This window comes from Marmota flaviventris, chromosome 11, assembly GCF_047511675.1.
Source record: "Marmota flaviventris isolate mMarFla1 chromosome 11, mMarFla1.hap1, whole genome shotgun sequence".
Lineage (NCBI taxonomy): Eukaryota > Metazoa > Chordata > Mammalia > Rodentia > Sciuridae > Marmota > Marmota flaviventris.
In genome coordinates this window covers 91,193,809-91,315,704 of record NC_092508.1, presented here as the reverse complement: position 1 = coordinate 91,315,704, position 121,896 = coordinate 91,193,809, and the positions used below count along the sequence as shown (strand labels likewise).

Genomic DNA, 121,896 nt, shown 5'->3' with positions numbered 1-121,896 from the left:
ATGAAGCCTGAAGTCTCAGTGGCTTAAAAAAAAAAAAGAGGTTTATTTTTCATCACATAGGATCTGATCTGCAATAGAGGTTGTGCTGAGAGTGGCATCTACAGTTGTATTAGTGCACTTAGGATGCCATAACAAAACACCACACAGCATGGGGCACAAACAAGAGTAAACTGATTTTCTCTGGGGGCTACAAGTCCAGGATAAAGGTGTCATGACACTTGGAAGGCCACTGTTTCACTGTGTTCTCACATTCCCTTTCCTCTATGCTCTAGAGAGAGGCAGGAGAGAGAGAAAGAGAAAACAGAAAAGAACACAATGCAATCCATAATAATAACACAACATAGTAGTGGTCTGCACCGTCTTTCAGAGATCTGGGTAAAAGAAGAGCCACCATCTCTAGCAAGGGGTTCAGAGGCTCCCTGAGTGTCAGTCAATATGCAGCAGCAACAAGAGAAGAGAAGCAGGACTGTTCACAGGAGAATAAGGGCTTCTGCTGTGCCCAGTTGGCTGGCTGCACTCAAATGCTGCCTAACTGCAAGAGAGACAGGAAATGTCTACAGAGTGCCCAGGATGTGGGCACAGATAGGGATTTGGTGAATCTTTGTGCAGTGTCCCTCCAGCCATTGGTCCGCCTAGACATGGAAAGAAAAGCCTGCATCTTTCCTTAGCTCTTCCAGAGTGTTCTCTGGCCAATGTTATTGTCAAATTCTTTTTTCCCCCATTTTTTTCCACATACCTTTGCCTTTGGAGCTATTATAACTCAGGCAGCATGTGCTTTAATATCAAAAGTAAGGCATGTAAGGCCATACAGCTTCTGCTTTAGGTCTTGAGATTGAGGGAAAAGCCAGTGTCAGTTTGAGGATGAATGTGCTGCAGGTGGGAAAGGGCTTGCTCCATCTTGAACATCTGAGAGTCGTTGAGGCCTCACATTGCATGTTCAGAATCACTAGATTTGTGTATGGCATCTTTGTACATATGAGAACAGAGTCCCTGAGTATGCTCTGTGCTTTCTATCATGATGGGAATGAAAGCAAGAGAGCTAGGACAAGGACCTAGGAAAAGGCAATGGCAAGGCATAGCTCTTTCTCTCACCCCCTCTACTGTCTTTCAGGAAACCCCACATCAACCTTGAGCACTGTTTTAGTCAGCTTTTTTCTTCTTTGACCAAAAGACCTGATAAGAACAATTTTAGAGGAAGAAAAGTTTATTTGGGGCTCATGGTTTCAGAGGTCTCCGTCCATAGATGGCCAACTCCATTCTTTGGGGTTCGAGGTAAGGCAGAAGAACTTCATGGTGGAAGAGTGTGGTGGAGGAAAGCAGCTCAGGACTTGACATCAGGAAGGGTGGGTGGGAGGAAGAGAGAGAGGGGGAGAGAAAGACAGTGACAGAGATTGCAGACCGGGGACAAAATAAATACCCCCAAAGCAGTCCCAAGTGACCCACCTCCTCCAATCACACCTTACTTCCCTGGAGTTACCACCCAGTTAATCCATTCAAGTGGATTAATGCACTGATTAGGGTCAGGCTCTCGTAACCCCATCATTTCACCTCTGAATTTTCTTGAATTGTCTCACACGTGAGCTTTTGGGGGATACCACATATCTAAACCATAACAAACACACTGCCAGTAAAGCAAATTGATCCAGGTCAGTGCAGGGCACAGGATATGCCCTTGATTACTTTGCTAGAAATTCCTAATATACTTTCTATCTCCGGATAATTCTCCTTGAAGAATTAAGCTCATTAGTTTTTGCTCTTCTCCAAAGAGTACAAATGAAGGGCCAATCATTTTCCCAGCAATCTGGGTTTAATAGTCTAACACTCTATAATTTTTCGTTTCCTAAAAGCAGTAAAATTCCATTGCCATTTGTTTTGTTCCCACATCATCCCCATTATTGTACTTCCAAAGTGAGCCTTTTTAATAACACTGATGTGTCTTTGTCTTTAGGTTGTCAGTAAGAACAAGCTGGCCTCTTTGACTCAGTTGGTTGAGATATGAGTGCCCTGAGATTGCCCAACAGGCCATTGCCCAAGTTGCTGTTTTTCAATTTATGTTCGAGCTGGAAGAGTCTAAGGAGAATTCCACTCGTGTGGATTTCGTAAAGGCTGACAAACAAAACTGAACTGGATAAGGATATAAAGAAAATAAGAGGAGCATAATATGTGATAGAGGCCACAGATACTGGAGTACAGAGAGGGAGACTGTGACAAGGTGAAAGGGGCTGTGGATTTATTAACTGGCTCAGTCCTTCCTGAGAGATCCACACCGTATCTCCTTCACACAGGTACAGATTTTGCCTTTAGTAATACAGAGATTAGAGGGGGGGGGGGAAGAAGCTGCTTTAAAAACAAGGGAAAAATCAATTTCAGTGCATTGTCTTGTATTGTGCCCCATTGTACCCTGTTATGGTCTATGTTTCAGTTTACTCTCACATTGTGCTGTGTATATGGTAGCAGTTTAATTAATGTCTGTTGCATCAAATTGTTCAGCCCTGCTCTCTCTTCTCCTGATTAAACCAGCACCACAAGCTACTTGCTACTTGTTGCAAAAATTATTATTCTTGTGTTTCTTCATTTCTCCAGTAAAAGCTCGAAAGGTAGCACTCAGCCTCTAATTCTATCACTTCTGGAATCATTGCCTGCACCTATCCCCTGGTTATGTCACATTGACCTTTAGACCTATTGGAAGGAGACTCTTTGTCCTTTATACTTCTCCATGTGTCCTAATAAGAATCCCTGAAGACAAAAGGCACATTGCATAACTGCTATCTATTATATTTAATCTTCCTTCCAACACAAGCATCATGTTTCTACATTCAGAAAGAAATAAATCATGAGTCATCATGGCAAGGCCACAGATTTTGGATTAAGACTGATTTATACTCTAATTCACTTGCACCTCTAGTTATGAAACTATGAGTCAATTGCATATTGTTCACAGGCTGCTCTAGGAGCATGCATCTTGCCAGCCATCTGGCTTGGAAAGGAAGCTGCTCCCCAATATCTGTATGATGCCCCATAACTACTTCCATGTTCATAAAAGACTTCTGTGTGTGATGCATGGTGGGGCAGTAGGAAGAACAACCTTTTGCTCTTTTTCTTTCTCCTTCCATCATTCATCAGAAAAGGAATGGGTGAGCTATACCTCTTTTGTTCTTTCCTATCTGAATGGAACTTTTCCTATGCCATTTTTTCCCCTTGATCTTTAACACACTTTAAGACTACAGTCTCATGGTTCAGTTCAGATGGGCTGCAAGAAAAGAAATCAGTCACTCATAAGACAACTTAAGTGAGAAAATATCTCCCAAACCTTATCCCTGTTACAAATATACAGCCTGAAATCTTCAATGAACTCAGTTCAGATAAATAAAATACCATGCTATATGGTAACTTGTGTGAAAACTCAAAGTGTTATACTTCAAATTGAAAAATTCACAACATTTTATAAGACAATAAGCAGGTTCTTCTTGTCCATTGTACCAGCCGAAAGTGAAACTTCACTAAACCTTTCTTGATTAAAGATGTTGGTAAAGATCTTTATGATGGTTGCCCCACAGAGCTCTGTACCTACAGATTTTGGTAAAAACTCCCAGTGCTAATCAACAGTAACTTTTAGGATAGTTCTTCATATTAACCTGGATTCCAAATATCTAATGCAAAAGAAAATATGTCAACCCCAGGGTGTGAGCTACTTTCTTCCTGCTTATTTGTGGATGGCTTTGAGTGACCAGGAAAAGAACTCAAACAGTTAAATACAGCTTGTCAACCACAACAATGTACCTTTTTGACTTCTGCCTGATCAAGACGGGGAAGGGTAATAATTTAACCACTTCTTATATAAACATAACTGCATATTTTCACAGCTCTGCCTCAAGACGTAAGCTTCTCCAGCTGATCATAAATCGCCAGGAAATGTCTGCCCAGTCTATCATAGTGTCTTAATTAAGCAAATGCATAGGAATTACATGGGGGCATAGCCCATGCAATTCACCAGCTGCAGTGAATTCTGAAGAAGCAGTAGTTATAGGTTTCCCAGGGTGTGCTAATAATACACATGACAACAGATATAAGAATTTTTTTCCTCTTTTCTACCAATCAACTCCTTTTAAAAAAGATGGTAACTATCCAACCTTTAAGCCCCAACTGTGGTATTAATTCACTGAAGAGAATTCCTTGATTTCCTTTTTTCCTACTGTTAGGCTACCTGAGTGAATCCCTTCTGCACCCCTACTGGTAAACAGAATTACTGTTGCATAACCATATCTGCCTTGGTCATCTTGTTATATGATTGTCTCCCCAACAGGTCTCTTGTCTTGTTTTATTTGTCTGAATAACAGATCTATAGTAAATGTCTTGTCTATAATGATCTCCCCTAAAATTGGGCAAATAGAATTCACAAAAGTCACCATTTTGAGCTATCCAGAGAACTTTAGTGACCATGGAGCAGAGAAGTTATTCATTTTTAATTTTTATTTTTTGTTTATGAACAGAGACTTTACTGCACAAACCTTCAGTTAATTCACTATTCTTTTATGCCAAGCTGAAACATTTTGGATGATATTCTCCATGGGCTCTTTTGTTTCTAATATTTTACTCCTCGGAGGGCTTTACCAGGGAGCTGGGGGCGAGGAGCAGCCCACTGGTAAATGCAGATGCCCAACAGGCCCGAGGCATGTCTGACACAGAGATGACGAAGGGGATAGGAAAAGGGAAGCAGCAGTTCCTGAGATGACATATTTAAGAGCCAGAGGAGGTGCATCACTTTAAAATTACTGATCATATAAGAAATAGTTCCTGCAAATGGTGCACAGTATGAAACCTTCTGTCCATACCAATTCGTTGGGTAAACAGAGAAACAGCATTCTCCGTGGGTACTTAAAGCTCATAGAAATGTCCAGGGAAAAAGGGATGGTGCAGTAAGAAAGCCTGTGCAAGTTGAAGCCTCACTTGAAGATAAGAGAGGAAGATGGAGCTGAGAGTGAACAGACCGGGGCATGAAACAGGAATAATATATGGTTCAGTACTTGTTCAAAGTAAGGGAGATAAATATTCACTGCCTTAGCAAAAAGTAAAACGTCCACCTTTCCGATGTCACAGCACTCCTAGAAGAGATATTTTGGTTGTATCGACCACTTTCTCCAAGAGCATTTGGTTTTCTTAATGTTGAAAAGGAAGGAAGGAAGGAAGAAGGGAGGGAGGGAGGGAGGAAAATGTATGCACTGATGTCCAAAGAGGGCCAGCGGAAGCTGAAACTCACCATACCAATGACTGCAGGATTGTGCATTGTAGTTCAGGTACATGGGATTTGTGGCCTAAGAAAGGGCACTATTTGAGGAAGATCCATTTGGTTAATAATTGTTGACTTTCTATGCTCTTTGAAATTTGAGATGACAAAACCTATTCATCCTGCATTATGCCAAAGTTAATAAGAGAGCACCAAAAAAAAAAAAAAAAAAAACAAACAAACAAGAGGACTTCTCTGTTCCAAAGGACTTTACGGGTTTTGTTAAGAAGATCACACAAATAGATAAAAGTCACCAAATAATGGTATACATGCTTGGCATAGAGTGGGTGATTGGCTGGAATCTGTATGGATTTCTGTTTGTGTCTAGGGTGAGTACATGAGGCCATCTCATCTTTGCTCAGCTTAGGCAAATAGTGGGGTCTCTGCTTGGCACTGTCTTAGGAGATCCTGTGGTTTGCTGTCAGGAGCAACTGCCCTGAAACCCCAGAAGGCCCCTTTCAGTCTTGACTCTTCTGCCTTGACCCTCTCTCCTAACCCTCGTGCCCAGTCCTGTAATTCCAATTTACCTGCCAAAGGAAAATAGCCTGCATGACAGTAAATGTAAATGGCAATCCACACAAAGATAGAAGGTGTGATGACTTTGGGTCAGAAGGACAGAGGTTGACCCTGGTCAGTCTCTTTTGAGTATATGCCATTGAACAACTCACCAACTCACAGATTTTGGCCCTGATTTTCTCAGAGCAGAGATCCCAATTGTAGCATAGACTTTGCTGGGCCAGTATTGTGGGTCCACTAGAGAGGATAGCCTTGAGTCCTTTCAGAGGAGTGATGGTTTGTTTGAATGCACTTGTTTCTTTAAGTCCTTTATTGGTGCACATGGGAAGTAAAATGCAGGTTATACTAATTAGCTCACTTTATTTGTGAGAGTGTCATGAAAATTTGGGAACTGCAGTTTACATATAATAGAAGGGTAATGTCATTTTCCTCATAAGGTTATTATAATATTAACCACCAACTAAAAAGTCTGTAACAACAATGCTAAACATTTCTTGAATCTGTTATTTTGCAATGAAAATGTTATTTTGTTGACAGTGAAAGTGGAAAGCTTAGGGTGAAAAGAAATAACTTAGGTTTGCCTTCTTAACCCAAGTTGGTGGCCACACATTCTGCACTCCCCTAGAAGCCACCTTAGCTGCCAGCTCTCCATACCTTGAGGCATTGGTTCCATCCTATTTATCTCTATACACTCTACATATCTAATAAAGAAGACCAATATAGATATGTCAAATGAATAAAATTATAATGAGAAGTATAATAGAGAAAGGAACAGCAAAACTAAAGCACAAACAATACATTGTTCACCAAGGTCTTGTTTAGTAACCCACAGTTTGGAATGTTAAGCTCCTGGGGTGCAACATTAATTAACAAACAGCCAAGTGCTGAGTTCAGGAACAAGAGGAGATAATTATAGCTCTACTGCTGGGATGGCAGCTCTTTCATTGACATATGAGCCCTGCATCAAGCCTTGGAAATTTCCATTGTAATAAAAAGAGCCTTGCAGAAGCACATGAGACAGGAGAATCTGTTCTTTACCCCCAGCAGTGTGGTTGTCTCCTAAAATAAGGTTTTGCAGGCCTCATGAAAAATCCTGATTGCAAGTTTTGTTTACATTTACGAAGCCACCTCTTAGTGCTCAGTAAAAGAGATCGGAGGTTGTAGATGTTAAACCTCCAAGAGGCCTCCTTTCATATTGACTTGAGTATAATTTAATTTTTGCCTTTGGTTGGAGAGAAATAGCTAATTGGGACAAATTACTGTTAAACCAAAGCCAATGCCTTCCTTGTATCACTGAGGTTCTGAACTTGGGTGAACTTGGCCTCCCTTGCAGATTCCCTGCCTCCGTTGGTTCTCTCATACTCACTTGGTGTCTACTCCATTACTAATGTCTCTTTTGCACTGAGAGCCTTCTTTGGACTCTCAGTAAAACCATTCACCTATTTCCCCTTAAACATCTGGCTGAGAATCCGAGTTTTTAGCAGTCTTCGCAATCTTTTGCAATTCAAAGAAAAGACCCTTCTTTAATAATTATTTGTGGAGTTGGAACCAGGAATTGGAACCCAGTAGTTTAGTTTTTCTGACTGACATTTAGGATGCAGTGAAAGATGAGCTGGCTAATTGGAAACATTTTTTATTTAAAAACTGTGCATGCAGAGTTCAACTAAGATAACTAAGATTCATCTTTGTGTTGGAAATAATTGCAGAAGTACACTGGAGTCCTGAAGTTGGAGAGGGGAGGCACAGTACAGAACTCTCTTTGTCCCTGTGATAATGGGAGAGAAGCTCAGAGGAAGCTAGTGTTTTTGTCAAAACTGTTGTCCTCAGGAGCTAAGGGAAGGCTTGAGTTAGGACAGCCAGAGTCTGAACTAATACAAAGACACCCTGCAGTCCAGGGGCAGGTTAGCAGGCAAGGAATTAGTACAGGTGTGACCACAGTGAATAGAGGTGGCTCAGTGTTCTAGCAGGCCAGAGACCAGACTCTGTGGGAAGGACAGACCCCTGAGGATTAGGGACTAAAGATAAAGGAAGCAAGCCTGCAGTAAGTGTCCTGAATCAACCTGGGGAGAGAGTAAATGATAAATGCAATATGGTCTTTCTTAGGTTTCTGGAGCTCCTGGGACAAATTCCTACAATCTTAGGGGCTTGGAATAATAAATATATTATTTTATAGGTTCAAAGGGCAGAAGTCTAATATGCAGCTCACTGGGCTAAAGTCAAGATGTTAGAAGGGCTGTATTCCTTTCAAGGGAAGCTTTCAGTAGATAATCATTTCCTTGCCTTTTTCAGATGTTACAGGCTGCCCACATTCCTTGGCTCATGGCCCCTTCCATCAAGTCTTTCTCAAGTGCCTCTTGTCTATTGTATCTATTCTTAATCCTTCTTGTTGACAGCCACAGCTGAAGGGGCCCCAGCAAACTTCCAGCTGCCAGCAAACTTTCAGACTGCCAGCTGATGATTGGCTCACAGCGGCCCCAGCACTACCACAAGTCGCTTCACCAACAGATAGTTCACAATGCATACAGGTGAGTTCACAATGCATACAAGTGATTCATAGTCCAGGCAAGTTCTGCAAGCAGTTCAGTGATGGCTCCTTTTGGGAAAATTGTACCACCGATGACACCATCAGCACCTTCTTCCACAGTTTTTTTTTTTTTTTTTCTTTTTTGCCTCTTTGCTTTATTTTTAATAAAATATGCTTAAATTTATTTTTAACCTTTCTATCAAATTTATTTTGGTGATTGTATTTTTAATTTTATTTTTCATAGAACTCTGTCCTAGGAATATGATACCTTCTGTTATTTACTTGAAACTCTTACTGGCATTATTATCTTGCTTTTTAGCCTTCTTGTCTTTGGACTACCTCTGCTTCCTTTGTGTTACATGATTAAGCTTAGGCTCCCTGGACCTCCTCTCTTGCCTTACTGGTAGTCAGGAGCTATACTTTTAGCAAAGGTAGAGGAGTCCTCTACTGAAAAATACAGGAGTCCCAGAAACTGTATCAACATATTATTGGTAAAGAGTTTCTTAGTAAAAGAGCCAAATCCTTGGTCAATGTATGAAACCCACTTGTTGGCAGAAATCACCTATATATTCTGAGTGGGGCTTTAAGAACCAGATTAAAAGCTCAGGACCCATGGGTATTGCATGCATGCACACTACATAAATCCTACTTTTATTCTCTAACCCTCATGGAATCTGATGTCCTCAAGATCTAACACACACTTATTCAATTTCTATCCAGAACCACACTGATAGGGTGTGGAAGAGAGGCATTATCTATTTTAGCAGCCATTAACCAAAAGAATATATAGAATATAGAATGAAAAGGCCCAATGTCTAATCCTAAGAAGGTTAATCCACAATGATACGGATCTGCATTTTAATATATATGGAACATACTATGATTTGAACGGCTGTCTCCTATGCCAAATGCATATGTTGAAACCATAATACCCAAGGTGAGGGTATTAGGAGATGGGGGTGGTCTTTGAGAGGTGATTAAATCATGAGGGCAGAACCCTTACAAGTGAGATTAGTACCCTTATAGATAAGATCCCAGAGAGTGACCTTGTCTCTTCCTCCTTGTAAGGACCTGGTAAGAAGGGCCAATTATGAGAGCACAGTTGTCACTTAGACACTGAGTGTGCCAATGTCTCGTTCTTGGGCACTTTAGCCTCTTGATCTGTAAGAAATAAATTTTCATTGTTTATGAGGTACCCAGTTCATAATATTTTGTTATTATAAACTAGAGCAACTAAGTGCATTTTTTTGATAGGCATATAATAAAGATTTGAGAAGGATACAATGAGGGAAAGCAAAATGCAATTGGTATTGAGACAGAGATGTTGCTTCTATTTGGGGAATATTAGAAGGTTTTCTGGCCTGTGGAACCGTTGAATTAGGAAGTTCTAAGAAAAGTGCTTTGGTAGAAGATGAATGGAATTTCCAGGGATCAGGAGACAAGAGGAGACATTATGAAATTTAAAAGTGGCCTATTGTTCTTGAGAAAGGATAAAAAGTTTTATAGGTGGTGAACTGTTGACCATGAGAGGAAACTTTCATTCTCAGAATCAAGAGCAGTAGCAGGTATGTACACATAACAGGTTGTTACTTCAGAAAAATTCAATGGTTTGCTTATTCTTTGGAATCTTTCAGCCTGCTCATCTTCTTCCTCTTTCTTACTGTGACTCTATCCCCTATCCCCTTTCCCCTCCTCTTTCCTTAATGGCTGTGTTTGTCACATTCCTTTATTCAGTGAACTGAGGAAAGAGACACACCAAAGTCAAGTAGAGCAGCCGACATGAGACCTATTGAATCAAATGAAAACAGAAAGGAGTGATTCAGATACATGATGGGATTTGACATTTTAACCCAAAATGTCACCATCAGAAGTCTTGCTGCATTCCAGCACTGGCTGCAAATTTCATAAGAAATTACTAAGGTATCCAGGTGCAATGGTGCATGCCTGTAGTCCTAGTGACTAGGGGGAGCTGAGGCAGGAAGATTGCATATTTGAGGCCAGCCTCAGCAACTGAGGCAGAACATATCTTAATGGAATGCAGCTCAGTGGAACAGTGTCTCTTGATTCAATATCTAGTGCCAGTACCACAAAAATAAATAAATAAACAAACAAACAAATAAATAAATAAATAAATTTTAAAAAAGGAAAGAGAAAAAATTGTTAAAGTGTAAAGTATACATATTTGTAGATAGATACTCTTTATGTACTAAGCATGTCTCTGTCATGGTCTTCAACCTTTGCACCTCAACAACTGAGATCTTTGTTGTAGCAGGCCCTCATATGCCTGCTTAGGTGTGCAGAATCAAGAATCAACAGGAATTCTTCCAACAGTGAAAAGAGGGTCATAAGCCACCAGGTGGCAGTAGTTGTTAAACCTGAATACAAGTCAGGCTTCAGGCCTAGCTTTTGGTTTTATTCACTTTTAAAAAGATAATCTAATCACACATTTCTTATGTAATCAGAAAAAAATAGAACTTGTCTTGACTAAAAAAGTCTATATCTATATATAAAAATATATCTATATAAAAATATATCTATACATATAGATAAAGATATATACTTCTATCAGGATCAGTAGCTGCTATGGACCCATAGCATGTTGTTACATATATATCTCAAATTCTCAAAGTACCTGTTTTCATTTGGCATACTTTAGGATTTTACATGTTTGAAAAACATGTAAAATATATATTCTTTTCTATGGGCAATACCATTCCTTTAATTTCCCAAATTAGGCACTTTGAATTATTTTTTGCTCTCCCAATTCTTTAATTATTATTATCCAATTGATCTTTATTTCTTCCAAACCACAATGTTATTATACGAATCTTCTCAAGTAGCTTCTGTTGTTTCTTAACAACACTGAATAGGATGCAAGCAAACCAGAGCTCATAATAACCTAGATCATTCCACCTTTATGAGTATAGAATCATATGGTGGTATACACTAAAGGTACTTCATAAAATTTGTACAAATTTCCGGATATATAAATTTTAATAGACTGTTATACATAATGAAATATATATACAAATATCAATCACATATATAAAACATATTTAAAATATCAATCACTGATTTCTTAATTATAAATATGCAAACCTATATGAATGAAAATATAAGAGTTATTACCCTCCAATAATTTTATTATTATGGTATCTCTCTACATATAACACCAATTGTAAGTTAAGTCATTCAAAACCTATAAACCTTGGAGTTTTAAAAAATTTATTTTATTAAAATTTCAGATTCATCTCAGAATTTAACCACAGAGCCATGGTATAAGATGGTGTTTCCTCTTATGACAAGAACCAGCTTTTTCTTCCACAGGATAAGCTAGTTTGGTTCATTTATATCCAGGACACAAACTTACCAACTAACTTAAGTAATGCTGACAGCAATAATAATTTCATCTTGCATGTAAAGAATGATTTAAAAATGCATACAGTTGCTTTACTGATTATATCATTTGAGCCTCACGGGTATCAAATGAGATTGACAGAAGAATATTAGTTTTATTTTGTATAAAAGAGAATTACAATTCAGTAGAAATAAAATATTTGTCCAAGATGACATGGTTAAGGAACAGTAGATATGGGATCTACCTTGGGTCTTCAGACCCCTGGTTACAAACATAAGCTGGACAAACTTTAAGCTATATTTTGTTTCAGAAACTGGAGTTATACAAAAACACACCCAATGCTCAGGCACACAATACCTTGTCCCTGTGGTATTTCAACCTCATAAAGAAGATTTTTATAAATTCCTTGAAGGACATGATCTAAGTTCTGTTAGAGAATAACAGTCTGGAGGAGGCTGGGAAGGGTATTGCACTGAGAGTTAGGTGGGCCAAGGACCATTCATCTGATGAAATGACTCTTAAGATATCATTGTTACAGGAGGGAATGAGGCCAGCTTAGTTCTGGAGTGGAGCCACCAGCTACCTCCATGTGTTTTCCTCAAATTAAAGGCATTTTCTTCCCTATTTAGAAAGAGGAGATTAGACAAACAGATGGGCATTTGCTCAACTGATTTGCTATTTATACTTTGAAACATATTGAGAAATACTGAATCCACTGCAGAAAGCAAAACATACATTTGGCAAACCAAAGTCTCTTGAGGAAATTTCTCCAGAACTGCTGGGGCCAATATTTCTTGAACTATGTTTGATTAATAGGACTAGAACTGTGTTTTTGTAGTTATCCTTCTTGAATCATCTGTGGAGTGAGACACAGAATAATTAAATGATATTTATCTCTACTTATCACCCTCTTCTCATAAGGAAAAATATGTCTGGATTTTTCTCCTTCAACACAAGGGAGATGAGATCCCAGGCACTATTTTCTGAGTTTGGATTTCAATGTGATAAACTGCCATTTTGGAGGTGGCTTCTGGTTGGGAGAACACTCTGCTGGTCTGTGCTGCTTATTTCAGTTGTTTTTTTCCTAAACCAAGTAAAAAGATAGGAGTGAACCAGTGAGTTCATCAGCATGGAATTAGCTGCAACTCCGACTCTAAAAGACAAACTTCAAGCTGCCTACCTACCGACACCCTTAGGCAACCACAACAAGAATGTCACTGGGTGCAATCTTGCTGGCCAATTGCTCTGAACCCACAGCAATCTGGCAGAAGGCTATGGACTGAAGCCAGAGATGGAGCTATTATTCATTATCTCAAGTCCAACTTTTCCACATTATAGCCCTGTGACCACAGGCAATTCATTGTTCTGGGCCACGCTTCCTCATCTGCAAACTGTAGGCCATGCAGATTGATGGAGTATTTAAGGATCTAGTTGAAGATTACTGTAAACCATACCAAAGTTTACAAGTATATGCAGTGATTTGTATAATATCCTCCTCTTCTTTCTTCTCTTTGGACTCACAGGGGTCTTGCAAAAAAATTAAATAAATGAAAGATTGCTACTCCTATCCCCTCTCTCTGTGAACCTTTTGCATAGGCATATTGTCCCCACTCTTGAAATGCCCCTTCCCAGGTCTGAATTCTTTTCATCCTCATGATGAAGTTGAGGTATTGACTCACAAGGTAGCTTTTGTTTGTGTGTGTTCAAAAGAAATCAAGGAATAATAGCAAACCCCAGAAAAGGGGGAAACTGAGAAGAGATGGGAAGGAGGCAGGGATGCAGAGATGTCAAGCCTATTTAGAGACACATCTAATCTAAAGCAAAACCGACACATACTTTCAAAGTTTCAAAATTGATGTTGTTTGCTTACTCATTAAAAAAAAAAAAATCTACCTACAGTAAAATTCATTCTTTGGGGAGTTTTTACTAATGCCACCACTATGTTCAGAACACAGAATGGTCCCATCACTCCAAAAAATTCCCATTTACCGTTCCTTCGGCAGTCCAACTCCTTACCAACTCCTGCACACCACTGACAGGCTCTCTGTTCTTGTTACAGTTTGAAAATTGAACATGAAAATTTTCCATCTGGGTGGTAGAAGTGGTGTCCCGCTTACCTCAGCTTTGGCTGTGGTCTGGATTTTAGTTGTGCTGTAGCTCATAGTAATAAAGTTCAAAGAAGCGCTATTGTCTACAGAGCATTCCCATCATTGTTTTGGCAAATGCTCTCTTGTCAGGATGCCAAGGGAATGTCCTGGGGGTGGGGAGGATATATGGTGTCTGTAAAAAATGAACAGGATCTCACAGAAAGACCATTTTCAGCACAGAATTGCAACCCTGCTATAAAATTAGAATTGCTTCTCAATGAGAAACAGCCTTTATTAAAGTAAGTACAAATTCTTTCAGGAGAATCCCAGGTTTGATATAACTTTTAATTAAGTTTCTCAAAAGCTGGAACTCATTTATTCTTCCCTCTGTCTGTCATGTAGCATCAAGGTTCAGAGCCCTGTATTCACTGGAGATCTTGCTTTGAATTCTAATTCCAATTTGAGTTTTTATATATAATTTTGGCTCATTCCTTATTTTGTTTTCTTTTTTTTTCCAGAAATTTTTTGCTTGATTATCATCAATATCTACTTTTTGCCCCCACTTCACTCTGTAAATCTCTCTGGATATAGCCATTAAGAAGTTTGAGCTATCTCCTCTCAATATCGGATTGCACTTAGTATTTTAAATCCAAATTAAACAAAATGAATTCCCCAAACAAATTAAATTCCAATATGTGTTCATTCCTTATCCCGACTAGAGATAAAAAAGGTGATAAAAATGAACCTTAGAAAATTGATTCTAGCAGCAATATTATGAAAAACACGTGAGCTTTTCAGTGTTTATCTGACTGGTGAAAAGTCCACATACTGTGAAGTTTCAGCCAGCTGAAATCCAACCAGCGTTCACATAGCATCCAAACCACTAACAGGCTTTAAAACAGCATGTGTTTGTGGGAGGCAAAAATCAGGGTGTTCTTTTTTCTTTTTCTTTGTTTTGAGGGGAGGGGCCCAGAGTTTTGGAGACAACATAGCCCACAGTTCAATTCAGAATTACCAAGAAGCAAATTTTCTTCAGGTTACCAAATTAATCCCTAATACCGTCACCATCTTTGACCCAAACTGCACTTTGCTGCTACCAGAACCGTACCAATGGAAGTATTAATTTGCACAAGTAGAAAAGAGAGGCATTAATTGCACTTTTGTGTATATTATGTGTCTCCCTTTAACCATATGTTTGTTGACACAAATTTCACTCAATGACATAAAATGCAAATGCTGAAACATAACAGCAGTTTGGTTTACAGAAGGTCAGCTTCTGACTATTTGAATGAACTGGCATCCCCACATGTAATGTTGGATTATAGTAAATACTCAGAATGGAGCTACTTCATCTATAGGCGTCAGCTATACTGGAAAACAACTCCCAGAGTTCCATATAGGAAATAATGAAAATAAGTACTGAATACATATGTCTTTTGTTTTTAATTAGCCAGATTGATAACAGATTTTAATTATTTTCTGTTGCCTGTAAGCATATGGATAATTACAATGGTCCCATTATGTTTTCCAAATGGTGAATGGATCAGGATGTCATAATTTATGTTTAAAAATGAAAAATACCTTTGAATTTGAGTTAGGATAGGAAAGGAAGGTTACTAAAGAGTCAGAGAATGAGGAACACAGTGTACCAAATGTCTCAGAAATGCATCTTCCTTCCAACCTGAAATATTAGCCACATCTCTCATTAGCAGATTTAATCTCGAATAATCTTAGGATCTAAGAACTGAGTGCAAGATAGCTAGTTCTCTATTCATTAAGAAACTCAAGCCCAGCTAAGTTAAGCACTTGCTAAAAGTCACACAGGAAAGTAAGCAGGATAGCAAGACAGAAGCAGGGCTCACACACTCCCTTAATTCCTGACTCTCTGTGAGTACTTGACAGGAAGGAACCAAGAGACTCTGCTCAATGCCAACTTGGGAACTGGTGGAGGTGAGAGGAAACCTGAGTGCCTTCTGAAGGTCCATCTGGCAAGTTGTCAAAACCCTGACAGATTCCCAAGAAGTAAGTTTCAGCCAAATACCCTACTCATAAAACAAACTCAATTTTTTTTTTTGGGGGGGGGAGTGGGAATAACATTATCTATTAGCTTTATTTTGTCACAGTATCATTTTTTTAAATTTTTAATTTGTTTCAATTAGTTATACATGCAGAAGAATGCATTTTATACTTTGATATATCATACATAGATGCAATATAATTTTTCATTTTTCTGAGTATACATGTTGTAGAATCACATTAGTTATGCAGTCATATATCCATAAAATAATAATGTCTGTTTCATTCTACTATCCTTACTATCCCAACATTCCTTCCCCTCCCCTCCTTTCACTTCCCTACCTAATCAAAGGTAACTTGATTCTTCTCCTGTGTCCCCCCTCCCCACACTTATTATGAATTAGCATCCACATATTAGGGAAAACATTCAGCCTTTGGTTTGGGGGGATGGGCTTATTTCTCTTAGCATGATATTCTCCAACTCCAATTACCTGCAAGTGCCTTAATTTCATTCTTTAAATCTGAGTAATATTCCATTGAGTGGAATATATAGATATAGATATAGATAGATATCTCATATTTTCTTTATACATTTATCTATTGAAGGGCACCTAGGTTGGTTCCATAGTTTAGCTATTGTGAATTGAGCTTCTATAAACATTGATGTGGCTGTGTCACTGTAGAATACTGATTTTAAGTCTTTGGGGTATAAACCGAGGAGTGGGATAGCTGGGTCAAATGGTGCTGCCATTCCAGGTTTCTGAGGAATCTCTTTCCATAGTGGCTGCACCAATTTGCAGTCCCACCAGCAATGTATGAGTGTACCTTTCCCCCCACATCCTTGCAAACATTTATTGTCATCTGTATTCTTGATGATTGTCATTCTGACTGGAGTAAGATGAAATCTTAGTGTAGTTTTGATTTGCATTTCTCTAATTGCTAGATATGTTGGACACTTTTTCATATATTTGTTGATGGATTGTATTTCTTCTTCTGTGAAGTGTCTGTTCAGTTCCTTAGCCCATTTGTTGATTGGGGTTTTTCTTTTTTTGGTGTTAAGTTTTTTTTATTTTTTATTTTTATTTTTTTTTTTTTTTAGTTCTTTATGTATCCTAAAGATTAATGCTTTTTCAGATGAGCATGTGGTAAAGATTTTCTCCCAATCTGTAGGCTCCTAACATTATTAATTGTTTCCTTTGCTGAGAAGAAGCTTTTTAATTTGAATTCATCCCATTTATTGATTCTTGATTTTACATCTTGCACTTTAGGGTCTTGTTAAGGAAGTCAGATCCTAGGGCAACATGGTGAAGATTTGGGACTACTTTTTCCTCCATTAGTCTCAGGGTCACTGTTCTAGTACCTAAGTCTTTGATCCACTTTGAGTTGATTTTTGTGAAGGGTGAGAGATATAGGTTTAATTTCATCTTGCTACATAAGAATTTCCAGTTTTGTCAGCACCATTGACCATTGTTGAGTAAGCTGTCTTTTCTCCAGTGATTGTTTTTGGCACCTTTGTCTAGTATGAGATAACTGTATTTGTGTGGGTTTGTCTCTGTGTCTTCTATTCCGTGCCACTGGTCTACATGTCTATTTTGGTGCCAATACCATGCCGTTTTTGTTATGATATCTCTGTAGTATAATTTAAGATCTGGTATTGTGATGCCTCCTGCTTCACTTTTCTTGCTAAGGATTGCTTTGGCTATTCTCGGTCTCTTATTTTTCCAAATAAATTTTATGATTACCTTTTCTATTTATATGAAGAATGTCATTGGGATTTTAATAGGAATTGCACTAAATCTTTATAATGCTCTTGGTAATATGTCCATTTTGACAATATTAATTCTGCCTAATCAGGAACATGGGAGATCTTTCTATCTTTTGAAGTTTTCTACAATTTCCTTCTTTAGTGTTCAGTAGTTTTCATTGTAGAGGTCTTTCACCTCCTTTGTTAGATTGATTTCCAGGTATTTTTTTTTTTTTTGAGGCGATTGTGAATGATGGAAAGAAAACTTCAGACCAATATCCCAGATGAACATAGATGCAAAAATTCTCAATCCTCCAATAGTCCCAGAGAGGTGATGGTCATAGTCCACCCTCTCAGCCTTTAAGTTTTCATGAATACTAGCTTTCCTTTGACTTATAGCTGTCATAATAGCTATTCTTATTTACACCATTTTATTGTGATTATCTGGCAATCGATTAACACTATGTTCCAAATATTTTGCTTTATGTTTTTCTTTATAAAATAAACTTTCACAACAAAGTAATGCAGTAGGTACTTGTGCTGGTCATTGCCTATTTACTACTGCATCCATATCTTGTCCTTCCCCTTCACTGTTCAGTACTTTCAGGGGTTGAATCCTACAAATTACATCATCCAAGCTTTCTTGCCAACTGGTTTTCAATTGGTTTTAGTCATGGAAAAAACTTGTAGACATGATAGGGTAGGAAGAGGGGGGATGCTCAGTACTTCTGCCCATTTCCTTCTGTTTCAGTAGCATTTCTAAGAGAGGTTGTGTCCCTCCATTGTTTTAGCTCCTCATAGGGCAGCTCAGGCTCTGGAGCTTTGGTAACACCATGTTCTGCTTTTGTACCTCAAACCCTACAGGCAGTAGGAACATCCCGTCCTGGCGGGTTGCTTCACCACCCCAGTTTGTACTTTCAACTCTTCCAACACTTTTATAATAGTGAGTTCTCAGTGCTAAAAATCCCCGATGGATCAACTGACATAGATTCTATCATTTGGATTGGAACCTGATTGATATCATTGTCTTCACCTTATGATTGAAGGAACCCAAAGATTAGAGAGATCTGTCTTAAACCAGAGTTTACTATGTGCTAGGCACTATGCAGAACACTACTACTTATAATTTTATTTAATTCTCATTACATATTGAGGTAAGTATTATTATCTCTATTTCACATATAAGAAAATAAAGCTCAAGTAGCATAAATAACCTGCAATATGTCATCCTGGTATCTGTTAGACCTAGGAGCTATGCTTAGATCAGTCCCTAGATCATCAGAAGGGTGATTAACTAAGAGATACTGGGAAATATTGCTTCTTCTTCTAATGTTCACCATACACAATGATTAGTCATAGTCCTTAGAAAGCTCATGCTACAGACTGGAGTAAAGAAACCTCTATTGTAATACCACAATTCAGTAATTTAAGTTCATTATAGCTGCTTTGCAAATACTCACAGGGTTAACAGCAGTGTTGTGCTGCTAATTGTTGAACAAGGTGTTCTTCCGGTAGAGGGAAAAAAAAAGTTCTGATCCATAAACATGCCAATTTCCATTGCATAAGTATTTTCACCATGATTTTCCATTGAAAAATATATGCGAGAATATTTCTACCAGCTTTATTTACAAGAACTAAATTTCTTAGCTCAAGTGTTCATTAAGTGAAAAATTATTTTAAAAATTGTGAAATATTTATATAATGCAATAATGTACATTGTTAAAAAATGAGCAAACTGCTGATATACCAAAAAAAAAAGGTAAATTTCAAAAGAATACATTCCATATGTCCCTTTTACATGAAATTCGAGAACAGACAAAATTAATCTGTAGAAATAAAAGTCAAAATTCTGGTTATCTGTGAAGTGGAGGCAGTTACTATATATTGAAAGCAAGAGTTAATCTTCTATAAAACTGGAAATACTTGTCTCCATTTTTATCTGAGTGGTGTTTATATGGGTATATTCATATATCAAACTTCCTCAATGTGTATACTTGAGACTTGTGTCTTTATTCTACTTAATCTATGCTTTTATCTTTTAAAACAGAGTTCTCTCTGGGTTCTGTGGATATGTGTATCCTTTCTAGTCTTGGGTTATGCACAGGCAGAGCCTCCTCAGTAGAAAAGAGTTCTCACCCAGCATGTACTTGAGCACATCCTTTTCACCAAGTAACACAGAGGTTTGCTTACATTACCTGTCTATAAAAATTCCTCTCAGAGCCCAGCAACAGATCCCCAATATACCACTAGACCTACTTCTTAAGGCAGTCTTAGGGTGAGAAGTTTGCATAGTTTGTAACATGGACTCATAGGCTTAGGTTGTTGTTGTTGTTGTTGTTATTATTATTAATGTTGTTTTGCTTTGATAGTTTTCCACTTATAACAACATCCAGGATCTAAATACTTTCTAATCTGGAAGGGAATATAGACCTTTCCAGGTGAAATTATAGAGTTTTTACTTATTAAATAGCACTTAGTTCTCAGACTATTTCTTGTCTCCATACTTGTTCCTTCCTTGTTTCCTTTCTTAAACATTTCAGATAGCTTTTGGCCTTTAGAATACCACTACTTACTTTGTGTGTGTGTGTGTGTGTGTGTTTTAGTTGTAGATGGACACAATATCTTTATTTATTTATTTTTATGTGGTGCTGAGGATCGAACCCAGGGTCTCACACCTGCGTGGCAAGTGCTCTACCACTGAGCTACAGCCCCAGCCCCAGCCCCAGCTCCAGCCCCAGCCCCACTACTTACTCTTTTATAGCTTTAACACCATTTGTTCATCTTTTGTTACTCTTTTCTTTCTCAACTAATTATCCCTCAATTATTTCTTCTGAGTCATTTGGTTTGATATGTTGCTGATTGGGTATTTGGGAGCTTTTTTTTTTTTTGGTTCCATTTTGAGTTACTTGAAACAAAGCTATTATAAATTCTACATTAATAAAGTGAAATTGAAACAACTATGTCATTAAAAATAACAAGATGCATGGCATTATTACCAACTGCATGACCTTCATCAATTCACATTGGTAAAACTTGGCTAATAACATTTTAAATAAAACCAAGGGGCCACTTACCCAGAAACTTACCTTTAGGTTAATATTTTTACAATTTACTGGGTAGGCTTTGGTTATAGTGAACTTCAAAGAATCTCAAAGATTGTCTACCCTACCTTCTTTTCAAATTTTTTAATATATGGAAACAAAGAAGTATAGCAGTTATATCACTGGCATCATCATAAGAAACTAAGCTTGTATAACATCAAGACTCCTTGCTTCTTGATTTATTTCCACACTATGAGAAAGTTAGCCAAATGTTGGGGGCAGGGGTTCATTGCTGAAATCCATTCTATTTACCTGAAATTGCCAGTCTAATCCAGCTCTAAAATTATTTTAGTACAGTTTTTAAACTTTAATTTTGACTGATACACACAAAAATAAAAAAAAAAAATTATATATTAGTTAGGTACCCTGTGACGTTTCAACTCTAAAATAGTAGGTACTGTGATTTCAAATCTCCCCTTGAGACTGAATTTGGGTCAATCTGCCTATTAAATTTCAAATAAAACACTAAAGTAACTAAAACAGACAATTTTTTGAAAACACCTCCCTCCTCCATTCTTGTGAAGAAAAAAGAAATTTGAGTTTTTAAAATTATTTCATTAAGATAATATAATAATTTTGACATCTTCTTCTAGACAGGCACAGGGATAGAAGATAGGTTGAATAGATAGGTGAAGAAATATATAAAAGGTAGACAGATAGATCTCATACTATTTATAACATGAGCATAAAACTAAATATAAATATCCAGACTAAAAAAAAAAAACAAACAAAAACAGTGTTCAGAAGACTAAAGGTGAATGGAGATATCTGGATGATATTGTGAACAATAAAATGAGTCCTGAAGATTTCGTTATTGTTTTTTTTTTTTTTCCTTCTCTTTTGTTCATTTATTTATTTATTTATTTTGGCTTAGCACACCCAGAGCAGGAATAAATAAGGGGAAGCCTTTGTTTTTTTGTTTGTTCTGATCTAGCACAGATGTTATCCTATTCATAGGTGATAGGAAGAATAAAGAATTACTCCACTCTTCTTGCTCCTCCTTATTTAAAAGGGAAAATAATCTTCATATTGGAAAGATTCAGAGAAGTGGGCCTTATACTCAAACATGAATTCGAATCCATATGTTGCTTTTAGAGTCAGGGATTTTGTGCAACTTATCTGCCCTAAGTCTCACCTTGAGTAGTAGTTCTAACCCCAGAGGTTTAGGAGTATTAAATGAGATAATGCATAACAGCGGTTATGATACAGGGGATGGAAACCCCAAATAGGTAAGAAAATAAAAAAGACTTTTAAATTAGACAATATTTTAGCATTAGGAAGACTTACACCCCAGTGTGCTGGTAAAACTTGAAAAAGCAAAAGTGATACTATTGCCAGTAACCTTTGAGAAGTTGTTGCAAATGCTAGATATGTTAGCTTACTGCTCCAATTTTCAAAAGGGAGGGAAAGGAGGATTCTCAAGATTTGGTAATTCCAAACAGTCAGATAGAAGTTTTAACCCCCACAAAAATTCCAGATGGTTTTAGATTATGAAACAGATATTCTATGTGAAAATATTTTGAAGGAAGTTGCGATTACTGAAACTGGAGCCTAATCCAATGCAAAAGTCATGCTGAAAACAAGACTTTCTCTTTTTATTTTTATTTATTTATTTTTTTGAGCAGCTCTAATACTAATCAGAGAATGCCACAGACACATAGTATATCTGCTCAAGGGCGTGTGACAAAGGTGACATGAACTTTCAATATACTAATGCATGTTACAAATACCCAGAGGAAAATACTTGATATAATGCTTTCTAAATTATTTGACTACATAGCCCATTTTCTGCAAAGCATCTAATAAAGTCTTAAAGAAATTGGATTGGGCAGAACAAGAGGACACAACAGACTAAGCCCAGACAATAGTAGCCTCTATTGGTTAGGCAGCCTTTGCCATGTTGTGTTTATTTACAAATGCCGCCCCCTCACACTTTTTTTTTTTAAAGGAACCCAGACAAACTATAATTTTTTCAAAGAAGGAAACCAGAGTAACGAATTATATAAAGATATACCTTCCTAAAAGCAAGAATTATAAACTCTGGGAGAGACACCTGGGAACGAGGTTGTGGTAAAAATCAATTGCAAAATATTCAATGAATGTTATATGGGGAAGGAATTGAATCCAGTGTGTTTCCTTAAGCAACCAAAAATAAGAGTACTATTTAGAAGTTACATACAGGCAGATTCTGGCTAAATATAAAGATTTTTGTGAAAGTACTTGTCCTAGGACTTAACAGTCTAGAATTATACATCAACCCTGACACTTCTTAGATAGGAATTCTTGAACAAATCACTCAACTTCTTAGAAACCCAGTCTTCTTATCTGTACTGTGGGGAAGCTCATGGAGGCACAGAAAAGAATAAATCTCGTGCTAAGTTTGAAAAGAATCACACACCGTTCCTGGAACAGATGAAGAGCTCCATAAGTGGAATTATTAGCACTATGAGTAACATGTGAAGCTACCCCAAAATGAAAAGGATGGAGTCCATCTGACAGTAGAGAAAAGCTCAATAGTGGAATTACATAAGCATATTTTTTAATCTTTCAAAAAAATTAAATGAATTTTAATTTAATAAGGTCAATCGGATTAATTCAATTGATCGATTGTGTAAATTAATTTAACTAATCTCATGAAAATCAAAGAGGCATCAATAGAGTAGAGGAAAGGAAAGAAGGGGAGTGAAGAGGGGAAGAAAACGAGAAATACTGGGGAAATATATATTTTATTTTATATATAATATAGTACATTATGTTGCTATATTGCATGCAGATATGAATATGTAACAATGAATCCCACCATTATGTACAACTATAATGCACCAATTTTATAAAAGGGGGAAAAAAATGGAAAGCTGATTGGGCAACCAAAAGAAAGTAGGTGTGACTAAGTTCCCATCCCTTTGAGCTTGCAGTCACACTGAGCCTGGAAGTTAAAGGCCACTATATTAAACAACCATAATGCAAGGATAAAAGCCTTCAAAGTTGCAAGAGGCTCAGAAATTACCAGAACAGATGATTTTTGAGGGAAAGATGGAAGGCTTCATGCTACCTTCTCGTTAATAATTCTCATTGTCCTCCTTGAGTTAAGAGACTTGCAGAGTTACACCGAATCAATCAACACTTCAAGAAATGCAGCAGGTGGACTTTTGTCAAAGGTTTCAGCAGCCCTAGATTTCTAAAAGTGGTGTCCAGCCTTGTAGCTGTCCTGTTTATCCCCCTGTTTTGTTGTCTTAAACAGCCACTTTCCCATTTGGAACCTGGAGCTGCTGCTGACAAAACAGGAAGTGATTTGAATGCAATCTGCTTTTGTGGGTTTCTTGGACTTCAGGAGTTTTAAAACAAGTTTTAGCTGTTGCCAAAAGTGCCTTGCTTTACTTCCTCTATTTCTTATAGAAAAAAAAAAAAGTGCAACCCTCTAGGGGTTAAAGTATTGGCACAAAGTACAGAACAAATGCTGACTTAATGAATGTGCTTAGCTTTTTTTTTTTTTTTTTTGAAAGAAAACATTGGGGGTGGGGAGAGAAAAAGGGAACTGGGAAGAGAAGGAGAGGAAGTTAAACCTTGCTTCCCTCCCTATCTTCCTTAGAAAACCCAATATGGCATCTTCCATGAGGAGCTTGTTCTCTGACCACAGCAGATATGTTGAATCTTTTCGGAGGTTTCTCGACAATTCCACGGAACACCAGTGCATGCAGGAATTCATGGACAAGGAGCTGCCAGGCATAATAGCAAGGTAACAAAAAGGGACGTTTTTGTCAAAGGGACAAGCCTGGGATCACTGTGCGCCAGTGATAGATGGGCTGAGCCCAGCCCCGCAGGCTGGGCGCGGGGATAAGGGGAGTTGCTGATAGCGCTCCTAGCAGCTCCCCCTCTGCCTCTCCTCATGCCCTCTCCTGCCTGTCTCCTGCAGTGCTTTGGTTAGACGTTCTCTTTGCTTTAAACACTCAAAGGCTCCGATTTGTGCTGTATTTCCAGCTGCACAGAGATAAGTGTTAACTCTTTGAAGGCACAAAATCCATGTTCATGGGAAAACATAAGATACAAATCTTTGTAGTCAGATTTTTCAGCCCTCCTCCAGATTTTTACATTTCAAAAAAGTCCCAAATGGAATACAGTATTCTTTTCATTAGAAGCAAATACAAATAATTGCAAAATGCCATTGACTCCTGAGAATTGAGTGGGTACCTCTCAGTTCTCATCATAATATGCATTTAAATTCATTTTCCTTTGTCCCTTATAGTTATCAGTCTTCAAAATATTGTCTTTTCCTTTCAACTCAGTATTAGCAATGTGGTCCTTGAAAAAGAGCATTTTCCATTATCAGTGAAACTGAACTGACTAGTTTTCTTTCTCCCAGACTCACCCTCCTTTTTTTTTTTTGGTGTGTGATTAATGTGTTCAATTTGTGCCAGAGCTGATAAGCATTATGTGAGTAACAGATTCCACATGCTAAAGATAATCAAATCACCTATCTGGGGATGAATTGCTACAACTCCTTCTGCTTCAGGAAATAATGTTGGAAAACTGGGAAGAAATGATTGACTGTGGATCCAATTTGCAGACAGCAAAGGAATGTGATATTTTATTGTTTGCTAATTTCTCTATTACAGGCCTGACATTCTCTCACCACAGCAGTATCAGGGTCTGATCAGAGCAGACATTGTTGGATGTATGTGGAATTCTACTATCTCCATTATATTGGAAATTTTTATTCAATTTTCATTACAGAGTTTACTTTTTAAATGCTGCTTCTAAAAAATAACAGTATTACATAATGTATTAAGATTAATATGTAATGGAGTAATGATATAAAAATCAAAGTAGATAGTAAAGACAGATAAATTCTTATTTAGGAACTAATTATACATTATTTCTTTAGGTCTTTTTGCTCATTTCTAAAATTAAAGATAATGATTTAATTTCTGCATTCTTTTCCAGCCCTAAAAGAACACATTCCTTTCTTTAGCTTATCCAGATCCTTGGCTTTCTAAAGCCACACAACTTTTTCTGAAGAGGTACCTTGGATCAATATAACATAATCAATAATTAATGATGGATGCCCCTTCCCCTCCCCTGTCTTCAAAGAATATCCAGATCTAACTGGAATGTTGAAAGTTAATTTTTGAAAGGCTGATGAATTTTCAAAGTCATAACTAAATTTGCATTATAATGGCAATATAGAGTTAGGAATGCCTGAGTAAAAATGTCCTTCATTAAGAAAGTAAATTTTTCCTGAAAGTAATGTTTGAAATTTGACTTTAATTGAAGGGCCTTTAAAGATTTTGCTTGAGGTTGTTTATAAGTTATGAGGCACTAAAAAGTGGTTCAGAACTTCACTGTGTATGTAAGGGTAGGGTTGGCTGTTAATTAGGTGTGGACTCAGTCTATTGAATTTAACATTTTTATTAGAACAAGACATGTTCATATTTTAAAAAGTCAGATGGTTCTAAAAAGCTTATAGTAACAACAACAAATCGTAGTCTTCTATCCTTCCCACTCTCCAAAAGCAATCACTTCCAAACCTCAAAATATTTTGTTGCTTATGGAATTTTTTCATAATCTAAAATACATATAATTCTTTTATTTCTTAATTTTGTTCTACTAAAATAACTAACTAAACATACATTTTCCCTGCCGCAGTCTGGCTGCAGCAAAATAACCGGGGGGTGACAAGCAACTTGTGTAGATTGATACAGCAGGAGTGGGAGCCGTTTATTGTAGGACAGGAGGGGTATATATACATTACACACAGCTTATCTTAATTAACATAAACTAGATACAGCAGTCAACCAATAAGGAATCTCTACACTTAATGGCTCGCTGGCGTTACTTCACAAACCACTCCCTCTGGCAAAATGCCAGGCGCCATCCTGACTTGTTTACAGACTCTAACATTTCCCCATCTATTATGTCCAATTGTTTGGTTAAATAATTTGAGTGTCTATACCATTTTTTCTGTTTACATATTATTTATAATTGAACAATATTTATACTCATTACATTTATTTTTCATGTGCAACTTTGAGTCTTGCCTATAATTGACAATGATTGTCTGGATTTTGTTTTTTTATGTTTCTGTTACTACAATGATGCCCAAGCAGCAATTGCTAAAAATAATGTGTTTAGTTTTCTCATGGAAACATCTTTTATGGAGCCTTCTGTTCTTTTCTGCAGTCTGGGAAGATTTGCTTTTGGCTGGCTATATAGCTATTGATGAGGGAATGTGTTTAACATTCTAGAAATTTTTTTCTCTTCAGTATTTGATTGATTTCTTGATGATAGATTGGTGGATTTCAGGCCTTTCTTTCTGGATATCTTTAGTCCACCCCCACCCCCTTTTTGTTTAACCTGAGCTAAGGTTGTAAGAACTTTAAGGGTGAATGAGTGGTGGTAAGCTTTTTGAAATTTTTATGTTTAAAAATCCCTTTACTCTCTGTTTATCCTTTATAGATAGTTTGACTGGGTATAATACTCTACTGAAAATGATTTGTATCATAAATTTATTTTCTGTTTTTCATGTTTGGGGAGATACCCAACTACCCAAGAAGTCTTTATATATATGATCAATAATAATAAGGTACTAAAAAGTGGTTAGTACCCTATTTGTCTATGTATGGGTAAGGTTATTGAGTGAGTGGCTTACAGTGGTAATTGAATATAGACTCAGTTCTTTCCTGGGAGATCTCAGGTACATAGAAGTTTACTACTCAGATTGCTTGTTTCCCCAAAGAGTAAATCTCCAATTTCTTTTCTGGGGTTGGAGGGTGGAGTAGGGTTCAAGGGTTGGTTATAGTATATAGTTGTCAGTAGTCAAGTTTGTTATTGTTGTTACATATAAAGCATATGTTTCTTTGCCTCAGTAATACCAAGTGTTCAGTAATTATTTGTTACCATTTTAATGTATTTAATGGGACAATAATAGTATCTTACTCACAGAGGAGTTGTGAGGATTCCAAAAGTTAATTCATGTAAATCACTTAGCTATGTCCAGAATCACAGTAATTGCTAGCAAATGTTGAGTGCTTGCCACAGAAATATAGAAATATATTTCTAAGAGATTTAGATGAATTAAATAATTTAATACAGCTGCTGTATGACTTAGATACAATTATTAACAACCTTGTGAGGTAGGTGATATTATTACCTTGTTTAACAGAGAGGTCAAATAAGTTGCTCAAGGTAACATATCAGTAAGCTGGGATTTCAGCCTGGATGCTCTGCTCCATAGTCCTCCTGTGCTATCCACAGATATAAGCATTTTTAAAAAGGAGCACAAGATATAGATAGATGAAGATGAGTATACTAAGCCTCAAGATTATAACGTGGAAGTTGATTGGAACTGTCTTTTTCTCTAGCCTTCCTTGCTTCTTCCAGAACCAGGGTCTACCTGTCCCATTCTGTTGCTCCATGAAGACTCCTTCCCTTGAGCTGTATCAAAGGTGTTTATCAACCCACAGTCCAAATGTTGCTGAAAGCTCAGACCTTGTCCCTGGTACCAATCCAATAATGAGGACATGGTTTTGAGACAAAGGAAAAAGAAGGTTTATTCTTTGCTAGCAAAGGAGAAATACAGGGGACTCCTGTCCCAGAGCCTGTGATTCTGCCCCTCAGCCGGAACAGGGAGCTTTTATTTTATTTATTTATTTTTTTTGTAGTTGTAAATGGACGGAATGCCTTTATTTATTTATTTTTAATTTTTTTATTCCAACTTGTTATATATGACAGTGGAATGCATTACAATTCATATTACACATATAGAGCACAATATTTTATATCTCTGGTTGTATACAAAGTATCTTCACACCATTCAGGTCTTCATACATGTACTTTGGATAATGATGTCCATCTCATTCTACCATCATTGTCTAACCCCCTGCTCCTTCCCTTCCCCTCCCATCCCTTTACCCTATCTAGAGTTCCTCTGTTCCTCTCATGCTCCCTCTCCCTACCCCACTATGAATCAGCTTCCTTATATCAGAGAAAACATTCGGCATTTGGTTTTTTGGGGATTGGCTAACTTCACTTAGCATTATCTTCTCCAACTCCATCTATTTACCGGCAAATGCCATAATTTTATTCTCTTTTATTGCTGAGTAATATTCCATTGTGTATATATATCACATTTTTTTTAATACATTCATTTGCTGAAGGGCATCTAGGTTGGTTCCACAATTTAGCTATTGTGAATTGTGCTGCTATAAACATTGATGTGGCTGTGTCTCTGTAGTATGCTCTTTTTAAGTCCTTTGGGTATAGACACAGGAGAGGGATAGCTGGGTCAAGTGGTGGTTCCATTCCAAGTTTTCCGAGGAATCTCCATACTGCTTTCCATATTGGCTAAACCAATTTGCAGTCTCGTCAGCAATGTATGATTGTGCCTTTTCCCCCACACCCTCTCCAACACTTATTGTTTGTACAGAATGCCTTTATTTTATTTGTTTATTTTTATGTGATGCTAAGGATCAAACCCAGTGCCTCACACATGCTAGGCAAGCACTCTGCCACTGAGCTACAGCCCCAGCCTAGAACGGGGCTTCTAAAGTGTTGATTCAAAGGCTACCTTCTGCATGTTCTCTGTTGGAATTGTAATTCACTTGTTAATTTGGAAGATAGTCATTTCTGAGATCTTCTGGCACCTTCCCCAACATCTGGATTACTTTGTTCCTATAGCGGGTGTGTACTCAGGGACAGATAAACTTATTGAGGATGGGGAGGAAAGGTAATACAGTTTCCCTGAGATTAGGGAGGGGGAGAGATTAGGGAGGAGCATGGACAGAGGAAAAGAAAGAAACATGTCCATTTAAAAAAATAAGTCCCAGTGGCAGAGCAGCAAGGGCTATGTTCAGATCATAAAATGGCCCACTGTTACACAAACACAAACATCACCCAGTTCATGTTTTCCTTCTACTTGTCACCTCTTCTCTTCTCACTCTTTAATCTGACGTTTGGCCTTAACTTTCTTTTAAGCCTGTTGTTATCAAACCGATTCATATTGCCAAATCCAATGGACATGTTCTCCTTTGCTATTTCTTTGACACTGCTGGTGGCTGTCTCTGTCTCATTCCCCTTGCACCTCTGAGCTTTGTCACTCTCTTTCCCTATCTCCATTGTGTCTTCCTTATAATTCAGTGACTTTTTAAAGTTTGGTGCTACATCATCATCATCCCTCTGCTCTTCTCGCTTGGCAACATTTTGGGGTGGTGGAGTGCACTCTCCTGCTTGGCCATTACCTTATGATGATTATTTTCCAGAATACGTCATTGATGCCTGACCCTCTCCTACACAGTTAATTTTGCATGTCCAAGTATCTTCTGAATTCAGATTTCTGAATAAAAGAACTGACAAAAGGTAAACTTGCTGTGTCAAACTATATTCTCTGCCACGCTTTACCCACAGAAACATGACAGTCATTGTACACTTATATTTTTTTTCCTGACCCCTTTCTATCCATCTACAAGCAGGTCCTACTAACTTACTTGCCAGTTCATCTATTCTTCTCTGTTTCTAGTTCTTCTCTGTTTCAGGGCTTTGTTATCTCACATTTCAAACTGAGAGCCAAGTAGTATCTTACTCATTTTTGAATCTCAGAATCTAAGGCTACATACATAAGTAATAGACATTGTTTATTGAAAGAAAGGTGGGAAGCTGGGCATAGTAGTGCACACCTGTAATCCCAGCCGCTTGGGAGGCTGAAGAAGGAAGATTCCAAGTTCAAAATCAGCCTCAGCAACTTAGCAAGGTCCTAAGCAACTGAGAAAGACCCTGTCTCAAAATAAAATATAAAATGGACTGGGGATGTGGCTCAATGGTTAAATCCCTGGTACCAAAAGCAAAACAAAACAAAATGAAGGTGGGAAGAAGGACAGGAAGATAGCAGATATCACAGAAATAGGGTGAACCTCCTGTCCTTTGCCCTATGTATTCTGAAGGGCTGATCACGTCACTGGACTCAAAAGTCCTCATTTATTTTTTCTTGTTCTCCAAACAATCTTCAAGCAAATGGTATGTCATACCTTTACAATGTTCCTAGAGCTGTGTTTAAGTCTCCCAGGTCAAGACTGTTGATGAATGGAATCTGTATGTTTACAAAGACACTCTAAAGAGGGGACTAGAACCACTGAAATAATTGAGACCTTTCATGTTAACCCAGTTTCTGTTTATTGTATTTTTAATCAATTTTCTTCAAATAGACTTGGTAATCAGATTTTACAAAGCACCTTGCACATTTTTTGTAAAGTACATATTTTTTTTTTTTTGTTTTTCAGGATTGGAGATGCAAAATCAGAAATTAAGATTCTGAGCATAGGCGGAGGTGCAGGTATGAATAATACATTTTAAAAGTTTGTATTTTACTGTAAACATCATGTTATTTGATGGCTATCTTTTTTTATTCTTTAGAAAAGCTACTTTGTTTTTGGAAAAGATCAGCACATTAAAACTAGCAATATCATGTCAACTGAGATGAATGCCCCTATAGATTTATAGTTTAGGACATTAACCTTCATTACTATCTGTAACGTGGATAAGTGACATGACTCTCTTATCCTTTTTACGAATGGGGAAACAGAATAATTTGGAAGTTTACTTTTATCCAAAATGATTTCACAGAAAAGAAGTAAATCAATGGATGTGTAACTGATGTGATTCTGCAATCTGTATATGGGGTAAAAATGGGAGCTCATAACCCACTTGAATCAAATTGTGAAATATGATATATCAAGAACTATGTAATGTTTTGAACAGCCAACAATAAAAAAAAAAAAAAAAAAAAAAAAAAGAAGAAGTTCATATGAAGTTTCTTAGGTTTGTGCCACGGGAAGCCTGGTCCATGCATTGGTCACTGGTATATGAGCTGTGGTTCATCTAGCCTCACTAGAAAGAATAAGTGCTTGATGGTGTAATTCATTTACACTGTTGTGACGCTACTTTTCAAGTTGCATTGGTCTAAAACCACTCCCTTCTTCTGGTTGAGTTTCAAAACTGCCTTCTAAGCATTTGAAACACTCCCCAAACCTTTTAAATATGGTCCCACTATTCTTGGAGCTAGTGCAAAAATGTGAACTCTGGAAAGGCAGATAAATGTGATGTATGATCTAGGCTGAGACAAAAGCTGCAGTTTTCTCGTCAGTAAAATGAGAATAACGGATTTTTATCTCATAGGATTGTAGTGAGAATAGTATAATTAAAATGTTTATAAAGTGCTTAGCATATTGTTGTTCCTATAAGGCAAGGGCTGTTCCCTTCTGCAAAAATAAAACAAACTTTAACTCATGACTTTGCCTCTTACCAATGCCCAAGTAGTATTTGCTTTATTTTTAAGTTACTAGTCATATGAAAGTTTGAGTTAATATGTTAATATAAAATATGTTAATATAAAATATGTTTTATTTAGATACTGTTTTCTTTTACTGGAGCACTGGTTTAGTAATGATTACCACTTAGTAACACTGATACTAACAATTGTTTCTTACTGCTAAGTGGTAATCTCCGGAGTACATGGGTTCCAGTGACACATGAATGAGTTGAATTTTGACCTATGTTAACACAAAGAAAACCCAGAGCCCTCTAGCAAGATGGAGTGACTAGTTTTTGATAACTTTATTGGTTCATTTTTCACAAAATGCACTGTGATATAATCTAATAAGGACAAATCCTTAAAATCATTTTACTTTGTTATCATCTTTCACCAAGAAAACAGAAACCATCAAGGACAAATAATGAAGGATATTGTTATGGATAATACTATAGAGAGCGTTTAAGCTAAAATACTCCATTATTGCTTACTGATACGATAAGCCGGGAAGATTATATGATACTGTAAGCCTGATGAATTGCCCAAAGAGTGTCCTATTAATTAAGTTAACCAAGACAGTCATTTCCAGTGTGTTTTGCATATGAATTTCAGGCAACCAACAGGCAAGGAGACTATGACTTGATAGTGTCACTTGTGCTTGGACAAAATGAGAAGCCCTAAAAGAAAAAGTAATTAAAAACAATCTCTATCATGACCCAGTTAATTGACCTTTTAATGTAAAGTTAATTGAATTTCTAATGCAAATTTATCCAGGTCCTTATGAGCTATCTAGAGAAAGGAACATTTGGCCTGTACAGCATTTCCTCACAACCAGGTACACCTAGAAGCTAATAGAGAGAACATATGAAATAAAGGGAATTTCTTCTGAGGGAAGTTCTTCTGAGAGAAGCTGAACATTGTGTGAATAACAGGCTCTGTCTTGCAGAGAATATGGGTGCTCTTCAGGGTCATTCTTCATATGAAACTGATCAGAAATGTAAAAAGAAATTCAAGTTATAGATACTTAACTCTCACTACCTAAGTGAACTTCATGAAATCAAAAGCAATGCATTTAAAATCCCTAGGTCTAGGTATTCTTGTTGTGAGCAAAAGCATTTTGAGGGGAAGGAACATTGTAGTTAATTTCAGTGCTCTTCTATTAACTGGGTGGCGATTATCTAATAACCTTTCTTTGCCTAACTGCAAGCATGTGCATGGAGGAACTGCCCATCCTTTCCTTAGAGAAATGGTCTCCCATGTATTCTATGATCTACAGTGTGCCTGAGATTGTACATTATTTTTCCAAATCAATCACTTAACTCTAATGCCTGGCAAATGAGGCCATTGGCCTTCTCCTGCACTTTGTGACTCTGTGCTCAGCTCCCATAGTACAATAGTGGGATCCCACTGCAGTCGTGGCTGACGGGCCTCTCTGGTTTCACTGCCTCAACGTTCTCTTCTTGGTTGCCCAGACAACTGCAGGTGTTTTCTGCATATCTGTGATCATCTCTGCATTTGTAACAGTGCTACCATTTCTTCCAGCACAATTGAAAAATATACCCAAAGCAGACAAAGTAGAAACTTCTTAAGTGAAACTGCTGCTTTTAAGCCACTTAGTGCTCATGTTCTTTGGGGCTTATTTGGTTTCCTTTTCAGAAACATGAGCAGGGAGTGTGTGCATGTGCATCCTATCTATTAACCTCTCTTATTTAAAGGCTGGTGTTTGTGTGGAGAGAGTTCCTATAGTTTATGAAAAACAATGTAAGATATTTGAAAAAGGTGTTGGACACTTCAGTTCAAAAGCCAAGCAATTATCAGGGCTCTAAGCAGTTCAAAAGAAAGGAAATTGATGGTAAACTCTTTGGTGTAGGATTTCAATAATCTTTCACATCAGTAAAATACAATCGATAAGCAGCACTGTTAACCATAGATTATATGTTCTAGTGTTAGGAAAATGTGTGTGATAAATACTACATGAACCCCCAAAAAGAAAGTGAAGGAAAACAAATCATCAATAGAATTAGAGACTACATAGCTTTCAGAGAGCCCAAACTGAGAAATTGTGTGTGTATATATGCATGAGTTTGTGTGCTTTAATGAAACATAAGGAGCAGCTAGGATTGCTTTTTTCAGGGTCTCTGTGTATTCATATCATATTAATTTCAGCAATTGTTTTTAGGTTTTAAGAATAATTGCTTTGTATTCTAAATCTCACAGAATCTGCTTTTGGGTCCATCTTTAACATTAATGCTTCCTAAAATTAAACTACCCGGTGGAGCTTCATTATTATTCATCCTTTAATGAGTATTATATTTATGCTAGATGGTACATGGAAAAAAATAAGCCCATATTTCTTTTGGTAAGGGAGAATGCTATTAATTTACAGTGCATACATTTACGCCTGGAAAAACATTCTGGAAGGCAATAATGGGCAGCATGTTCTCCTTGCTCTGGACTTTGCTTAAATGAGAATCATTCCATCTGCCTCTCAGTTCTTATGTTCAAATGTCAGGAAGTTGTGTAAGGGTTAGACATAACTAAAATTCAAATAATTTTATTCTATCCAGTTTTTATTTCTGTTTTCATTAACCTCTAGTATACCAATGCAATTGCCATACCATATACAATATCATTGCATATATGTTTATTGATAATTATTTAATCCATTTAGGCAACTCACATATGGTATTTTAAATGCATGTGGTATTTCATATCTTTTTGGTGATAATTTTACTGATATCTGTTGAGAACAGTTAGGTGTTTTTCTTGCTCTGCAACACATAAATACCAGCATTCCTATATAGGTTAAAAAACAGAAGAGACTTTAGAAACCATCAAAACACTCACTTTACAAATAAGAAGCCTGAGAACCATTAAATTTGAATAAAACCCAGGTCTCTTTAGTCCAGTCCAACAAGTTAAGTTAACAGATATAAAAAGTAATTATTAACCTGGCCAAGGAGAGATTAGTTACTTAGTAATGACCAACTATTTGAAAATCTAATTTTATCAGATTCTTAATCTTGGCTCCTTTCACAAATGACATGTTAAAGTGACACAGAAATTTATAACTTTAAGCTAGTTGGACAGCAGTAGAATGGATGTAATTAGAGTAAGAACTAGAAGAGCCAGTATGTCCGGTGTAGAAACCAGGAGGTGGCAGGAAGCAAAGGTTAATGTTTTCCAGTGACCCAGTGTAAGCCAAGAGTGTAGAGCAACAAATTAGGAATGATTAGGGAAATATAAAGAACTTGGGCTTTTTCTTTTCTTTTTTTAAAAATTTTCTCCAGGAAAAAAAATTTTTTTAAATGCTCTTATTGTCATCTTCAGATAGATCCTGTTGAATAAACTGCAAAATACTTGCACCCAAGAGGCCAGTGGTTCAAAGTTCCAGAAAGTGGTTTCTCAGCTCAGTATAAGAAGTTGCTAATGATCAAACATGTCCTGAATTCACAGCTATATCTTAGGCAATAGTGTCATCTGTCACTTTAAGAGTATCGGCATAACTGAAAAAGTACCTCTCAGACATGTTATGGAATCTACTTGGACATTGATGCCTTGGGTATTTGGATTCTTAAAGGCACTTTCCGTCCTGAAAAATCTATGGTTTCTGAGAAACCTTTCAGGAAAGAGGTGGGCCTTTATCCAGCTGTATCACTGTTAGGAGGAAGGTTGCTCAGAAAACACCAAGTCCCAGTTTTGTCCAAATTGAAGAGTCTTTATTTAGCCGGCGGGCCAGCGACTACTCCCCACAGGACCCATAACTGTCTCTGCAAGGAACAGCAGCAAGCCTGAGCATATTAGGATATTTAAAGGTAAAAACTGTAAAAAACTACATCCGGGTTGCCCGTATAGTCTGGCCCATAACATTGTCACATATTATTAGGCTTCCCATCATAAAGTGAAGGTAAGAATGGACTCCTCATGTCAGAGATGCATGTGCTGGTATTAAATAGCTTAAATTGCAAAGATTTACTCAGTAGTGAATGTCAAACAGAAATTTATTCACTAGTTAAGAGGTCACATCCCAAACTGGCACAAAACCCAACAAGAAACAAATGCTTCAGGAAAACTACAATAACTATATAACACAGACTTTCAAGTAGATTGCAAACAATCCATACTGAATGAAGAATACTCAAATGCTGATGACAACAACAGAAAGACCGAGGCTCTACCATAGGACATATTTTCTTCTATCAGTATTACCTGTGTCCAGCCATTGCTGCTTTCTTATTAATTCTAAGGCTTTACAATTGAGTTTATTTGCTTTTCTAAGTATACAGTCATTTAATCTGCAAATAATGATAGTTTTGTCTCCACTCTGCTCATTATCCCTTGTTTTTCTGTTTCAAGCCTTATTAAATTAGCCAAAACAATCTTGTTCACTCTGCTTTTAATGACAATGACTCCAGTGTTGTACCATTATGTTCCATTCTCTCAAGTCTGTAATGTACTTGTTTTTAAACAATACTTTCATATTCACTGAAGGTTTTAAATACAATACAATGAGGCAAAGTCTTTTGGTACAATTGCATGGGGAGAACTGTTTGTTTTTTAATTACTTAGTTATGAATGTATTTAATAATATTTTGGCCTCAAGATGTGATTATCTAAAGTAGTCCTAAATCTTACAGATTATATATCACTATAGCTTATATCCTTCCAATAATGGAATAACTGCTATCATCCTGTACATGAGTAAAACAGTTCTTACTCATTTAAAGTTACAAGCAATTAGAACCTGGACTAAAACTCGTTTGCATATCTAGACACCCTAGCAGAATTTCACTTCCTCCATAAAAACAAACGTGGTGATTGTTACGGGCCAGGCTATATGGGCAATGACCAAACAGACTCCATTTTACCCTGAGACTCCATATCATGTAAGAAATGCTTCTCCAATGGGAAAGCCCCACCTCTGTACCCATTAATAGTTACCTAGCATAGCATACTTGGCAACATAAAATAGCAATTCTTATACAATGTAAAATTGTTCTCATTGGTTTCCATTTTTCTTGGGCAATGTACTTTGTCAGAGATTGATTGTCTAGACATTAGTAACCATTCTCTAACTTGTACTGAACTAGGGTCATTCTGACCTAGTTTCCTTCTGCTTGCTGCTGCTATGCCAACCTGGAAAATCCCATGGGAAATAATGTACCCATTGCATTGTCTCCTAACCACCCAATTCAGCTTCTGTACCTGTTTGCTTGCAGCTCCGTCAACCTGGTTGTGGTTTTTGCGGTTTTTATCTTTAAATATCCTAAAATGCTCAGGCTTGCTGCTTTTCCTTGCAGAGACAGTTATGGGTCCTGTGGGGAGCAGTCGCTGGCTGACCGGCTAACTAAAGACTCTTCAATTTAGACAAAACTGAGAGTTGGTGTGTTTTCTCAGCAACCTGCCACACAACACCACAAGGTGTTTGTGAGCTACAGAGATTGGCATCAATGCCCTGGGTGTCTTGTAACTTTATCCCTATTAACAGGGAAATACTGAAAAAAAAAAATGGTTAGGTGCCTAATTACATATTTAATACAAAATTTAAAAAAAAACCTATTTGAAAAAAAGATCAAATTTCACTGAGAACAATTTAAGAAAATTGAAGAAGCCAATTGCTATTGCTATGTGGAATCTTTCATGTAAGAAGTAAGGAAATGAAAAGAAGTTAAATTCTTCTGAAAGTAAATTGGCATTTTGTGTCAAGAACAGTTCTGATTTTCATCTAATGTACACTGGCATGGCCATATTGGTTGTTGAAATTAAGCCACTCCTCTACCACCCCACCACAACCCCACATGTTGCTTCAGCATCTCCTGGTTGCCCAACCCCACCTCTCTGCTCCCCATATCCAGGGCTCCAGCAAGTAGATTGGTGGTGCTAAGAGGGCCATCGACTGATACAGTTCAGGCCACATCTTTTCTGAGCAGCTTTGTACCCTTTTCCTTAAGCCTTTTTTATTTTTTAAACCTCTGTCTTTTTTGTTGTTGTTGTTGCTGTTTGAATACCAACACAAATTAAGAGTCCCATTCTAACCATTAATTCTACTTCTCAGAATTAACCTGAAAAAGTTAAGATTTGCACAACAATTTGTGTTTCATTGTTGAGCTCTTCATAATAGTGAAATACCTAAAACTATATATAATTAACTATATGGTTTTTGTTTTGTTTTGTCTTTTTGTGGTACTGAGTGTCGAACTTGTAGCCTCAGATGTGCTAGGTCTGTACTTTACCACTGTGCCACACACATAGCCCCAGTTCATTAGTCACCCTCCTACACAGACAGAGAGAGAACAGTTATGCATCATGGAACAATAAAAATACATTCTGAGAATGCATCATTAAACGATTTTGTTGTACGAATATCATGGGTTGTACATATACAGATTGAAACAACTATGATATCACTAAGCCATGTCAACTTATTATATGTACAGTCTGTTATTGACTGAAGTATCATGATGTGGTCTATGACTATATATTGAGCTTATAAAACAAACTGCATATAAAATATATTCCTTAATATATAAACGTAAATAAAGCATATTTCCTTTTATAAGTATATGTAAATATGTATATATGTACTTTTATTTTATTTATATCCGATATAAATAAAAGGTTAATAATTAATATCAGTTATCCCACATATCCATTTAAGAGAATATAGTGTGGCCACTGTAAGTAACATATTCAGATACATTTTGGTATATTCGTAGTTTAACTGTCAAGTAAGAAAAGCAGAATGATTCATATAGATAATGATTTTCACCTGGGTAGGCAAAAGAAAATGTTTTTCTTGAAGGAAACAAAAAAGCTTAGGAAGACAATAACTTTTGCTTTTTCTAGCAATGAGATATTTTTTTTCTACTTTGTACCATCTATGTCTAGAATTTTCTGTGTATTTTATAGCTAGGGATGGGAAAAGTAACCTAATGAAAACTTGATTTTATATTTGAGACATGACATACGGTCTGAACTCTGACTTCTTTCTTCTGCTGCTAAGTAGCAGAAGCCCACAGCACTGTCCCAACCTATGTTTTCATGAGAGTTCTCCTTTGTCAGACTTTGATTCACCTGTAGTAGTATTGTACTTGTATAAATACTTTAGGAGCATCTCCAGCTACCTTATAGATTAGAAGGGCTTTTCTTTAAAGCTCAGAGTTTCTTAGTTTCTTGTCTGTCTGAAGGAAGTGCATATTAGCCATGATAATTAGGCCTGGGACAGGTGATGGTGGTGCTGCTTGAAAGTGTGGGGCTTGTCCTCTGATCCGTGAGGTGCTAGAGTTTTTCTGTGGATGATTTCCTTACTCCACAGGACAGCAGACTCCCAGACTCCTCACTCCGGAGTATAAATGACTGATAATTCTCTTCAGCAAGTTTTGTGTTTTAACCACCACTAATGGCTACAAGCTAATGGAGTGAATCTCAGTGAGAGAAGGTGAAAGAACGAGCACTGCACAGATGAAGTCACAGCCTCCTGCTTGTCTGGGACTACTCTTGCCAGTATGAGTAGTTTCATTTTACAAATCATGTCTTTGAGAGTAAAGATGCTAAGAGGATCTATTTCATTAAGTGGAGCTGAATATAACTTTCAAACATTACAATAATGCATGTATAGAATTTGCCCCTCTTTCTATGTATGACTGAAGTAGAATTGCTGTATCTATTTATTTGAAATTTATAAACTAAAAGTTAAGGCACAACTAAGTCTTTTTCTAAGTCGTCTATGAAATATCTCTAACTTCAGTGTTTAGTACCCTTTGGAACATTTTCCTTCTTTCTTCCTTCTTTTCTTTTTTTAATTCTGTGAAATTATGCTTCAGTAACCAGGTTGGAGTCCTAAGAAAAGTAATACTTCATGGAACATTTTCTTTAACTTTATATTTCATAGAGCATTTTGGCTGTCTTTTCTTAGGTATCCAGCACTTGCAAACCATCCAGACAGTAGATTTCCTGGGCCAAGGGCCCGAAGACACATGACAGCAAATAGCAATGCCCTTTTGACTCAGAATTTATATTTATAATCCCCTTACTGAGGCCCTGCAGCTATTTTAATATTCAGCTCTCATTCTTCCATACTGACAGAACTGCTTCAGTGCTAAGATGCTTTCTCTGAGGGGGGGGGGGGGGAGAGAGAGAGAAACAGAGAGGGAAAGAGAAGAGGATCTTGTCAAGAATCTTCTATCTTCCACACTGCAGTTCACAATCAGATTGTTCTTGCTCTAGTTGCAAACTCATAGCTGAAATGATTTTTCATCACTAAGCATGGAGTTATCTCAGCAATCTTTCTTCCTTAAAACAATTTTCCCCCCATATTTTAGGAGAGAGAACAAGGATGATAATAATCTTATTGCAACATATAATATAATAACTTTTTTCCTGTTGATAATCTCAGGAATTCATGTATATTTCGATATGAGAAATGAAGCAAGAATAGACTGAAATCAAATGGCAAGAGATATCACAGTCTTTAATCCTCCATTTTCTTGACCTACAATTTTTCTCATTTGGGGAAGCCCCAGGGTTTTCAAGCGGGGATTTGAGTTTCATTTTCTGTAGGATCAATCAGTGGGACAAGCCAGACATCACAAATACAAGATGAATGCTTTTCCAAGTTGTCATTTTATTATGGAGCTGCCCATTTAGAAAGGCAAATCTTCATTCTCTTTGTTCCTATTCTCCTCCAGGCTTCTTTTAAATGTCACCTTTTCCAGGAATCTTATTTGACCACTCAATTGAAAATTACAAAGCCTTCCACCTGCTTACCCTCAGTTTTTGCTGCTTTGGTTTTCTCTATGGCACTGGTTGCCATCCATAAAGGCTGGATGTTTGGGTTTGTATTATTCATTGCTCCAGTGACTAGAACCTGGCTTTTTAGTAGGTGCCCAGAACTATCAGTTGAATTAATATGATTAATATGTAATAGCTTCAATTTAAGGAACACTTACTGTATATCATAAACTTTGGCAAACCGTCTCCACATTAATTCCTTGAACATGGTGACCCTGTGTTTTGTCTCTATAACTTCCTACTTTTTTTTTCTTTTTATAGTTTCCCCCCATCTTTAATTAAATGAATTTGGATTTTAAACAAAAATTCAACATTTCCTCTGTTGTCATATTAAATGTAACCATGTAGTTCAGGTTGTAGAGAAAAGTTGTCTAGAAAATGAGACACTGACGCCTCTCTTTTCCTAGTTTTTTGATTTCTTTTCACTACCACTGTCAAAGATCTCAATTAAGTGTCCCTCATTAAATGTAGTCACAATGCATTTAAAATAAGGCTTGTACGAAAGCAAGATATTATAACTACAAAAATATGTGATCTTAAATAAAATGCTCAACATAGGCCAGAAAGGAGACTGGAATGGATTGCAGTTTGAGGAAACACGTAGTATAACAGAGATTTGCAACAAAGCAGGTTTTAAAAACTTGGTGTTTGTTCATTTTCCCAAACAAAAAGTCAGCATCATTTGTTTGATAGAAAGTATCACAGGAGTGGAAAGAACAGATAAAAATCCACAACCCAGCCTATAAGAAAACAGCTAAAATTTATTAACTTTTGAAGTAAATTATGGCCATGTAGCTTCCCAAAATTCACCAGTCAATAGCTGTAATAAAAATTGTTTTCTCCCCCTTTATCTGCTATAATAATATTAAACTGCCTTTGTACATTTTAGAAAAAGAATCCCAGAGGAGTTAAGTTCTGAGGCAGGCCTAGTCTTTTCTGGGTATATTATTAGGTATTTCATATGTCATCACATTTTGTTCTCCCGGCAACTCTGTGAGGCTTCACTAAATTGAAGAAGCTAATGTCCAGATGATGGGAAGCTCAGAGGACTTCAGATCAGGTAGTAGCAGGTGGTGGAGTTGAGAGCCAATCTCAGGTGTAGTTTTCCGTAAATTCCCTAGTTTTCCCCTTATATCACGAAACCTATAGAACATACCAGTTACACATAATTATATAGAAAGTTCTAGAATAAGTGGTCTAAAACCTGGAGGAGAGCTAACAGTAGACACGCAGACTAGCCCAATCCTCTACAAAGGATTCCCTCCCCTCCTCACTGGGCTCTTTCTCCCTTGCTCATTACAGCCAGTAACTCATCCATTGCACTTTCATTGCTTTCCTAACAAAATCCCATATGGCACTGTAATAATATGCACTTAGTGTGTTACATGTCTCCCATTACCAATCTATACCTTTTTAAAAATTCTTCTCTCTATTGTATATTTTCTACTACGTACATTGTCAGAAATAAAAAGTACTTTTCTTTGTCAACCTTTATGAGTTTCCTAATTAGGATGGACCCCTTTAGTGAAAGACTGATTAACAAGAGATAAACCAGTATGTTTACTCATGGACAGTGCTCATGATGTGAGAGAAACCTTCATGAAAAGTAACTCAAAGCAGTGGCTCCAGAACACTGGTTTATAGAGCACCTTCAAGAAAAAAACAATAAATTTCTGGGGAGATGACTAGACAAAAGAAAGCAGTTTTAGTATCTAAGGGCAGGAAATATATGGGAAGGTGAATATATATGGACAGACTAAGAATAAGGTTTGTTTATAGATTCCTCCAGTACTGTCTCTGGGCTGAGAAGAATCTAGAACTATATTCAACAAAAGAGAATTTGTATCCTGCCTTTAGGTATAAAAACAAGGATAGGGAGATTTTTTTCTTTCTTCTGCTGCTACTTAATTGCCTTTAGCTCAAAAATAATTTTTATGTCAAAAGGCATATGTTGGGGTGCATGGTTCCTTCAATATATTACTAATTTTCATGCTTCTCTTCTACTGAGTACTACATTCTGAACACTGACATACATTGCTAGGTGTGCATCTAATCTATAGATTCTGGCTGTTACAGAACACTTGAGTGTTGTGTGTACACCTTATTCTATCCAATTTTTTTTTTCTGGTTTGCTTCCAACCTCATTTTATCACAAATGGCACTGTAGCAAAAATCATGGTACAATATCTCTCCATCGACCTGTGAGAATTTCTTTGGATTTTATGTTTGTATTTTATCCCAAATTCAGAGCATGTGAGTCATGGGTTGTGCATATATTTAATTGGAATCAATATTGTCAAATTAGTCCCCATAAAGGCCACAATAGTCTATATTCTTACCAGTCTCCATGAATTTTTCTCTATCTGAATATTCCTGACAGCACTCTCCAGCTTTCTGAATTTTTCACAAGTTCAATAAGCATGAAGTGATATTGCATTGCCATTTCAATTTTCATCTTTCTGATTATTAATGAGTTGTTACAATTGTCATTGTGCTTATTAACTTTTAAAAATTATCTTTATCTAATCAACACTTTAGGCATTTCATATTAGATCCTTAGCAGATGAATGGCTGAAGGAAAGACATTGTAGGATGCAAAAATCCCAAATTAGTCTCTGGTTCTCATTAAGTAATTTATGTACTTTTATTATTTCAAGATCCGAATGATAACTTTTGTAAATATTTTTTTGAGCAAATTAAGTATATAACTAGTTGCTCTGATTTTTTGGTCAAAGATTGTTTATTAGTTTGACATAGAATAATTAAATGAAACCAATATACAAAAATGAATTTTAAAAAATGTTGCCCTATGGCATAAGGGAGCGAATGAATGTACATTATATTTTCACATTTCATGGATGAAGAAATGAGGTCAGAAGAGGTTTAAATACCTTTTAAATTATGCAGAAATCTTCAAATCTGGGTATACACTAGAGGTAGACCCAAGGAGCCAAATAACTGAGAATTAGGAACTTACAAAACCACTGTAACACCATCCCTGGATTGCCTTGGGATCTCTGACAGCAGACATGTTTGTCCATCAATAAAGCAAGCATATTTTTAGGCAATCAAAGTTCCATTTTGTTGCCTCTTTTACTAGTGCATTAACCAAGAACAGAAAGATGACTCCTATTCAGAGGACCAGTCCTTTGGAATCACCAGATGAAGATCATACATGATTTAAGGGATGGTCACATCTTCCATATATTAACATTTATGATAATGTAGCCATGTCTTATAAAATGTTTGTGTTTTTATAAAATCAAATATCCATTCAATATATGAGAAAACAGAATACATTATAAAGGATCTCTTATTTAAAGATATTTAATTAGAAACAGTAATAAGGATTTTGCTAAAGTTGAAAGATAATTATTATAGAGAGGTTAAATAATGATTTTAGACTTAATGCCAAATTGTAGCTCTGTGAGTTGCTCCACATTTGGTTATAGATGCCTTAGGATAGTCATTTGCATATAAAATTATAACCATAATCAATTCAGACATGTACCTATTTTATTGCAGAGTTGTTTATTTAGTGGGATGATAAGAAGGTAGAATAAGGCTCTCCAGAGAAACAGAACATAGATAGATAGACATCTTCTTTATGTGTGTGTATGTGTATATATATATATATATATATATATATATATATATATGAAATTTGTTCACTTGTTTATGGAGGCTGAGCTATCCCAATGTCTATGGTCTGTAGGCTAAAGACCGAGGGGAAGTGGTAGTGTAAGTTCCTGTCTAAAAGCTGGCATCCAGGAGACCCAAAGGAACCTATAATTCCATTGAGTCTAAGGACCAGAAAGGGCCAGTGTCCCAGCTCAGGGTATTCTATTTTAATCTTCAATTGATTGGATGAAACACATCCTCCTTAGAGAGGTAATCTGCTTTACTTAATCTATAGATTGAAATGTTAATGTTTTCTCATCCAGAAAACACCCTCAGAGACACATTTAGAATATTGTCCAACCAAATATATGGGCACCTCATGGCTCAGTAGAGTCAATACATGAAATTAACCATCCAGAGGATTTTTGAATTGGGAGATAAACACTTTAACATAATTAATTCAACTGAAGTTTTGTGGAAACAATTTTAAATTATAGATAAGAAACAAAAAGGGATTAAAAGTAACCTAAAATTTCACCATCCTGAGATAACCACTGATTATAATTCAGTTCATGTCTTTCTGAGCACTGTGTATTGAAACAAAGTGCTCTATAACTTATTGATTTATACTGACATATGTTTGGATTTGCCTAACTGCTCAAATTCCACACATTGATCAATGGACAAAATCAGTTGTTAAATCATCATAGCATGCTCAGACTCCAAATTCATTAATTTGCTTTGCTATTCACAAAAGGAAGAAAAGGCGGGGGAGGATAATACACAGGAATAGAGCTGTTTAATCATTGCTATCTATTCTTTTGTCACAGGAAATTTTGCAGATTTTTTAAAGTGTGAAGTATTTAATGGCATTTCTCATTTTTTTGGTTTTGTTTTGTTGTTTGTTTTTGGTATTGGGGATTGCACACAGGGGTGATTTACTACTGAGCTCTACCCCCAGCCCTTTTTATTTTTTATTTTGAGACGAGGTATGGCTAAATTGCTTGGGGTCTTTGTAAGTTGCTGAGACTGGCCTTGAACTTGCAATCTCTTGCCTTAGCCTCCCTAGTCACTGGGATTACAGGTGTGTGCTACTGGCTTAATGACATTTCTTAAGAAGGCTTTAGCTAATCCAAACAACTGTTGGTGTTTATGTATCTTTTTTGGGGGGGTGGGGGTGGGGGTACTAGAGATTGAACTCAGGTCCACTAGATCACTGAACCACATCCTCAGCCCTATTTTGTATTTTACTTAGAGACAGGGTCTCACTGAGTTGCTTAACACCTTGCTTTTTCTGAGGCTGGCTTTGTACTCAGGATCCTCCTGCCTCAGCCTCCCAACTGCTGGGATTACAGGTGTGTGCCACCGCACCCAAATATGTATCTTAAGATTGTGATGTCCAAATAAGTAGCTTACAGTTGTCATAGTTAGGTTCAAATAGTGCCTAATGAGAGTTCACATGTGAAAGGAGACTAACTTTATACTGAGCATGTATCATCGCACTTCCCTTAGAACAGACTCCTGGCTTCTCCATGTTTTTCATGTATTCCTGAAGATGCTGAGAATTTATGGATTAATTTGATGGATTTGGGCCTAGTTTGGTTTCTGCCATCTCTTTGACACATGAGTTTGGCTTGTGTGCTCACTAAAAGCATTTATAATAAGGGTACTTAATACCGAACATAGGAACACATTTATAACATTTTGGCACAGAGGGATTCAGCTGAACAAGAACAAATGTTCTCCCTTCCTTCCTCTCCCCTTTCCCTCCCTCCCTCTCTCCCTTCCTTCCTTCTTAACTTTCTTTCTTTCTCTTTTACTCCTGGATCATGGTACCATAGGGTCTGATAACCCCTGGTATGCTTTTCAGTGATTGATGATTAAACCAGCTCAGCTGTTATAGGTACCTTGATTCTTTTTAACAAGCTTATTGGAGTCAAGCCTTTGTTAGTGAATTAAATGAGTGAAGAAAAGCAATACTTTAGATCAAGAAAGACAAGTATGTGTTATCTGTGTTTCCTGGAAGCAGCCTCAGTGGGAAAACCCACCAGAACAGTCAGTCATGTATGGCAGAGTTCAAGACCTATGAATGTTAGCTCAATGAAGTAAGGGAGCGAGGAATAGTATTCCAGGCAGAGGAAAAAACATGGGCAAAAGAAAAAATATGGAAGAACATGGTCTATGGGGATGGGCTGGGAGAATGCAAGTGATAGAGGGTTCCTGAAGACAAAAGTTTCAAAACGTGAAATTGTGAGATGAGAATAAGGAAGCTGGCAGGGTGACTTATGTTTAGTCAAGATGCTTGACCCTAACCCAACTGATCAAATTTTAAGCAGGTAAGTGATGTGCTCATTTAGCATAGAGTTTTAAATGGTTGTCATGGTGATAGCTTTGCAGGAGACAAGACCAGAGAGAGATAGGCTGACCTTTTAAGATATTATTACAGTATTATTAGAGTTGGAATATTTGGGCTTGAATAAGAACATTGCTATTAGTGACACAAAAGGGAAAGCAAAGAATTATTTAGTAGGAAAACTATCTGATGGCCAGGGAAGGAGGACAAAGAAAGAATGAAGCTTACATGACGAAACAGCATAGGTGAAAATTTCAAGAAAATATTTGTAACTAAATACTAAATTATTAGTCAAGAGTAATACAATAGAAAGTCTCAACTATCTTTCTGACTGACTTTATTGTGGAGGAAGTTCATATATATCTAAGTTTGTTTTAAAAACTATTTTTGGAGAAATTTTGAATTCACAGTGTTCTAATCAGCTTTTTCACTGCTGTGACTGAAAGGCACAACCAGGACAACTGTAGGGGAGGAAAAGTTTATCCAGGACTCATGGTTTCAGAGGTCTCAGTCCATAGGCAGCTGACTCCATTCCTCGGGGCTAAAGGTGAGGCAGAACAATATGGCAGAGGAAGGCAGTTCATGCGATGATCAGGAAGCAGAGAGAGAGAGAGAGATTCTACTCTCCAGTTACAAAATATATACCCCAAAGGTACTCCCCACGGGATCCACCTCCTCCAATCATACCCTACCCACCTGCAGTTACCACTCAGTTAATCCTACTAGGAGACTAATTCACTGATTGGGTAAAGCTCCCATAACCCAATCATTTCTCCTTTAAACCTTGAATCATCTCACACTTGAGCTTTTGGGGGATGCCTCACATCCAAACCATAACACATAGCAAAATTGGGAGGATGGTACAAAGATTACCCTGGTTTCCTTCCCTACATGTATAGCCTCCTTGTTATCAATATTCCCTAACAAATCTGTATCTTTATTAAAATTCATCAACCTTAATCATAATATCCCAAATTCATCTTTATATTCAGTTTCACTTTTGATGTTGCTGTGGTTTGAGTGTCTTCATTCCTCCCAAACTCATGTTGAAACTGAATTCCCAATGCAGCAGCATTAAGAGATAAGGCCTTTAGGAGGTTATCAGGCCTGAGGGCTCCGTCTTTGAGAATGGGATTAGTGAACTTATCAAAGTGTCATCAGCTAGCCCTTTTACTACATGAGGATACCTAAATGATGCCATCTATGAAGAAATATCCAACCTAAAATCCTTTTTTTTTTTACTTTTTAAAAATTTGATTTATTGATATTCTGTTTGATGTAAATACTCATCATACTTTTTTTCTTCTTTTTTTTTTTTTTAATTTTTTAAGCAGTCAATTTTTATTAGAATTTTGAAGAAAAAATATTAGATGGCACTAGTAAAGCAGAATCAGGCAGCATTTATTAAACTGAATGCTATTTGATAGAGCTGCGGAGAGAAAGGAATTAAAATTATCATAAATTTTTAAAATATGTGTGTCTTATTTGCTCATTTGTTTTATTATACTGGTCAGTTTAAGACATAGTTCCTTTTAAAATTTTTGTTTACAAAATAAAATGTGAAGAAGAATGTTTTGTTGAAAGGAAAAAATTTGAGTCTACAAAACCAAACTAGATGGGTCACTAGGACAACAGGCATAGAATGGAGCTATCTTTTGCAAGCAGGCAGTATGGTTGGTCACAGTGTAAATCAGCTTTCCATTGCGGTGACAGAATACCTGAGATACACAATTTAGAAGGGGAAAATGTTTATTTTGGCTCATGGTTTCAGTCCGTGTTCACTTGGATTAGTTGCGTTTAGGCCGATGGCAAGGCAGTACATTGTGGCAGAAGCAGGTGACAAAGGAAAGCTTCTCACTTCATGGTAGCCAGGAAGCAGAGAAAGAGGTCTGGATTTCAATATACCCATAAGTGCATCCCCCAGTGACCTACTCCCTCCAACTAGAATCCACCCCAAAGCTTCCACCACCTCTTTTTTAAAATATTTTTTTTAGTTGTAGATGGACATAATATCTTTATTTATTTTTATGTGATGCTGAGGATCAAACCCAGTGCCTTATGCATGTAGGGCAAGTGCGATATGACTGAGCTACAACCCCATCCTTCGACCACCTCTTAACAGTGCCATCAGTTGAGGACCAAGACTTCAACAACATGACCTGTGGGAAGATATGTAAGATCTAAACCATAGTAGTCACCCTACCTGTAAAGTCAGGAATAGGTTCCATGTGCTTACTCCTGAAGAAACAGCTTCATTACCTCCTCTTGTTATTTGTTCATTTTTGCTAGGGATGTAACACACATGGTTTTGCACTCTAGCGGTTGCTACCCAGACTCATGGTTTGCTTATCTCAGTTGCTGTTCTCGAATTGCATCTTCTATTAGTGTCCATGGAAGAGGGACTGCTGGCTCTGAACCTGTCTGAGGCTGTGCTGGATGTGATCTGCCATTGGAGCAGATCTGAAAAGTCTGGATCCATCTTTGGAGGAGGAGATCTTATCAAGTCCCAGGGGGAGAAATGATGACATTTCAGTGATTTCTTTTAAAATGTTGACTTTGAAATCTTCATAACTGATTTATGAAAAGTTGAAGATAGTGGATTGGATGACAGAAGCAGGAATAGGACTTTCATGTTTCAGTCCTTTGGGGCAAGCTGGGACCTATTTCCAATTAGCCTATAGCTTTTTTTTTTTTTTTTAAATTAACCATTTGCCTTATTTTTTCCCCTTCAAAAACAGTTGCTGTAGAGAAGAATAAAATACTTTTTGTGTACTTTTAGTATTCAGCATGTTCCTGTCTCTTAGTATGAAATAGAAGACCAAACGCTACAGATTTTAACAGATGTGCTTAAAACATTAGATATATCAGTATCCTCTGAGTGAAGTTGACAAAATTATGCTATGTGCATGTATGAATATATCACAATGAATTTCAATTTTATATCTAAATATAATGCACCTATTAAAAAGTAAATACATAAATATAAGGAAGACCAATAAAGTAGAGGAAAAGAACAGGGGTAGGGAAGAGGGGAGGAAACGAGGATTGTGAATAAACTATGTTATATGCATTTATGAATATGTCAAAATGAACCCCACTATTATATATAAGTACAATGCACTAAATAATAAATATATTATTAAAAATATTCAAATCACTTTATCTGATTTAAATAATTTGTAGTTTGCAATCAGGAGCACATGAGAGGTTCTAAGTAAAGCATCTAGTACAATGTTTGGCAAATAAGTGGCCAATAAATTGTAGCTATAATTGTTAGGTAAGGAATAAGAAATTTTATGTAGTAGTCCCAACTTTGGAGAAAAATAAGTTTTTCATCCCCCACTTCAGCTTCTTTCTCACTCCCCTGCCTTCCTGTACATATGCACCATCTCTGGAACCCAAATCCATTGGCATTTCTTTGGACTACCATTATGACATTGACTATCCTGTTTTCCTAGCCTAGCATCTTCTGTTCCCGGTTTATCTTTCTCATTTACTTTATTCCAGATCTCCCAGTCTTATGATCTGTTTTTCTGCCTGCAATGTCTAACCTTGAAAAGGTTCTGTTAATGTCATTTATGCCAAAACGTTAAAGTCTAACATAATTTTCATATGCTAATCTTGCCAAGAGGTATTTCCATTTTAATGAAGGTCAACATCATAACCTAATCGAATAAAAGTGCAAAACTTAATTTGGAGGCATTAGTAATAGGGAGAGAAGGAATGGTTTTAAAGACAGGGACTCAATGGCAACAATAAAAATAATTAATAGCTAACATTTATTCAGTGCCAACTCTATTTTGCACTGTATTCTATCTGCATTAACACATTTAACCCTCACGGCTAATAAATTACGTGTTCTTATTTTTTATATTTTTCTGATGAGGAAAATGAAGCTAAGAGAGGTAAAGCAAATTGACAAGATCATATACACCCAGTACATGGAGAACACCTGTTTGAAATGCAAGTCCATCTGCCTTACCACCTTTTCCTATGCCATCACTTATAGACCGAGTTTCCATCAGGATGGGGATCCTCCTGCTCTTGCATTTGCTATAGCCTAGTACAGTTGCTGGCACAGGGTAAACCGTCAATTAGTAGTTGATGAATGAATTAATGGAAGAATATCCATTCTGTCCAAAATCTCCTCTCCACTTACCTCTTGGATTTCCTCTTGCCTCACCCAGTATTCTAAGTATTCATAGGTACTCTTCTACTTCCTGACTTTGTGCCTTTGTCATCCTGTCTGCTCTGCCTACAATCCTTCACTTCCCATAAGTCTCTGGGCCACTCTCCCTCTCTCTCCCCTGGAGAGAGACAGAGCTGGAGAGTGGTCTCTTTTCAAGAAGCTCTGCTTATTCTAACTTCTCTTATATCCTTTCCCTCATGATTTCCTCTCCTCATCCCACCCTAGCCCAATACAGCCAGGATTGTTGCCATATCTGTCTCTTCCACTAGGCAGTGATACTTTAGAAGGCAGATGTCTGACATATTTTGTATCCTTTATTTGTACCTAACATATGTTTTTATCTTTTTTTAATCTTTTTTTTCATTCTTCTAGCCTAGACAAGTTTATTCATTCTAAGCTATTTTTCCTTATCTTAATGTCTCTGATTATGGTCAGTTGATAAAATCTTAAAATTATATCTAACGGTGTTTTTTTTCCAGACTTGGTAAAACAAAAATAAGGATTGTCATCTTCTGTAATCAATGACATCTTTGATTTAATAAAATGCAGTGATGGATATTAAATAAAGATTATATGTGTGAATGAATGAATGGCTGAATGACATTCATGTTCCCCCTCAAATTACATTATGAGTCCTACTGAAAACCTAGCGTTTCTGCCTTACAGGTATTGTGGCAGTGGAACAGTTTTGCATTATTCTTTCTGCTAGTCTTTTCTTGTAAAAGTAAGGCAGATAATAAATCAGCTCAAATTGTTCTTAATCACTTCTTTTTGTAATGGTGTAATCTGTTCTGTATATTTATCTTCTAGGTGAAATTGATCTTCAAATTCTCTCCAAAGTTCAGGTTCAATACCCAGGAGTGCATATCAACAATGAAGTTGTTGAACCGAGTGCAGAACAAATCACCAAATACAAAGGTACCTGTAGCCTTTGGTGCTATATGCCAAATCTTATCCACATCATCTCATATTTTTTTGCCTTGAATGATTAATAATACAGTGACTGTGGTATGCTCTTTGTAAGCTTCTTTGGAGAAGAACCTAATTAATTCTTAAAGGCATGAATGAACGCCTCAGCCTGTGAACAGTGAATAATTAGACTCTTATTGACTCTCCATCTATTCCCATGTCGTCATCAACTATTAGTTTTAATTTTTATTCTTAGGATCAGAGTCATTCATTGATTCAGAATATGACAGAATTCCTGCCCTTAAATAGCTTATGTTTAATGGGTTACAACAAGAATTGGCTTTTTTTTTTTTTTTCTGAAAAGGGCCAAGTAGTAAATGTTTAAGACTCAGAAGGCCACTAGTCTCTGTCACAGCTAATTGACTTTGATGTTTTGGCACAAAGCTCGCCATAGACAGTATTTAAACTGAATATTAGTGTGTTTCAATAAAACTTCATTTATAAATGCTGACATTTGAATTTCATATTCACAAATTATGAAATATTGTCCTTTTGATTTTTCTAGTCATTTAATAATAATAAAATAATTAATAATAATGTAATAGCATGAAACATGAATGACAGGAAATAAAACAATATATGTTTTTAGTTTATAGTTCATGCAAAATAGGTGGTAGACCAGATATAGTCCTGGGCCTTGGTTTCCTGCTCCTGATTTCACAGTCATATTACCTGTTTCATATCAACTTTACATTAATAAAATTTACTAGTGGATTCCCCATTAATACTAAGATAACGTAACCTATATCTAACCAGGTTCTCATAATTATTTCTTATTGACTCTTCCTTTTGCCTCTAATTTTATTTAATCCTGGGAAAAAATCAGAATGAGCCCCAAGGTTTCCCAGAGCTGCATAAAAAAGAAAAATGTGTTTTATATCTGTTATGTATATAACATTGATTGCATTAAAATTCTAAATGGAAATTGGTTCCACATTTGCAATTAAAATTGATGGTGTGCCACCTCTTCTCTGTATTTTAGAGCTTGTAGCCAAGACATCAAACCTCGAGAACATAAAGTTTGCTTGGCATAAAGAGACATCATCTGAATATCAAAATAGAATAATGGAGAAAAAAGAGCTTCAAAAGTGGGACTTTATTCATATGATTCAGGTAAGAAATATTTATTATAATAATACTATCAGAAGGGAGATTTTTCAGAAATATTCATCAAGCATGTGTAAAATTTTAATGTTTTTTTAAATGAAAATTTTGTGATTTCTCATTTTACAAGGGAGTATTATCTGTCCAAATACAAGTATTGATAAAATTTTCCTTAACATCCCATAAGGCCAATTTTCTTTATTCCATAGTCATCACTATATCTATATATCTATATCTATCTATCTATCTCTATCTATCTATCTATCTATCTATCTATCTATCTATCTATCTAGATATAGTTTTCTGCAGTGAGAAACCCACACAGATTCATATACAGTAGAACGAATACATAATAGAGTGAATATATGTCCTGGCTAGTTTTCCAGTGACCCAAATGGTCTGGAATGTACATTTTTTTCTAAATCCTTTTTTGCTTTAGCCTTTAATAAACAGCCTACACATACTGTGTATAAAGCAAAAGGGGCAAGTTTTATGATTCCTCAGATCAATAAAGTCTTACTGATATCAGCCAGTCATTCAGCAGGACTTTATTTCTATGTCTAGCACCAAGAGCCTAATGAGTGATAACTCTTGAATAGAGGACCAGATGAATAGATGAATAGATGAATTTCCAGCCTTCAAGGATATTTCTGGACAGCATGAGCAATGTCTAGGCTTTGAGAGTTGGCTACTACCAGCAGATGTGCATATTTCAGATCTACCACTTGGTGAATAACAAAACACTTTTTCTGTTCTATAGACCACAACTATAGTTAGACCAAAGAAATAAACTCATGAAGAAACCAAAAGAAGAAACGACCCCAAGGTTGACATATTTAGGCAATCCTATACCTCTGTTCCCTTGGTTGATAAAACCTTTTCTGCATGAGGGGGCACTTAATGTTGTTAAGCAAGCCTTGGGTGTTTGTCTATTATACTTGCTTTCCCCCCTGCTCACATAACTATTTCATAACTCCCTTCTTTCCTTATTCTTCTGCAACCTCCCCCTACCATTCATCTCCAGCTGATGACCTCACTTCTTATTGTGTGAAAACCATATAAATTATCAGATGAAAACTCATCTCTCACCCTCTTAACTTGCAAACACAGCTGCATTTGTAACCATCATCTCCTGTCTTATTGCAGAAGCCTCCTCTTATCAAAAGCCAGTTCTTCCACTGATGCTCTGATTCCCATTATTTTCCCTGTTCTAAAATACTGTGACTTTAGGCATCAGCTTCTTTGTCGTCCCCTACCCCCAGACTTCCATGTTTGTCCTTTCTTCCTCACAGCATCTCTCTTTCCTTTATCTACTCAACATTTTCTGAGCTCTATCTCTTCACTGCTACTTCAGTCCTGACACTCTCCCGATATTCACAGTCAGCCCACAGGTCTCCCTGTGTCTTAGATAAATTCAGGATGTCTGCTATGGCCCTGTCTCTTTTTCATCCAGGTCATGTCATAGGTATTTAGCCATCTTGTGGATCAGCCATGTTGGTGCCTGTCTGCACTCCCTGTGGTGGGCAATGTGGAGTGACCTGGCACTCAACACGGCTGCTGAGGCAGTATGGGCCATAAGCAGCTTCATTCTACTTCATTCATTCACGTGAGAGAGTCTACAGCTTAAGTTGTTTTCTCTTTGTGCAATGAATTCTGTTATGAACACACTATATGGAATATTGAATTCTTGTCTGAGAGAGAAGAAGGTGAGATATAAGAAGTGTCTGTGGGGTGGTTAGCCACTTGGGCATGAAAATCATTAGGGAAATTTTCCCACTCCCAATGAATAATATCACACTCTGTGTGTTGGCTAGAAAGTTCTGCACTTACTAAAAGAGGGTGGGCTGACCCCTAACACTCTATGACCAAGCATGTAGCTTCCTGCTTTTTTCAGGTCAATGTCCTAGACATCAGAATTTGTCACATTTTTCTGTGATTTTCTTTTTTTTTTTTTTTTTTTAAAAAAAGCATCTGTGAGCACATGGAGAAGCTAGTACAAAGGACTTAATTTTAAAGCAACGTTCCATGAAATGGGGTCTGATTTTATGGTGCCAGCACCATTTTCTCCCAGAAGACTGCAGTTCACAAAATATAGAATAGGCAGAGGATCGATGTCCCCATGTAGAATGGAATCAAAGTGTCTTCAGCTATAAATGTCTGTGTTATAGAAGCCAGAAGTAAAATTTAAACCTATTTGGCTTTAATTGAACAAATGCCATAGTTTTCCATTTTCCCAAATATTTTCTCATGCTGTTGTCCTATCTCTCCATATAACATCTTTAATCTTTAAATGTCTTAAGAGTTTTATTGGATAAAAATTCACTGAACTTGAAAATCAAACCTTCTAGTCTAAGCAACAAAGACTTCAACACAGAGCAATGTCTCATTTCTCTCTTTTTTTTCTTTTTCCATTTCTCTTTCCCTCCTATCTAGATGCTGTATTATGTAGAAGATATTCCAGCTACCCTGAAATTCTTCCATAGTCTCTTAGCTAACAATGCTAAGATTCTCATTATTCTTGTATCAGGTATGTTATTTTCGTTCAGCCTGAATTTTAAAATGGCAATAGTGCATGTATGGATTCATGTGTTTGAGGAGATCTAGTATATTTTGTCATTGTTATAAAATTCTTGCCTTAGTTTCTGACTCCAATCAATTATTTTTTATACTATTAAGAAAGTCTTTTGCTACATTCTTAGTTTAGGGGGTGTAAAGGAATTAAATATCTATTTACTTCTTTTTCTTGGGTAAAAGTCTTTGTCTTCTTTTATGAATTCTTTATACAACAGAGGACAGTCAAGTGATAGTTTTAAAAAATATCTTATTAGTTATTGATGAACTTTTATTTATTTGTTTACATGTGGTGCTGAGAATTGAACCCAGTGCCTCAACATGTGAGGCAAGCACTCTACCACTGAGCCACAACCCCAGCCCCAAGTGATAGGAATTTTTAAGTGAGCCTAAGAGTAGTGAATATTTATACTTACTTTGTGTCACTTGAGTATCCCTTTGCTTCTGGATATTAATTAATAACTAAAGGTTAAAATATTTAAGATGCTATCATATTTGATTAATTTCCATTTGTAAACCATTAGCAACACTGCTCATTGTAGCTTTTATCAAACACCTATAAAAAATGGCCCACAGGTTTGTTTTGGGATGATGTATTTGCCAGAGAAGCTTTTGATCCCATCGTGTGGCTTCCAGAGATACAGAGTGCCATGTAGAGAACATAAGTAAATGTTCTTAGAAAATGAAACGTCAACATTATTGAGGTCATTTATTTATTAGAGTAATCCTTCCATGCAGTCTTTGTGGATTGCCCACCTAGTGATAAATGTTTTGATTCAAAATGCAGAAAGTCCCTATCATCCTCAAACACACAGCCGACTCCATACTCAATCCCTATGTCATAAAATTAACTTGTTCTTAAATATAATGAATAGTTTTCAAGATTGCAAAAATAGTTGCTGCTTATAATCCAGGGCTTGAACTTATGAGAGTTTGGCAATGAGACTTCCTGTACACAACCTGCTCCCCATGAGAACATTTTGATATACTATTTTTTTTTTACCTCTAGTTAGTTAAAAGTATTAATTTTTGTGGGAAAAGTCTGGCTTTCCATTTAAAAGAGATTATGTAAACAGGATCCTTTCTACTAATTTCTCTCTAAATTAGGACACTGGGCTAAAGTACTTTGCACTGCATTTAGGAACATAAAAGTAAAGTTAGTTCTTCACACAAAAGTCTGTTCTTGATGATCTGCATCAGTGGACCTGAAAAAGTCTTGCATACAGAAATAGCAATTCATCCATAAATAATATGGTTTGATTTTAAAATATATTTCATATCGATAGCAAGTTCACTTTCATATTTATATTTGGTTATTCTAAAATATTTTTTAGGAATTAAATATTAGAGTATCAGAGTATATGAGTATATATTTATTAATTTTAAAAAGCCAGATTTAGAAAGTGACATGAGTTTTCTATGCAACTGAGAACTGACCAAGTAACCTCATAGACACAGTGTTCTGCTGGCCATGTTATGAATGAGTTACTAGAAGCCATGGTTTATTGGCATCAAGAAATGTGAAAACTAGGGCTAGGGATGTAGCTCAGTGTTAAAGTGTTTGCCTAGCATGCACAAAGTCCTGAGTTCGATCCCTAGCACCATAAAGAGAGAGAGAAATGAAGACACACATAAGAATGATACATGGGGCAAGAAAAGTAAGGCACTTGCTACTTATGTAAACTTGGTCTCTGAGCCTTAGCTAATTCAAGGCTGTTTCTGGATAATCATACCTACATTGTATCTATCCAAAAATGTACTTCATATGTGCTATGTAAATATGTACTCAGGGATAAAAAAAAAAAATCAACAGAGGGTAAAGACTCAAAAACAAGTTAGCTCTTTTTGAAAACTATTTATTGAATGATTGGTTGGTTGGATGATTGTGGTGTTTAGGATTAAACCCAGGACCTCAGATATGCCTGAAAAGAATTTTGAGGAAAAAGTTAATCAAGGTAGTTTGGATGGTGGAAATAAATATTTTATTTACTTTCTCAATATGCGGTTCACGGGTTCTTTTTATACTGCTTATAGTATAGGAGACAGATGTCCTAAAGAGAAAAATATTGCTAACAGATGTCACTCCTAAACATAAGAATGCAATAAATAAGAGAAGTCAGACTATGGCACTGGGACTGATTTCCTCTTTCCTTTCCCATGGTCACTTCTTAGAAGAGGGCTTAACTGCTGTGGAAGAAATACCACATCCATATCTTCTTAAAAGAAGAACCACTGAAGAAAAGAGAAAATAGATTTAGATCTTTTATTTTGAATTCTTCACTTCTCTCTCTCCTAATGCTAAAATGTCTCTTATTTTTGCTTTTATCAAAAGTGTTAAATAAATTAAAGATGTTAAAATGAAAGAAATAAATTTTCTTTACAGTTCAAGAAAACATTCCATCTGAAAAAGGAATATGTTGAATATATTGATCATGGTCCTCAACTGAGTTTAAGTGGAATGCCTCCAGGTTCCCTAATCCTATAGGGTTGTACTTAATTCTTATAATTACTGAGTAAATGACTGAAGCTTTCATCCTAAGTAATGTGGGTAGTCTGTCCACCCTCCTCATCATTCCTGTACTCATGAGGATTCCTGGGCTCAGGCTTGCATGTGCTGCACCCACCCTTTCTCATCTTGTTCCACCATGTACAGGCATGGACATAGTCATACCTCCTTCATTCTTCTAAGCATTATTCTTTGACACATGAGGGAAGGCAGAGCAGAGGACAGAATTCAGCATTAAGGTCTCACAGCTAGTTTCTTTCTGGTCTTTCTCTTGCTATCTCAGGGCCCACCTCCCTTGGACCTACCTACTCTCATAACTTCTTTTGACCTCTCCATATTCTTTTAGCTTAATGCTGAGATGCCAGCTCCTCACTTCCCTAGTCTAATCCTTTTGTTACATGGCATAGTTTAATTCTCTTTTGCTTTACCTCTATCACCAAGATGAACCCTTGCACCCACCAACCTGCCTTACAACAACACATTTTCTGAGACAAGTTCTGTGGCCCTCTCATTGTCTGGAAGTAACTCTAGTTTCCTTTTAAAAAACAGAAATATTTACTTGGTTGTATCCAATATAAATATGGTTCATTGTTTTTAAATAAATCAAGCTTAGTTCTCAACATTGGAAACAAATTTAGCCACAAAAATTTTTCTAACCAGATATTGTTATATCAGTAAACATGTACTGAAATAATCCACATTGTTCTAGTCATTTCATGATAAAGCCTCAAATCCATCTCTGTTAGTCTACTCTATGAATAAAAGACATGTTTAAGAACTCTTTCTAGACTGAGGTGCTCCATCTGTGTCCCTCCTACTCCTCCTATAGGAAGAATTGCCCTAGCCTGTCTTGCTAACCAAATTAATTCTTCAAACTCCATTCTCTATTGACTTGTCAGATTAAAACATTTAATCTGGCTGGAAGTGTAGTGTAAAGTACATATTTAGCATGTGCAAAGCCTTGCATTTAATCCCTGGTACCAATAAATAAATAAAATAATTAAAAGGAAACAAATAGCTCATAAACTTGAATATTGGAATACCTAATCTGAAATGGTTCACACTGCACTCCATTTTTATCAAGATCTTATGATCACCTTCTACATGGAATTTGCTTCAACAAACAACAAAGATGTTTCAGGATGTATTTCATTTGTTTTAGTATAATATTTTCATCCATATCTGCTCTGTAATGAAGAAAGTGGAGTACTCATTGTAGGTAGACTCAGAACAGCTTAGAATTTATTTACTAAATTAAATTCCTAAGAGCACTCATCTAGCCAAGATCTCATCTAGGTAGATAGATCAATGACGTTTCTGGAGAATCATCTTGCTCTAAAGGATCATCTTAAGTAAGCCATGTAGCCTGAGTTCTTATATGCCAAGCAGTCAGATATTAACCTGTTCCCAGGTGGATGAATTCTTTAATTGAATCTACCAAATTACCATTATTTGAGCATTATATAGACACTTATGATTGAAATTTATTAGATGTTAAGGTAATGAAATATGGAGTCATTTGATCATCTAGTTTGGCTAAGATGTGGTATGGGATCAGCATTGTTCAATACATACCTCAGTTCCATGTTTGCTGTATAGCATAGTTACTTGTGGATTTGGTTTGTTCAGTTTTTTGAGCTTGTACTATCAGTCAATTGTAGGCTTTGAAAGGTACCGAGATAACCATCATATTTCTTTTTTTTTTTTTAAGAGAGAGAGAGAGAAATTTTTTTTTAATATTTATATTTTAGTTTTCGGTGGACACGACTTCTTTATTTTATTTTTATGTGGTGCTGAGGATCGAACCCAGCACCCCGTGCATGCCAGGAGAGCACGCTACCGCTTGAGCCACATCCCCAGCCCCAAACCAACATATTTCTTCTCCTTCTTTTGAGTGGGTGGAGTACTGGGGATTGAACCCAGGGACACTTAACCACTGAGCCATATTTCCAGCTTTTTAAAAAAATTTCTTTTTGTATTTTATTTAGAGACAGGGTCTTAGAGCCTTGCTAAATTGGTCCTCCTGCCTCAGATTCCCAAGCTACTGGGATTACAGGTATGAACACCACACCTGGCTTTCCTCTACCTTTGAAAGACTCCTAATCTAAAGAAGTATTCAGATCTGTAAACACTTTAAGCAATGTGCTATTACATATAGGGAGTTCAGGAGAGTTTCTTGAGAGCAGGGTTTTTGCCTCTTAATTTATTGCCAGATCTTTATTAAACCTTTGCCTGCAGAAGATACTCAAAATGTGTTTGATCTGAACTGAACAGTTGTTTATTTCTACCTTGTGATATAAGAACTATAATTAGCTCTGAGTGTCCATCCCCCCCAAAAAAGGACATTTCCTTTTAAACTGCCTATAGGTATGTGGTGGCACATACCTGTAATCTCAGCAACTCAGGAGGCTGAGAAAAAAGGATCACAAATTCGAAGCCAGACTCAGCAACTTAGCAAGTCCATTATCAACTTAGTGAGACCCTGTCTCAAAATAAAAAATAAAAAGGACTGGGTATGCAGCATGGTGGCAAAAAGCTCCTGGGTTAAATCACTGTTACCAAAAATTAAAATATAAATAACATAAAATATACTATTTGCAGGTGGGTTTTAAAATAAACAGAAATAAAAGGTTCAATCATACACATGCACAGAGCACACAGAGAGAAAGAGAGAGAGAGAGAGAGAGAGAGAGAGAGAGAGAGAGAGAGAGAGAGAAATGCCCAGATAAAAACAATAAAGGGTAAACATATAAAACTAATTGGGAAAAGAAAGAAATTGAAATCAGAATTAAATGACTGCATTTATGGATCAGTTTATTAGAATACATGTTGCTTGAGGGGAAAGACACTTTTCTCTGTTCCTAAGCATTCGTTATACAACTAACCCAGCTCAGTAAATATGCACTTAGTGATAACTAGAATCGGTTCCTGATTATGAAGATGAAAGATTTGATTTGGGGGTAAAAAATAGAAGAAATAAGAACTAAAGATTTGGATTTTGTTTTAAATGAGGAGTATCCCCAACTAAACTGATGCTGGTGGCATGGTTCTGCAGATAATATAGTCAGGTCTCAGTTGAGAGAGCTGCCAAATTGAAGACAGCCTATCTAGTCAAGGGAGATGACATAGAAGGATTTCTCCAAGTTTTCTGTCTTCTCCTAAGGAAGCAGGCAAATTATGGTGTGTTATTTTTAAGACACAGGGAAAAAATAATCTGGTTTATATCATGTTGAAAGCAAAAGTAACACCATATGTTGTGCCCACTGAGAGCCATTATGATAATGCATCAGTCAGAGAGTGTATAATTGCTAAGCTCAGAAGTGGCACTGAGTCACAGCACTGACACCAGCAAATTTTCTGCAATTGGTGTTTGATTCTTTTCTCTCCACCAGGTTTAATAATAATAATAAAAATAATAATGACAGGAGGGCTTCTCTTTTGAGAAGACAGTCTACTATCTTTGGTATGAAATATTTAAAAATACATTTTCATAATCCTTTTTAAATTCAACTACAATTTAATTTTTTTTCTGCCTCATCCAGTCTTACCTTTTTAGAGCAAATCCTGCAAGTATCTCTCTACCTTCTGAAACATTAGTAGAATATCAATTACCTAGAGTATTTACTATTTCCAATTTCCTGTTTTGGATAATCTCTTAGGTTGAATTAACTCTAGGAACGTTAACTTAAACCACATGATTTATCTCTTAGCTTCTATGCTGGGTTAAATTTTCAATTAATACAACAGATATTGCTAAACTGTCTTCTAAAGTTGGGGTGCAAAATTTGTAGCAAACCTAGTTAATGGCAGTCCAAGGCAGTGTCTTATAAATGGTGTATGGACATGAGGCTACCCTTTGGTTTGAGTAAATTATCGTTTATTTACTGTGCTCTTTCCTTCCACTTCATTTTTTTTAAAAAAAACTCTTGGAGCTCTCTTCTGATCTTCAGACTAACACAAACAACTACCTTCTTTATATCACCTCCTGAATATCCAGTAGGTATCTCAACTTTATAGTTCCCAAACCAGATGGCTGTTAATACATTTAAATCTGTTCTTTCCTCATTCTTCCAATCGCGAATTGATAGCAATTCTGCCTTTCCCCTTGTTTAGGCAAAAATCCCTGGAGTTTCCACTGATTCTTTTCATTTGTTCATACCCTAAATCCAAGCTGCTGCCAAATACCATTGGATTTAGGAGCATAAGATACAAAAAATGTCCAACCATTTCTCTTTAGTAGTTCACTGTTCTGCTTCTTCTCTTATGTGCTTGGAGTCAATTCTCATCTGTATAGCCAGAGTGCCTTATTAAAATGAAAATTAGTCTCTTAATATTGTGTTTTCCAATATGGGAGCCACATTTGGCTATTGAAGTTGAAATTAAAATTGATTAAAATGAAATGAAACCTAAAATTCTATAATTCAGTTCCTCAGTAACAACTAATCACATTTTAAGTGCTGCATAACTACAGGTGGTAAGTGACTACCATAGTGGACAACACAGACATAGAACATTTCCATGAGTCCATAAACTTCTAATTTGTTTCTACAGTGGTTTCCAATATGGCCTCTTGTGATCTGGCACTTCATCTAGACCACCTGCCACTCATCCAACCTCATCTCTTTCTACTCTATCCCTTGATTACTCAACTCCAATTGAGTGAATTCCTGGTTGGTTCTTAAACAGGTCAAGCATGTGTCTGCTTTACATCCTTTGCTGTTGCTTTTTTCTCTACCTGGAGTAATCTTCCCTCTGATGTCTACATGGCTTGCTATTAGGTCTTTGCTCAAATGTCACCTTATTAAAAAGGCTCTCTGTGACCACCCTAGATAAAATGACACTTCTTCAAATTCATTAGCCTCCTCATCCCTTATTCTGATTAAATTTTCGCTTAGCACTTATCCTCATCTGACATGTCTACTTATTTATTTAACCCACTCCTTCATCTGTGCTCCTTAAATTGACTTCCACAAAGTATGAGAATTTTATTTTGTTCACTGCTCTTCCCAAACATCTAGTGTACTGGTTGGCAGGAGGTAAATGAAAGAAAGAATAAGTGAACATGTGAATTTTATTCTGTTATCCAGGGACCAGTGGTTGGGACAAGCTGTGGAAAAAGTATGGATCCCGCCTACCCAGAGATGACCTCTGCCAGTATGTCACATCTTCTCACCTTACTCAGATGCTGGACAACCTGGGGATTAAGTATGAGTGTTATGACCTTCTGTCCACCATGGACATTACTGACTGTTTTATTGATGGTAATGAAAATGGAGACCTGCTGTGGGATTTTTTGACAGAAACCTGCAACTTTAACACAACAGCACCACCAGATCTCAAAGCAGAAATTATGAAAGATCTCCAGGAGCCTGAATTTAGTGTTAAGAAAGAGGGTAAAGTCCTTTTTAATAATAGTTTGAGTTTCATTGTGGTCGAGGCGTAACTATCAATCATGGCAGCATATTCAAAAGTTATATTTTGAACAATTATTGATCATTCATTTTCATACTAAAATTACCAGTGCATCTCAGAGTATAGGTAAGAACATTGCGTATCTGTAATCTCGAAAATTCCAAAACACTCTTGGACTTCAATGCAGAATCCTATGGAATACTCTGGTTTTATCTATCCATGAGAGACGACATGCAGACTGACTAAGCATCACATAGCTGGGAATATGAGACAACTGAGATTCACAGGCCTATTGATAATATGATTCTTTCCATTTGTTGATTGTAATGGAATTTTCTAGCATATTAAGAAAATATATACTATGGATTTTTTAATTAACAGTAGGCATTTTTAGAACATTACAAATTAGCTCTTTGTCATATGCTATCCTTTCTTCCCATTTTGTTTTCTCTTGTAATTTTATCATGATTTAGTTATGTTTTGCTTGTCTTTTTGATATGTTGTAACTTTTGTATTTTATTCAGCCTGATTTAGGGTTTTTCTTTTTTTTTTTCTTTTCTATTTTCCGGCTGACACACTTTAAAATATTAATATATTTTATCATAATTTTATAGTTTCACTTTTTAAAAAATAAAACAGTAATATGCTTGAAATTTATATGTTTAAGAGTAATATTGCAAATAAGCTATTTCTCCTAAAATAATAGCCACGTAAACAAAATTTATGGAAAAACAAACAATAAAACTCTCAACTTGAAATGCACTGTGATAATTTAGATATGAGGTGTCTCCCCCAAAAGCTCATGTGAGAGAAAATTTAGAGGTGAAATGATTGGGTTATGAGAGTCTTAATCTAATCAGTGCATTAGCTCTCCATTTGAATGGATTAGCTGGGTGGTAACTGTAGGTAGGCAGGGTATGGCTGGAGGAGTCAGAATACTGGAGTTGTGCTAGTGGGGTTTATGCTTTGTCCCTTGTGAGGAGAGCCCTCTCTCCTTTCTTGTTGCCATGTCCTGAGCTGCTTCTTTCACCATACCCTTCTGCCCTGATGTTCTGCCTCACCTCAAGCCCAGAGCTATGGAGTCAGCCACCCATGGACTGAAACCTCTGAAACTGTGAGACCCCCAATAAACTTTTCCTTCTCTACATTGTTCTTGTAAGGTCTCTGTCACAGCAGCAAAAAAGCTGACGAAAACCCATACCTTGTACCATTTACAAAATTTGTATAAAACCTTGAATTTATTTTGATATTTTTTAATCCTTTATATTGCTTTAATACCTCTTCTTAAGGCCAAAATCATCTTGGACAGTAGATTTCAGGGGATTTTTAAAAATTTATTTGATGGTCCCTATTTTATTTTTAATAATAAGTCCTTGTCATTCTTATAAAAGCAATGCATCTTTTAAGGTAAATAATTAAGTAAAAATAATGGATAAATAATATTTTAAAGTGGGTATATACTTAATATTCCCTGACAAAAGAGAATAAAAGTAAGGTCTTCCTACAAAACTCATAGATTCTCATTCTGACAGTGAAACAGCCTCCAGCCCAGGATGGTTTTCAGTCTTTCCTGTTCGAGCATTTCCTCTCAGCTCTGCAGTAGAGTCACTTTAAAAAGACTGGATACCCTTCCTTAATCCCCTAGCTCATTCCCAGGGAGTATGCAGGTACAGAGCCTATTTAAACTAACAAATTACCAAGCTTTGTCGTTCATAATAAGTAAAACTGACTTGTATTGATCTCTTTTCTTGAACAACTTCATCAATGTTTTTTTGAATTATAAATTCCAACAAATAAAACGACAGTTATCTAGTCAGATTTCTGAATATGAACATTGAACCATTAATCATCTTGATATGTACTACTGACAAAGGAAATCGGGGAGGCACACATGAGTGATGGATATGAGGCCAGGATGACCTTGAAAAGCTTCACCAGATGAATAGAAATCAAGACTCTATACAGCAAATGATGGACTTCTGTACAAAGCACATGTGCAAGAAGAAATAAAAACTAGAGCCAACAGAACCTATATGCTATTAAAAGTAGAAAATAATAGAAGTACAATATAGATTAGCATTTATAAATATGACTATTTTTTCATCCCTATAAGGCCTTTCCTAAGAAACACAGGATAAATACTTACCTGCTTCAGTTTAATGCAGTGAGAATACACAAGTCTTCTTTAACAGGAAAATGCCCATAAGGACATACTACTTAGTGACTGAAAGCCCTCCAGGTTCAAGGGATGGAACTATTGGCTTCTTTCCAGCACTACATGATGTTACAAAGGTTTTGGGTCAGTCACATGTTGACTTTTAAAGTTTTTTTTCTGTGATTCTGAAAGAAGTCTCATAAGCATGAATTTAGAATGTTTTATATACCATGTGTATCTCTGTGTTTGCTATGGTGCCTTCATATGGTAGGTGCTAAGACAAAGGTAGGTGTGGTGGTACATATCTGTAATCCTAGCAACTCGAGAGGCTGAGACAGGAGGCTTGTAAGTTCAAGGCCAGCTTCAGCAACTTAGCAAGGCCCTACCAACTTAGCGAAACCCTGCCTTGAAAAAACAAAAAAAAAGTTTTAAAAAAGGGCTGGGGGTGCAGCTAGTGGTAAAGCACCTCTGGGTTCAAGCAGCAGTACCAAAAGGAAAAAATAAAGAAAAGGTGATGGATAAATTCTTCCCTTTTCAAACATCTATCCTACACCTTATCTGTTGATATTATTATTGTAAGCATAACTCAAAAAACTCAAACAAGGGTCTGAGGTCAAGCTTAGTGGTAGAATGTTTGCATGGTATGTTATGATGTCCTAGGTTCAATCTCCAAGACAGCAAAAGAAAAAAGAAGCAATAGTGTGGACTATTTCTCACACAATTTTTTTATGTTTGTCATTAAACAGTATGGCTAATATCCAGAAAGAAAGTATAATGTGGGACCAATCAGTATTTTAGGGTCTTCATATTTGCTTGCTATAAAAATTGGTGACTTTCTTAATTGACAATTCTGCCATTCTGGGCCCCCAAATTAAGTAATATCCAGTGCACATCCATAAAAAGAGAGGCAAAATTGGAGAGTACTAGATCTTAGGTCTGTGAAACTGACAGAACCAAATGTATATTTAATGTATTTTAAATGTGTATTTAATAAGCATAGTTTGTACATAATATCTTGTCATTTTGAAAACATATTTATATGTGTTTACCTCATGGGAATGTTTATTTCTAGGAAAATATTGCCTTCCTATCAAGTGCTTGTGGACTGAATGGATAAAAATAGTCTTGTTAGATGAAGCTACAGAACCAGACGTCCTTGGGTTCAAATCCTGGTTGTGTTAATCACTCTCCAAATGACCCCAGGCAACATATTTTCTCTGTTTTCACATTTCTTCATACACAAAATGAAGAGAATCATAGTACCTACCTCAGAGGATAGCTGTGGGGATTCCCAAGGTTAAGCTATATAGAAAATATTAACTATCAGTATTATTAGTTACACATAGAAATTTAATATAAAATGCAGAGCAAATAAGAAACTAATATTAAGAAAAGTTGTAAGAGAATGGGGAGTTGGTACATGGAACAGGCAACCTAATTTCCAACCTTGTGATTCTTAGTCAAAGGCATATGGCCTCTCTCTTTCTGCCAGAGCAAAGCTGGCACTCTCAGAACCATCCGGGCTGGGCCATTCAAGGTCCTCCTTAAGGGATCCGCCTCCCTTTAGCCCTAGTGCTCTATGTGCCTGTGCTCTGCCACATGAAGTGGCCCCATCTCATTCCTGTCTAATCAGACCAAGGAATGGGCAACTGGCCATGGATGACAACTCACAGGTCAGCCAGAAATTGATTAGAGTATTCTCTTTTGAAAAATATGAAATGAATACATTAAATTCTCCTCTTAGAAATTTGGAATCACAAATCAGGAACAGCCGCACATTCATTCACTCATTCACTAAATATACATTCTCCAATATTAGTTGAGTACCTCTTAGATGTGAGTCATTATGTTAAGCAAGAGATATAGTTGTTAAAAATAATAAAAGTTTCTGACATCATTGACTTGATATATAAGAGTGAAAAAGATAAAAATAAATGTATGTCAGAAAGAGACAGGCAATGTTCATAAAATAAAAGTGAATAAAGGAAAAGGAATACTAGAGTGGATAGCACTAAGTGGAGTGGCTACGGGAGGTCTCATTAAAAAGGGACATCTGGTGGGGAATGGAAGGACAGCCGAATGAAATAGACATTATTATTGCTGTGGGTATATATGTGACTGCATGACTAATGTAATTCTGCAACCTGTACACTCAGAAAAATGAGAAATTATATCCCATCTGATTAAAATGTATATGTCAAGATCATTGTACTGTCAAATTAAAACAAATTTAAAAAAGAGACATCCGAAGAGTGATTTAAATGCAGCAGTAAGGGAACAAGTCCTGTGAAGTGTTAGGACAAAATATCTGAAGAAGGAAGTACAAATGTAAAGGCCCTCATATGGGAATAAGCCTGATGTGTCTGGAGAGCAGTAGTGACATTTGTGACTTCCTATAGTAGCTGACCTCTAAAGTCATAAGACAGTTTCAGCCCAGAGTGGCCACTGTGGGCCCATTCAGGAAGACCCATTAGGAAGCCACAGTTTGAACAAGAATGGACCAGTCTTGTGTAAAGAATGAGAGATGCCAGGAGTATAAGATGGCATGACTTTTGAAATGCAGATGAGCTTTGGTTGTTTCAAGAATGCTCCTCACCATTCTACTTCCTATCTATGTCTCTCCTGAAAACAGACAACCTTTTCCTGGCAGGATCTATGTGGGTGTCTACCTTGTGCCCTTCAAATGCCCTAGTTAGAGCAAATATAAGATCTCATGAGATTTTTACTCAATGAATTAGGAAGATCAGTTGTTAATTATCCTACTTTTCAGATGAGGAAATTTGAGATACAAGCTAAATAACGGCCTAGCTCTCAAAGCAGGTTGGTTAACAGGAAGTAAGCTAGACTCTAGGCTTTCTGACTCCCCACTGTGCATCAGGATTTGGGCAAATTAAGTTTATGATCTTCTTTCATCTTAGAGGTAGAGTAAGACTTCATAGAAATAAATCACCTTTGCCACCAAATGTCCATTTGTAAACTGAAAGGGTCTGATTATAGAAGGGACAAAGCAGCAATTGGAGGATCAGAGTAGTATGAAGAAAAATCATCTCCTTGAATGGTGAAATAGCACTCTTTCTGAACACCACACTTTACTAATAAGTTTGTGTTAAGCAAGCAGCAAATACCTGGGCTCTCCCATTCATTCACTTTGCCTATATTTCTCTGACTCTATTTCTACCTGTTCCCAGGCATCACCAATTTCATGTTTAAATTATCTGTCACACATATTCTAGCTCCCCTATGATTCATACACTGTGTAATACACATCCATAGTACACGATCAACTAATGCAAGGTAGTTAAAGCTACGGATCATGTAATCCATTTCTCAGTGTGATATACACCATGAAAAGCCAACTGCAATAAAAGGGGGGGGTTGATTTACGAGGCTCCTTGGACATCAAGAGTCACAATTTCCAAACGTGCCAAAAATTCATTAGAGCTCTGTGTCAGATTGCTGTAATCTCTGTGGCAATGGATTAATAAATATAGTGATGCGCTGTTCTGGAGGCTGAAATGACACATTGTGGATGTTCTGTATAAGCAGTGTCTTCCTACAATCATATTCTTCTCTTGAAGAATTATCTGTGTTTCCTGATTCGTCTTAATGATACTTGAAGGACTTTGCAAACAACCTGCCTAGGGTAGAAAATGTTGAAATAAATCATGGGGGCCATCAACTGCAGTCCAGGGTTGGTGAGTTCTCCAAAGACATTCGATACAGAAGACGCACAGATATGTCAGTACCTCTATTTATGTCCTACAGCTAACTAATTTCATGCTAATTTCATTTCTATACTGTGATTCCCTTTTCTCCACGTGTTGATGTATGGGTTTCATGAGTTAATTCTCTAGTTTTCAATGCAGGCAGACTGGACATAAATCCCAGGGTTTTGTGGAAGAGGCAGTTGTTCCATGCTACTTATTATCGGCACAAGCACCTTGCAGCTGTAGCTTATTTATCAAGATATTGCTGTTCTTCTGCACATTTTCAAGAGACTTCATCTACCCTACTGTAGCTTTAATGGGAGGTGGCTTGCTATTTTTGTGGTTGTTTATTATTATTATTATTTATTTATTTTTATTCTTCCAGAGAAGAATTTGGCGTTCTTTCTCATTGTTTAAAAGTTATCAGAAAATGAATTGGAGAAGGAAACTATCTAGGGCTTATTGCTCCACGAGAAGCCTTGCAGGATGGATTTGTTGGGGTATTGGCAGTTCATGAGTTTCCCATCTGTGTGTCCTAGGGATGGAGCAAATCCTGGATCCTCTGCTTGGCTGCTTCCCTCTGTTTTCCTTGGCCTCTCGTGATTTCCAGCTTGAAAAAGAGTTAATCATGGAGTAAGATTCTTTGCTAAATAAAATAGACCATAGAGAATTTTAAGGATTCCCCATTAACAATAATTAATATTTATTGAGGCCTTCATAGATGTCAGGCACTGCTGTAAGTGTTTATATGCATTATATAATCTAATCCTTGTACAAGTTTATGAGTGATTTAGTATTTTTATTCCAATTTCACAAAGAAAGAAACTGAGATTTGCCTGATTAATGTTCCCTATGTTCTTAAATCTTGTGGAGCTGGAGTTCCAACCCACACAAGTTAACCCCAAAGATGTTCATAATCACTGGGTCTTGTGGCTTTTAATGTACTACTGTTTATTCTCTGTCCCTTTCTATCTTCAATATTCATGGAGGAATTATCTCCTAGCTTCCAAATTTTCCTATGCACTGAGCTCAGCTGAGTGAGGTCTCTGATATGAAAATAGCACCTGTTTGACTTAATCAGCTTTGGCTCAACAATGCATTATCTTCAAAGGTTAGCCTCTGTGTGACTGGACTTGCCTCTTGGGCAGGGGAGGACAATCTCAGTGAATTGATCTATTATTTTGACCTTGCAAAAACATCCTCAATAACTGAGCATCCATAACAAGAGACTATCAAGGTAATTATTAAAACCTGTGTATCTCCAACTGGTGAGATGTGTGAGACCCTCTGGCAGAGGCTGTTATTACTCCTACTAACCCCCCTGCCCAATTCTATGCTAATGGAATGTCTAATTCTTTGCTAAGGACATGGCAGTCCCTTAAAGTTGCGTATATAACTAAGTTCTAGGCAATAGGATGTGAGAAGTGGCAACACAATTTGTAAGATAGACTGATAGTGGAAGAAATACATTCTTCTATTCCATTTGCTCCTGGATAGCTGCAATGTGGATGTGGTAGGGAGCTATCTTAGACCATGCAGAAAAGGGCAGCAACATACTAGGAAATATGGATCAATGTGACAGAAGAAGTCAGTCCCCTGGACCTGCAGGAGAAGGTTTAGGGGAGGACTGCCTGTCGTTTGACTATTACGAGACATAGAAATGATGTTTTACCTTGTACGTGCTATGTTAACTTGTTCGTAGTAATAGCAACTATATTCATATCCTAACTACCATAGCTAGGTTATTCTGACCCATGTCTTCCCCAGCTTTCTCAGAATATTTTTTCTAATCTATAAAGGAGTATAAAAACATTTTGAAAATAATAAGAGCAATAGTTTGAGAAATACAATACTGGTTGCATTGGTGCTAGGAAAATGTGTGACTATTTCAGATAGGGCCAAAATATCAAGATGAGAAGTATGCCCATGTGTCAGTCACCTGGATTCTAGATTTTTAATCTGCATGATGTCAGGTATCCACCCAAAAAATGACTTAGTTTGTTTCCACAAATAGAGAAACGAGCATTAACAGATTCTATAAATGGAACCCATGTACTGCTTTTTAAATTTCAATAGGGTGAAGAGTCACCTGGGAGGCTTTTGAGATATGCAAATGACATGGTTCAATACCAAATCGAACCATGTGTGCTGTCCAAGATAGTTTTATGAAGAGATCGGGTGATTTTCTGGTTCATCTGAGCCTCCAAACCTATAAGATATTGAGGCTTATAAGGAATTTTGTAATAATAATGAAAAGGAATAAGTACATAAACATTACATTATGTATTAACCTATGTAGACCAGTATTTCTTCAAATGCTACTAATACTCTATCACTACTATTAATATTAATGCTATTTATAATGAATTGAGTACTTATTATGTTTCAGGCACTATGCAAAAATCTTGATGTCTTATTTCACTTGAATTTAATTATTAAAAAGTCAGTCTTTGGGGGCTGGGGTTGTAGCTCAGTAGCAAAGCACTTGCCTAGCACATTGAGGCACTGAGTTTGATCCTCAGCACTACATAAAAATAAATAAATAAAACGAAGGTATTGTGTCCACCTACAACTAAAAAAAAAATTAAATAAAAAAGTCAGTCTTTTAAAATTATTCTCATTTTTTAGATTCAGACTCTGAGGTATAATAAATTTAGGTAGATGGGCACACTGTATAAGATAAGTAGTAAAGCTGTCTTCTGGAAGTGTCTCTCTTCAAAGTCAAAATGTTTAATTCTTATATTCTAAGACCTCTCTGATTCTTAGAGCCATCATCATTCAGGAAAAAAAACAAAACAAAACATTGTTTTCTGGTTGTGATGGTTCATACCTGCAATATCAGACTCGGAAGGCTAAAGCAGGAGGATCACAAATGTGAGGTCAGCCTCAGCAACTCAGCAAGATCTTGTCTCAAAATTAAAAATAAAAATAAAAAGGCTGGGGATGTAGCTCAGTGGTAAAGCACATCTGGATTCAATCCTCAGTACCACAAAATGATGAGAAAGAGGAGGAGAAGCAGGAAAGATAAAAGAAAAACTGTTTCAATGACTGTTTAAGTAATAAAAGTAACAAGTGCATGGGTGCTCCTTATGTTTGTACCTGCCATTTGAAGATACCATGTAGCACCTATGCAGGGAAAACATGAATTTGAAAATTTGAAGAGAAGGAAAAGCATAAAAACGTGTTTTTGTTTTGTTTTTTAGTTTAAAAATAACCTTTTTTAAAATTAGCTATTTCACACACACCTTTTATAGATGTTAAGTTACTTTCAGGTATGCAAGATTATGACTGCTCTAAAATTCTCATAATTTTTAATTCATAAAAACTTAACTTAAAAATCTTTAAGTGAAACATTTAATTGTCATAGTTGAATTTTACTGTTTTGTTTTGTTTTGTTTTTTGGGGGGTGTTTTTGCCTGCATTTACTGTTAGGGTAAGCATTTTTCAATTTTGTCAGTTTTCATCTCTGTGTGTATGTATAGAGAATGTGTGTGTGTGTGTGTGTGTGTGTGTGTGTGTGTGTATGTGTCTGCTTCAGTATATCTCACACACACACACACACACACACACACACACATCATTTATATATGTACCTCCACATTTATACCATAGCCATGGATCTCTATGGTGAGAGGAAGCATGATGTGGCTTATAAATTCATCTTTTAATTTAACATGAATACTTGTGGATTTTCTTAATTAAAAATAATACTCACATAAGCAAGACACCAGTGTCTATCAAATTCTAACAGGTCCTTAATTACAGAAGGAAATTAAACAAAGAAATTAACATACAACATGTTACTTTTAACTCAAAGACAATATATCTCGTGCTTTGTTTTATAGTAGGAATTTTTAACCAATGGTACTACTCAGAAAAGAAAAGAGTCTTCATTTTCAATAAAAATAAAAATGCTAGAATTAAATAGATTAATATCTAATTTTATGCCTTCATTTATATTGTGTGCAAAATTATCTTAAATATATGTTATAAATGAAGTGGCTTTCTACCAAATTGGGCCTTTTCATAGTGGAAAATGTTAACATAAATTGTAGCATAAATCATTGCCTCATAGAATACCAGAAGGCGCATATAAAAACTCATATCTTTACTGCACATATTTCCCATTAACCATAATCTATTAGTAATTGAAGTTCATTACAAATTCTTGTAGACTTTATTGCTATCATGCTGCATGACATACCGAACCTGGCTTGCATAACAAGAAGTCCTTTCTGGGAAATATCCTATTAACAATGACAGTGCATTTGTCATTGTGATAATAAACCCAAGAGCTGCCTGTAGACTATAAATTATCAAGGCGCCATTTGTGCTACCCTGGCTTGAAGGTTTGTCAGCGCTTCCATTTTAAATCCCCAATTTTCAGTGAGTTGTAACTCAACTATAGAATCTGCAGTGAGCTGCAACTTTGCGTCCAAGGACTCGGCTTCAGACTTCTTTTTTTTTTTTTCTTTGAAACAACTCTTAAGTATGATTTACATTTTCCAATCAGAAAGAACAGAGGTCTGCTGGCTTGAGCAAAATAGTGTTGGAGGGATCTGTAAGACATAATCATTTCCCATCAAGAAAAATATGTTTAAATCCAGCCGAGAATACCTATGGCTATTTAAAATCAGGGTTTATAACATTTCCATTTTTGTGCCTTAAAAGGGCATTATTTAATTCTCAGAAGGGGAACTAGATGTAAATGTCAGGCATTTTAAGGCAACTACACATGGGAAGTGATTTTTCCTTTCTGCCCGAGCCACTCCTTCTATCCCCTTCAGATCAATAATGTGAAAAATGGGAGAATTTACACGGAGCAGTGAGAAAATATTACTGTGAAGAAAGAGGGGCATTTGAGAAGCAGATGTAAATTTGAAACAGAAATAGTCACAACTGTGTAAATAGATGTGCCTTTGGCTTGGAGGCAAACTTTAACAGTCTGTGACATTTCTCAGCCAAGGAGCTGGAAGCCAGCAGGACCAGAATGCACTTTCTATATTACATGATGTGCTGATTCCACATCTTCAATCTTTCTTACTTACCTCAAAATAAGGTTGCAGATAATTATAGTTACCTGAACAAACTCCCCAATTCCCATATAATGCTGTGTGTACACTGTCCACTAGCCAAAACTCTCACCTTGGGGTTCTATACAGGGTGATTGATGGATAGGGACTTGCCTTGTTTGGATACTGGTGGTGTACAAAACCAGATGCTGGATACAATGGGAAGGCTAAGGTGAAGGAGAAGACTGGTTCCAGTGCTCAGAGATGTTACTGAGTCTGAAGGAAGACTGACATGATGAAAAACAACTATATTTCAAGATATAGTGAGATGTGAATGCAAAAGTGAACTGTAGAAACTGCTTGAGGGAATGAATTCTTACTAGAGAAGTGAAGAAACAGATGTCATGGATAAGACACACTTGAGCAGGATCTTGAAGAGTGCCATCTGTTTTTAGAGACCCCCTCATCCCCACCCCGTAATGCAATGCCCTTTCCTGGAATAAATCACAACATGAAGAGAAAAATAAATTCCTACTACAGGAATGAGCATAAGTTGGGGTGGGGTAGAGTAAATTATATTTGCCAACTTCTAACCTTGACCAATAGAAATCATACCTCAATGTACCAGTTGCATAGAGACAAGGAATGAGAGAATGGGAATAGCCAAAGCATGGCGAAAGAAATAAATCTATTTACTTCAAGAAAACAAGGAATCTGTGTCTTTCTAGTCTCCTTCCAATGAGGTAATGGACTTTCAGTTGTTTTCAATCATTATGGGACATAAAGCAGAGCAAATGTGTCCTTTTATTAAATTTATTCCTAAATGTATTCAAAGGAAAATCAAATAGTTCAGGCAAGATTAGTTCAATTCTTCACATAACAAATATACTAGGAGGGAATAATTACACAATTCCAGATCTGTAGCCCAGACACTGTGCTAAGTGACATAAAATGTGTTTCATTCTTACAAATCATGAAATAGGTTTTATTCTTTCCATTTTCCAGAAGAAACTAACACTTAAGCAAGCTGTAGAACCTAAGACAGGTTAAGACTTGCCTAATATCAAACAGATATTAAGTGGCACAGTGGGAATGGAAACTGGGGCCATCTGACTGAATGAGCTATACCATACCAGCTCCCCACTTCTTCTTGTCTCTTAATTACTCTCAAACAAACTAGAGTATTGAGTGAGCCAGTTCACATCTCCTGAAATCAACTTCACATTACCAGTCATGCTTCAAATTTTCTTCTTTTTAAGCAGTTTGATATTTTTCAGATGTTTTGAAATGTCCTCTCAGACTCTTCAGCCTATAGGAACGTAGTGTGGGGTGTGGTGCTCTCATGGCTCTGTCTTATAGGCTTGGCTATGCAATGTTAGGAGTAACAATTTACTCCTATAGTAGATATCCATGATTAGACAAAGAATTATCCATGAGGCTTCTGTCTCCTTGGCTTTGCCCAAGATGGAAGAGCCACATACACTGTACACTGTAAGATCTTCAAATTTAAAATGTGGGGGGGGGGGGGCTGGGGTTGTGGCTCAGTGGTAGAGTGCTCGCCTAGCATGCATGAGGCACTGGGTTCGATCCTCAGCACCACATAAATGTAAAATAAAGATATTGTGTCCACCTAAAACTTAAGAATAAATATTAAAATAATTATTTTAAATGGATTTTTTGTGTTACCTTGCATATTTTATCATTGCACTTTAATTTTATTGTCAAAAGATATTCCAAAATATAGTGAGAGTTTAACTAAAAGCCAAATAATGAAACTATTAAACTATTGGCTCTATCAAAATTAAATTATATTCCCTTTGACTTATGGAGAACAGAATCAATAATTCAAAATCCACTTTTCATTTGATAATAGCTCTGATCTCTAGAAAGAGTCAAGTACATTGAGTTTGCCCGTGCCTGGATAAAAGTATTTCCCACCTTAACTTCAAATTCCACAATGTGCTTGGAGTCCTTCCTGTTAGCATCTTTGCCATTTGGTGATGGATATCTGCTCCTTCACTAGCTTTTTCTCCCCAAACTGCATTCTTATGCTCTAATAAATCATTGATTCCCCTCTCATATTTTATGTCTTTTTATAGTGGTGAACATGACTTGCAGGGTACACAGAGTACTGAAATATTCTCAACAAATGGTGTAGGGTCATTTTGATTCCAAATATTTGCCCAGCAATACTTTGCCATTTGGAACCAGCCTGAAAGCCAACACAAGCATGAGGAGCCATCTGTTCTTTCTCTCTTTCTCATTCTCAGGAATGTAAAACAATTACTCTCCACTCATATAGCAACTTTCTTTGAAAAAACACAATTGCCGGGCAAGTTATTTCATTTTATGAGTTTAAGTTTTTCACTGAAATAAAAATAGGAAAAATTTCAAACTTACCAGGTGTTTTATCCAATGGTATTAAAGTTCTTCTTTATGAGGACCCAGTGCCATGGCTCACGCTTGTCATCCCAGCAGCTTGGGAGGCTGAGGCAGGAGGATAGGGAGTTCAAAGCCAGCCTCAGCAAAAGCGAAGTGATAAGCAACTCAATGAGACCCTGTCTCTAAATGAAATACAAAATAGGGCTGGGGATATGGCTCAGTGGTTGAGTGACCCTAAAGTCAATCCCTGGTATCCCCCCTTCCCCCAAAAAAGTTCTTCCTTATAGGGAGCAAAAGAACAAGGGCATAAGATGCTTTACTCCAAAGATAAAGTGTATATCTTCAATAACAATGTTTTGCTCTCCTTGCCCAACCAAATTTCCATGTCCTTATGAGCTAAAAGTAGCTTGCATTCATAGTAGGGAGGAACAATTGGAAAAATAGGAATGTTAGACACAAGAGAAAACTCTGCTTCTTTTTGGAGACAAATATCTGTGCCAAATATGTGAGGTAACACAAAAAAATCCATTTTAAATTTGAAGATTTGACAGTATACAGTGTATGTGGCTCTTCCATCTTGGGTGAAGCCAAGAAGACAGAAGCCTCATGAAGAATTCTTTCTATAATCATGGGTATCTACTATAGGAGTAAACTAACACTGCATAACCAAGCCTATAAGACAGAGCCAGGAGAGCACCACACCCCAAACTATGTTCCTGTAGGCTGAAGAGTCTGAGAAGACATCCCAAAGATCCCATCTACTCTACTCTACCACCCAGATGAATGTTGTGGAAGGGTAGATAGAAGGCCACTGGTCCTCAATGGATCTCATGTTTATGAAGAGCAGCCACAGGCATGGAAGCCTGCCTGGATAGGGGGAAAGGGGACAGGACAGTGGGTGCCAGTGATTATCTCGCACTTCTGACAGAGATCTTGACACTCTATTTTTTCATAGCACTATTGCTATCCAGATCAGACCTAAGCACCAGTTCTCTCTCAGCAGTGAAGTCAAATTTCTGTGACCCCAACCTTAGGGCATCGATATTATACAGGATGGAGTTAGAAAGTATTTTTGCATTTGTGATTTTACTTGAAATGAATGAACAATCTCTTATTTGTCTAAATTAAACCCAAAAGTGACTAGATTATATTTTCAACCATCAGGTAGAAATGAGGTTGAAAGTGACAGAACATCTGATTTGAAAAAAAAAAAAAACCATAAAATTTTGTTTTTGCAGCTTTCAAAATATATACCTATGACTCTTGTAAGGAGTCAAAATTTATTGTGCTCCTCCCCGCACTCTTGAAATCTGTACTAACACCAGGGTGTGACAGATTATCCTTGGGGTAATAGTGTAAAAAGCATTCCGTATAACTAGCCCAATTTTATATCTGAAATTCTCATAACTCCTTCCCAATTTCATTAAGTATGAAAGAGACTCACTACCCTGAGCTTTCCAATTTTCATACATTATCTCTTAGGCATCGTGCATCACAGACCCGTGTCTCTGTGCTACTTGCCCTGTGAGGAGAAAAATCTTTTTTTTTTTTTTTTTTTTTTTTTTTGCAAATCAGTCTCTGGATAATTAGACAAGTCAGGAGCTAAAGAAAGTTGAAGTTTCTTCAAAAGAAAGCTATACAGAAGTCCTGGATGCCAGACTATCCCTCATACTCTCAACTCCATGAAGTGTGTTTCTGATAATATCTAACTATTCTGAAGTCCTTTAACCCTTCCACTGTGACTTCTAGAACTCCTGGTCCACTGGAATTAAGAACATCTCTATTCTCAGTTCCTCATGTTCTAGAACTTGGCTCTCTGTTGAGGAGTCTGTGTCCTCAGAGCTTTTGCAAATGGCCACTGTCAGCCTTCTGCATTCTCATTCGCTGGGCTGGCAGGAGCCCTGGCATCCTTTTGGCCCCTCATTGCTGCTACTCTCCTATGGTCTCCTTTCTCCACGAAAGCACTCAGCTCTGAACCTCAGATTGCCAGACTACTCCCCACCACAGTTGTTCTGGCTGCAGTTCACAACTCATACTTAATTCCTGAAGATATCAATCCTGGCTTGCTGTCACTGTTTTATACCATGCCTACTTCCTGGTGATTTCAATATCCTTCTAATCTAATATGGTCTTTGTAGTACCCTGGCTTCTAAGTCACTGACTTCCTTTCTCTTTCTTTCCCTCTCATCTACATTCTTCAGCCATTTGTTCCTGTGATTTTACCATAGACCTTGTTTTACCTGAATTATGCCCCCTATATATACTCTATTTTTAGAATCACCCTCTCTGACCAACATCTACCATCTTCCCAGTTCACTCCTTCTGGTACCACTTCTCCAATCTCCCTTGATCCCATAAGAACCTATATTTTTAAAATATATTTGTTTTAGTTGTAGGTGGACACAATAAACTTTATTTTTAGGTGGTGCTGAGAATAGAACCCAGTGTCTCACACATGCTAGGCAAGCACTCTACCGCTGAGCCACAACCCCAGCCCCAGAACCTACATTTTATCACTGTTACCAATGACTCATTTTTTTTTTCTAACCAATCTTAAATTCAATCTTCTTTTTATCCATCCTAAATTCTGGTGACCAGTAACTATAACCCCTCCCTTGTATATATCCGTGACTTCTTTGCCATTTTTTCAGCTGCATCATAGGCAAAAAAACACAGCCCTAGTTAAATGGAACTCTTTGTCTGCTCCACGGCCTGACATTCTGCAACTGAACACGGCTGGAGGAAAGCATAAAGCCAGGATGCATGGCCTCACTTTCAATTTGTGATCACTAATCTCAAGAGGGCTCTAACATTAACTGGAAATTATATTTCCATGTCCATTTCTCCCTCACTCTACCAGTGAAGTATTTCAGACTTTCAGTTCTTTCCTTAAACCTCCAACATCTGGGCCCCATCCTCCTTAGTAGATGGCTTGTTTCTTCCTGCTCAGCTTCATATTTTACTGAGAAAATAAAAGCAAAGGGAAAAGGGCTCTGCAAGCTCTATCACGTCTACTCACCTATGTCATCTGCCCTGATGCTCTGCCTTCCCTCTCAGTACAGGGGGTCGCTGTGCATGCTCCAAGCTAACCAGCTCCTTAATTGTACACTAGGAACCGACTCCTCTAGTCTGCTCAAACACATCATCCTAGCTATTAATGCTTCCCCCCCAAAAAAAAAATAATAATTCTCTCTTCACTATTAGGTTTTACTCACTGATAGAATCGCTTCATGTTTATTTCTCTACCTTAGAAAATTCTAAATTCTACTTTCTTTTCTATTATTTCTGTCTTGCCTTTTACAGAAACTCTCTTCTGCATTCACTGTCAGTCATTTTTCTGCTTTCCTTCTCCCTGAGCACGATCCATGTTTTATCCGTGCCACTCCATCGCCGTTGCTCTTGTTGGCATCACCAGTGACCTCAGGTGTGATGGTAAGGCCTCAGGTCTCACCTTTTTTTTAATTATTCGCACTATTTGCCACATTCTGTCTCGATTCATGCTTGATTTTTGCTAAACTTTCAGCACACTGCTACCCCTTCACGCTTTGCCTCACAGCTCATTTTCCAAGGCTTCTTTTCAAGTTTCCACTCATCTCCCTGACCTCTTAAAATGGGAGTGCCAAAGACTCAATCTTTGACCTTTCACTTGCCTATCTATGCTCACTGTAACTCCCCTGTGTTTTAAATGCTATGTAAGTATTCTTGATTTGCTGACAACTCCAGGATACACCTCTCTCTCTCTCTCTCTCTCTCTCTCTCTCTCTCTCTCTCTCTCTCTCTCCCGTCTCCCTCTGTGTGTGTGTCTGTCTGTCTGTCTGCCTGTCTCTCTATATCTCTCTCTGAATTCCAGATTCAGATTCATAGAAGCAGCTGTCTTAAGTGGCATCTCCTTCTAAATGTGTAATAGGCTTTCACGGTTTACATGTCTAAATATTAAGCTTCTAATTTTCCCAGTCCCAACCCTAAGCAAAACTCCTCCTCCTCATTGTTGCCCTTTTTCAACTAATAATGCCATCCTTCCAGAGGCTCTGGCCAGACATCTCACACTGCCCTTGGAATCCGCTGTATTTTTCACCTCCCTCCCTAATATGATGTCCTTTCCAATTCTCTGCCTCAATGTCCTTTACCCAGAAGGCCCACAGCTCTTCCCTACACCTCCTTCAGGACTTCATGTAAATGCCACTCTAAGTAAGGCCTTCCCATCTAAATTCTGAACCCTCTCTTCCAAACACTTACTATTCACTTTTCTGCAATATTTTTCTGTATAGTATATATCATCATTTTAATTCTACTATTTGTTTTGTGGATTGTCTCTTTTTCTCTCCCATCCCTCCCCCATATTATACACTCAGGAAGACAAGGTATTTTTTTATTTGCTGATGATTCTGACCCCAGTACCTGAAATAACACAATATGTAGTAGGTATTCACTCAATTGTAGAATGAACAAAGAAAGCAGTTATCCTTTAAGGTGATGGACACTGTTGTATTGTGAAATACTCCTTTTAATTAGCTATTTTGATCTCTCATCCTATGATAAAGCCTCTTATCTGCTGCTACCCCAGTGACAGGAGCCCTTTCCTTCCCTGCTAGCATGAAGCAACTATCAGAGATAGCACTGTATGCTTGCGGGAGAGAAAGCCTGTAGTTCTGATGTGCTAAGGCCCTGGAAGTGATGAGTCGCCATCTTTAACCTGGTGTGTACAGACTTCCTTCCTGTCTGTAGTATAGCATTTGAGGAGCCAACAACACCTAATTTTCAATCTAAACCTTTTCCACAATAGTTCAAATCAAAATATGTTCAATCTGAGGCGATTTCCACAACAGAAATGTATATGTCTCCTAATATCATATCATTTCATAGCTACTTTCTGTTGAGTTAAAACTCAGTGTTGATGAACCAACACACCATGCTCACATGAGTTTATGCTTATGTCGACCCCACCACTTCCATTTTTTTCTAAAATCAACTTCTATTAGACTGGGTCCAGCTAGAAAAACAGAAACCAGTCTGAATGTATAAAACACAGAGAGAGAATTGATATCCAAGTTATATAGGATAAACAGAAGATGCTGCTTAATCAACAGAAGGAGGCAACCCAGAGATAAGCAACCACAGGGAGCCCCTGCCACCTTATGTCTGAAGGAGCAAAATAGAGGTGTTATTGTTGGTGCCCTGGGTTGGGGTGGGGGTCACCCATTGAAAACTGAGGTCAATGTAGGTCATTGCAAGGTTTCCTGGAGACACAGAGGAGAAACAATACTGCTGGAAACCTACCTCCAGCACAGAAGAAGGGACTTCTCCCTTCTTTCCTCTGACCTCCAATTTCCATCAGTGACTTCCTGGGACAAACCCAACCAGAGGCATGTGCCTATGGATAAACATAGTTCCCTGGAAAGCACAGCATTCAGAAGTCAGTCAACCTTCTTCCTTTACTGTCTTCTCACACTCTGTGATACAGACAGAGCAGAGAGGAAGTAGAAAGGTAAATGAGCTCCATGGATAAGCACATGAGATGATATTTTGGTCATTTCTAGCAGTTAGAAATTAATTATCCCCAAGACCTGAAGATGTCTACAGGAATTTTCAGGATACAAAGTAAAGGCAAGCTCACAAATTAACACCTTGGGGTGGGGTGGTGGGATTTATTAGAGGGCATTGATGACAGGAACCTAGGGTAGTGAAGAAGAGGAATGAGAACAGAGATTCCTGTACTTTGAGGCTTCTTCAGATGCTATCTTTATTTGGACTGGCAGGTGAAAGGTCTGGTTTGGCTCTTAGGCACCAGTACCCAGGCTTCCCCTCCCCAGTGTTCACACCTGTTTACAAATTTCTGGGGCTCTAATATTTAAGAATCTGTAAACTCTCAAAAGGATCACTAATCAACATTCTAAAATTCAAAATTTTAAAGGCTATAATAGCTTACAGTAGGTTCCCAATAGGGAAGTGAATATGGGACACTCATTTTACAGGACATTAGATGTCAAGAAAGAACTGCGAACTGAGCAGAAATATATGATTTTCTGGAAAGAACGGTTCACATTTTTTTATTTATCTGTAAAAACAGCATGCATTTCTATAACATGCCTCCTAATATCAGATTATTTCATTGCTACTTTCCATTCAGTTAAAACTCATTGTTGCTCAGTTGGTACAGTGCTTGCCTTGCATGCACAAGCCCGTGGGTTCAATCCCCAGCACCACAAACAAAACAAAAACCTCATTTTTGATGGACAAACAATTTTCATGTTTGACTGCAGACCACATTCTTGAAACAAGAGTTGGAATGAAGCAGAGGAGAGAACATTGACTTTGTGAGACCAGATCCAGTTGGTATCTCAGCTGGATGTCCTTGTGGAAGCTGATTAACAAAACTCCATTTTTTTTTATCAGTAGTAATGATTATAATTTTTATTTATCCAGGTTACAAAGTACTTTATATATATATTAACTAATATAATTCCAGAATCCTATTACTGGTTTCATTTTGCAGAAGCAGATCTAGGTTAAGTAATTGTACTCTCAGCCAAGTGGGGTGGCATATGTCTGTAATCCTAGCAGCTTGGGAGGCTGAGGCATGAGGATCTCAAGTTCAAAGCCAGCATCAGCAACTTAGAAGGCCCTAAGCAATTTAGAAAGACTCTGTCTCAAAAAATAAATAAATAAATAAAAAGGACTAGGGATGTGTCTCAGTGGTTAAGCACTACTGGATTCAATTCCTGGTAAACCTAAATAGATAGATAGATAGATAGATACTCTCTCACACAACTAAAAAAAACAATAATGGTTTTCCTTGTTGGACATTACAAAAGGTATCCCATCAACCTTTCCTATTACACTCATTGCAAACTTTCATATTGAGTAGGACAATTGTTTGAAAATTTTTGTGCATTATTTTAAAAATAATCAGTGTTCTATGGCACTTTTCTGATAGAAAGAAGTAAAGTATTTTTGATTAAAGTATACTTCTTAAAATTCTGCACAAATTTACAATATGGGCATCCAATGAAGGTGTTGGGTATAATCAGGATACAGGTTTGGGCAATCAAGTTCTAAGGAGATGTTCTCTAGCATCTAGAAGAATGTGAGATTCAGAGTCTATCATTAAAACAAAATAGGGAACCAGGAGCCAAGATATTGTTCCCATGGCAAGGTTAGCAAGGACATGGCTTCTATCTGAGCATGTAAATCTTTAAGGATATTTTCACATTGCCAGAATTGTCAGGGATGTAAACACAACATTCAGTTTTATCTGGTACTTTCTGGTGGAAAACATTGTTAGTCTCTGTCTTTGTCATCATACTCATTGGCATATTCCTATGCTGTGGCATTTATTGCTGCATCAATCTAGTTCCAGTACTAATAATTTCCTGTTTCTCTTATAGACCACCCATCACTCAAATGGCCCTCCAGCCTGTTACTTCTCAATCAGACTTCTATCATGGACCACTTGATAGACCCGATTTTTAAAAGGGGGACTCCAAACTGCTTGCCCAACATCATCCCCTTTCAGCCTGAAGAAGCCAGAATGATCTTCGCACCCTTTCCTTACAGCAGTAAGGAGTTCCCAAAATTAGAGGGGGGAATGAAGCCAGATTTAAAGATAGGTAGTCAGTGTAGTTAGGTAAATCGGGTCTAATATCGAGTAAAATCCAAAATGGAGGCCATGTTGAGAATGAATTCTGGGAAAAGCAGAACAACTCTTGGAATGTTAATGAAGTCCAGGAAAAGCAGGACAACTCATGTTAATGTCCCCAAGGCCCAGAGCCCATCCCAAAGAAGTGTTAATGAAACAGCTCCCAGTAAACTTGACGATGCTGACCCAAAAGTTCTTCCTGCCCAGATTACTCCTTTGGCCCACCTGTGCCCCACCCTTGACAGAACAAAGGACAGGAATGTGACAGCATTGCGGGAAAGCTAAATGAAGACCTTAGCTATAAAAAGGGGAGACAACCGCACTTCCCCGGATTCCACCTCTTGGGTCCCCTTCTTCCTCTGGAGAAGTCTTTTCTGCTGTCCTTTAATAAACTTCTACTTTCCACTCTGAAAAAAATAGGGTACAAGACACACATTAGGAATGTTTGTTGGCACACTCACAGTCTTGCATTTATTTAGCTGAGCCAACAGTCACATAAATGTACATCAGTGGTCACTGGACTAGGTATCTTGGTATAGCTACAACCAATGGCAGGTAAAAGGAATGTAAATCAAGGAGAACTCTTCTCACCAGTGGGAACTCAACCCCACCGTCTTCTCTAGGGATGCAGTCTTAATGACACATATTTTTCAGGGAGGAAAAGCCCATCCCAGGATTTGACTCCAAAGCCACAGGTACTCACTCCCTTGCTTCTAGATACCTTACCAGAACTCACAGGCCTTGATTTCAACACACTCCACTTGTGTGGGATAACAACAATTTTAGATCTCACCAGTCTCAAACAAGGCCTTATATTTTCTGAATGTGATAAGAAGCTTGATAGTCTTCACATATGTCCTTTGAAATAACTCTCCATTCATTTCTTCCCCCTCCACTAGTTTTGGAAGAATTAGGGGAAAAAATTCAGAACTTGGCTTTGTTTTTGTCTACTTAAGAGACTTGCCGTTTATTTTGTTTTGCTTTACTCTTTGACTTGCTAGTTTTTCACATACTTTTTCATCTTGACCTTTTACTAAGAGTCAATCAAAGTATTTCCACCTGCATGGACACTGGCAAAATCTTTCCCTGATACATAAGGACAGTGTCAGAAAAGCAAGATGCATTTTTTTCTGGAAAAAAAAAAATATTTTTTTTTTCAAAACCCATTGCATGTTCTGACCATGAAAACATACATCAGTTTTCTTATATAACCAGTATAGTATCAATACATGTCAACAAGGGAAAGTGTAAAGAAAAGAGGCTTATTACTTTCACTTCATGAAAGACTGGCAGACAGGCTTGCCAACATATCATAAAATTGTAATAATGATTATTATTATAATAACTAAGAGGCATTAATCACCTAATAATAGAATAAATTCCAGGCAAATCTCTTTTTTCTGTTTAATAAAAGACAGGTAGGAGAAGTGTGACTGCGGTCTCTGATCTTCTAGGAGGGAGGGAGGGCCAGCTAAGCAGGACAACACTGGGGGGACTGACACCTAGCTGAGCTGAGAATGGACCTCTTAAGGTGCAGATCTAAGCAGTCCACATTATGGTGACAACTCTTCTGAGAAGAGGAGGTGTGGAGTTGAATGACTTGATAAGAATTTACCATGGACTGGAATAGAAAAAGCGTACTAAACAGTTTACTATATTTTAAATAAAAGCAGCATGAAGAATCAGCACCATGAAGAATCTCTGATACCAACCAGATTCTGAGACCTTCAGATCTTAACTAAAGGTTGCAATCTAAGCATCAGTCCCTGTTCATGCTACATAGTTTTGCTCTTGTCTCTTTCATTCCAAGACTCAGTGTTTAAACAAATAAAATAAATACATGAACTTGGCAAAAAAGTGCATACAGATACACACACACACACACACACACACAGAGCCAGTAATAATTAAGTCAATGAATATGCACTGAGCACAAACTGTGTCAGAAACTGGGCTCGGTACTGGGGAATTCATCAGAGAACCAAAAGGACAACATTTGAGCTTTCATAGTGTATATTCCAGTGAGAGTTCCAAACCAAATAACAAACAACAAGGTATTATGTAGGGTACTCTATTTCTCTCCATCTTGGAATTTTAACTGAGGCCCCAAAGCTGAGAACAGTAGGCATCAAGTGCCCCCAAAATTCTGAACCAAAGTGTAATATCTTCTACGCTGGAAAGAAGATTGGAGAGAATTGGTTCTATTGTCTGTTGCTCACACTCACCTTCTGGCTACAAAGAGAGCAAATCAAGACAGTCCTGGGAATAGAGAGATGGACAGAACATTGTCAGTGAACAGCCCAGGGTGCCAGGAAGCAGGTTGTTTCCTCCTCAGAAATTCGATTCTCAGAAAGCAGAAGTCGGAGACATAGGGTCTGATATCTTACTCAGGGCTGATAGCCTCCAGCAGATTTCGTGGAACTTTTAGTGGCAGGTTTCATCAGAGAATATCTTTATGTCCTATGTTGACAGTATGAAGCTGAGTAAATTTTTTCCTGTTTCAGACTTGGAGTCTGGAACAAGGACCTGTATTTGGGTGAGATGATCTCAAAATGTCATGTGGGAGAGCACACCATAAGATGTAGAGTTCAAGAGTATGTCATTAGCCAGCATCTAAGGCATCAGCTGTGTCAAAAAATGGCACAGGGTAAATCCCCAGATTGAGAAAGGTTTAGCAGTTAGACATGCAACATGTTGAAGTCCCTGATGCCAAATTACAATCACCCAGCTCTGCCCTTGTTCCAGACATGAAGACACAGAGAATCAGAGAATCTGTACAATTACATGGGGTCAGGAGGGGATTCCAAACTGTAAAGAGCTGATCATGCCCCTTTCTCTGATGCAGTCTTTCCAGCTGGAGGTAGGCCCAGGCTGGGGAAACTAAAATGCTTTAACTAATGAATATCAAAGAAATAAAAAATCTAAGATATTTCACTGGATCGGTAATACCTGAGAGGAACTAAAGGAGCTATAGGATTATCCAAAGTGGAGGATACTGAGCTGAGAGATCAAGGTTAATGGAAAATTGTTTCTTTGCTTTCATTCAGAAAATTGAGTTCATTCAATAGTCAGGTTTTCACAGGAAAAAAAAAAATTACTTTGCAGATTGTGATTTATGCTGTGAATGAGCTAAGTAGGTCAAGAGAGGCCTCTCTCAGACGAGTGTCCTTGAACCAGAGACGTGAGTGACAGGAAAGAGTCAACTAAACAGATCTGGAAAGAGCATTCTCACCAGAGGAAATAGGAGCAAAAGAAGAGCTCTTAGAGAACTAGGAACAGACCAAAGGAAGTTCACATACCGCCAGAGAGAGAAAGGCCTCAGCTGGGGTCGGCATTGGGGAGAGGAGGCCTGATTCTGTAGTACCTTTTAGACCTTGGTCTCTAGTTTGTAAGTAATTATGAAGGCAGAGAGAATTCATTAAAGAACTTTAAGATGATCATATTTATGTTTTTTGGAAAAAAAATCTGGCTTTTTTTCTCATATATTGGTGGTAAGGATGAACATAGGGGCACCTGTAGGAAGCATTTTACTACTCTACCTAGGTAAGACTTTTCCTAGGTCATTGGAAGTGAAAATGGAGGGATACAGATGGATTTGAGATATAATCTGTAGGTATTGTGGAGTCAATTAAGAATCTAGTATAGGACTGGGAATATAGCTCAGTAGTAGAAAATTGCAGAGCAAGCGTGAGATCCTGAATTTGATCCCACTGCAAGAAAAAGTACAAAAGTAAACAAACAAACAAACAGAAACAGAATCTATTGCAGATGCTATTGGAACCCTGTTCTTACCCTTTTTATTGGCAGATTACACCCATTCTCAGCTTCCATGAATGTCTATACTACTTGCTCACCTCTGTCATCTTTTATGGAGGAGAATTTGCCCCAGAAAGGCAGTAGAAGCTGCAGTGCCTCAGGAAATTATGTCCTCCAATCTCCGACTCCTGGGAAAGACTGAAGCCTGACATGTGGTCACAAAAAGCCAGTCTCCTTGCATTGAGGTGGGGCCAACTTGGTGTACAAATTGCATTCCAAAGCTCCCTATGGAACTCTATTGAAAATAGTCTCACTTAGATCTTTTCTCCAGCCCTCTCCTGTTTTCCTCACTCCTCTTCTCCTGAGAGTAGCCACCAAATAAATCACTCTAAGATCACTAAATCAATATCAATATAATAAATCACTTGAGGATCTTTGTCTGAGACTCTATTTATAGGGAGCCCAACCTCAGAAAGAATTTAATTCTGAACATATTACTTATGACATGACTATGAGGCATCCAAGTGGTGATGTTAAGTAGGCAGGTTGATATATGACTCAACCTCAGAGATGGAGTATTTGGGCATCAGTAGCATGTGAATGCTGCTAACAGCCAGACGAATGGATGGAATCTGCAAGGAGGTACACAATCATACAGGAGGGTTTAAGAGGAAGACTTGAGAACTCTGACATGCAGAATAGGGTGAGGGCTCGGCAGAAGAGAGGTAAGAATATTGAGAAAATATGATAAAGAGATAGTATTGGAACCTGAAGAAATCCTACCTTTATGTTTAGGTTTTGAAGTCATAATAGGGGTCTACTAAATGAAAATGTATAAAGTATTAGACTCCCTGGTGACCACTGTCTCCTTAATATGCAATACGGAGAAAATTCAAGAAATGTGATTTTCTGTTAAAGAGTCTTTTAATCATAGATACCTGCAAATGGATGCTTTTAGAGTCTTTGTAATTCTAGGTAAGGTTATTTCATGTTAACTGCACAATTAACTCATGTCATCAATGAAGCTTTTTTCATTTGAATTAAGTCCCCAGTCCCTATAAAATGAGAATTTTCCTCATTTGCTGAAGTCTTCCAATTACTTTCTAAGTTGAATTAGTAGTGCACTAAACTTTTATTTCCAGAGAAATGAGTTCAAGTAGAGGTCATCCATGCAAATGAGTTGAGTGATCTCAAGATGGCATTTAAGGATGTCAGAAAGTTCTGTCTATATTGGTTTATTTTTTTAAGGCAAATGAAAGATAAAATATGGATTTTATGTATTTATTTAAGGAGACAGTACTTTCATTTAAATCCCAGTACCCATCAAGAGAAGGCCTTAGAATTCCAGGATGAAGAAGTAGCAAGCCAAAGGTACAATGACACCAAAGGTCCTCTGAGTTAGAGGTAGGTGGATGGTCAATCTGTAAATTTTTAAGGTTTATTTAAAAATAAGGAAATGAGCCTTCCTATGGTGAAACTCAAAGCTTATGATTCTTATTTAGCTTTCTAGAAATTTTTAAGTTAGGTGACTTTTTTTTACCTTAATAATGAAACAAATTATCAAAAAAATAATCAAGTATTTTACTTGAGAAGTCAGAACCAGTAAGTGGGAGATTGTATTCTAATCTAGACCACTTTTATCCTAAGGTTCATAATCTTACCCCTATACTAAGATTAACCATGAAGACCTAGTTTATTACCCTCAGATTTCCTAAGTCTCTTCAGTGTTGCAGCAAAGACCTGCAGAAGAAAATGGTCAATGGAGAAGTCATGACTGCAAACCAAGGCCCTGATGCTGTCCTCATGCTTGTATCTCCTTGGTGGGTGGCCTCACTCATCAACCCCTGCAATGCTCTTTTCCCTATAAGGTAAAAATGGCACTTCTTTTTGTCGTTAAGAAATTTACATAAACATTTTCTCCAAGAAATTTGCAGAAACAGAGATGTTACTAACTTAAAATACAAACATTTTCAGTTCCAAAAGTCAGGTATAAAATCCCAAAATAACAGCATTTTGGCTGGGCCATTTCAGGAGCTTGGATGCTACATTGAATGGAGTGTGCTCTTAAATTTTCTGTGTCTATTAGTGTCCCCACTTTACAGAAGGGTGTGTCAGATTGGGATAAGGAATTCTGATCACCAGAAATTAAAACTTAGAAATATTATAGGTTGTCTGAGGAATAGTGTTTGAAGATTGGATTGCAGAAGGAATTGTGTTTTCCTCAAGAATGAAGAGCCTGGCTATTTTCACTATTTTCCAAGGATTCAATTGTTGCAGGCTATTAGTGAGTCTAGAACAATGGGCCATTTGATTATAGAGCTGACATCTGTCCTGATAATTAACCAATGAGCCCCAGCACTTGGGAATTTGTGTTATCTGGCTGAGGATCCAAGTTATGAATAATAGAGGTAATGAACCTTTCCCTTGCTTTATTCAAATACAACAGCATATTTATCTTTTCACTATAAAAGAGAAATAGTGAGGACTCCTGGACCTCAGGTACAGGGGCCAAACAGTGTTCACCAATACTGGAATATCCAATAATACTAGAAGCTGCAAAGTTCTTTTCTCAAAGAACTATCATGGAGGCCAAAATTTATTAAATCCAGCTGCTAGTGTCTTGGGAATATTATTGTTATAATTACCCTCATGTCTGATTCACTGTTAGCCCACCCACTGCCATGTCTTACCACCTTCTCCCAAAGACTTAAAGAGGTTTTTGAAACAAAGGTATTCTGGGAAGACTGGACTTACAAGGGAGTCATATAGAGATATCCAGACTGGGATGATAATGTTAGAGCAATCACAACTGTATTTAGAGGGTGCAACATTTTGTATTCTTGTTACTATCCAACTCTACTAAAATTACCTTCACCCCTCACAAACTTGTCCAATCTGACCTACGTTTGTTCTTTTCCATCTTCCTAATTGCCCTTTGTTATCATCCAAGGGCATCCAATGCTGATGGTGAATCTACTCAGAACCTAGTTTACCTAAAGGCTTTGTTCCACCTTTTAAGCAATTAAGAAAATTTACCTTGTGGCAAGTCAGTTCATGGTACTTTCACAATGTATACTAACTGTACCACACGAAACAGCAGAAGGTAGAGCACATGCTCCATGGATGAGGTTACTGAATGACTGTTATCTTTTTAGTAGTATATACCAGAACTAGATTTCTTTGTCATTTCAGATTTAAAGAACTAGGCAAGATAGGCAAGACTATCCCCATTTTACAGCCAAAGAATTTGGGGTTCAAAAAGTTGTTGTTTTTGTTTTCTGAAAACAAATAAGTAAAAAAAATGTGGGGATTTATATCCAAGTCTGTTTAACTTCAAAACCTCTGCTCTTTCTAAAACATTTTATAGCTTTTTCCATCCAGGGCTTATTTATTTGAGACCCTTTCAAAATTACTGTAAATTGGTAGTATAGCTTGAGATAGTCTAACATTAACAGTGGCTTCCAGAGATTTATTAAAGGCAGTGTAATCTTTATCCTTCAGTTTCAAAATACTTATTTTTTCCTAGAATCTTTATTTTCTTCCTAGAGAAAGATTACCAATATATTGGTTACAAATATTTTGAGTCAGATTTGTAGCTGCCTTTTTTTTTTAGTATCTTCAGAAAAAATTTAGAAAGATTTTTAGAAAGCTGGACTTGACTCCTGAGACTGACAGGTCAATCATAAGTAATTATCAAAACATAGGCAACAATTACATTTGCTGAATGTGAACTATGAGTATTATCTGTTAGACTAAGTTTGGCAAAGTCTCACCTGAACTTTTGGCACATTTGGGGGAAGATTCTAAAAGTTTCCATGTTTATCCTGGTCAACAGAAGTTAATACCTGTCATGAAAAATTGTTCCCCACAGAACCTCTTGGGATGACAATATTAAGGAAAATAACCCACCTCCCAAAAGTCTTTTCAAAATTGCTAATGCACTCCTTGTTCTTTCTTCAAAGTGAACAAAAGGCTAAGATTGTGAACATTTGTTATTGTCATAGCAGAAAGTAAACTATTTTCATAAATATGCAAATATTTCCTACTGGGCTTCTATAATGCTTCCAGCAACTCTGCTGCAGCGTATGTCTATTTCAAATCTGATGATATTAAAAAGGAGAAGAAAGTGCAGAGCAGGCAGCTTGGAATCATTTCTGCCCAGGAAAGCTAGCAATTAGAGCAGGGCATAGGCAAGCAGGCCTGGGATAATGAACAATACCAAGATAGCCTGCTTAATTTGATCTTACTTCAGGACCAAGGATGTTGTCAAGTCACAGGCTTCATTTCTGCAGGGAAAAAATAGTGAATCAAGGACAATCTTATTATGATCTCAGTGTTTATGTACTCAGAGGTTTGTACTCTTTTAAGGAATAGTACTACATAGATTCAAGGTAAGAGCTCCTTTTCATTATTGGATTGTATTTACCTATTTATTTATTGCACAGTCAGGGACTTTTTCTCTCCCCATTGTATGAGCTTGGTGAAATCAGAGACTTGAGGACAAGAATGTCACATTCTTAGGCATGCTATTGAAGCAAGGAAGGCTCTCCTTAAGTGAGGGTTAAATGAATGGATAAATAAATGAATCAGAGAGATGGATACAAGAGTGAGTCAAGAGTTTAGAATCAAACAAAGCTGGGATTAGGTCTTCACTCCACCACTCCTGTTACTCAATTTTGAACAAGTTCACGATATCTCTGTGACTCATTTCTTTGCCTCTGATGTCTGTAACTCACCTGACATTGGGCACTAGATTAATGGCAGCTGTTACTAATCTCTCAAGATGGTGAGATTCCTATTTGACGTTGGGAGAGTAGGTCTCTTTATTTTTTAGTTAAAAAATACAGTAGGAATTTACTGTATTTTTTAACTAAAATGATTTTTGAGCACCTATTATTTGACAGATATTGCATCTGTTTCCTGAGACATGTAGATAACATCCATATTCTCACCACCTAGTGTACATATATACCCCACACTGATAATAATAAGCATAGAATTCATCAGATATTATTAGAAAAAATTACTGTCACTATTAAAATAATATGATAAATTTTGTAATAGGCTCATGCACAAGAATCAATGGTATCATGTGAAAGAGAATGTCAGGGAAAATGGACCCAATTGTGCTACGAATATACCTCAGTGAATTTCACCTTTATGTATGTCAATAAAACATCAATTATAAAAAAAATGACAAATAAGTAGAAGGAAGACCAATAGAGCAGACGAAGGGAAGCAAGGAGAGGGAGGAGGGGTGGAATAAAAGGAAGTTCTGGAGACTGAAATGGAACAAATTGTATTCCATGCATGTATGATTATGTCAAAATAAACATCACTGTTTTGTACCACTCTAATGCACTAATAAAAACATTTAAAAAAAAAGAATGTCAGGGAATATGGAGAGACAAAAATAGTTTTGTGAGGAAAAGGATAATCAAACCTATTATAAAATAATAATTAAATTTTTTTGGAAATGGTTTGAGTTGAAGGTCATAGAACATATGCAGGACAATGACTAACCACTGCAAAGACACAAAACCATGGTTTTCAGTGTTCCTGGGAGGACTATAAAATCTCCTTGCCTCCAAATCTTTCCCCATCAGATGCTCCCTTTTCTGTTCAACACTGACCTATGCCTGAAAACCTTCCTGGGAGAACATCAGATGTCTGTGCGTGAGTGCAGTGGGCTCCGTTCAACAGTTCTATGGAGGGGATCAAGTTTCCCCAGGGAAGAACAGGTGAGCATGCAGCCAGGAAAGTACCAAGCTTCATAACATATTCCTGATTTTCAAAAATTTGTCAGGAAGTAACCCCACTAATTTGCATGTTTTAAGGAAATCCAATTTGGGGTGAACAGAAATTGCTTCCTATCCCATTTCCAGATACCACGATTTTGGGTCTTGAGCTCCCTCAAAGAGCTGCTGCCTCGTCATCCCTACACCTGTATTTGAATTTGGAGAGGGCTGGGACAGGCCCTGAGACTTCCCAAAAGAGATCTCCATTCTGGTGTGGTCCCCAATCCCACTTTCCATTTTTTATTCTGTAAATGTTTAAAAGACCTTTTTAATGTAGAGATTAATGAATAGTTCATGCTAAAACAGCTTTAGGGTTTATAAAAAATCTGAATATAAATGGAAGGAAAGCATCTTAATGTTATAAGGATGGGGTGGGTGCCCATTGACACAACATTTAAAAGATCTTGATTCAAATGGTGCTTCATGGGTCCTTAGTGGTTTTTTGGAAACTTTCTTAGGTGCTGCCATGAGTCTCCAGAAACAAGCAGATCTCTAGGCTTCTTTCCTTCATTTCTAGCAAAATAATCCAAACTTATCTCGTACATTTATCAAGCTTTTACGTGACATTCATTTAAAGAAAATGTTCCTGCCACTTCAAAAATTTGGAAAACATTGATCTAGAGCAGCAGTTATTTTACTTCAACAGACATCAAAATCATGTGAAAGACCTAAACCTGTTTGCTCCTCTTACCTCCAAACTGTTTTGTGTCTTTGCAGTGGTTAGCCATAATTAAATATGTCTAGGATGGGGTTCAATAGTTTACATTTCTAACAAGTTTCAAATGATGTTAGAGGTTTGTGGTAAAGAGGAAACAAAACTGGCTTGATAGGCAGGGGCCCTTGATTCTAGGGCTAAGCATGGCACTATCTAGTAATAAAATTTTTAAGAAAAATCTTTCCCTCTCTGGACTTCAGACTCTACAACTGTAAAATGCATGAAGTTGGGAGGCATGTGTTTTCAGATATCTATGATGCTTTTAGATGCTTGATTACCCCTAATGATTCCAACACCATTAAAGCCAGACTTAGGTTCTGCCAATTGAGCAATTATTTCTCAATAATTCCAGCCCAAATATAATTCCAGCCCAAGTACGATGGATAGTGCTCATTTTCCAGAGTAGGTCAAGGTAAAAGAGAAATAAACAGATGAGGTATGTTCCCAGCCTGGGCAATAGACCCAGTTTAGACTCTATAGCCTAGGACAAAACATGAGCAAACTCGTGGAATTAAAGGGTAAAGAAAACACAGTTCTGGCCATGTGGACCAAAGGAGATAGAGAGCCAAAAGACTGTGACTCAGGATAAATCATATCAATGTTCTCCTCTCATTCTCTCTCTCTCTCTCTCTCTCATGTGTGTGTGTATATATATATATATATATATATATATATATATATATATATATATATTCCTATGATTCAACAGACAAGATTTTTTTTAAAGAGAGAGAGAGAATTTTTAATATTTATTATTTTTTAGTTTTCGGCGGACACAACGTCTTTGTTTGTATGTGGTGCTGAGGATCGAACCTGCCAGGTGAGCGCACTACCGCTTGAGCCACATCCCCAGCCCAACAGACAAGATTTTGTGAAACTTTCTTCAAAGGGGTTTATGCTTTTAATGTTATTGAAAGCTAATGTTTTTCTCTTTTTCAGTATAAAATTATGTTGTCCATTTTACATACTTTCCATACTTTCCAATACCCTGCTTCACCATGGTTGTCACTGCTTAGATGGGATCAGGGCAGATGTTACAGAGGGAGTAAGGGTTTGGGAATCTGAACGCCAGCAACACCACTGACGAGTTGTGTGTCCCTGAACAAAGTCACCTTGTCCTTTCAGTTTCTGTGGAATGGGGATATCAATATCTATCTTACAAGGTGTAGGGGAAACAAACTAATTTCTATAGAGCACCTGTCTCAATACTCAACAGATGGAGACTGTTTTTATTATTATTGCCATGCTCCGTGGGATCCATTTGTCAAAATGGTCTGTGTGCCTGCAAGAAGCTGAGGGTAATTTCAGTCTATGAATACCCAGACCCAGGTAACCAATTTAAAACAAAGTCACCAATCTGACAGATCCAGTTTGCCCCTCACCCTGCTGCCCCCCCACCCCCACCCCCGACCTCCCAACTCACAGGAATCTTGACATCTTTGAAATAAGGAATCTGGAGCATTTCTGGAAGTTCATAAAATAAGGTAGAAAGTAGCCAGAGTGAGATGAACATAAAAAATAGAAGGAAAACAAAGAGAACCTGGAATCAGTGGGAAACTTCATTTTCTTTAATTAGCATATTTAAGTGAAGCTTAGAAGCTGCTCCTTCCCTGAAACATTGCATTTTATTAAAAGCTGTTTAGAGCTCATAACCATTCTGCTGATTTTCTCAAAACACGTACTCCTTATAGGCCGGTGCTAAACTGTGCATATGAAATGAGCTCAGCTTAATGTTGTGTTAAAAGAATTTGGTCTCCAGAGCTGTCTCTCTTCTTAATAATATGTAATCATACTCCATCTATTTAGTTTTCTTTTAACTTGCCCCATGCAGGCAATGAATCCAGTTTAATTAAATGTGCCTTTAAATAGTCAAATGGCACTCATTTGCACCTATCAAGCCTCCCTTTCATCCTATTAAGACCCCCTCAAGATATAAAAACCCAATAAAGAGGCCATGTAAGATGTGCTTCTGATAATGCAAAGGAAGTCTGACATTTGCTCCCTAATTTAGTAAAACCTGCATTAGCTTTTGGGCACACTGTCACAGTTGAATGGATCTAGCGTTGGGCCCCTTGGGTTCTGGATCAATCTTTATAAACAGCCTATTGGAGACGAGCTGGTGAACCTCTGGTTTGGAGCCAATCATGCAGAACATGAGGCCAATTGAGACGCCAGGCAGCTGACATGAAGGCTCTCAAGAGGCACGAAGGACGGCATGGCCTGTACCTCTGGTCCTGTTACCTGGGGACACCACGGAAATGAGGCTCCAGTTTTCCCTGATATAAGATTTGCTAGGAGAGAAGTGAAGCCCATCCTAAAAATTAAAAGCAGAGAGTCGGGTGGCATTTTTCAGTCAAGGAGGGATATACATTATAGTACAGAATTGCTACAATGATCCTTCTTCTCATTAAGCCATTCAGTTAAGAAATGGGCTCTATTCCACATGGTGCTTCATTGTCCATGCCTTTACCACATTATTTCTTGAGTGACTTCCAAGCCCAGCCCATTACAGACTAGGGATTCAATAGCAAATGACACAAAGTACATGTTTTCTTGAGGCTTATATTCTAGTTGAGGGAGACAATGAACAAGCAAAAACAAGTATACAATAAGCAAATAAATACATGATGTCAGGTTGTCAGAAGAAAGAAAATAAATTTGGTTAAAGGGTGAAGAGCTTAATGGGCTAGGGAACTGTGGGATGGGGTAGATGTCATATCAGACATATCTTTGGTTAAGTAGTATTTTATAGGGTCAGATTTGACATGCTTCTGTTGGCTGCATGCTCTGAGTGGAGCTCAGTGCTATGACTTTCATACTTTGATTCATAGATGAGAAATTGGCTGTGCTTTGTCACTCTATTGGTGGACTTCTTTAATCAGGTAGATTGGGTGGGTCCCCTTTTTTTAAAATTCTTGTTCTTCTTCCTCAAGATGAAAAAGCAGACTTTTCCCAGTTGTTATTTTTCCTTGGGACATGTAAAGTGGCACATATATCGTTCTCTATGAGTTCTAGTGTACGTAATCTTTGCTTGTATGGTGAGAAAAATGCTATTTGATGGCAGGGACACAAGACTTTTAGTTACTTATTTCCCACTCAGCAGAAATACCTGTGCATACAGAGTAGCACAAACTTTAAAAATGTAATATGATTTTTAAAATTTACATTTTGGTAATTTACCATTTTAAAAGATTGTCACGTGTATCATTGCAACAGTCCTATGGGGTAGAGGAGATATGTAGTCTTTGGCAGGTTCACCTATCAACAAATATGATAGTAGCATCAGGATTAATTTTCTTAAAACTTAGTTTTCTCATTTAAAATCTAATGATATTAATAATCATTTTGCATGAGAGATGAGAAAGATATGGGTATGGGTAAGATGCTGATTAGCAGGAGAGAGAAACATAAGATATCAGATGAAAGAAACAGAGACCAGATCATGAAGAATTTTATAATCTAATTATGATGAGGGTCTCTTGAAATATTTTAAGTGAGGAAATTATCATGGGATTGTTCCAGAGACTGTGTAGAGAACAAGCGAAAGGAGTTAAGAGTAGAAACAGAAAGACCTTTAGATGACTGTTGCAATGGTCTAGGAGGGGACCCATGTGACAATGGAGATGAAGAGAAGGCAATAGGCATGGGTGTGGTTTGACAGCAGAAGGGACAGAGCTTGGTGTTGCCTTGAATGTAGAAAGGAAAGGGAAGACTCCCAGTTTTCTGAGTCAAGCAATGAGGCCATTTTCTGCAGGAAATAGCCCTCCAGGGTGAGTGCCTAGGCGTTCAGTTTCCACAGATCACATTGAGAATCTTAATGAAAACACAAGCAAATGCCGAGGAGATAATGCTGGGTGAGAGAAAATGTTTGTGTCTTTAGCAATAGATGGTATTTGAAGCCATGGGAGGAGCCCAGATCACCTGGGGGGAAAGTGAAGCATGAGAAGCAGGGTGGACCGGGGTGGGGTCTCTGAAGTGTTGTACCATGTAAGGGCCACGTAAAGGAGGAGGAAGGGGTGAGACTGAAAAGTGGCCAGTGATACAAATGGATCTCAGAGCCAGGGACAGAGGGCAATGCAAGAAGAAGGTAGTTATCTTGTTTTGTCAAAAACCAGAGAAGTAAAATTAGCTGAGGATTTCATAAAACATAAGTCACTGAAGACTTTGATAAAAGGAGATTAAGAAGGTAAGAGGGAAGGCCAATTTGGAATGAGTACGAAAATACAGAGGAAGTGATAAAGTGGAGACATTTTTCAGGAGATAGCTATTGAGACCTACTACATGCAGGCACTGCTCTAGATGGTGGAACTGAGGGGTAAATTTAAGATGCCTTATATTATTTCTGCAATAGAGGGGAAACAGACAGTAAGGAAACAAATAAATAGGTAAAAGGTCAGGTAGAAAATAACAAAGTGGCATTAAAGGAGCTAGGCATTGCTGAGTTGGGGGAGAGTGCTATTTTATAAGGAAGTCATATAAGTGGTCAGGGAAGTCCTCTTTCTTAAGATAGCATTGGAGCACAGACCTGCAGAAAATGAGTGAGAGAATGGAAAAGAGAGAGGAAGGGAGAGAGAAAAGAGAATGTACCAAGAGAATTTCTCTGGGACATGTATTTTTTGGCAGAATAAACAGTACATATAAAGGAACTGGTATAGCTTCATTCAGCTAATTTTTGAGAAACATCAATGAAGCCAGGCTGACTTGAAAGGAGTGTGTAGATGCTAAGTATGATTGAAGGAGAAAAGTCAAGGAATAATATTTTCTATAAATGATTTAGAAAGTTGACTGTGAAAAAGAATTGAAAAATACTGGGCAATCCCCGCTGACTGAGGACAGGGAACAAGGTGGGTGGTTCCAAAATGTGTTTGCTGATGAAAAGGATCCTGTATTAGTCAGGTAGGGCTGCTATCTCAACAACAATAACAAGAACAATAACAACAAAAATCAGACTGGGTGGTTTAAATAACAGATTATTTTTCTCCTGATATTTCTGGAGTCTTCAAGTCCAAGATCAAAGTACCAACAGGGTAGGTTTTCTCTGAGACCTTTCTCATTGGCTTATGGATGGCTGCCCTGTTGTTGTTCTTCATGTGGTCATCCTTCTGTGCATGTACATCACTGGTGTCTCTATCTATGCTTAATCTCCTGTTTATATTGGGACACCAATCAGATTGGATTAGAGCATACCCTCCTGACTGCACTTTAATTTATTTATCTTTTAAAATACTCTACCTCCAAACACAGTCATATTTCCAGATACTGGGAGTTAGGCTTCAACAAATGAATTGTGAGTGAAACCCCACAGAATGCATATCATTTGATTTCAACTTAGCAGCAGTGGGAAAAGATGAGGAATGACATGAAAAGTAAAAATTTCTCTCTTTTCAGATTGAAATATTACCTAAGGACTGGACTTGGAATCACAAGGGTAGCAGTCCAGGGACAGAGGGTCTTGTAGCAATAGGAGTTTTTAAAAATATTTTCAGGATCAGTATGGAGAATGTGTATCCATCTTTTTTTTCTCCCTAAAATCAGGTTCTGGAAATTGGAGTCCACCGATTTTGAACTTATCTTTACTGAAAAAAATTTTCTAAACCAAGTCTGAGAGAGAGAGAGAAAGTATGCAAAAAGAGAAAGTGAAATCAGGAAGGGAAGTAATGGAGAGTGAATGGAAGTGTGGAAGTGTACATTTGACCTTAAGCACAATAATTAATCATTCCTCAAATTTTTAATAAAGAAAATAAAATAAGACTAGTTAGGTAGTCACCATTATCATCTTATTAATACTTCATTAAGGTGGATTATAGTAGAAAGTAGATTATAATGTAATAGTATTTTGAAGACACTTCTTTAAAAAGTCAAAATAAGTCAATAAAGCTAGGTGTGGTGGCACATGCCTTTAATCCCAGCAGCTCAGGAGGCTGAGACAGGAGGATCACAAGTTCAAAGCCAGCTTCAGCAAAAGTGAGGCACTAAGCAACTTAGTGAGACCCTGTCTCTAAATAAAATACAAAATAGGGGTGGGGATGTGCTCAGTGGTTGAGTGCCACTGAGTTCAATCTCCAATACTAAAAAATAAAAAAAAGTCAGTAAAAGATCAAAAGATCAATGTTAAAGCCACAGAGTGGATTAATAATTTAATATTCAGATCATGTTCTTACACAGGGCATTTATTAATATTTCACATGTCCACTCAATCTGGGGGGGTGTTTACTCCACTTTTATCATGTTAAGGCTGCAATTATCAATGCAACACTTACCATGTGGCCTGGAGAAAGTTGGTTACCTCAATCTCAGTTTTCTCACCTATAAAATGAGGATGAAGAGAGCAGGGCCCCCAAGGGCTGCCACAGTGTTTGTATGAGTAATATGGGTGAAGTGCTGGGTACCAGGTTGGATACATATTGATAGCCTAATAAATAGTTTTAAATGACTGTTGATGAAAGAGGAAAAAAAATGAACTTGGTCTCTGAGATGTGTATGAGTAGAATATAAGCCAGGGCAGAAGTTATAGGCCATACATATGTAGGTATAAAAGACCAAGATGAAGTGGGGAATTTATGGCAGGTGCCTCCCTCTCACACAGGACAGAAATGAAATGTGAGACTCTTGTTCAGAAAGCAGGAAAGGAGTGCCATTTTAGAAACAAAGCTTTAACTTTTCTTTCATGCATGTTCTTTATTCAAGCATATGCCTGTGTGTCTCATTTGATTCCCAAAGCATACATTCAAGATCAAATTTTTAAGACTTTCAAAACAGTAACAGCAAAGTATTGAGCCAAATGTGAGATCCTGTTAAGGCCTGCTTTCACTGTTCCACAGTAATAAAATAAGTTTGAAAATGAAGATCATCAAAGATAATTAACTAGTACTTTTCACATCTAAACAAGCAAAGGACCTGAGCAGTTTTCCTGTTCTATGGATCACACAATGTGAGTTTCCTATTTCCTTCAACATGGTTAGGTCACCAACAGCTTCATTCTGTTGCAATGTCATACTCAGAGATGTCCAGAGGAAAATGGAATTCTGAGTTTCTTAGCAAATATCCTCCAAGTGAGGCTGCCAAGCACATCTTGAAACTGGGTTTAACTAATTGGGAAGCATCCCGGGTTTAGGCTGTGCCACCACAATTAGATTTATAGGAATTTGCAGAGCTCTCTTGCCTAAGCCATATGGACTTCTGGTTGTTAATTTGGGAACTTTATTAAATAATGAATTGGGATTTAAAGGGAATTCCTCAGAGGGTGAGTAACCCTTGTTTGGTCAAATGAGAGAATTGGTATTGGACAAGAGAATTGAGTCTGAGCAGGCTTGTTTCAACACTACCCAACTCATAATCATTAGGGAAGAGGAAATGAGTACATAGAGGGTAAGTAGCCAAGAAGAGACGAAAAGCAAACTAATAATATAGTAATTAGAAACCAGGCCAAAGCAGGACTCGCAGGTGTTCAGTGTTAGAGACTCAAAAAAATTTTGCTATCTTTAAAAATGGACTGGTCAGAACAAGTTTTACATCAGTATACACTGTTATACTAGGATCAGGGAGGAAGGTAATAAAGAAAAGATTAGACTCATTGCTAGGATTATTTGTGTAGTAAAATATGTGCAAAGCCCCTTTCTCCTTTTACAGGGTAATTAATTCTGAAACTGTTGTTTTCCAATATGGCTGCTTAGATTTGCAAAGTAATACATTTGAAAAGGGAAACAACTTAAAAGAAGGCATGTCTGTATACTCATGATGATGCTTATTCTGTATCTTGACTATATGTAGATACACAAATCTACATATGTGATAAATTACATGGAACTAGATACACACCAGCACACAAACACACACAAATGAGGTTGAGTAAAATGGGAATTCTGAGTAGAATTGGAAGACACTGCTTGTGATATTGTACGTGGTTTTATATGATATTGCCATTGAAGGAAATGAAGGTAAAGGACTCATGGGATCTCTCTAGGTTATGCCTTAAAACTATATGTAAATCGACAGCTCTTCACAATAAAAGCCTTAATTTTTCTACAAAAAAAAAAAAGAAAGAAAGTATGTTTGATGCCTAGGGAACATACAAAGTTTGCGTCTTTGAATAGTTATGTTAGGTAGCTTTGCATCAGGGGCAAGTGGTGCAAAAAGAGAACCAATTCTAGTTTCTTTTCTGCTGTTTACTTCATGTGATCTTTATTAGGTCTTACTTTCTCACTGGGCTTCAGAGGACTTTTTCTGTCCAATAAAAGGACTGGATAATTTCCAAGCTTCTTCTAGACCAAACATTATTACTCTTCTCTCAGAAAGATCCTGCAAGGCAATGGAAGAATAAATAGCATCTAGAACTCTAAAGTAAGGCTGTGAATAGGTTCAATCACCATGCGTGTCCTACACTGTGCTACACTTCCCCATCTCAGCTCCACAGTCTTCCTCTGTCCTTTCCTTGAATATTAGCACACACGATTGACTGCCAAAATCATAAAAACGTCACCATAAACTTAAAAGTTCCGAGGATAGGCTTGATGATACACTTTATTTTTCCAAATTATTATAGAACCCAATCAACCCCAGAGGAAGTTTTCTTTGAAGAGTGGCGGCCAGCCTTCTCCCTTGACTTCCTCATCCCTGCAGGTGAGGCTGGCTTTCTAATCAGCCTGTTGTTGCATCTAAGGCCAATGGGTTTGCATTCCGGAAGAGTCTGCCCGATAACATGCAACACTGCAGGTTTTCACTAGAGCAAAGGCTTGTCGTGATCTTTCAAGGGAAGAAAAGGTTGACAGTGGCTCTATTGCTTGGTGTTGCATGCAACTCAAGGGCAGCCTGCCTGGCCACTGGCGTCTGCTACAAGTTACTCTTCTGTGAAGGGACACAGAAGGTTCATTTTTACTCTGTGAAACACATTTTTTCCACTTCTTTTCAGGACCATAAGGTTTTACTTGGCTGCCTTTCTCAAGGATGTTTACATGCATTGTTTTTAAGGAACTTCCAACTCCTATGAAGTTGGCAATGTGGTTCCAGAAACTTCTTATACAAATAAAATTACATATGGGATAACTCAGTATTCTATTAAAATCCTGTAACCCCTGCATGTCCAATGGGTTTGCATTCCAGAAAAGTCTAAATAATAAAGGGCCAGGGTATAAGACAAAGTAAGAATTCAAGCTAACAAATGTTTGCTAAAATCTGTTTTGTAGAAGCAGCCTACCAATGTGTGGGAAACATAAAGATGAAGCCAACTCTGACTTCTAGAAAGAATTAATGGTAGTGGAACGATTAATATATAACTCTAATAAAAGCCCGTCCATGAAACTGTGATAGGTTTTATAACAGAACAAATTTTGATGTTTGAGGGTGGAGTGGTGATAGGAGTGCTGCAGACTGGTTCTTTGGGAGCTTTTGGATTTCATTTTTGACTTGGAGGTTGGTTAGAATGTTAGCAGTGAGTGTACTAAAGGAAAAGCAAAGCTCCTTAGTAACAATGGCTAATATATTCTGATCATTTGTTTCATAGTATTGCTGCTTTTCATTTTAGGGAGGAAAATTATACCAAAGTATCTTTTGTATGGCATTTCAGAAACAATACTTGAAGAATGTTTGGCATTGAAGCCTGGATTCATACCTGAAATAGGGATTATATGGGGAAGGTATGTTGTGTCCCTAATGAGGGAAAGAAGGTAGTAGAAGACGGGAGGATAACTTTAATCCAGATTTCAGAAGCCTATGACTCTCAGACAACATCTGACATTATCCTTATTTGAACAACAAGTTCATTATTTGAACAATTAGTTAATTTCTTATACTGGGAAAGCAAAACTAAGGAAAGCAATGATTATTAATAATAATGGCTAATCTTTTCTCAGCACGTATTTCATGGTATTACTGTGGATGCCCACTTAGGCTAATACCTCAATGAATCTTCCAAATAATTTGCTTTTAATCTATTTAATATATTTTAAACACTCAAGGGAGAAGCAGACCACTATGTGGGGAATGATGCATAAATGGGGCCAAGAAAGAAAGCCTTTTATATAGTTTCCTAAGTTCTGGCTCCAAATTTATGTATAAAGGAAAAACAAAATCCAGTCTTAATCCATTTGGGCTGCTATAACAAAATGCTATAGACTGGATATCTTTTAAAGAACAGCAACTTTTCTTCTCACAATTCTAGAGACTTAGAATTCCAGACCAAGTTTCTTACAGATGCAGGGTCTGTTAAGATCCATTTTCTGGTTGATAGGTGGTACCTTCTAGTGTGTCCTCACAGAGCTCTCTGGGTCCTCTTTTACAAGGGCATTAAACCCATCATTTGATCTAATCAACTTCCAAGGGCCCCCATCTCCTAATATTATCACATTAGTGATTAAGTTTCAATATAAAAATATGGGGGAATTCAATTACTCAAACTATAGAAAAAGCTCTCCATTGATTTGGAAAATTAAAGAAAAAAACTCGTAAAGTATTTAGTGACATCAGTCATTTTTTTCAATGAAGTCTTCAAAGGCTCCCATTCCTTCCCCCGAATGTTGTTAGTTTACTAGACATTTGTGATATTTTCTGGCTGCCAGTGTCTTTTCCACCACCATCCCAAAGAAGAAATGACTTTGCCAGCTTTTTCCTCACAGCTGGAATTCAGGAATGTGTTATGGACTCCCCCAACCAAACGTGCTTTTGTGAAATGTGATAGAAAATAAGCAGTGTGAGAAAGCAAGAACTGCGCGTCATCCATTTTGTTGTCTTTGTTGTTTTAAGATTAAAGCATAAATGTCCAGCATTTGGAGTCTGTGATGGCTGCAGAAGTTGCAAAGTTCTTTTTCTGGAGTCAAGGGGGCATCAGAGCAGTCAGCAGTATTGATTGCAAAAGCAGGGAGTTCTTGGTACACAAGTGGTAGTGATGCAAATTGTGTCCTTTAGGGTGCAGTTTTCTTAGGAGACCAGTGTTACAGTGTGGTTTTGAGGCATTATCCTGACTGTGTAGCTTCCAAGTGGCTTCAGTGATTTGGTGATCTGCTAAATATCTTTTTAATAAACTCCTTTTCTGCTTAATCACTCTGAGCTAGCTTCCGTTGCTTGGAACTACAAACCTCATCTGGTATATAATGTCCTTTCCTTTCTGATAAACTCAATTTCCTCTACCTTGTTCTATATCCAGAGATGTTTTCAATCCTCAACTGATGGTTTGGCAGCTCACATGGATGGGTGCCTCAGGCAGCTCTTGTGCCAACCTACTACTGAATCTGGAACTGAACATGAGCAAATCCAGAAAGGCAGCCAGGGAGTAGTGAAAGGGCATGGATTATTGTGTAGTGGAAAAATGGTGGAGAGCACAAAAAATGAAGGTTTAGCTCTGGGATTGAAAAATACTAGGCTCTGGTTTATAATTTGTCTTGAACTAGTTTTGAGTTTAGCTATAGTAACATTTGATTTGTCATTTGCTGCCTTCTCCCTGTTTCCATAATACATGGCATACCTTATTATTATAACATTACATATTTTATTACAATTATTAATTTACTTGTCTGCTGCTATCACTATAATTTGAAGCCAGAAACATGACATTGCATGTGCATATCCATTATCGGTTGCTGGACATCATGGGAGGCTTAATAAGAAATATCTCTCATCACCAAATAATGCAAAAATTGATAGACAAGATCGAGAAGTAACAGCAAACACTGACTGCATTTTCCTAAGCCCTTTCCATTAGTTCATTTAATTTATAATAATACCATAAAAGTAGGTACTAGAATTACCTCCATTTTACACATATAGAAACCAAGAAACAAATTAAGTAGCTTGCAAAGATCACAGAGCTTATAAATGGAAGAATTTCTAGGGTTTACAACAAGCAGAGAGAGGTCAAATGTCAAAAATTTTCAATTGTAGAGCTGATAGGGATTATGTTTAAGCAAAAAGCAATAGTTGAGTTCATAATACTGCATCCCAAACTCAAATCACACTAGAAAACTCTAGGCCTCCAAAAGAAATCTCAAGCACTACACTTAGCCCATGGTCAAGAGCAGATAAAAGCATGTGTTCTGTAAAGACAAAAAGAGAAAAAAATAAAAGTCCAAGAAGGGATTTAACATGCCTAGTTCCTCTCCCTATCTTACCAATCTGTTCCTTCATTCCATAGGTCTTGGAGAGAAGTAAGAGGGGAGGGAAAAACTCAGAAGTTTGGTTGTTGTCACCTCTTCCACGGACTCAGGACCGGCTCAGTGCAAGACTGTAAAATAGCTGAAGTGTCATCTTTTGAATCATGTCCCATGATCAGTTCTATGTCATCAATTTCCATGTGACAATGCTTCTGTCATTCATCTTATGTGTGTAAGGAACTGTTAAGGCTGCCATTAAAACAACATGGCTCACTCTTATACCTTTTAACAAGGGAACAGGAAGGTAGGTGGAACACGTTATTTGGGTTTTGTTGTCTTACATATCCCGAGAACTTTTTGTGTTTATTACCTTATAAAACCTGAGGAACAGAAAAGAACTCACCCCTTATACTAAACTAAGAAATGCAGTGATGTACAATTATTATTTCTGTCCATGGTCTTAAGTGTAACAGTTGATGGGTCCCCTCAAAATATGGAAAAGTACGGGCCACAACTTGATTACAGAGGAACGGGTTTCTGTTTTCTGTTTCTAAAACAGAGCAGTTCTTGGGCCTGTCCTTCAACATCTGACAAATTAAGAACTAAAGGATTTACTCATACCAACTGGAGAAATCAATGTGAGTAATATCTGCATCTTAATGTTATTTTGAGTAGAAAATAAAGTGACTCCCCTGAAAACTTGTCTAAAGTTTGTCTTGAAATGCTTGAACTTTTCTCACTGTCTTATAAAAAGAACCAATGAATTCGAAGTCTGAGAAGTACTTGAGGGTCTCCCACATTATTGGACAATACCACTCCTAAGCAGATAAATACTAACTCTTCAGGTTGCTTTGTTATTTGACTTCTCATTTTCCTACTGCTAATAGGACTAAACAATAGGCCGAGTATTTCAGTATCCTTAACTTTGAACTTGTTAGACTTGACTACATTTATCATGCTCTTTTATGTCAGTCGATGGGGTCAAAAACCACATCCCAGGTAGTTAGACTCAAGGTACTCAGACAGGTATATGGTTACGTTCTAAAGCCTTCTCTCTTCAGTTCACCTTTCCTGCCCAGCCAGCCCTGAGCAGGCTTGCCATGCTCTTCTGGGTATAAAGTTTCATTCCTCATTTCTTTGTTTTCCATCTCAAATTGAACATTGAATTTATTTTTAGTGTATATTAACTTTGTAAAAAATGAATTCCAGTTCTTGTTGGTGCAGAGTCTCTTTCCTCCTCTTTTCTGGATCATTTTTGGGAAGATTTTTCTACCCACTTCTACCCAAAATCAAATTACTCCTTACCTACATTAATGTTGAAAGTGATGGTAGCTCTATATTTTAAAGTTTCAGGCAGTCTTATATATAACATGAAGCAACAGGCCAAAAGAAGTGGGATAAATCAACACACACACACATCTATACACATACATACACACACGTATCTCCCTATACTTTATGCTGTAGTTCCATTTTAAGTATCCAGTATATTTAGGCTTTCTACCTGATTTTCTGAAGGAGGATGGGAAAGTAATAACATTGAACACACTCACACAGTGGAGGCCTAAAGAAGCCTTTCTATCATGACTTGGCTTCACCAGAAAAAGACAGGGAGAACATGGAAATCTGTTCACTTAAAAAGACATATATCCCTAGGAAAGCAATGCAGACTGAGGATCGCTAGAGAAGCTTCTTACTTCCCCTTCTCATCAAATCAAATCTGCTTTACCATGAAGCCTTCTGATCATCATCTGAGTTCCATTTCCGGAAAGGAGTCAAGAAATTAGTAGACCATGTAGGATGGGCTAGAGGTCTTGAACAATATATTTTCCAACCTTCTTTTCTTATATTGACACTTTCCCATTTCTGATTCTTTTAAAATAAAAGATCCAGAGTAAATTATCATACAAGAGAACTAAATTTTTTCAGGTAGAAACAGAGGTACTTGAATCACTAATGTCATGTATGTAAAAAATAAATTAAAAAATACAATTAAGTATAGTAATGACAAGATTCAAGGCAGGAAACTAGTTTGGAAGGTGTATTTTTTCCTCCCTTGGGATTCATGAAACTTTCTTTTTAGTTATCTCACTTCTCCCCGCTTCTCCCCATAAAGGAGGAATGCTATTCTGGGCTAAGGGCTTCTGGGATCCTGAGCCCTGCTGGTTTCCATTAGCTGGGTGGACTTGTAACTTTGGCACAGGAGGACAGTGGAGGTTCACTGTCTGTTTCCTGCTTATTACTAGGAGAGCATTCTGGAGGAGGCTGAAGCCCTTTTGTAGGTTGTATAATGTGCTGGAAGAAATTTGACCTGTTTTCTGTAAAGGACAGCTAATCTCCTGGTAATCACCAAATTTCAGGTCAAGAAGGAGGAATACATGAGAGACAGAGGATGAGTAAAGTCATAATCAGGATAAGATGAACAGCAGTGGAGACTATTCACATGAATGTATACATGACAGGTATGAAAAATATCCTAAGAAACATCTACGAATAATATAGGCTTAGGAAACTTTCATATTTAATTTTAATTGTGTTACAAGCAAATGACAATTAATCTCCTAAGAGGTTGCTCTGGAACTCTTTCATTCTATTTCATTCCCTTTCCAACTGTTCTGGTTCATATCTTTAACATCTTACCCTGGGCCTTATAGCTACCTTAGCAGTGTCCTCGACAACATGGTCCCCACCTTCCTGCCCACAGTGTCACCAGAAGGATGTTCATAAAACACAAATCTGATTCTGATGCTCTGCTGTCTAACCTCCTCAAAAGCCTCTTATCTCTACATGATTAAATCCAAAATCCTTAGGAAGGACTCAGCCTACCTTGTCTCCCACAAATTTCCAATACTAAGATTCTATCACTCCACAAATACATATACTCTGTTATCTTAAACCAGCATGCCTTTTTTTTTAACTTTTTAAATTTGGACCAATTTTATACTTATAAAAAAAATTGAAAATAGTGCAGAGACTTCCCATATATCCTTCACTCTTCTTTCCCTCACATTTTATGCAGCGCTAGTCCATTTATCAAGTAAAATAAATTCATACTTTGAAAAATATTATTAACTAAATTGAAGACCGCACTCAAGGGCTGGGGTTGTGGCTCAGAGGTAAAGCACTTGGCTAGCATGTGAGAGGTACTGTTGGATCCTTAGCACCACATGAAAATAAAACAGAGATATTGTGTGCACCTATAACTGAAAAAAAAAAACTTACTCAATTTCTACCAGTTTCCTGTAATGTTTTTTTTTTTTTTTTCAGTTCCATCTACCCAGGATCCCACCTTGCATTTAGTTATTTTTTTCCTTTATTTCCTATAATCTGTAATAATTTCTCAGTCTTTCCTTATCTTTCATGACCTTGACACTTTGCAAAACTATGGGACAATTGTTTTATGAAAAGTCCCTCAGTTTTAGTTTGTCATGTTTTCTCATAATCAGACTAAAGTTATATATGTATTCTTTTGGCAAAAATAATGTCCATTCAAGTGCATTCATAGTGCATCATATCATGGTGTTCAAAATGTGGATACATGTTATCACAGGTAATTCTGACTTCTACTCTTTAGAAGGTGGTTTCTGCTATAGTTTTCTTCTGCAGAATGAATCTTTGCCTTTATAATCAATAAGTACCTTTGGGAAAATATTTTGAGACTGTAAACTTTGTTTTTTTCTTTTCTTCCTCAAGCTTTTACCTGCTGATTTTAGTATCATCAGTGAATTTTATCTGTAATAATTATTACTGATGCGTTATCTATTTCTCCTTTTTTTTTCCTGTCTGTCCCCACTTTTCCCTCTCAGTCAATTCCTACTCTGCACACATATTCCAGCTCAAGATTGTTTCTCCTCTGGGAACCCCTTCCAGATGCCCCAGGTAGATAAGAATTCCCTTCTCCATGCTTTCTTAGCAGCCCCATACCTAGCTTCACAATAATGTCACCGTGTTATTGGCCGTTTTTGTTTCTCTGAGTCATCTCGAATGACTGCAAACTCCTTAGGGTGGACTACACTGTTTCAGCTTCTTTTTTCTACCAATACCTAGTGCAGAGTCTGATCTCCAAAAGACATTCAATATGTATCTGAAAAATAAATGAATGAATGAACCTCTATCACATTCTTTCCAAAATTCATTTCCAGGATAAACAATTTAGAATTTTTTGTTGTTACAGTTAGAAGAATAATGTTAATTTCTAAATACATGGTTCTGATTTTCTGCCAATTTTTTCCTCCTTTGGGAAATTTACTTTGTGATGTTCCTGGCATCAGCCTTCTTTAATCCTCTAAAAACCAAGCTAAATCCTGCTTGCTTGTTTTTTTTTTTTTTCTTTCCTCCCCTTATGTAATAGCCTCCCTTTCCCCCTCCACTTGTTTTTCAACTTGTGAGTATGTTTTCATGGGCAAAAGCAAAGAAATTGCTTTTTTAATTCCTTTTCTAAGTTTCCAGTGTCTCCTACTCTGATCCTGACACATGAACTTCCTTAATCTTTGGTGATATATTTCCTCCTATATGGTTTCTTTATTCTGTAAATTCAAAGGAGTTTTCTTAATATTTATTTTTTAGATTTAGGTGGACACAATATATTTTATTTTTATGTGGTGCTGAGAATCAAACCCAGTGCCTCACGCATTGTAGGCTACTGCACTACCACTTGAGCCACATCCCCAGCCCTCAAAGGAGGTTTTTAAAAACTAACTTTAATCCCCAGAAGAAGCAAAACAAACAGCAGAAATTGACCCTGGCTAATTGTTATCATCATAATAGACTGTAAATGGGAGCAGAATGAATGATGGGGGAACAGTTTCTAATCTAAAGCTATTGCAGTGGATTAGAAGGATCACCTTCTTGATGTCTTCTATAACCCATTGATCGTTCAGTAACCTATTGTTCATTCTCCAAGTGATGTATGCTTTTTCCTTCCTTCTTTTATCGTTGATTTTCAGTTTCATTCCATTATGATCAGATAAGATGCATGGTATTATCTCTACTCCTTTATATTGTCTAAGAGTTGCCCTGTGACATAATATATGATCTATTTTTGAGAAGGATCCATGTGCTGCTGAGAAAAAAGTGTAACTGCTTGATGTTGGGTGGTATATTCTATATATGTCAATTAGGTCTAGGTTATTAATAGTGTTATTGAGTTCTATAGTTTCCTTATTCAACTTTTGTTTGGAAGATCTGTCCAGTGGCGAGAGAGGTGTGTTGAAGTCTCCCATGATTATGGTATGGTGGTCTATTAGACTCTTGAACTTGAGAAGAGTTTGTTTGACGAATATAGCTGCACCATTGTTTGGGGCATAAATATTTATGATTGTTATGTCTTGTTGGTGTATGGTTCCCTTAAGCAGTATGTAGTGTCCCTCTTTATCTCTTTTGATTAACTTTGGCTTGAAATCTATTTTATTTGATATGAGTATGGACACTCCTGCTTGTTTCCGAAGTCCATATGAGTGATATGATTTTTCCCAACCTTTCACCTTCAGCCTATGTATGTCCTTTCCTATCAAATGCGTCTCCTGTAGGCAGCATATTGTTGGGTCTTGTTTTGTGATCCATTCTACTAGCCTGTGTCTCTTAATTGGTGAGTTTAAGCCATTAACATTTAGGGTTATTATTGAGATATGGGTTGTTCAGAGAGGTAAATAGGGAGCCTACACCCTGGGAACAAATCTTTACTCCTCACACTTCAGATAGAGCCCTAATATCCAGAGTATACAAAGAACTCAAAAAATTAGACAATAAGAAAACAAACAACCCAATCAACAAATGGGCCAAGGACCTGAACAGACACTTCTCAGAGGAGGACATACAGTCAATCAACAAGTACATGAAAAAATGCTCAACATCTCTAGCTGTCAGAGAAATGCAAATCAAAACCACCCTAAGATACCATCTCACTCCAGTAAGATTGTCAGCCATTAGGAAGTCAAACAACAACAAGTGCTGGCGAGGATGTGGGGAAAAGGGTACACTTGTACATTGCTGGTGGGACTGCAGATTGGTGCAGCCAATTTGGAAAGCAGTATGGAGATTTCTTGGAAAGCTGGGAATGGAGCCACCATTTGACCCAGCTATTCCCCTTCTTGGTCTATTCCCTAAAGACCTAAAAAGAGCATGCTACAGGGACACTGCTACATCGATGTTCATAGCAGCACAGTTCACAATAGCAAGACTGTGGAACCAACCTAGATGCCCTTCAATAGACGAATGGATAAAAAAAATGTGGCATTTATACACAATGGAGTATTACTCTGCATTAAAAAATGACAAAATCATAGAATTTACAGGGAAATGGATGGCATTAGAGCAGATTATGCTAAGTGAAGCTAGCCAATCCCTAAAAAACAAATGCCAAATGTCTTCTTTGATATAAGGAGAGTAACTAAGAACAGTGTAGGGACGAAGAACAGGAGAAGAAGATTAACATTTAACAGGGATGAGAGGTGGGAGGGAAAGGGAGAGAGAAGGGAAATTGCATGGTAATGGAAGGAGACCCTCAGGGTTATACAGTGGAGGAGGTAGAGAGAGAGGAGGGGAGGGGAGGGGAGAGGTGGGGAGGGGGGAGGGTGGAGGATGGGAAAGGCAGTGGAGCACAACAGACACTAGTATGGCAATTTGTAAATCAATGGAGGTGTAACTGATGTGATTCTGCAATCTGTGTATGGGGTGAAGGTGGGAGTTCATAACCCACTTGAATCAAAGTGTGGAATATGATATGTCAAGAAATTTGTAATGTTTTGAACAACCCACAATAAAAAATTAAAAAAAAAAAAAAAAAGACTTTATATGATCACTTAGGAAATTATAGACCTTGGGCCAAATTCTGTCTGTTGACTAATGTAAATAAAGTTTTGTTTATAATTTAAAAAAAAAAAAAAAAAAAAAAAAAAAATAGGTCAGGGCTGGGGATGTGGCTCAAGTGGTAGCGCGCTCGCCTGGCCTGCGTGCGGCCCGGGTTCGATCCTCAGCACCACATACAAAACAAAGATGTTGTGTCTGCCAATAACTAAAAAAATAAATAAATATTAAAAAATTCAAAAAAAAAAAAAAAAAAAAAAAGAAGGATCAAAAAGAGTTTTTTAATTTTAAAGTTCTGATTTGAATCTAAAGCAATGCAAATCACTTCCTAGCTCTAAGCTTCAAGTTCCTCATCTGTAAGTGGAGTTGGTATGGAGATTGAGACCATATATGAAAAACACCTGACACATAGGAGGAACTACTTAATAATTACCCTTATTTCATTCAAACCAGTATTTTTTTAGAATCTGTAATATGCTAATTCTCTGAGTGCCAAGAATCAGGAATAGAAAGAGTTACTAAAGCATCCCTTACCTTTATTGGACTTAGCAGACCAGTTCTTAGGACCATAATTATAGACAAGAAAATAGACATGTAAAACACATTGTGATAAGCAGGCCCCTAATAATAGAGAAGAGCAAAACATGAAATAAACAGGTGAAAAAACTTGTTTATCATCATAAAAATACAAATAAAACCACAATGAGTTTTCATTATGTCCATACATAAAAGGAACTCATTATAATTTTAATTTGGGTAAAATTAAAGATACAAACAATACTAAGTATTGATAAGCACATACTTAGTATGACTCTCTCATATAGGTGATAGAGTGCAACTTGGTCTAACAGCATTAAAGAAAATGTTATGAAGTACCTACAACATCTCAACATACATATACCCTGCAATATAACCATCTCACTCCTAGAAATATGCCCAACAAAAATAAGTTCTCATGTCCAAAATAATGTACAAGAATATTCACAGAATTCCCAGACTGGGGAGAAACCAAATTGGGAAGAAGTCTCAGCAAACTTTGTGAGATAATGAAAATGTTCTCTATCTTGATGTGGCTACTGGTCACACAGATAAATGCATTTGTCAAAACTGATAGAATCATACATTTAAGATCTTTACTTTTCTATGTATGTAAATTATACTTTAGTAATAATAACAGCAATGGAAAAATAATAAAAAATAATGTGCAAAGCATGTGCTTCCAAATTAAAAGTCACTTTTTTAAAAATCATACTCTGGTTTTAGTTGTCTTTAAGGATAATGCTATATCTTAAGATATGCTAAAACCCATCCTCATTCCAAAGAAAAAAATCTTAATTGATGCATTATAATTATACATGATAGTAGGATTCATTATGCCATATTTGAGCATGCATATAATATCACTTGATCAACCTCATTTCCCAGTACCAAAGAAAGTTTATTGATGACACATTATCTCAAGAATTCTCCCCACATTAAAAAAAAATAACCCAGTTGGTAAGTGGACAGAGGAACTGAACAGACACTTCACAGAGAAAGAAGTACGATTGGTCAACAAATATATGAAAATGTGTTCGACATCTCTAACAATTAGAGAAATGCAAATCAAAACCACACTGAAATTCCATCTCACTCTGGTTAGACTAGCAATTAAAAAGAATAAAAGTAACAATAAATGTTGACAAGGATGTGGGGAAAAGGTATATTCATACATTGTTGGTGAGACTGCAAGTTAGTGCAACCATATGGAAAACAGTATGGAGATTCCTTAGAAAATTTGGAATGGAACCACCATTTGACCCAGCTATCCCACTCATTGGTCTATACCAAAAGGACTTAAAAATCAGCATACTACAATGATGCAACCACATCAATATTTATAGCAGCTCAATTCACAATAGCCAAGCTATAGAACCAAACTAGGTGCCCTTTAACAGACAAATGGATAAAGAAAAACATACATATACCCTGCAATATATATACATGGCAGAATATTACACAGCCATAAAGAAAAATGAAATTATAGCATTTCTAGTAAATGGATTGAACTGGAGACTATCATGCTAAGTGAAATAAGCCAATCCCCAAAAACCAAAAGCCAAATGTTCTTACTGATATGTGGATGCTAACCCCCAACAAGGGAGGGTGGGAAGAGGAAGAATAGAAGTCCATTGGATTAGACAAAGGGGAATGAAGAGAAAGGGGGGCGGGATAAGAAGAACAGTAGAATTAATTGGACATAACTTTCTTACTCTTGTACTTGAATACATGACCAGGGTAACTCTGCATCATGTAAAAACAACAAGAATGAGATCCTAATTAGAGTTGAGTTACACTAACTACTGAAATATTGTTTTTTAAAAACTATTTTCTGGGGTCTGGGTTGTGGCTCAGCGGTAGAATGCTTGCCTCACTCATGTGAGGCACTGGGTTCAATCCTCAGCACCACATAAAAATTAATAAACAAAATTAAGATATTTTTTAAAAAGAACTATTTTGTGTTCTCTGAACATATGGTAACATATGCATATAGCAAAACTCTTTGGAAATATAATAAAATTAAAAGTGTATACATATTATCATTTTAAAGTTATTTAGGTTTTAAAATTAAAAGATAAATTTGATAATAAAAAATCAAAACTACAATTCCATCACTCAAATATAGTGAACAGCATAGAACTGGAGCCATAGAAGAATTGCTCATTTCTTTGATTGTTCAGGTTTTGTGTCTGTGTGTCTGGGAATAATATAATGGATTGTAGGACATATTCTTATCTGGCTTCATCTGCAAAGTAAATATTTCCATTTTTCTTGATCTTTGCATCAGGTTCTAGTTTCCAAGTTTTTATCTTTTGTTGTTCCTATACTTTGCATATATTTACAACTATATTTTAATAAAAATTGGAAGATGCTATGGTGGTGACTAGCTTCTTACCCCTTTAAAGAAAAAAATCTAATGTTTTAAAATGTGGAATCCCAATGAATTAGATAGTGAGAAATATTGGTAGCAAAAACGTTTCTGTAAAACTTGGGTTGTTAAGGATGCTAGATGCAATTTTTGGAAAAAGAAGCTAAAGTAAAAACTTTCTAAATGCAAAGAAAAATATGGAGAATTGTCCTATACTTCTTACACAAAAGTAGATTCCTTTGTTGGTCACCCTACAGACGCCTGTATGGAGAAATGAGATAGATTTGAGCAGACCATTCTGTCTCATTGGAGTTAACTCCGACTTCTACTTGGTGACATTTGCTTCAGATAACTAGCAACTAAGAAAGGAGGGTGTAACCTGACAGAATAATTGAAGTGGGTACCCTGGTGTGCAGTTTCCCACTAAAGATAAAGTTTCAGATACTGAGGAATTTGAAAATAGAGGGAAAAGCAGTTGCCTGTGGGAAAAATAATCGGAACTTCATTCAAATACTATAATTTTATTTGGCATAGAAATAATTTCCTTCTCTTACAAGAGGGAAATTCTGAATATACTTTAGTTGCCTTCTGTAGCTCTAAGTGATAGTTCCTCATGGAGAGGCTTGTAGGTTGGCTGCTGCCAAATGTGCCACTTTTATGAATCATAAATGGTTCTTTTCTTGAGGAAGAGAGCTAATTTCATCAGAAAGGGAATTCTAACCCTCTGAATATTCTGAAGGTCTCTTACAAAGTTTGACCTTACATAATCTAAAATAGCTGCTCACAGAACATTGCAAATAAGCAGGATTTTATATAAAATTTACAATGTGAAAATAGAGTTCTCTATAAGCAAGACTATCTGGCAATATAGCATTGGACAAAATGTCCTGTGGCAAACATCTCTAGCCTGAAGCTAAATCTAATTCTCTGCCTACTCTGGACCTCCTGGCAAAGGAGTGGTTGAACATGGCTAGAGAAAAGTCATGCAACTGTATTAACTCACATCATTTCATTTTTAGGATTATCCACCTGAAATTGTCCCACTGTTTAGTCATCTTCATGATAACTGACACAACAAAGTGTAAGACTTTGATCTAAATTCCCAAACAATCCTTTGATATACTGTCATTACCCATCTGTATGTCAGGAAACTGAGGCACTTCACTACTAAGTCCTCAAAGTCATAGCATAAGTTACACAGCCAAGACTCTGCAAAGTGTGACTCCAATGCCAGTTCAGAGTAGCTAGTGCACTACACTGCCTCCGCTATCTTCTTTCATTTCCTAGTAAATTTATGTTTCCACTGTTAAAGACCAGTATTTGCTGTCTCACTTAAAACCTACGTGTATGCTTCCCTGTTCTTCATTCTTGGTAACCTCGATTTTTATTTCCCCAAGAAAATATCCATCATCGAATCGCCCAACCCCATCAGTCAATATTCATATACTCTTCTTTCTTTCCTGATACAATGGATAAAATACCCTACTCAGATTGGTAAAACTAGTTTTTCCAAAAGTACACTAATTTTAATCTCTTCTGGATGGGTCAGGAAATTGACTCTTTTTTTTCTTAAGAAAAATTGACTCTTATGTGAAATTTACTCTTCCTATTTGATAATTCCTGATGACTTATATAATAGAAGCAGTGATACTCACTGAAGATTTATTTTGCCATCCCGTGGTTCACAGGTCCTTTCAAGTTAGGCTGGTCATAGGATTAGTTCTGACCAATTAGATACACATCACTCCTGGGCTGAGAGTGAAAATTCCATCACTGATTCTTTTTTTTTTTTTTTTTTTTTATGGTGCAGGAGCTCAAACCCATGGCTTTCAGCCATCCCAGGCAAGTGCTCTACTACTGAGCTACATCCCCAGATCCCATTCATTCTTTTCTAACCTTTATTTTCTGCTTCAGTAATTGAGAAGGCTGCATATTTGGGATGGTGCAGATATAAGACAATATAGCCTCAGTCAAACTGCTAACCAGAAAAACTATAAGGAGGAAAATCTCCAACTGACCCTCCTTGAACATGAAGCTTCAGTGAGAAATAAACCTTTCTTGTGGGCCACTTAAATTTGAGTATTATTTTCTTACTACAGCATAACCTAGCCTATACTGACTAATAAAGCATCTAAGAGTGTTGCAAATTTTGAAAAGTTTCCAGATCCTACATTACTTTTCTGCTATCTTCAATTTTTCTGCAACCTTTAGAAAAAAAATTATTGAATGTATTATCTAATTTAGTTCCACTTACTCACCTTCCATTTTCTTTGTAGGCATTTTGTCCTCACCAACCATTCTTATCAATGTTTACAAACACTTTATCAAAACATATCCATCAGTCATTTCAATGTCCTTATATTAATCAAGAAACCAGCAAGTTTTGAAATATACTTTTCATTTTATTCTCTGTGAAATGTATTTATTTTTTCACAGATCAATCCTCTTCAGTTTTATTTGCCAGTTTATTTTTCTTTACTTTTTCCTGAATGTTGTCTTTCTCTCATTCTTGGGTTTTGGTCCTATTCTCTCTCTTTCTCCACTTTCGAGATCTTATCTGGTATGTATAAGCTACTAGTGTTCTAATCAATATCCTCCATCCAGACCACTCCTGGACTCCATCACCAACTTAGTAGTAACAGTAATAATTCACATGTATTTAAAATAAGTTTAAATACAAATTCTTTTTTCCTCAACCCAAAATCTGCTGTCCCTTGCTACTCTCATCTTAGGCATCAATGTTGATCCATGTTGCCCAGTTTGTGTACAGATAAAGGGAGTGCCCTGCACAATTCCAGACAGCTAGGCACTGAGATAATTCACTTCATTGTCCCAAGTCTTTCTCTCACCCCACCCTCTGTACATCAATCCACCAGAAAGTCCCACTAGGTTTACTCTCAAAATATACCCAAGTCACATTACTTCAATCACTGGTTTCTATATCACACTCCTCTGAGATACCATCTCTTCTACAGACTTTAGAGACTTCCTCAAAATTTTTCTGGTTGCTTCTCCTCTTCCACATGTCAATTTATTCTCCACTGTCATCAGAGAGCTCCTTGAAACCACACTTTTTGTCATTTCCTCTGCATTACTCTCCCACAGCCTCTTATCACACTGGAATCAGAGCCCACTCCTTGCCAGAGGACCTCTTGGCCTCTGCTGTTCTCTAACTTCAACTCCCTCTTCACTCCTGCCCACCTTCTCCACCTCAGCCACACTGGCTCCTTGAGGTGTTTACACTTCTCTGAGTTCGTTTCTCCTCCGAGACCTTTACACCTATGAGCCTGTCCCTTTGAACTATTTTTTCAGAACTTCACACACCTTGCTGCTTCACATCTTCAGATACCTGCTCTTTAGAAAAGCCTCTCCTGACACCCATTTTCAAATGGCCTTTCTATTTCCTACTCCACTTCCCCTTTATTTCCTGGTAACAGCAGAGTCTGGAAGAATATTCTTATATGTCCTTGTTTGTCTGAAAAATTTAGTCTCTGCCTCTCCTATTGTAATTTAAGCTTAGGGACTATTTGTGGTGCTGGGGATTGAACCCAAAGCCTCATGCTCAGTGAGCATGTTCCCTACCACTGCTTATGCCCCTACCTCCCTAGTGTAGAAATTATTTTATTTATTACATGATTTCCAATGCTCCAACTACAGCCTGGCATCTAGTAGGTGTTTTATGTATTACTATTGTGTTAATGAACGAGTTGATCAGTCGCACATCTAATTTTACATATAGTTCTTTTGGAGTTCCATCATTTTTATTCATATTTTAATTCCCCAGGAGAAAAGATTCACTGAAGCAAAAAATCTCCCTGACACAGAGAAGATCAGAAATGATCCCTGACTGAGCAAAGACCAAGTCTACAAATAGTTGACAAATTGGCTGGGTTTCAGTCAATTCATTTTTTAAAATCACCTGCTGAATGTGTAGGTTTTTGCAGTTACTGGGATCAGCCATGCAGTCAATCCAATTCAGTCCCAGAAGGAGGATAGATTGAGTGTTTTAAGTGTATATTTTTTACTTTCCCAGTGTGGACAGTCTTTACTTTTGACAATTTATAATATAGAAACTGCAACTTCATGGAAAGCTCTGTAGGATTTAACCTCATTGCCTCCACTTTCCGAATGCTGTATGATTTCCTCCTCACATTCAAGTACTTAGAAAACACATTTGCCCTTGTTATTAGAAAAACTAAGGTCAGGAGCAATTGATTAGATTCTACTACTAATCTTCATGTTTCCTGAATTTGTATTAACAGAAGGGAGAGAGACCAACAACAGCCCATCTGAGGTCATTCCAAATGAAGCCTCATCTTCATCCTCACATTTGAGCACTAAGTTTAAGAGGAAAATTCATCACAGAGCAGAAAAAAAGGGACAAGTTTTAGAAGTTAAGCTTCAAGCTGACTTGATCCGAACTAAATGCTTTGTAATCTCTCTTTAAACAAAAGCTTTAGCTTCGGTAATCCTCCTCTTTATCTATCCCTATGAAGCCTCCTGAGGCTGAAGCTGCTGTTCATGTCATTTTTATAAACAGCTGAGCTCTGTGCCCACAAATTGCTTTCCAAAGATGATGTCAATGGTGTCAACTTAGTGCAGGTGTCATGAGTCATGTTTCCCTCCCTTTGGAGACACCTGCCCAAGCAAAGCCTGAACATTCTTTGCTTGTGTTATCTTGGCACTGACGCCCTGTTACAGAGCAGTCATTCAGCTAAGAGTCTGGCTCATTAAAGCATGTCTGAGAGACTATTGTGTCTGTCCCCACCTTCTGTTCTTGAAATCCCAAAGAAAACCTTCCATTTGTTGTGTAAATATGCATTGAGCTGCATTATACCCCAGCTCCACCCAAAATCTGGTGCCTTTGATAGGGTCCTTTAGTGCCTGTAAATTTCCATTTCTTTTTCTGAGAGAAAGAAGCAAGGAGACTCGGTTGCCATGACACCTGAAAGGTGCTCCTAGGAAGCATGATCTGGTCAGAACTGAAATGACTCAGAGGGGTCCAGTCTCCATGGACTTTCCAACAGGCCTCTTTACTATATGTTGCTAAAAGCAACTTCATATGGAGTTGATGAAAAGCATCACTTCAAATAAATAAAAACACAGGTCTGTGCCAAAACGTAAGAGAGGGCTTTCAACTTTTGTTGTACCTCATAGTGTCACCATCTGTGCTCATGTGTGAATGTGCACACACATATACACACTTACCTGCACACATTTTTCAATTCTCCACCAAGGAGCAGATACCCTGTCTTCACAAGCCCAGGTTTCAGCCATCTGTGGAAGAGAAATGATCTCAAGGTAACTCTTCATACAATGGACTTTACCTTTGACTTAGAACTGTAGGCTCAGACTCATTGCTAAGAAAGGAGCTATGGCTTATAATAGAGAAGACTGGGTTTTTAAGAAGCATCCCAGTTAATAGCAGGAGGATAGACTTTGGAATTAAACAGACCTGGCTTTGGGTCTCTTATGGACTATTAATTAATTGTGCCATTGATT

General features: G+C 37.2%; 1 protein-coding gene across 4 annotated transcripts; it reads left to right on the top strand.

The window, feature by feature from the left end:
* Positions 1 to 2,122: 2,122 nt before the first annotated feature.
* Hnmt (histamine N-methyltransferase) lies at positions 2,123 to 67,820 on the top strand. 4 transcript variants are annotated; one of them, XM_071619217.1, is made up of 8 exons: positions 2,123 to 2,285; positions 15,672 to 15,791; positions 24,220 to 24,366; positions 30,899 to 30,951; positions 51,690 to 51,797; positions 52,831 to 52,961; positions 55,386 to 55,479; positions 63,117 to 67,820. In XM_071619217.1, exons 3-8 carry the CDS (start codon positions 24,230 to 24,232, stop codon positions 63,470 to 63,472), a joined length of 879 nt encoding a protein of 292 aa, XP_071475318.1. In that variant the 5' UTR covers positions 2,123 to 2,285; positions 15,672 to 15,791; positions 24,220 to 24,229; the 3' UTR covers positions 63,473 to 67,820. The 4 variants fall into 4 exon arrangements, with proteins under 4 accessions (XP_071475318.1, XP_071475317.1, XP_027792649.1 ...); XM_071619216.1 differs by lacking the exon at positions 15,672 to 15,791 and adding an exon at positions 8,194 to 8,325; XM_071619218.1 differs by lacking the exon at positions 2,123 to 2,285 and adding an exon at positions 8,258 to 8,325.
* Positions 67,821 to 121,896: the final 54,076 nt, after the last annotated feature.

Bases quoted from the DNA above. Each gene is read 5' to 3' on its own strand.
- Hnmt (XM_071619216.1), top strand. From the start codon at position 8,255: ATGATTGGCTCACAGCGGCCCCAGCACTACCACAAGTCGCTTCACCAA. The intron at 24,367-30,898 runs GTAACAAAAAGG...TTTGTTTTTCAG, and splicing joins CTGCCAGGCATAATAGCAAG to GATTGGAGATGCAAAATCAG. The intron at 51,798-52,830 runs GTACCTGTAGCC...TCTGTATTTTAG, and splicing joins ACAAATCACCAAATACAAAG to AGCTTGTAGCCAAGACATCA.